We start from the raw sequence: 144,179 nt of genomic DNA, 5'->3' as shown, positions 1-144,179 counted from the left end.
CAGCCCCACTAGCGGATGGTCCCTCTTGGACTTCCATGTGCCCGACCTGTGGTGACGGTGACACACCCTGGTGGAGTGCCCACATGTGTTGGTTTAGCGTTGTCTGCATTGTACCAGAGGGAAATGGGTATCAGGCTGTCACCATTCACACAAATTTTTATTTTTATTTTCTCTGTAAGAGGGCAGGGGTCACACAAATTTTTAAAAAGAAACTTTTACCAAGGGAGCATCTTTGCACTCTGTTTTTAAAACCTTCTGAACCGTGACTTGGAGCCAGCAGAGGTAGGCTGTGGCTGTGGACTTCAGCACAACTATCAACATTGCTGTTTAAGAAATTACAATTTACATCCGTTCCAAGCTGTAAAAAAAAGTGTTGAGTGAGTCAGGGAAAGGTCTGACCATTACCTTGACAGTGGCCCTGTTGTGTGACCTTGGGGTAGTTACATAACCTTTCTAAACCTCTATTTCTTCTTCTTTAAAAATGGGGCTAATGACCCTGGCTGGTTAGAGCCTTACTCTGTGGATGGAAGGGTCTCAGGTTCGATTCCCAGTCAAGGACAAGTACCTGGGTTGCAGGTTTGATCCCCGGGCCCCGGTCGGTGTTGTGTGGGAGGCAACCAATCAATGTGTCTCTTTCACATTGCTGTTTCTCTCTCTCTCTCTCTCTCTCTCTTTCTCTCCCTCCCTTCCACGCTAGCTTTAAAAAAGCAATGGAAAAATATCCTCAGGTGAGAATTAACAACAACAAAAAATAGGGATAACCATTGCACCCTGTAAGAACATTGTGAGAATTAAATGAGCTAACACGGGTGGAAAGACCCAGCAGAATGCCTCTCCTGAGTAGGTACACAATAATGCGAGTTTTCTTCCTTCCTTTATGAGATCCCGAATCCATCTCGGAAACACTGACCCTTTGATGCAAATACTGCTCCTGGGAGAGGAGAAGGAAGCGACTCTCTCTTCTAAATAGCTTTCGAAAGGCAGTTACCATGTTCTGCCGCCACCTTCTCTTGCTGAGGGCCAACCATTCCTTAAGAAAACTGGATCTGATTTCTAAATGTGCAATAATTTGACAACACGGTTTCTAAAATATGCTGTCTAGGAAGGACTGACAGTAGATTATAAGTTCCATGGAGCCAGGACTCTCTTGTCTCTTTAGTTCCCGATGTACCTACCACCAGCACTTGGGAAAGTGCCCGGCACATAGTAGGCCTTCAGTAAATATTTGTTTACTTAAATGACAAATCTATTCTGGGGATCATACTGCTTTCAACACCAGCTATCTTTCTCAGATCTCAGTGGGTTCTTAGTAGAGTTGAAATTCTCTTCAAACTAGTTTTTAGAGATAATTTCTTGGATGATATCCTCAAAGCTTCTCAACTAGAAAACTTCAAGTTTGTACCACATGATTCCCAAGAACCCTTCCAATTCTAGCTTGTGTTGCTGTGTCTTTAAAAAAAAAGAAGATCTAATTCAAATAACATAAAATTCACCATTTTAAAGTGGTAGTTAGTATAGTCACAGAATTGTGCAACCATTAGCACTTTCTAATTTCAGAACATTTCTGTCGCCTCCAAAAGAAACCCTATATGTATTAACAGTTGATTTCAATCGCCTCCTCTCTCTAGTCCCTGGAAACCACTTGCCTGCTTTCGGTTTCTGTGGATTTGCTTATTGCGTACATTTCACATAAATGAAATCATACAATATGTGGTCTTTTGCGTCTGGCTTAGCATAATGCTTCAAGGTTCATCCATGTTATAGCATGTATTCCTTTTTATTGCTAAATAATATTCTATTGTAAGGATATAACAAATTTTATTTATCCAGGTATCTGTTGATAGACATTTGGGTTGTCTACACTTTGGGCTATTACGACTAATGCTTTTATGAACGTGTGTGTACACTTTTTTTGTGAACATTTATTGTCAGTTGTCTTGGGTATATATCTAAGAATGCAGGTGCTGAATGGCAGGGTAACTCTACGTTCAATTTTTGGCAGAACTGCCGGACTTTGTCACAGTGGCTACACCTTTTATCATTCCCTCCAGCAATATGTGAAGGTTGCAAGTTCTCCACATCCTTGTCAACACTTGTTATTTTCCCTTTCTTTGATTCTAGCCATCCCAGCGAGTGGGCACTGGTATCTCACTGTGGCATTTGGGTTGCCTTTCCTTGTCTTTTATGTTAGAAAGTTTAAATATGGTCCCTCCAAACATTCGTATCATCCTCTTTGTCTTGATGCTGGCCTCATGTGTGTTAACAGTTCTCAAAATGAATGCATGCTTTCAACTTGCTCCACTTCTGTGAACCACAGTTTGTTCAGTGTGCTCTCTGACTAAAATAATGCTTGCCTTTGTCACGTAGAAAAGAACTAATTCACTCAGCATTCACAAGTTACTCCTTAGTCCTAATCATCGACTTGAGGCCTTTCATACTCAACCACTCCTCACACTTTAAGGTCCTGTGGTCACAGTGCATCCTGCCAGGGCGAGTTTTCTGAGGGTTCCCAGTTTTTCAGCTCTCTGAGGGCTCTGGCTGCAGGGAGAGATTCTAAGTCAGAAATGGGATATAAGGAGGGCAAAGAGGTGCCTTGACATTTTTATCCCTGCATAACTTCTGAGAGATAAAAGTCAAGCCTCGGTCAAAGAGCAAAAACTGAAAAGAACTCTGGGATAAATACAAATAATCCTGGACCACAAATTCACAGCAGGAAAAGGTCAACCAAGGACCACACACACAGTGTAACAGAGTGGCTTTCAACCAGGAGAATTCTGCCCAGTCCCACCCCTCCACCCCCACCCCAGGGAGCTCTTGGCAGTATCTGGAGACATTTTTGGTTGTCTACTGGCATCTAGTGGGTAGAGGACAGGGATGCTGCTCAACTTTCCACAATACACAAGACAGCTTCCGACAACAAAGAACTATCGGGCCCCAGGTGTCAACAGTGTAAGGTTGAGAGAGCCTGGTGTAATAGGATACAAAAGAGGACTTTTCTTATCTTTAGTTTTCAGCATATTTTGTAGGCTTTGGTTACACCTATTTGGTTCAACCTCTTTAGCTGAGCCTCCAGGTGATAGCAGAGACTACTTCAGATTTCTATATTCCGAATAAAAATAACACTCAAAATTTCACCAGTAAAATAAAAGGAGAAGAAACACCCCAATCGATGACTGCAGTCTAGCCATGTGTAAAATGTGTATTTATAAACTTCAGAGGGTAAGTGAGGAAGTTGACTTATATACATATATATGTATGATATATAAAAAATTATTGTCATAAAAAGGTTACCTAGACAGAAAGGAAAAATATTATAGAGGTACATCTCTCAGGTAGTTAATAAAACATTTTTTTCTGTATGTTGTTGTGTATAGGATTTGTCACACATTTTGAAATTGATAATTTATTTTATGATTTCTCATTCTAAGTCAATATTTATTTGTGCACCTAATTTTGTATTATTTTTCTTGAGGACAACCCCCAAGAGACTTCAGATTCCACAGTCAATCTTCACTTGATCACTAGCTTTCTCTACCCATCAGCACATATCTGACTATCATTAAACCTGTTCTACCTCGGCTTGAGCCCATTCCACACAAGCTTTGTCCTCATACTCCGAGGACACTACTCTAGGGATTATCAACAACCTCAAAGTGTCAAATCCAATCAATGGTCAGTCCTGTCCTTGTATTACTCAACCTCTGCAGCATTTGACAGAGTGACCGCTCCCTCCTTCTTGAAACGCTTCTCTTGGCTTTCTTGACCCCACACCCTCTGGTTTTCTTCCTCCCTCTCTATCTGCCCTTCTCAGTCTCCTTGGCTGTTTCTCTTCCTTCCCTCTTACCTCAACAGCATCTTCTTATCTTCTCCCTCTGCAATCCCTGTTCAGCTGACCTCATCCAGTCCCGTGGCTGTACTGTAAATGCCACACACATTCTTGCAGCCTTCAAATCACCAGCCCTGGTGTTTCTCCAGACCTCAGCTCCGTTTATTCAATGTTCTGCCTGACATTTCTCTTTATTTGCACAGCTAACATGCATCTCAAGCATCACGTCCAAATCAGAACCTTTGGTTCTCCCCTACCTTGACCTTGCTCCTCCCTCCAGTCTTTCTCATTGCGATAAATGAAATTATTATCTACAGCACCTGGATGCTGAGGCCAAAATCCTAGGAGGCATCCTTTCTTTTAATCCCTAGATCCAAATCCATTAACAACTTCTCCTGACTCTTTTATCCAAACATATCCAGCGTCTATCCATCCACTTCTCTCCAGCTCCACCCTCCTCTTACCTGGTTCACTGATGCAGTCTCCAAACAGTTTCTGCTTCCATTCCTGACCTGACGCAAGCCATTCCCCACATAACATGGTCAATGTAAATCAAGGCACATCATTCCTCTGCTTAAACATTTTAGTGGTTTCCTTTGTATTCAGGATAAAATACCCTGGTCTACTAGGCACCAGGATCCCCTTCTCTGGCCAGATTTCATCATTTTTCCTGCTTACCCATAATGCTCCAGCCATATTGGACTTTCTCTGCTTTGAACACACCAAGCTCATTCTCCCTTAGGGTTTGTACTTGCTGTTTCCTCTGCCTGGAAAGCTCTTATTCATTATCTTCTGCTGGGTGTGACTCCTTGTCATTCTGGTCACCTTTTCAAAGGCCATCTTGTCACTCTACCACATAAAACTATTTTGATTCTCTTCATTACATTTATTACTACTATCTGATGCATCCTAATCTATTTTACCGCCTTTCTCCCTATTATAATGGAAACTTCATGAGAGCAGAGGCTCTCTTTTTCATCTCTGTGCCTAGAGTACTCAATAAACACCTGTCAAAGTGCATGCAGGACTCTGTTTTACAGATGGCAAAACCGAGGCACAGAGAGTTAAGACCCTGGAACAAAGTAGCACATCTGTAGGTGATGGATTCAGGGTTTGAACCTAGGCAGTCGGTCTTCAGAGACCACCACCTTAACCACTATAACATCCTGCCTTTCTCCACCCACCAGGAACAGACCTGGCTATAATTAAAGACCAGAAGGGCAAGAGAAAGGAGGACAGGGCTGTGCTTCTGTCTTGGACCCAAGGGACACCCTTCCTGGAACATGAGGGGATGAAACCACCACCCAGTGGGGTCTATTCTTAAATACTAGAAGGTGGGTATGAGTGGGTTTCCAGAGCCAGCTGAAATCCATTCATGTCCTACCGGCATCTGTCACCTGCCTGCAAGTCAAGTCTGCAGCTGACTTTGACAAACCTGCTTTAAAAGCTTCTCAGGGATTCTGAGCAGACGTGAGAGTCACCCTCCTCTTCGTTCAAACTTAAAACAAAGCTAACAAAAGTCCACCTCATAGCGTAGGTATAAAGCCACCTTCAGGAGCAAGTAGGGTGCGCCCAGTGGCTGTCAATGTGGTATCTACAAGGTCCCCTCACAAGGTGAGTGTAAATTGGCTGGGAAGCCAAAGCCCACTCCCGGCCACCCTCTCTGCCACCATCCTTTCCTGAGAAAGCACTTTTCCTCCCCTTCTTGCAGCACAGGCTTTTAGTGGTCTCCGAGTTCCTGAGTCTGAGGTCATTTGTTTTCATTGTATTTGATGACGTATTGTGGCCTATTCTTCCCAGTGCCTAAGTCACTTCCTGAAGTTCAATTTGCCCTGCAGTGGCACTCTCCTACAATTAATGTATAGAGGCAGCACTAGGGAGTGAACTTTTGTTAATTTAAGTATTTAACAGTGTTTTCATCCCACCTCACCCTCCACTGTGTTTCCCAGAGTAACTTGTTAGTTGTGTTTGTTTTTCTTCTTCCTGATGCCTTTAAAGTAGAACACTTTCCACGTATTGTAGACATTCTTGTGTTTTCTGTTCAGGGCGTGACAGTAGAAGAGAAAGAATGAAAAGGTTACATGGATCCTTGGAATCGAGTATGTTCAAGCTCATCACTGGGAGAAATTACTAATCACTTGAGCAAAGGTTATTCAGTTGAAATCACGGGATTTAAAAACACATTCCTCCCTTTCAGACGTAATTTCTGTGAAATGATAATAATTCAGCAGTTAGTAGAAAGAGCAGTAAAGTCATATATCAAGATCACATTCCAGCCCTCTACCATTTCTATTTCTGACACATAATAAAGGGCAACATATTAATAAAAGAAAAATTCAGAATTTATTTTCAACCGAGAACAACTGAAAAAAGATTATTTTTGACCTTTGTCTTTCTTTGCTGAAGGAGAACGAAGACCAAACTATCAACCTTGGTTACCTTGAATTAGCCAAGATTAAATTCCTTTACATAATGTCTTCTCATATGTCACTTTGGAATGATTATTAGCAAGCGAAAAGGTATATGCACTTTGAAACCAGAATTTAGAGGGAGACCTGCAATACTTTCAACAATAAAGATTTATTTAAAAACAATCAAACAAAAAATACCAGAATTTATAAGTTATTTTTAAAATATAATGAAAGTTAAATCCTAAGTACATTAGAAAAGTTGAGATCAACTCAGTTAATATTTAATATAAATGTGTGTGTGTGTGTGTGTGTGTGTGCTTATTTGTGGAGGCTTGGAGCATCTAGCAGACATTCCCAAAATCAAGGGCAGAGGCCATTGCTGGGAGGTCAGAGGCAGTGTTTCAGTTGAGTAGAGACCCATGGAACAGTGCACAGTGTGCAAGTACATTCTTCTTCATCAAAAGACATAGGACCACAGAGTTGGGAGGGCCCTTAAAAGTCATCTAATCCCACCACCTTGTTTTCAGAGAAAAGGCTGTACTGATAACTTGTTATCTTATGAGGGGTGAAGGAGGAAGCAGTTCCTTCCCAACCTGATGAACTTCTTGATTACTTAATATTATCTATTATTTACCAACAGAAAGGTTTTCTCACAAATAAAGCAGAATTCCTAGGCAGGATTCTCTGTAAATTGCTTTAACTTGATGCAAAGAATTGAAAATTTTGAGTGTTTGCTAAATTCAGATGCTTTTTGAGTAAGAAAAGGGTAAGAGTGAGGAGAAGGTGGCACCTAAGAGACCTCAATTTCCCCTTCCAAGTTTCCTGGGGGTCTTGGACAGATAGCTGGGGCTCCAGTTAAAAGCTCTTCTTCTGTAGGGGAGAATCTCACATCACCTCTTCCCCCGTCCAACTAGAAATGGCTCGAGGCAAAGTCTCCTGTAGCAGTCAGTGGAGGAGACATCTGCAGGCGAGTACAAGTTCTGCTGATGGAATCAATGACTGTGGAGGGGATTTTAAGTTCTTTGTGGCCAGATGATAACCAGCCATGGTGGTTATAACTCTCCTGATAGCCAGGGATCCTGTTCTTGAGACCCATCAACTTTAAAGACACCACGGAGCTCCTAAATTCACAGATGACAACAGAACCTTCAAATCCCCCCTCGTAAGTCTAATGCAAGGGCAAGTACTACTCAAATGCATGTGTGAATTAAGAGGAACCCTTCTGCTACCTTTGGAAGCCAGTAGTTTACCAGTATTTGGTTTTCAGGCTGATTTCAGAGAGTGTAGAAACCTCTCTTCCCTCCAATTTGCATGAGACAATTAGGCAAAGGGCTTACAAGGATTACGAGGGCTCCTGTACCATCTGTCTGAAGTCACGTGGCAGTCACAGAACTCCATGCAGAGAGCACAATCACCACCACATTCAACTGAAATTACTCTGCAACTGAACTCTATTAGACACTAAACCTGAGCCTCCCTAAAGGAAAAAATTTGAACATTTGGGAATATTATCTGGGAAATTTAGGTTTTAAAAAAGTATTCATTTGTAAAATTTGGGTGCTGATTTAAAAAGTACTTGTCCAGAAGTTTAAAATATTCAAAGAATGACCTGGATTCTTCCTTCCTGCTGATATGTAGGGACACATCCCAAAATATGCACATTCTAGCACAATTGCTTAGTCATTGAATTTCAGTTCTTTCTGGGGAAAGAAACCAGATTGACTTATAAAAGACAGAGAGGTCTAGTGCCCTAGCCTGGCTGCCCTCCAGAGCCTTAGTTTTGCATCACCATCTTCCTGCTGGGCCTTTGAACTTGGATGCCTTAGACCCAGCTAACTCAGCGATCCAATCTCCCTTTTTGCTTCCAAGTGGTTCCCCTCTCGATTCCCCTTACCATCTGCGGTACCACTGCTCACTGCCACCTTCTTTCCCTTGTCCGGAATACCCCTGCGTCTCCAGGCTTGCTGGGCGTTCCCCTGCACTATCTCTGCAATTCCTTGCCATTCCCATTCCCTGCAGACCCCCTGCTTCCAGCCTGGCTGATTATAATAGCCTCCTAACTAATCGCCTACTTGTTTCTCCCCCTTCAATTCACTGCTGCCACAGTAATCTCCCTAAAACACCATTGAATCATTCCAAACCCTTAATTAAAAATCTTCATTATCTCTTCATTACCACCAGGATAAAGTCCAAGTGCCTTAGTTTCCTTCTACTATCTGGCTTCAATCCACACTGCTGGTAATTGCCCGCTTCTTCCCCACAGTTTTCGTCGACTCCACTTAAGCCAGTCTGATCACACCATTCATCCACCAGGAATGCCGTTTCCAGCCTCTCCCTGAGACCGTGTTTCCTCCTGGAGACCCATGTCAAGTTCTTCCGTCTCTTGTGAGGCGTCTTCCCAGGGCAGCTGTGTCCTCCTCAGAGCTCCTAGAACATGCCGCGTCCCACGTCGTAGCCTAACAGCATTCAGTTTTTGAAGTGCTTGTGTTTTCTGTCTCCTTCAACGATATGTGTCTCAAGATCAAGCACTGTTCCTGGTACATCCTCCCATTGTAATCACCACTCGCTGCCTGCCCTCCCCATACATACTAATGATGATAGGATCTCGTTTCAAGATATTTGGAGTTTGATGGCCAGTGGAAATAACTGCTGTAGTGTGTCCACTGTGGTCCTTCTTCAGCTGAGACAACCCATATAGGTGATTGGCATGCCAAACTATTTAGATTTATTTGGTGTGAATGGGTGCTCAGTTAAAGCCAACTGACCCAAAAAGATAAAATTAAAGCAATTTGGGGGGAAATCATTTGTATCACCGTCCAACCCTAAGGACTAAGGAATACAGTGGAGGAACCCTTGTGCACAGCGGTGGGATGGTGGCGAGGCTGAAGAGAAAGCAGGCACAACTGTGTTTTCGCCTCATTTAACATTTCCCTCCACGTGCTTGGAGAGGTGCAGCTCTGAACTTTATGGCGTTTATGCTAGACTCACACAGTACACCAGGCATGGAGAAGATTCTCTCGACTCTTTTGCATTTTATTTATTTATTTTCAAATATGTTTTTATTGATTTTTTAGAGAGCGAGGAAGGGAGACAGAGATGGAAACATCGATGTGAGAGAGAACCATCGACCAGCTGCCTCCTGTAAGGCCCCTGCTGGGAACTGAACACACAACCCAGGCACATGCCTTGAATTGGAATCGAACAGGGACCTCTCAGTCCATGGGATGACGCTTAATCCACTGAGCCACACTGGCCTGCCTTTTAGTTCCAATTAGAATGTAGATACCTTGTCCAGAAGAGGTAGGGTCTTCCCTGCTCTGTGCTGGCCAGGAGAGCATTTCACCTCCAGGGCCCTTCACTCCTTCTCCTTGTCACTGTGGAGTCCCCAGTAGGTCCAGTAGGTCTCATATGCCATCATCACAGGAGTGAACATCTTCTTCATGGTTATTTGAGTGGAGAATGCCTTCTTCTTGTCTTCCCCCATTTTCCTCCCACTTTGGGGGAAGAACCATAAATAAAAATATCTTTATAAGATAAACACCACCAGGTAGTAGAGAATGTTGGGTTTTGTTTGTTGTTGTTTCTTTCCCTCTTTTCTTCTTCTTTACAAACATTCTGCTGGGGAACCTCTGCTGCAGTAGCGTTATTCCTGGAAGCCAGATGCACAATCATGACACAGCTGGCACGACCCCAGGCACCAGCCAGAGGCTTTCTCATGTTACCCGCATCCCTACTTGGACAGCTGTCACTTGGAGGAGACCCCCAAAGATCAGCTGATGCCCTCTGACCTGCTTGTCCCATTTCCCAAAGTATCTGCCGCAATAAGAGATTCTTTGTTTCTCCCAATAAAACATTAAAATTAGTATTTCAGTCAATGAGATCTGAGGTCACAATTTGTGTACAAAAGATCCGGAAGACATTGTTCTCAGAGCTCCAGATCATTTAGCGCAGGTGACCTGACACTCATGTGACTTGAAATTGTCCCCAGGTTAAGGTGACATATAAACATTTACAAATGACACATCCAGAATCCAATAGAGTACTCAGTTTAAGGAAGTAATCTGAGCTAAAAGGTGTCCTAAAAGAGGTAAATCTGAGAGAGATTTAGATGTGGAAGAGAGTTGTGTATAAAAAGACATGAAGCTGAGTCAGAGTAATTCCTATGAGGATAGTGGAAGTTTGACTAAGACAGAGAATTCTAGATGAGAGTTCATTTTCCCTTCAGGCTTGAAACACAAATATAGTCTAATCCACCGCATCATGGCAAACAGCATAAAGCCAGACACATAGTAGGTGGGCAAAAATGTCCAGTGAATTAATACATGAAAAATTAATTCTTGTAGAATCAAATATATATATTACAAAGTGAACTAGTGTATTTTTAACTCTGTTCTATCTTAGTTACATTTTTCTCTTCCCCTAGCGCCTGCTGGACTTCTTGAATTTCTGACAGGGTAGAGTGGCAAATAGAAACACTCAGAGTCTTACGTTATGCACATCTGTAATGTTCTACTTGTCTCATGGGGGTGTGAGAATCAGACAGCATAAAGCACGTTGGTCCCTTTTTAGTAGAGAGGACATGTCAACGCCTAAGGAAGATAGTATCACCAAAGCATGTTTAAAGCTTCTTGTTGTTGGCTGGACATTAAGGTCCTCAGGGAAAGTGGGAGAACATTTTCCAGATCATTCTATGCTAGAGGAAACTTCTCTATAACAAATTCAACCCACTAATTGAATTTTCCCAGAGTTTTTTCTTCCCAGGTCAAAGCAACAGTTGCCATGACCTTTTCTTGCTGGGTGCAAACCTTACATAACATAGCTTCCAGTCTAAAGAGGACACTACAATTTCACTCCACTTGGAAGGTCATATACAGCACAGAAGAGAATTATGAGTAGAACAATCTTTCTTTAGAGAAGAGAAAATATGGAGGCCTTCCCCTCCTTGTGACCTTGCAGGTCTCCATGGTAACTTGGTGCTAATTGGTAAACCCTGCTTCTGCACAAAGCAGGCTACTCCCCCGGAGACCTCCAGGCACACAAGCGCCACCTAGTGAGAAAAATCTTGCTTCAAAATTTTCCAAACAAAACCACCCCAACTGTATTCAATTTTCCCTTGAAAAATGATTACTTAAGTTTAAACAGACATGCATATAATTTTAAATGTTTAACAAAGAGTCCTAACTTAGGAATCAAAACACTAGAACTAGTCAAGTGAACTGAGTCAGGAAATTTAAAGATTCAAGCACTACTTTTTAATCACAATTTGATTCTTTTCACCTATATATGTTTTTTAAAGTGCTGATGTGTTGTTTCAGATATAAAGAACATCTTCAAAATTGTGGACGTAAACAAAAGAGGTATGGATGAAACGTTGGGAACAGTGCTCAGAGGGGAGACAGAAAGAAGACCTTCTGCTCTATACTGTTACATTGTTTATTTTCAAACCATGCCAATGTATTGCTAATCAACAATTATATTTAAAAAAGCAGTGAGCACACGTTTATGTTAGTTTCAGCGAAAACAATATCACCACTCACATTAAACTTATTTGCTAATTTGTAAGGAAAAATAATGCCTTCTCTTCATGAGCTTACAGAATGTTTTTCTTTTTTTTTTATCCTCACCCGAGGATATTTTTCCATTTTTTGTACAGATAGAGTGGGAGGGAGAGAGAGGAAGGGAGAGAGAGACAGAAACATCGACGTGAAAGGGACACATCGAGTGGCTGCCACCCACACGACCAACCAGGGCCGGGGACAAATTGCAACCGAAGTACGTGCCCTTAGCGGGAACTGAACCCGGGTCTCTCCGGACCGCAGGCCGACGCTCTAACCGCTGAGCCAAACCGGCCAGGGCCAGAATGTTTTTCAAGTAAAAGTACTTACTTGTCTGCTAAATGTAAAGTGGTACACATAGGAACGTCATCTGAAACACACAACACACCACACACACATCTGAGTTTCTTACATCTCACATAGGCAGACATCTCAGCTATTTATTTATTTATTTATTTATTTATTTATTTATTTATTTATTTATTTTGCTGCTTGTTCAATAAGTTTATTGTCTATCTGAATAATCTTCGTAGAAAATTGTTTGGTTTATTAGCTCTCCGCAGCCCTTTCCTGAGCTCTAAGAAAGCTTGCTTTCTTCTGAGCTACCGGATCTTTCTTCTGGGCAAGACACATTTGGGGACGGTTCCATCTCTTCTTTTTACCTTCTTTCTTAGGCTTCTTCTCATAGACTGGATTCTCTCGCATAGCAGCATGAGCTTTCGTATCTTCTCTATGTCTGGAGTTACGTTGTTCTTTATGTACTGAGAGAATTGTTTCTTGTGAGCATCTTCATCTTCTTCCACTAGATAACGCGTATAATCAGCAACATTCTGACCCGTGATGTGCTTCCGATGTACTTCTGCTTTGAATTCCTGGCTTTCTGAATCATAACTGGGGAATCGTTTGGTACTGTGAGGGATAGATAAGCCTCCATCCACAGTTCCCTTTAGGACCCCAAAAACTTTACTTCCAGTAGTAATTCTGGCAAGCCCTGGGTCCAAATAGCAGGTGAAGGCACCAGGTTGACCATCAGTGCTGTCCACATTGTATTCCTCTCCAGTCACCTCCACTTGGCCTTCATAGATCTTGTCCACAAGCCTATGGAGACGCCCTCAGGCCAGCAGCAGGTCAGTACACTGTGTTGCAGCATAATTTGTCAGGCCAACCTGCACACCATACTCTGGGAGTTCATGAGCATCAGCTGCACAGACCGTCATATCTGCTTCTAGACGGGCATAAGCAATCTGACAAATGATGTATCTGCTGATAACTCGAACTATCATCCTGTATTTAAGTGTGTTGTACTTATTTTTACCCTGGATTACCAAGCGTTTCCGGGCATAGTAATCAGTATTACCCTCTTGTCGTCTTCGAAATTTCATTTGGTATCTCTTGAAGTAGGCCTTACTTTTGACAGCTTTAACAAAGCCCATCCTGTGGAACAGAGACTCCTGTCTGCAGATCACCCCAGACCTGCAGGCCTAGAACAGCTCTGAGGGAAAAGCTCAGCTATTGATTAAAAAAAAAAAAAAACACAAAAAAACCCACAAAAGTCGAAATGGTATTCAACTTCCTTGAACAAATTCTACCAAGTACTTTACCTAATTTGACCCTTGGACATACTAACTGAAAAAGCAAATAGATGTTAAAAGTTATAAAGCAACGCTCATAGGGCGTCCTTCAGGTTGTGGCAACTGCTGAAAGACTTCCATTTCTGCAACTTTAGAGAAAAGACGCAAGGACGTCTGGGTCAAAGGCGCTTGCTGTCCTGACAAAGGCGCTAACTCAGAATCACCGCGATGGCTTCTCAACGCTCCTGTGACACCAGCCACCCATCAGTTGTCCAGGACGGGCAGGCCACTGCAATGCCTCCCATCACATCTAAAAAGCATAATAATTGGCTTGGAGGTTATATTATAGAACAGCCGAACTGTTTGGTTAAAAATGTGAAAAATATGCACTCTTGAATATTTTTCTGCCTTTATTTATGGTTGAATTTTTCCTGTCCACTTTATGATTAAGTAGAAGACCCTGGAGACTCCAAAATTGTTTCCACAAAATTGAAACAAGGCAATGCACAAGCAAATGAGACAGCTTTGGCTAAGCAAGCAGATGAGATTTTTTTCAAGCTCATTTTGGAATTTTGAAACAGATCCTCAGTGAATAAAAACCACACCACCACCATAATTTACCGTGTTTTGCATTTTGCATGAATACTGCATTTGTGCCATGAAAGCATAATAATAGAAAATAAAAATACAGGTTTGGAATTTTGCGTATTTTAGACATACGAAGGGGGGTAAAAGTAGGTTTACAGTTGTGAGTATGAAAAATAAAACATAATTAATAAATAATGGTACAATAATAAACTCTGTTTCATGTACTCACAGCTATAAACCTACTTTTGCCCCACCCTGTATGAACCTGATTGTGGCAAAAACAAATTTAATCTTAATAGCATGTGTTAGTATACTTAATGCCAAATAAAATCTTTTATTTTATATATATAGGGTGTCCCAAAAATGTATACACAGCCCTGGCTGGTTTGGCTCAGCGGTTAGAGTGTCAGCCCACAGACTAAAGAGTCGCGGGTTCGATTCCGATCAAGGGCATGCGCCTAGGTTGTGGTTTGTCCCCAGCCCTGGTTGGAGTTGTGTGGGTGGCAACCAATCAATGTGTCCCTCTCACATCGATCTCTCTCTCTCTCTCTCTCTCCTTTCCACTCTATCTGAAGATAAATGAAAAAAATATCCTTGGGTGAGGATTTTTTAAAAAAATGTGTACACAACTTTGAGTAATTATAAAGCCAGTGTTTATTAAAACACATTTCATTTTCAAAATGTAATATAATCTACACACACTCTGTATACATGTTTTTGGGATACCCTGTACATTTTACAGAAAATATTAATTAAATAGCCAAGAATTACTAGACATGTGTTCATAATTTTCCTTACTTATAGTCCCTTAAAGTATTACATTGAATAGAGGCTAACAGTTAAAATGAAAATAAGTGAGGGTGTTTGAAATTTTTAAATACATACATTCCTATCTTTTACTGTATAAGTTTGTGATTTTAACAACAACAAAAACACTATAAAACAGGGTAGACTCAACGATGGTGTCATTATCCTGTAAAGGTGGACTAAGATGAGAGATTTTTATTTATCTGACAATTAGTTTGGACATTATTAAAAAAAAAATATGTACAGTTGCAACTGTTGAACGATACCCAGTTTATAACTCCCGTCACATGGCTACAAAGCTAAAAGGAAGTGAAACTGAACCATCCTCCAGTAAATTAAACTCATGCCTACATCCCATCTAAACTGTTGGTCCAATCATTCTGTTCACTTCATCTGAGTTGACCCAACCTGAACCAGTCTGTTTTGAAATTGTTCTTAGAGTGACAGCTGTGATCCAACATTTAGTAATGGATCATTAAACAGGAAAAAGCCCCACAGATCAGTCAGAATTTGATGTTGGAGTCTCAATTAGAAAATATTCATCTTGCCAGAGCTATAAGCAATATGAAAAAATCTTTGGTCTATATATACAAAGTTATTTTCTCTAAAAGTATAATTTTGGTCTCTTAGTTCTATATAGCTGTGAAGAACTAACATCTTTCATGAAATATTAGAACTATTTTCTTTCCTAAAATTACTGTGTGTCATAAGACATAGTTACCATTAAATGTCCAGCTGAATGAACTATTTGCATCCCATTCTCCAATTAATGGCTAGGAATGCTGATTGTTTTCATTTGACCATTTTAACAACTAAATTGGAGTTAATAATCTTTCTGTTCAGAATTCTACCTTAGGAAAAACAGCAGATTTATTAGCAAAGTTATTTGAATTAGATTAAGCTATGGTTGACAAATAACTCTTTGAACATCTACATTATAACATGTAACTACATACTACAAGATCTCAGGTACTTTAACACTACTCTCAACATATTCTGTGAGCATTTCACTAACTTCCTTAAGGAGTCTCATGTTTCTTTGTAAACTTGCTTAAATAATTAGCTATTCTACCTAATAAAAATACATTTTTATCTTACAAATTATAAAATATGTTTTATTTTACAAATAGAAAGACTTTCTTTTCCTCATTCATTCATTCATTCATTCATTCATTCATTCGTTCATCCATCCATCCATCCAATAAACTATGTATTGAGTGTCTAATTAGTGCCAGACACTGGGTATAACCAAAAGAGACATGGTCCTTGTCTTCATGGCGAAGACAGAATTGAATCAGATAAACACAAAAATAAAAATATAGTTACAAATCTAGGTGGATGAGATGAAAGAGAAGAATGGGGTGTTCTGAAGAGAAAAACAAAATAACCTACTGGGGTTGGGCCTTCAGGAGGCACCTTTGCGGAAGCGGCATTTGAGTCGCCGGAAGAATGAGCCTGTGGCAGCCAGTGGTGAGTGAGGTGGGGCCGGGGGTCAGATTAACAACAAATACTTTTGCAACATTTGGACCATACGTCCACTAAGAAAGTATTTGTTATTTATCTTAAATTAAGAAAAATTAAATGGAAATATAATTGACCTATAACATTGTATTAGTTTCATGTGTCCAACATAAAGATTCGATATTTGTGTAATTGCAAAATGATCCCCGCGACAAGTCTAGTTAACAACCATCATTGGACATACACGTATTTACAATCTTTTTCCCTAGCGATGAGAACTCTTAAGATCTAATCCCTTAGCAACTTTTAAATATGCAATAGAGTATTATCAACTATAGTCACCGTGTTGTACAGGACATCCCCAGGATTATTTATTTTATAGCTGGAAGCTTGTACCTTTTGACCCTCTTCACCCATTTTCCCCACCCCCCACCTATTGCCTCTGGCAGCTACCAATCTGTTTCCGGCATCTGAATTCTGTTGCTTCTCTAAAATTTGAATTTAACTAGGCATCCTGTATTTGATCGTCAACCCCAGGTGGGCAGCTGAGTCTAAAGCAAGTGCCTGGTCGCTTTGGAGAAGGCAAGGTGGCGCCATGAGGTCATGGAAGGGGTCATGGGCGAGAAGCGGTTGGAATCCAGGGTTTCTACATGGTATAGGTATCATTCTGTCGTGCCTTTGATTTTGCCTAAAGCAAAGTTTTGCAGCACCCTAGTCAGAGGCCAATTTCAATTTAATAGGATAGCTTTTCAATTAATATAAAAATCTGAGACACATTCTCAGCCAATATATGAACTGCAAACTCCAGAAAGATGTGTTTATTTTCTTGAAAGACAAGCTTAAAGAAAGCTTTAGTGGATAAAGCATGTATATGTTCAGTCTCTGCTTTCCACTTGGCTATTTCATCCTGAATTGGCTGAGTCTGTCACGGTGTGTGCAGGGGCTGAAAGACGCCTGCTGTCCGGGGAACATTGTCCTGGCAGGCCGAGGGGCCCTGCGGAGGATTCGACTCGGCTCTTGCCTATTGAAAGCTGTCTGTTTCAGCCCCATAGGTAGTCTCACATAAACCTCTCCAAGTAGTACATATAATTTAACCTTGCAGACCTTTGAGTCAAGTAAAGACACTAGATTCTATTTCACAATTTTCTACTTGATGTTAGAAATCATATCATTGTACAACCTCCTCTGCCATCTGCCCTCCCCACTCTCCAAAAAAGTGTCAAAAATTTGTTGACCATATGTTCCAAATTCATTAAGACTTAGCTGGTAGCTTTTTATTAATATATAATTTTTTTTTTTATCCTCACTAGAGGACATTTTTTCGATATTTTGTTCAGATAGAGTGGAAGGGAGAGAGAGAGAGAAACATCGATGTGAAAGGGACACATCGAGTTGTTGCCACCCGCATGACCCAACCAGGGCCGGGGACAAACTGCAACCAAGGTACACGCCCTTAGCGGGAACCGAACCCGGGTCTCTCTGGACCACAGGCCGACGCTGTAACAGCTGAGCCAAACTGGCCAGGGCAATATATAATTATTTTAAAACATTTTTTTATTAATTTGTTTTTGTTACAGATGTTTCTCCTGCCCCCCATTGACCCTCTCCTCCCAATCCCCCCATTAATATATAATTAAATAATATGATAAAGTCTTTCACCCTAACCCTGAAATAATCTAGAAAATAATTTTTAAAAAAGTAAACTCTCTCTAGTCTACAAAGAACTAAAGTAGAATAAAGTTAACTCAAGCTGCTACAAGGTCTCTTGGCTTATCTATATGTGCATATATGCCTGTTCTGCTAGTTCATCTGATTATTGATAAAGCTCCTACTATGTGCCACCCAGAGTATTTTCTGACTTTTAAACAAAAAGTCAAATAGAGCCTTATTAAATTCACCAAACAACTCATTCATTGAGGGTCTATCATGTTAAAAATCAAGCACAAAAACAAATTATTGGGGTACTTATTAAATCATACTTAGAAATAACACTGGAAATTCAAAAAGATCTCTGAAAATCAGAGTTTGAATAGTTACAAACTAAGGCTTACAAATCTTACTTTCATTTAAGATCACCAATGGTGCCTTTCTCCAAATCCAGGTAAGGTCCGTGAACTCAAAACAGCCTTCAGCAAAAGGAAAAACAAAAAACACATGAAGAAACCCACAAAAGGAAACCTGCATTTCAGACTCCCTTTGGGAAGTGTATTAATCTAATGCTGCTGTAACAGAGGATCATGAACTTGGTGATTCAAACGATAGACAGTGGTCACAGTCTTGGAGGCTGGAAGTCTGAGATCAGGGTGTTGGCATCTCTGGTCCCCTCTGAGGCTGGGAGGGGGAAGCTGTGGCATGCCTCTCCCCTACTTCTGTTGGTGGGCTCCCCTTGTCTTGTGGATGTATCCTTCCAATCTTGTCTTCATGTGGCGTTCTCCCTGTGTCCTCACATCCTCTTCCCTCTGAGTCGTCTGTCTCAGTCCAAATGTCCCCCTTATAGAAAGACACAGTTGCATTGGAATAAGGTCCACCCTAATGACCTCACCTTAACTTGATCATCTGCAGAGATCCTACTTCCAAATAAGGTCACATTCACAAGTAATGGGGGTTAGGACTTTAGCCTCTTTTAGGTGAATACAATTCAACTCAGAAAAGGGGGGGGGGGGGGGCTGAGCAATAGTCCAAACACCTGTGGGTTTAAAAGCAAGGAAACTGTGCTAAGCTAGTATGGTTTTCTGAAACTCAGTTTTGACTAGTCAGTTTTGACTAGTGAAGAGCTGATGCTTGAATCCAAAAACCTCTTAATCTAGCCAGTGGTTCTCAACCTTCCTAATGCCGCGACCCTTTAATACAGTTCCTCATGTTGTGGTGACCCCCAACCATAAAATTATTTTTGTTGCTACTTCATAACTGTAATTTTGCTACTGTTATGTCTTAGGCGACCCCTGTGAAAAGGTTGTTCGACTCCCAAAGGGGTCGCGACCCACAGGTTGAGAACCGCTGATGGACAGTCACAGGAAGGCAAGTGTCATCCTTGATGACATAAGACAAGATGCTGTTACAGCAGACAGTTATGGGGGCGCGGACTGTAACGCGTTTTCTTGACCTACTGACCAAAAATAAGTGATCAAAAGCTTCAAACAGAAGGTCCCTTTCAAGGCTGTGAGTGAAGTCTGATTCGGACAGGTCAAGAGTTTTTATAAAGATGGATTGTCTAGGTGTGCAGTGCAAAGGGGCAGGGTTCCACCATCCAGGCATTGTTTTTCCAGATAGCTGGTGGCTTTGGGCAGACAATGAACTTTCCTTAGTCTCAGCGTAGTCTCGGTGGGACTACGGGGTCAGAAATATCAAGGCCCTGATCACACACAAAATGAAAAACTTAAAGCAACCCTTACTAGGCAGCCCATCCAGGGCTCCTCTTTGCTCTTAATAACTTCCTCTCCACTCTCCCACAAATACTGGGACACCGCAGTGCTGCACAGGACATGGGAACTAAGGCCTTTGAGGGGTTTGTTGGTCTCTGTGGAAGGTTCACCAAACAAAGGCTTGTGTGAACGACAAGGAGCATGAACACATGGAGAAGAGTCGATGGAAGCACAGCGGCAGAGCCATTCTAAACAGAGTGGTCAGGTCTGGGGACACTGGCCACCTTCGCTAGGATGGTTCAGAGATGCCTAATGGCAGGGCTGAGAGACTGACACTTGCCTTTCATAGCAGTCCTGCCAAGCAGTTCATAATGCACGTGTTTCCTTGTGTGTGTGTGTGTGTGTGACTGTGAACACACTGAAGGGAGTCATTAGCTGAACTACTGTTTCAACAGGCTTTCACAAGGATTCCGGTGCATAGAGAGTGCTAAGGGTTTGGAGAGCCTCAGGAAAGTACCCCAAGTCTGGCTTCCTTTTGGATCCTTGGACGCATCCTCGACATACACAGAACAGAACTGGGCCTGTGTACATCTATCTATAAAGACCCTCTTGTTCCCGAAATCTTGGCCAGGCTGGTGCTGAGATGTTTGCAGACTTGTCTAGGAAACTGTGTCTTTTCACCTTTCTCTCCCACACGTCATTCGCTGCGGAGGGTAAATCAGGCTTCCTGGTGGGAATTGCTCCAGGGGGTCGGGAGAGCGGTGGGTTTATCACATTCCCAGAGGGGCACATAAGAGATCTGCTTTTCTCCTGGCAATGTCTGTTTGAGAAAGGCTCCTTGGGGGCCTCGTTCTGTCAGAAGCAGTAACTACTGTTTTCTTTTTACCCCGGACCACCTTTGAAGGGGCTTCTGTTTGGCTGACAGGAAGCCCCCCGCATGTCATAAAAGGAAGAGCTTCTTTTGCTGGACTCTCAGACTGGCTCCTTGGGTACCAGAATGGAGCAGGATTTGTCTCTGCGAACAAGTTGTTGGGTGCCGTCGAGGGGGGAGGTTGGAACTGACCAGTACTGAAATCAGTATGATCATCAAATGAGTTGTCCTGTCAGTAAGAGTTTACGTTGATGCCACAGTCAAGACTTTTCTCACCGCTGGCACATGGCCAAAATCAGAGTGTTGCGTGGACATGTCTTTCTTATTTTATTTTTATTTTTTATCCTCACCCGAGGACATTTTTCCATGTTTTGTTCAGATAGAGTGGGAGGGGGAGAAACAGAGAGGGGGGAGAGAGAGAGAGAGAGAGAGAGAGAGAGAGAGAGAGAGAGAGAGAGAGAAACATTGATGTGAAAGGGCCACATCGAGTGGTTGCCACCCGCATGACCAACCAGGGCTGGGGACAAACTGTAACTGAGGTACATGCCCTTAGCGGGAACTGAACCCCGGTCTCTCTGGACCGCAGGCCGACACTCTAACCGCTGAGCCAAACCGGCCAGGGCGACATGTCTTTTTTTAAAGGCACATACCATAATGTTGATAGAAAGGCACTTGTTGTGGGGGGAAATTTGCTGAGGGAACTCACTACAGTTTCTTCTCATTGAAACTATTGATCCAATGCTCTCCAATATTGTTAGGCGTAATTTTGGATTTGCAGTGGGGCTTTAGGCTTAATGGGCAAGAAACACAGCCACAGCAATAAAGATAGTAGTCCTTATGAATAAAGTCCTTTATGAATAAAGGACTTTATGAAACTATAAATCCTTAGCCCTTTATTCAGAACAATTTGGTGAAGTTCTTTCTTTTTTTAGTTATTAGAAAACACTTTCACTCACACATGTGTGCAAGCTACCACCTCTTCCTCCTCACTCATTAGCTTACTACAGCACTGACAGTCCCTGATGATAAATGCATGTAGGGGGCGCTCCATACATAGAGGCAGCAGCATACTAAAGGTTGCTTTAGGGAGGAAGAACTGATGGTCATTCATGGCAAGGATAATAATAGTGGGTGTGAAGAGAAGTTGAGGGGGGAGAAGAAACAACCCTTTATCACCAGTGGATGTTTCCCATCAACGATAAAGGGAGTCTTGGACTGGACACGTACATCAGTTGTCATCTGGGCTGCATCTCACCCTTCCACGGTCCCGTGGATCTTTTCACCTGATACTGTCTTGCCTTAAAGACTCCCATCCACAATAGAGACTTCAAATAGGTGGGGAGGAGAATTAAGATTATAGACATCTGGTAACAGGCAACTGGGATTTAGGCTTAGACATTATAGGATCTCCATTTTAAAACATCAAAATGTTCATTTTGTGCCGTTTGAAATGTGACTTCCAACGGTGACCCTAATCTCAGGAGAGTCGATAGTCTGTTTGACTTACGTGAATTTCACGAGACATCCTGTTTCTGCTTCCCGGTTAGGAAATAAAGTAGATATGCTAAAAGGTTGTACCTCTTTCAAAGCTGATTCTCCCTGTAAGAAACTGTTAAACGGCAGTTGGCGATGGAAACAGCCGATAAGTTGTCTCGTCGGTGCCACTGCCTCCGTGGGTGGCTGCTCTTTTGACATATCTGAATTCGGAGTGAGGGGCTGTTTGTAACAAAGTCTTATAGACAACATTCACGTGGTCAGGAAGGTTTGTAACATAACGAACGCGCTAATCATCACTAGCATCTTTACAGCAGCTTGGATGACTTTTTAATTGTGGCTTAATACAGTTAATTATGGCAACTCTTCCCCATTTTCCAGGATGATGAATTAATACGACAGATCATTAACGTTACTAAATTGACATAATAATATAGTAGATTTAACGTCCCAGTTATGTTAAGACCTGCTTCATAACTTGGCTCTTTTGTTACTTGCCTTAAATAGGAAACATATGCATGATGCTTGCCTCTGAACGGGGGCTTCGTGTAAGTACTTGTGTCACTTTCCCTAATAAATTACTGACACAGAAAATCCCAAGTGGAAGAGTCTCCATCTTCAGACTGTATTGGAAGCCAACATTTTCTTTCTAACATCCACTTTATCAGTATAAAAGTTAGAAACCTTTGGCTTTTGAGCCAGGTTTTCTAATTAGACAAGACTGTATTTTACATCTGCAAAATACTCGTGCTTAGTGGGGAGAAAAAATGAGAAACGCGATATGTTCCATTCTGTTGCAATGGTTATACCATTTTAATCTCTTAAGTTCAATATATATCCTCTAGCAGGCTATACTTCTAGGATTTCATTTTTAGATCCTTAAGGCTGCATATATCTGTCAAACTGACATAATGAATTTAAAGTGCTAATGCCTAGAAGACCAGAAAAACATTGAAATATATCCTTGGTTGATTAAATTACCACCTCCAGCTACTTTACATCCTTATGTCCAAATAGATTTTCTTTTTACTTACCAAGTGCGAATCTGGGAGATGTGGATGATGTAATTTTATGGTGCAAACATGCACATGTCTTTAGACAAGAGCATTTTATTTAAGCATCTTTTTAAAGTCTGTACAGTATTTCTGTGATAGGACTTGCAATTTGATTACCGGTCCTTTCAATTACACTCAACCTGCAGGTTAACAAGTAACCTTCAAGTGTATTCTCGGGATGGAATTTATGTTAAACGTCTGGAGTACTAATATTCAAGTGTTTATGATAACTATATAGGGAATAATGTGAAGCTGTTTTGCAAAAATAAAAAGGCAAGGCCGAATCCTAATCTTCATGTTAAAAGTTGTTTCTTTCAAGAATTGTTTCCATTGACAGACTGACAACCAAAGGCAGCAAAAATGACTCAGAGGCATTCCTTACTCCTAAATGGGGCCTTTGGTCATCTAACTAGTCTCTCAAAAAGGGGAGACTGGGTGGAAAATCTTATTCTTACTTGTAAAAGACAGTCAAAATAATCCTAGAAATCAAAATGCTATGGATCTCAGTGTGGAGGGAAAAACAATTTTCCATGCTAACTTTTACTCCTGGAATTTAAGATAAAATCAAAGCTGATAGTCATGTCTTCCTGTACGCCTGTATGCAAAGACTTATTGTACACTGCCTTAACCAACTCCACAGGACCTCGTGTGTACACCTGTCACACAGTCCAGTTCATACACACATGCACACTCAATTACACAATCACGGGAGTCAAATATACACGCATTTCAGTCGTCACCCTGACACAAAGGAGAAATAGCAGCAAATGCGGCTGTGTTATATGGGTTCCTTTTCTATTGGGGGATGGCCCATTATGAGCATCCACTGTCGGACGCCCTGTCCTGGCCACCGGGCATTGGAAGAACCAAGTCTGACCACATGCTCACTGCCCACACCCGTCCGAACCTGGCCAAGGGTGTGCGTGAATGGCTCAGTCATTTCAAGGTTGAGTTTCCAGACCCTCCCAGAAACAACATGCAATGCAAAGACAGTGAGTATCAGTGGTTAGACATCAGGGTGCTGTGAAGTCGGGGGGTGAAACTAAAGACTGCAATGAATGTGAAATAAAATGACAAGTATCAGATGAAACAGGAGCAGGGACCGAAGGCAAGAGAGCAGATTTGTAGTGCTTTGAAATGAAACGTTATAATCCCTCCGACAATCCTGTTGACTATGAGCAATAGCACTAGGAGCACAACACAGGAAAAAGGATACATTGTGGGATAAACAGCTTCTTATATGGTAAAACTGAATGGCTAAAATAGATGAATAAGGAGACACAATGGAGAGAGAGAGGAGAAAAAAAAAAGGAAATGAGTCGGTGGCAATATAAGGAAAAGGCAAAAGTGAACAGAGGACAGAAAGGCAGAAAAGAAAAAAATGTAAATGAGTGAGACAAAAAAGCCAAAAGACGAGAAAGAGAAAGAGAACAAGAGGGGGGAAGAAGTAATATTTTCCTTGATAAAAATGCACAAAAGGGAAGATGAACTTTGTTCTTTTTCTCTTTCTACTCTCCTCTCTTTTTCTGCTTTTCGCCTCGCAGCACGCCAGCCTAAGCTGAGAGCTGTAATGTCATTAAATTGCAAATGCTTTTTCATTTCCGACACACACTGTTTACTTATCTGGCAAAAACATATGTTGGAAGGAATCCGTTAAATTCTGCCCATTGCCTTGGGTAAAAGTGCAATGGAAACGGACCCACCGAGCGTCCTCTTTCTTCTTCTTTAGCACTCCCCTTATCTACAAGACGGCTTCGCAGAAAACTGGCTAGTTCAATGAAAAATGAAGATACAGCGGGAGATTAGGGAAGAACACTGAGCACAAAATTCCTGGAGAGAGGGTCACTCCATTGCAAATGATTTCACTCCTCTAGATCTGCATAAATTACTATTTTTAAGGCATCTCCAAAGTCTGTATATTTTTCTCACTCTGTCAAACATTTAATTTCACGCCCCGTGTTCTGAATATGCTAAAATGCATATCTCTGATGCACCTTTAAGCCAGAAAAACGAATGCAAAATTGAAGATAAAATGATGTGATTTGCACTACAAGCCTATTACTTGAGGTATTTACATATAGTTTACCTCTGCAGTTCTGAGGATGATTTATTAAAAAAAATCTGGATTAAGCTCATATAAATATGTATAAATCTTTGTTTAGAAAATAGATTTTGCAGCTGTTGTGTCAAAAAAAAGTTCTTTAAGATTCTGTGAAGAATTTCCCTTTTAGCATGCTTTAAGAGGGAGAAAAAGGGGGACAGAATTTGACATTCTGCTCGGTGGGGGCGGGGGGAGCATATTCCACCAGCCAGCAGTTATAAAGACTCCTTTATTGCCCTTCTTTGCCCAAAGCAGCTTGGCTCCTCCTCGCTTTGTTATTATACTTATTTAATTCTCTTTTATTCTTTTTGCTTGGGCCCAAATAATAGTACCCAGGATTACTAAACTCAAATTAAATATCGCTGTTTAATGACTGAAACAATTGTGGGACTTTCGGATGTACCGCCCCCCACCCCCAGCCCCTTCTCTTGACTTTTCCAAACACATCCTCCAAGACTCCTTACTGACACCAAGCCCTGGACCTGCTGGGAGTGACTTCTAGTTACTGATTTGAAATGATTATTAACATACCGTAAGCAAGATATCTTAGCCACTGGAGAAGCGATTCTAAAAAATACTGGCATCTTGTTTAAACAATCCCCCCACATGTGTTTTTTAGCTTCTCTCTCTCTCTCTCTCTCTCTCTCTCTCTCTCTCTCTCTCTCTCTCTCTCATCTAGAGTTTTGCCTCTTTGTCTGAAAAACGCTTCATTTAATCTGGCCTCTTGCATTCCCCTCTGATCCCAGTCCCTCTGTAATCATTGTGGGGGAATTACTCTTTGCTATTTTCTTGTTAGGCTTTGGGTTTAGGAGAATTTAGATAACAAAGTTGACTAATTCAGAGCTGAACACACATTGGACTCTGCAAATATACCACCTGCTACATGGCAAGGGCAGGGCCCCGCTTCTGGGCTGCACCTGCAAGAGGCTGTGGGAACAGCTGCTTCTGGGAGCAGGTAGTGGGAACAGCTATTTCTTCAAAGCCTGCATTAATCCTCTCGCAATTAAAACAAGAAAGGGATGTTTGCAGGCATTTGATCGCTTCTGGTGGAGACAGGAGTTTGCTTACAAAGATCGGATTCCAGTTCTGTAGTGCTGCGCATGCTTGAAGTTGACTAATGACAATTTGAAGGAATGAAACTGCAGTCATTTTAAAAAGTTAAGAGTCATTCTTTTTTTTTTTTTTGCACAAAATGACTTAACAATCCCCCCTAGTGGTCTGTTTCCTCTTCCTGTGATTTATGTTCATTCTGCTTTATGGAACTGCCTGTTTGGTTGGTTTATAGATTCAGAGCAGAGAGACCACAAAAACAAAACAAAAAACAAAAACCCAAAATCAGGCTATTTAGAATTGAAATGAGTTTTTACTGAATTTCTGCTTTTCTACTTCTAAACAGGGCATAATCTCTCATATAATGATCGGACTAAATCCTACCATAATGCCAGCTCTATATCTCAAGAGTTTCCTCAAAACTGATGAGTACCCTCAGATTTCTGGTGTTTGCTTTCCTACCACTAAAATCAGTGACTTCACCAGGGGTGGGACACACTCCGTCTTCTCAATATTTCTAAGGGTGGATCTGGGTTTCTGAAGAGAAAAGAGTGAGTCCTAGAAATGGCCTGAGCCTTTTTTTAGCATGGTTTGGCCCAAACTGGATTATTTCAATCCTTTGGGATAGAATTACCTTTAAATGATTTTTTAAAATCCTATATGTTTTTCAAGTACAACCACTGAGAAAATGCCCGGTCATCGTTGCTATCCAGTGCTCAATCCTTTTCTTTTTTTTTTTAATCCTCACCTGAGGATATTTTTACATTTATCTTCAGAGAGAGTGGGAGGGAGGGAGAGGGAGAGAAACATCGATGTGAGACGGACACATTGATTGGTTGCCTCTCGCACGACCCCAACCAGGGCCAGGAATGAACCACAACAAAGGTACATGCTCTTGGCCGGAATCAAACCCGGGACTCTTTGGTCTGCAGGCCGACGCTCCAACCACTGAGCCAAACTGACCAGGGCTCAATCCTTTTCTTTAATCTGCACACAGAGGTGGGAAATCTTGTTTCCTTCCGTGTCTGCAGGGGAGATGAACTGCCTACCAATCTCCTCTGCTCCTGCTGGGCTGCTGCTTACGCACAGGTGCGCTGAGCTGAGGCCACCCAAATGCTTCCAGCTTTGGATGCTGAGGCAAGACGTCCTGTTTACCTGAAAGCTGGCTTTGTGTCCCTTGGCTATATTCCCAGTCTTGCTCCTTTTCTGGTTGATACAGAAGTGGAATCCACCACATCCACTTATCATGAAAGATGCTACACGGTGTTGCCCCTTGATAGCTCAGATGGGGCCAATACCAAGATTCTTCATATTACTGGACATCTTGGTCTGAGTGAGCTACTATAACAGAATGCCACTGATTAGGTGGCTTGTAGACACTTACTGTTCACATTTCCGGAGGCTGGAAGTCCAAGAGCAGGTGCCAGCATGGCCGGGTTCTGGTGAAGACCCTCTTGAGACTGCTGACTTCTCCGTGTGTCCTCCCTCACATGGCGGAAGGGGCAAGCGACCCCTCTGGGGTTTATTACTTATCCAATCACCTCCCAAAGGCCCCACATCACATTGGAGGTTAGGAATTTACCATAAGAATTTGGGGGAGACACAAACATTCAGGCCACAGCGCTGGAATACAGGAGGAGAATGATATTCGATATTTACTAAATGTGCTTCTACAAAAAAAGGGTGCCAAATGATCCTAAATCCCTAATCCCTGACCTACAAGAAGCTTACAACATTAGGAAAAAATAACATCTAAAAATGAATCCATTGCAAACCTCCTTGGTCTTCATCCTTGAAAGCTTGCAGAACTCTTAAGTCCGATCTTCTCCCAAATATTTAGGCTATTTCCTTCAGCAACATTTGGGCTTGCTTCATTTCCTCCCTTCCAGTTTCCGCAGCCACCACCCCGGTCCATGAAATTATCATTTCTTGCTAGAAATATCTCTAGGAGCCCCAGTGCCTCCTTTAATTCATTCATTAATTCATTTTAACCCCAGTGGCAAAAAAATATTTACCTAATGATGCAACTTTCCTTCTCAGAAATGTGCCAGGTTTCCAACGACATCATCATGAAACTTTATCTCCTTCGCTTTGAGGCCCCTAAACAGGACTGGTCTTTTCCATCAACCAGGTAGTAACACAATTGTCACCTTTCAGCTGTACGCTAGACTGCAGTTGGTTAAAACATTCGCTGTGCCTAGAACCACAGCTTAGGCTTTTACGCCTACACGTGCCTGCCTTCCCCACAGAGGCATATTCAGCGTGAAGCTGATGAAGCTTAGTCATTAGGTCCCACCGCTCGCATAGGCCATTGCTCAGGCTTTAGACTTGATTTTGCATTAGTTTTCTTAAAGCGGCACCACCCCCCCCCCCAAATTGTATAGGCTTCAGGCCCCACATAATCAGGACCTTTATTATTTCTCCTACACGTGGGCGTCTCCTCTTGGGAATCACATGCAGGCTCACTCTCTCTGAGCTATGTATTATGCATGTGCGTATTGTCAGTTTAGGAGCTCAAGGGTTTTCCCTCTGCAATTGTGCTATCTTTTCCATTAGGGAATATAATAAATGACTCCACAATCGAGACTAACTCTTTTCTATATTTTGTACCAGAATATAAGAGTTTTGTTTTAAAATTGTTAACATGCTGAACAAACATTTTCACCAACTGCTTCTGAGGAAGTTAGAAACTGTTAATTTATTTACAAGTATTAATGTTAAAGATTATTAGAGAATTAAACTATAATTTCCCATTGCCAAGGTTATTTAAATAAAAATAAAAAATTGGTAAACATGGAGCATGTTCATTGCTATATACTGAAGCTCCACATGGGTGGGGAATAAATACTTTTAGAATAAATCGTAGGTAAGTCCGGACTGGGGGTGCAGGGTGGAGATTGTTACTCACTGGCTTGTATCACTGAAGAAGCCAGGGGACATTGACTGGCTTCTGGCATGGGCTGGATCCAGAAACCCATCTCTTTCTCCATTTGGTTTTACCTCCTTGTGTAAAAGATCAGGCAGCTCTAATTCATGCACTTGTATGACCTTCAGTACCTCTAAGCAAACATCTAATGAGCTCAGAAGCTCCGGAGTAAAAAATAAAATATAAGCTGCTTTTCCCCAAACTTTCCAACAAAAATTGTAAGATCAAGTCTCATTGGGCCATCTGGAGACACAACAGGAGTCTCCTTCCCCCCTTGACCTGTGCCTGGGGAATGGGCCAGGGCTGGGTCAGTTATACATCTGGTGAGTGGGGAGGGGGCTAACCCCACTGAAACCATGTAGATTAGGAAAAGGGTAGGAGGTAGTTTCCTAATAGAAAATTGATAAGGCCACTTTCATTATTTCTTTGTAAAAAATGTGAAGAATAATTACAAACCAACAGAAATCTTTATAAGCTGCTGGTTGAAGTATAATTTGGTAGACCCTCTGTAAAAGACAGTTTGAGGTCATCTTGTGAAGTTGAACATTTGCATTGTCTATGACCCAGCAGTGTCCGTTCTTGAGTGTGTCCCAGACCACTGCTTTTCACATGTGCACAGGAACGTCTGTGGCAACGTATTCAAATTATCCATTGGTCATTTGGAGTTGCAGAATTGTGATAGTCTCTCACCCCAACCTTTCTTCATTTATGAGTTGGGATATGTGTATAAAGAGAAACATCCCTTCATCTACTAGTACAGCATATATAAGAAAGACAGGGTAAATGTTTGGCTATTTTCCCTTTATCAATTTTCAAAATTGTGATTTGGTTTCCTTCCATGGAAACCAATTTTTTGGTATCCTCATGAACTCATGTATTCAACCATGCTCCACGCATTTCAACACATTGCCGTTGCTATCCTAATTGCTGCTCAAATTGTTCCATCTTTGGCTAATAGGAACCTTTTCAAGTTGGCTCCTAAGTCCATTAGACAAGACTCTAGTAATTTTTGATGGTTTCCTTTCTTTCTGGTTTGACAGGATGGTCTGTCATCAACTTATACATTCTCTGCTCCAACCCTGAGGCAGCATTTCCTCCAAGGAATCCTATAGTTCCTTTGAGCGAGAAATGATAGATGGAGATGGTGCTACAGATGCTCATCACTGCTAGGCTCACCACTGTTTCTTGGTTTGCCCAGTGGACAGCACTAGGAATGTATACATATTAAAGATCAACTACATCAAGGATTCACAGTGCTCTACCTAATTTAAATTCAGGGTTTTATTCAACTTCTTCTGTATGAACATTGTATCTCTCTTCTCCCACATTGAGAATGCTGGTTCTCAAAGCATTTGATATTTGAGTTTTAAAATTGCTTTTAAGAATTGATCATTTTTTACCCTGGCCGGTTTGGCTCAGCGGTTAGAGCGTCGGCCTGCGGTCCAGAGAGACCCGGTTTCGGTTCCCGCTAAGGGCACGTACCTCGGTTGCAGTTTGTCCCCAGTCCTGGTTGGGTCGTGTGGGTGGCAGCCACTCAATGTGGCCCTTTCACATCGATGTTTCTCTTTTTCTCTTCCTCTCACTCTATCTGAGCAAATGGTGGAAAAATGTCCTTGGGTGAGGATTAAAAAAAAAAAGAATGTTTTATGAGAGAGCCTGGGGATGACTTACAATGGCATCAACAAAAAAAGATAGGCCCAGCCTTTCAGTCTTTATCAGTGAGATAAAGATTTTATCAACCCTACCAAGCAGGTTGGTGGGGAGTTAGGATTAAATGCTAGTCTAGGGTTAAATGCCTGAAGGGTGTCTTCCTAAACAGGCTCTTCTCCCTTTAGGAAAGTGGAGGAATTAAAATAACTTGTCCAGCCTGGCCAGTGTGGCTCAGAGGTTGAGCGTCGATCCATGCACCAAGAGGTTGCTGGTTCAATTCCCAGTCAGGGCACATGCCCAGGTCATAGGCCCAATTCTCTGGGGGGGAGGGGAGGCATCAGGGGGTGGCCAAATTGATGTTCTCTCTCTTCGATGTTTCTATCTCTCTCTCTCTCCCTTCCTCTCTCTCTCAAATCAATAAAGAAATGAAAATTTTTAAATAAATAAAATAAAATATGTGAACTATACACATGCTTAATTCTCTACACACTCATTCTTTATCTTATTTGTATGTATGCATACATGTGTGCACATATGTGTATGGGGCATAAACTCATATATATACACATGTTCATGTGTATATACACACACATGTTCACATATAAGTAAGATAAAGGATAAGTATTTAGAGAGTTAGGCATGTATATAATTCACAGATATACCCAATACATATATATGGTTGACACATCTTCTTCGGGTAATAAGTTTTATATATCTACTACATGTTTAACAATTTGTCTTTGTAGTATATGCCTATTTTAGATAATAAATCCAAGGACCAAGTTTATCTTCTAGTCTTAAACCTTGTTAAATTCTCAGCTTGTGTTCAAGAAATATTAAATTATGACCATAATGTTATAGAAAACAAAGTGAAAAATCAAGTCTTGGGGGAAAAAAAGGGGGGGGGGCATCTGTAATACTTTCAACAATAAAAATTTTTAAAAAACCAAGTCATATCCAGGGAAAAATTAAACTGGTCATTTATAGAAAACTAAGTCAACAGACAAGGGGGTGAGGGGCAGCGGGAAGAGATAACCCAAAGAACTTATATGCATAACCAATGGACACAGACAACAATACTATGAAGGGGGGAAGATGGGAGGGGGGAGGAGGGTGTCAATGGGGGGGGGGTAAAAAAAGAAACATCCGTAACAAAAATAAATTAATTAATTAATAAAAATATTAATAAAATAAAAAGAAAAGAAAACTAAGTCAATAGTCATTATGATGTCAATTCTTGTAACCAAGATAGACTATAAGAAAAAAAAAAAAACAATGCCTGGCCCGTGTGACTCAGTGGTTGAGCATTGACCCATACATCAAGAGGTCACTGGTTCAATTCCTGGTCAGGGCACATGCCCAGGTTGTGGGCCTGATCCCCAGTGTGGGGGCATGCAGGAGGTGGCCAATTGATGTTCTCTCTCATCGATGTTTCTATCTCTCTCTCCCGTGCCTTTTCTCTCTCTCTAAAATCAAGAAAGAAACAACCATCAAAACGGGAAGGAATCCCACTATATGGGAGACCATAATCGCTAATGATGCATCAGATAAGAAGTTAATTTCCAAAATATATAGATTGCTCATACAACTCAACAAAAGGAAGACAAAGAACCCAATTAAAAAATGGGCAGAGGAACTAAATAGACACCTCTCCAAACAGGACATACAAATGGCTGAGAAACATATGAAGAAATGCTCATCATCACTAATCATCAGAGAGATGAAAATTAAAACAACTATGAGGTATCACCTCACACCTGTCAGAATGGCCGCCATCAACAAATCATCAAACAACAAGTGTTGGCGAGGGTGTGGAGAAAAGGGGACTCTAGTGCACTGCTGGTGGGAATGCAGACTGGTGCAGCCACTGTAGAAAACACTATTACCTCAAAAAGTTAAAATTGGCCCTGGCCGGTTTTGCTCAGCGGTTAGAGCGTCAGCCCTAGTCCTGAGAGACCCAGATTCGGTTCCCACTAAGGACATGTATCTCGGTTGAGGTTTGTTCCTGGCCCTGGTTGGGTCATGTGGGTGGCAGCAACTCAATGTGTCCCTTTCACGTGGATGTTTCTCTCTCTCTCTCTCTCTCTCTCTCTCTCTCTCTTTCCCTCTTTCTCCTTCCCACTCTATCTGAAAAAATGTCCTCGGGTGAGGATAAACAAACAAACAAAAAAAGTTAAAAATTGAACTGCCATTTGACCCATTGATCCCACTTCTAGGAATATACCCTAAGAAACCTGAAATACCAATCAGAAAGAATATATGTACCCCTATGTTCATAGCAGCACTACTTATAATAGCTAAGATCTGGAAACAACCCAAGTGTCCATCAGTAGGTGAGTGGATTAAAAAGCTGTGGTACATGTACACAATAGAATACTATGCAGCTGTAAGAAAAAAAGATTTCTTATCCTTTGAGATGGCATGGAAGGACCTGGAGAGTATTATGCTAAGTGAAACAAGCCAAGCAGAGAAAGACAAATATCACATGATCTCATTTATTTATGAAATATAATGAACTAAACAAACTGCTGAAAAAATTAACCCAGAGACATGGAGGTGGGGTACAGGCTGACAAGCCTCAGAGGAGGGGGGGTGTTACGGGGAAAGACATAAACCACAGAACTTATATGAATGTATGCATGACCAATGGACATAGACAACAAAGCTGGGGATGGGGCCGGGGTGGGGGGGGTGGGGGGTTGAGGGAAGGAGTGTGTCAATGGGGGAAAAATGAGAAACATCTGTAACAAAAACAAATAAATAAATAAATAATAAATAAATAAATAAATAAATAAAAAGTACAATGTTCCAAGTAGATTACACATTACAGGAAGTGTACTGATTTCTGTAATCCTTGCTTATTACACAGTGTCCAATAGTGTCAAATTTGGTCCCTGTAGCATACTTTCCTGAGGCAGGCGGGGCAACCTAATTTTAGCATTTCAACCATAACTTTGTCTTACAATTCAAATATGTACTGGATGAACTTTTAGGCAAACCTATTCATTTTTGTAATAAGTTAGATCTCACACGTTGTATATATGAAGACTCATTTGTTGCAATCTGGAAAAAAAAAGATAATACATTTTATGTTTTTTGGTAAATGCAAAGAGAGTGAACTAAAGTGTATAATTTGAACACACTATTCCACGAATGTGGATGATTACAGAATGGGTGATTACAGAATAAAATGAAACGAGACATATATGAAAAGTAGCTGCTGTATACTTACATGTTAATCACACCTCGAAGCGTAACGTTGTTGGTTGGTTTGTTTTTAAGTAACAGAAGCAATAAAATACTAGTATGGATTAATCTCGTGCCAAATGTTGTTTTTTAATCAAGTCTATTTTGAAGTAAAGAAAATATGAAAATGCAAACGAAGGACCTAATCCTCCAGATCTTATGAACTTGTAAGGGCTGATACACTTCAAAGATTTTTTTTTTTAAACTCATAAATTAAAATCATCATACGACACAGCAAAACATATTTACATGTACCCTTTTAATTTTATCTTCCATGTAATGTTTCAGCCTATTAAATGTTTTTAGGAGGAAGAGTTTAAAAAAAATCTTAAAAATAGTTGTTTACTAAATACATGCTGATCTAATTTCATTTCTCCCAGGTACCAAACTCAGACTGAGTTCAGCTGTTTTGCACAGCAAACAAAACCAACCACAAGAAAACCTCGTTTGAAGAGTCAGCGATCTCACACACACGGCGCAGCGCGGGCACCAGGGGAACACAGAGGGTGGGTGGGTCCAGGCACGGGCTGCGTGTGCAGCGCGCCCCTGTGCGCCCCCATCGGGGATGAAATATTCATTAGCAGACCTAAACACACTCTTCAGAACTTGTTATCTCAAAGAGAGAAAATGCTGTTCAAACAGGCTGCTAATGAAGCCATCCACCATCTTGTGGGTGTTGTTCTAGTAGTTCAAGAGCCTCTGGCAGCCCTCAGGCCGTGCCTGCTGCCAGTCGGCAACTGTTTTCAACGCGGTGAGCAACAGTGGAGCTGTAACACAGACTTCCTATAAAGTGCCAACCCACCCACGGTAAATGTAAGATGCAGCACTATTCATGGACATCAGCTATATAATATTGGGTATCACATAAACCACATTTTACTGCGTGAGATCACACTCTGTGGAAGGACATGATAGCAGGTCATTATAAAGATAATTCTTCTTAGAGTTCAAAGCATAAGAAGAATATGTTTTCGTTTCTGTCCTGAAGCCAAAGAGCACAGAAAATATTGGGGAAAATGTATACTGTTGATGACATATATAAAACAAGTTTTTGCATACATCTTTCATAGGAACATCTCACACCGTCTAGAAGCAAATATATCATAAATATATATATATATATTTTTTACTTATCCTTTATTGAAAGATCACAGTGAAACAATCATCACAACCCAGCCCATCCCCATTTTAGGAGAAGTTCATCACAATAAGGTATTCTGCTGCTTGTGACAATACATTAGAAAACTTGGAATTTTTCACTACTCCAGCTTTAAAATACAAAGGACTAACTTTTCTTCAGCTCCGAACTGGTCACCATTCTATGGCATGTAACTGTTTGTATATACAAAACTAACCTTTGTGTACACAAAGTAGGTAATCGCAATGTTTTCTGTCCATAGGAAAGCATTTTGTATTATTTTAAGATGTATGTGTATATGTGGATACACATATATACCAAAACCGTAAGTAAAATTAAGTATATGAAATTGAAATTTTGCATTAAGATTGTAATGTAATAATGCAAAGAAATGTTAAGATGTTCTTATTATTCATGTAATTACTACTTTTGTTAAATTGGATGAGTACAGTTACTCAGAAGATGCTTTTTTAGTATTTGTGCTGAAGTGGAAAAGTAGAATATGTGCCAAAGCCCACAGGTACTGTGTAGAACATTACAAAATACAGTACCGTATTCTACACCCAGATGGCACACAGGCATTTCAAATTCAATACCTTGAAATTTAAACTCAATATTTAACCCCAACAAAACTGTCCCTCTTCATGTATTTTCTAGCTCGATTCACGATACTTTATCTGTGGTAGGCAGAATCCTTAGATGACCCACAATGACCCCCACTCAACTGTGGGCAGGACCTAGGAATATGATGGGAAATCACTTCTGTGATTATGTTACTCTACAGGGCAAAGGGCAAAGGATTTTACAGATGTAGTTAAAGTCCCTAATTGATTCACTTTGAGTTAATCAAAAGGAAGACGAAACTGAATGAGCCTGATTTAATCAGACGAGCCTTTTAAAAGAAGGTCTAGAAGTCAGAGACTCCTGCTGGCTCTGGAGAAGTAAGCTAGCGTGTTGGGAGAAGACCTGTGAGAGCAACACGTAGGAGCTAACAGTGATCCCTGGCTGACAGCAGCACAGGAATGGGGACCTCAGTCTCCCAAATACAAGGAACTGAATTCTGCCAGCAGCCACATCAGCTTGGAAGAAGACGCTGGGCTCCAGAAAGGAACATAGCCCAGGTGACACCTTGATTGCAGCCTGTTAAGACTGTGCAGAGGACCCGGCTAAGCTGAGCCTAAACTCCCAACTCATGGAAATGGACATAATTTGCCAAGGAAAAAATCATTTTGTAGAATGGCTTGCATATTTTTTATTTGTATTCTAGAAAAAAAATATTTTGCATATATCCAGAGTCTATCTCAATGTTTTATCATTTTTATACTTTAGTTTATTTAACTTGGTTATTTCTCAAATCAATCAGGGCTACTAAAAGTTCCATAATTTTTTGTTAGGTCTGTTAAATGAGCGGATTTTGTAAAATCACATAAATCTAATTAATAAAAGTTATTTGTAGCATCTACTTTTTAAAATATTGAAATAACACTGAATATTCTAAGCATACTCTGCATAAGGAGATGACACAAATTTATCAATAGTGGTATCTGGCTGGTGGACATATATTTTTTTGTTATTGTTGGTAATATTCATTTCTCAATTATATTTTTAAATTGTCTTCCACTGAATTCCTCTAATTTTCCTATGTGTTAAGTTTTGCAATGTAACATATAAAAAAAGGAGATTTCTAACAAAAAAATTCCAGCACTATAAGACTTCAAATCAAGTCATATGAGTCTGATTTTGTTCTTCTTTTTCAAAATTATTTTGGCTGCATCTTTAAAATTATACACTGTTTAATACTAATATAATCTTTTAAAAAAGTTAATTTTATTAAACAAATAATTTCAAGATGGTTCTTTGGGCCAACAAAACGATAACCAATGCAATTCCTCTTTGTTCTGAAGGTTTGCCCAGTTTGTTTATGGATCAGCAGTCTTATATCCCACATTAGCATTTGTACACAAAACCATTCAGGTATATGTAGGAACATAATACACTTTGATTCAAGTTTTAGAATTTTATTTTTAAAAAGTTTAAAGAGGGGAGGGCGGGAGAGGGGGGAATCAGTGGGGGAAAATGGAGAAACATCTGTAACAAAAATAAATTAATTTTTTAAAAAGTTTAAAGAAAGAATGACAACAAGAAAGCTTCGTGTTAATGCTGCATACTACTCCTGAAGGGAGCATTCATGGCTCTTACCAATGACACACCTATATTTGAGGCCTTGGTCAACACCTTTTCACAAAAGACAAGGTTGTATATTTGCAAAGAGATCAAAAAATGCTGAAAAAGTACACTTGTTAATAACACAATGACTAACTATACAACAGAAAATCCTAATAACAAACTATAAGCAAAAAAATCTTATTTTCTTTAACCCACCTCAAGTAAAGTATAATACTTAAAAAAAATGAATGATAATCTGGTTGATGAGAAAGAGGCTATGCTACCAGTAAACATCCACCATATAGTGACCTAGAAAAAACCTAATGCCCCTTCCTCCCCCTCTTTACAAACACAGCACACACAGAATCAGGGTAAGGCTCCTCCCGACAAGTGTTTCCCTTCCTATCCCTCTTCCAAGGGGGCCATGAATGTCCTGGAAAATCTGTCCAATTATCTTTTGTAAGCACAAGAGAGGCCCAAGATGTCCGTCTTCTATGCAGTACAAAATATTTCACTGGAAGTTAGTTTTAATCAAAAGAAGGGAGAAGAGTATAGCAGCTAATAAGCTTTAGAACTGACGCATTCAGTTCTGTCACTTAACTGTGTAACAGCGGGTAAATTACTTAATCTACTTCAACTCGTTTCCTCCCAAGGTTGTTGAAAGGATTATATTAAATAATGTGCACTTGGCCACTGCCTTGAACTCTGTAAGTAATGAGTAAGTTGTCGCTGCTAGTTTCTTTTTTAGATTTTTCCCAAAGTAAGCGAAGCAAACATTTCAAAAGAAATATGCCAAAATAAGCACAGGTTTTCAAATTAAGTGCATTTAAAATGACTTAATAACTATAATCCTCACCGTATCCCTGAATGCCAGGAGTATGAAACAGTAGAAAGGGCATGTTTGCCTGGGGGCCTGGATTCTAGTCTTGGCTCTGCCTCTGTGCAACCATGGGATCTGCAGCAAATTATTTGTTCTGAGGCTCTAGATCCCTTACCCGTAAGACAAGGGGATTGTTTTAGGAGAAACTCTAAAACTCCTTTTTAAATCTATGATTTTAAGATTTGACTGATTAATATAATTGCCACACTGCTCAGATCTAAGGAGTCAAATATTTAAGATAAAATGTTTCGCATCCCCTCACTCCCCTCTAGCATTAGGGAAGGTGCCAAAGCGATGGCAACGTAGGAACCTGAGTCATTTAACCAACCAGAAAGCTGTAGCAGAAAAGCTCTTACTATTACAAGGCATTGCACCTAATACAAATGCCTCCGAACAGGTCATCCGAGGGCCACTTGGAGTGATAAGCAGACATGGCCTCTCATACTTCTCAGATTGGTCTCCCACCGCAGTACCTTTATCTCTTGGACTAAGTAAGTCTCCTAAGCAATGATCACATGACACCTTTCTTCACTGAACTGTTATAATAACATCTAGAACTTATAATAACATCTAGAACTTAACTGTTTGTATGGTGTAAAGCACTCTGGTATTGGAGTTCAAATCCTGGATGTACTAAACAAGAAAGTTTCCTCATCTGTCTATATTTTCAGTTGAAGAGAGTAATTTTTGTACTTTATTGATTCTATAAAATTTTTCAAATTTTATAACCTTGAAATTGAAAGCATCTAATAATCTAATAGTCCATGTGTTTGAAAAGCATTGTGTCATAATTTGATTAGCAATACTTTTTCTTCGTAAAATTGATGGTGAATCTTAAAAGCAATGGAGTCTTTTAAAAACATTTTATTTGTTTATTTTTTGGTTTATAGGCTCTTCTTTTCACCTCTCATTCATTTTATTTTATTTTTTCTATCACCATTTATCCCTCTATGCCCTCTGCCACCTCCACCCACCCACCCCCACAATCACCATACTGTTGTCTACGTTCATGAGTTCTCTCTCTTTTTTTGTTTCTTTTTTGCTCAACCCCACCCCCTACGCCCACCAGAGCTGTCTACCTGCTCTCTCTATATGAAAAAGCAATGGAATCTTAAATTCAATTAAATATAGTAAAGTCCTGCCAATCTGATACAGAAATTTTTGTAAGGCTCTGATGAAACAAATGGTCTTCAAAAAGTCTTGTCAACTATAAACAGGAGAATGGACTGAATGTTGCCAAAAGTTTTTAGTCTCATAATGTCTTTAGAAGTCCTATATGAATTCAAATCTTACTAAATTGAATTTTCTCTGCAAAGTGAGGAAATGTGCTAACACAAGCCAAGCTAAAACCATATTGGCTGTTATGATTTCCTCATTGGCCAAAGGAATCAAATGCTGAAATACATCTATTCTTTTTACCAATCTTCCCCAACTGCATTTTATTCTCAAAGATAAGTTAATATTAAAAGCGAAAACGTAGCCTGGCTGGTGTGGCTCAGTGGATTGAGCATTGTCCCATGGACTGAGAAGTCCCAGTTTGATTTGGGTCAGGGCACATGCCTGGGTTGCCGGCTTGATCCCCAGTAGGGGGCGCGCAGGAGGCAGCGATTGCTGTATCTCTCACATTGATGTTTTTATCTCTCTCTCCCTTTCTCTCTCTCTAAAAAATCAATTAAAACATATTTAAAAAATAAAATCAAAAGCTTAATAAACTTATTAATATATGTATATAAAATAAACATTTTTCTATAAAAATATAAGCAGCAAAGTGAAACTTATCCATGCAAGTCATCATCTAGTAAGCCAGCTTCACAAGCTGTAAACTTCATCTAATGATACTGTCACAGTTGGAATATTTCTGGTACTCATCTACGCACTGTTTAAAAAATAGTGAGTAGAAATTAATCTTTTTAAAAATTAAAGTTATTTTATAACTAATATTTCTTATTATAAAGGGTAACATATGTTTCTTGTAGAGATTTTGGAAAATGCAGAAAAGAATAAGTAATTTAAATCCTACCACCCTAAAATAATCCTCATTAAGATGTGGACATATATTTTCCAGCCTTGTATACAGTACTATATACATTAATGTCAAACTGGAATCAGAGACTATTGGTTATATATACACATAAATAAAGTTTATATCAATATGTTTTACTTAAGCTCCTTTTATCAGGACCATTTTCGTATCAGAAAATATTCTTCAAGAACTCTTTGCAAGGTAGATTGGAACATTTGGGAAAAAGAAAACACTGGATCCATGCTTAACTCTTTACAAAATAGTTCCTGACTCTGGTTGCACATCACAAATCACTTACAGAAAAAATTTTAAAATACAGTGGCCATTCCCTACCCTCAGAGATTCTAAATAAGTTAGTCTGGGATGGGATCTAGACACAATTGTTTTTTTCCTTGTGTAATTATAATGCATAGCCCTGAATGAGAACTGTTGTTTGACATCAAGATAAGTTCCAAATTGATTTAAAAATTGATTGTTAAAAAAGAAATCGTGGAATTACTGAATAAAAATATAACATAATTTTAGAGTACTAAAGAACACTAACAGCAGAAACACCATAAGGAAAATATTCATATATTTACTTACATGAGAACTTTAAATTTCTGAATGTCAAAAAAAAACCTGACAACAACCCACAAACAAAACTGAAAAGCAAATCACAAACTAGGCAAAATATTTCCAATGTACATTATAGGCAAAGCTCTTAAGAAAGTAAAAGGAAAACATTTAGGACTAAATAGAAAAGGTTAGGCTTAGTAAATTACCCAGAAAAAAATCACTAAATATATGGAGATGGAAAGCATTTTCTTTTTAAATGAAAAATAGGCTGATCTTCACTTCAGAATATATTCCTCTTTTCCTGACTCCCCCCTTCCACTTATAACTCAGGGGTTATACAGTAGCATTTACATTTACACCATGGAGCTTTATCTCATTAAAAAATTGAACTCTAAGCAAATATAGTAAAACGACAATATGATGACATAAAGAGGAAACTCACACCGACACATGAAGGTCTCATAAAATCAGATGCAAAAGAACATAACTCCACTTTATTACTGCCCGAGTCCAGCTCTGCACAGGTTCAACTCGCAATGAAAAGGAAGCCTTTTCAATCTGCTGCACTGACTTTACCTCATTAGAATGCACACTCATTATTTCCTGATTACCCCTCTACAGAAAACGCAACATTTCCTACCTGGGTTTCCACACCCCTTGCACAGTATTCATATATTTTATCCCCAAAGATTGCGATAATCACTTCAAGCACAATAACCCATTTGAAAATAGGTTTTATAGGCAAAAGGCACACTTTTAGTGATGTGATCACAATCATCAGATGCTCTAATTCCCCTCAAGCACATATTGTGCGGTGTGTACACAAATGATTCAGAGGCTGCTACAGGCTGAATGAGTCAACTCATCCCAATGTGTACTTCCTGGTTCCAGGATGTATCCATAGGAACCCTTTGAAATGTTTTATTAATTTGGCTCCTTGCTATTTTTCACTGGTGCCAAACCTTTCAAGATAATGCAGTTTAGACATGTCACAGCTGTTGAAACTCCTAGCGTAAGCTTGAGCTGACAGTGGTGTGTCATCGAGAACCAGAAACACCGAGACAACAGTATGGTAAAGAGTAGACGTATGAAAAATAAGACGACAAAGGGCAGAAAATATTGCCTTACCCACTTAAGGCAGGGCTCTGGGGGAAAACATCTGGTTCGGAGAAAACAGTGAGTCTCAGCACAGAAAAGGAGTCACGGGGTAGAGCGAGGAGAGGCCAGATGTGAGAGATGGCTCTGCGAAGCTGAAGAGCCAGCAGGCAGCAAGACACTGGTCTCTGGGGGAGTTTATATTCAAAAAGGTGAGAGATCTCTGACCTTGAAATCGAGACAGGAACCATAATTTGAGAGTTTTGCTGTTGTGTTTAAAACTAGACCTTACTATGTCAGGAATGCTTCCCATCTTGCATTCGCAGGTTAACTTTACAAAGCACTCTATATACTTTGAGGAGCAAGCAAAGCTGGAATTTACAGGGGTTTAAAAAGAGTGTTAGTTTAGAACTATTAAATTTGAACAACTATTGAATATCATTTATTTCTACTAAACCAGATTTTTTTTTTACAAAAGGGAATAAAAAATATTATAGTTTACCAATTTGACAAAGAAGTTCAGTCATAACAATTGGTATATCTAAGAAATAAACCACTCTCCAGTTAAAAAATCCACTCCCGCCCAGCCAGTGTGGCTCATGCACCAAGAGATCGCCGGTTTGATTCCTGGTCAGGGCACATGTCCAGGTTGTGGGCCAGATCTTCCATTGGGGGCCTGCAGCCAATCGATGTTTTCTCTCATTGATGCTTCTATCTCTCTCTCCCTCTCCCTTTCGCTCTCTCTAAAATCAATAAAGAAAACACATTTAAAAAACTAAAATAAAAATAAATAAAAAGTCCACTCCTCCCTTACCCCTTCCTCCAAAAAAAAAAAAAAGCACACAAACATTTACAAACACTGATTTCTGGGTAAGTCTTAAAAACTAATCTGAAAGATCTATAAGGCTCACAGGCTAGACAAGAGATTTAAAAGTTTATTTTGTGTGGGTGTAAGTTGGTATGTAATTGTGTGTGGATCAGATAGGATCTTGAAAAGATCCCAATCACATGTGTATGATCATTTAAAGCAAACACTTTCCTCTCATTGACATTTAAATATTATCTTCAGAAATGAACGATTAGGAAGAACCTCGGGTTCACTGATAGTTGCACACCACCTTCAGATCTACAAATACAGAGCACAATTGAACAGGCGCGGGCACTATACATAATCTTTACAACAATCTCATGACTTAGTAATATTAGAGTCCATCAAGCACATCTGGCCACTCCTCACTCTGTTCAGTAAGACACCTTTTTTGTGCGAAAAGAATCGTTGTTTGTTCCATGAGAGAATCACTGAGAAATGTCAGGGCCCAGATTTGAAATCAGTCTGTCCTGCCCCCCAAGGCCATGCTCTTTCCAGTAGAACAGAATGCCTTCTACATCTGAAAGATTCGGGCCCCTTTTATACCCATCCAGGTATATTCTAAAGCATTTCGTGACAATAAACCTGAAATATAAGTGATGCATAGAGCGAAAATTCAAAATAATACAACTATTTGAAATTCACTGTTTAGGTCCTGGATGGATCGCTCAATTGATTGGAGCATTGTCCTGTATATCACAAGGTTGCAAATTTGGTTCCTGGTCAGGGCACATACCTAGGTTGCCAGTTCAATCCCCAGTCAGGCATGTATGGGAGGCAACCCATCAATGTTTCTCTCTCACACCAATGTTTCTCTCTCTCTCTCTCTCACTTCCTCTGTCAAAATATCAATAAACATATCCTCTAAGAAGGATTAGAATAAATATATAAAACTCTTTTCAGAACAAACACTATGAGTCTCGTCTTTCTAAGACATCCTCAAGAAATGAGAGAATCTGAATTTTTTTTTTTATTCTCACCCGAGGACATTTTTCCATTTTTTGTTCAGATAGAGTGGGACGGAGAGAGAGAGAGTAACATCGACATGAAAGGGACACATCGAGTGGCTGCCACCTTCACGACCAACCAGGGTCAGGGACAAACTGCAACCGAGGTACGTGCCCTTAGTGGGAACCAAACCCGGGTCTCTCTGGACCGCAGGCCAAGGCTCTAACTGCTGAGCCAAACTGGCCAGGGTGAGAATCTGAATATTTTTATTCTTCAAACTACTAAGATTTATATTCTATTAAATATCCCAATTTTTTTGCCCTGGCCATTTGGCTCAGCAGTTAGAGTGTTGGGCCGCGGACCAGAGAGTCCCAGGTTCAGTTCCTGCTAAGGGCATGTACCTCGGTTGCAGTTTGTCCCCGGCCCTGGTTGGGGTCGCATGTGTGGCAGCCACTCGACGTGTCTCTCTAAATATCTCAGTTTTTAAAACTCATCAGTTTGAGATGAAACTTTCAAAAATGTATTGAATATTCATTCAAAATCAGGAAATCTATTACTACTACTCACCATTTTAATAAAACAAAAGAGAAAATTCATATCACTATATTCTTGGCTGCCAAAACACATTAGACAACATCTAACACCTATTTTTAAAATTATTTTATTCTTTAAGTCATGACACAGAAAATTGACTTTTGGTGTATGGTTTTTAAATTTTAACACATGTATAGATTGATGTAACCACAACCACAATCAGGATACAGAAAAGTTCCATCATACCCAGAAAACGCCTTGATGTTACCTCTTCATAGTCATACATTCCCCCTCCTTTAATTTCTGGCAACCACTGACCTTTTCTCTATCACTGTAGTTTTGTCTATTTGAAAATGCCATTTAGATGGAATCATTTAGTATATGACCTTTTATGACTTTCTTTTGAAAATTATTACTGATTTGGGAGGGAAACATCAGTTTGTTGTTCCACATATTTACACATTCATTGGTTGATTCTTATATGTGCCCTGACTGGGAATCAAACCCACAACCTTGCCATATAGGGACAATGATCTAACCAACTGAGCGACCTGGGCAGCGCCAAGACTGGACTTTTTTTTTTTTAATTCAGGAGAATGCCTTTGAGACTCATCCGAGTTGTATGAATCAATAGTTTGTTTCTTTTTATTACTGGTAGTATTCCTTTGTATGTATCATGCTTTGTCAATTCAGGACATCTGGGTGGTTTCCAGTTTTATGCTTGTGATTAGAGCAGCTATAAACATTTGTATATAGATTTTTGTGTGAACATACGTTTCCATTTCTCTGGAAAATACCCAGGGCTGGGATTGCTGTCATATGGTAATTTATTTAACTTTATAGATAACTGCAAAACTGGTTTCCAGATGGTTATAGAAGAGTTCCAGTTGCTCCACATCCTTGACAAGACTTGCTATTTCCAGTATTTTTATTTTAGCCATTCTAATAGGTATATAGTGGTATCTTACATGACTTTAATTACATTTCCTCAATTAATAATTATGTTGAACATTTCTAATTTTTTTCTTTATTGATTTTAGAGAGAGGAAGGGAGAGGGAGAGAGAGAAACATTGATGAAAGATAGTATCAATCGGTTGCCTCCGGCACGCCCCCCACTGGGGATCGGGCCCACAACCTGGGCATGTGCCCTGACTGGAAATCAAACCAGCGACCTCTTGGTGCCTGGGTCAATGCTCAACCACTGAGCCACACTGGCCGGGCTATGTTGAACGTTTCTTCACATGCTAAATTGTCATTAGTATTTTATTTATTTATTTATTTTTTATCCTCACCCAAGGACATTTTTCCATTTCTTATTCAGACAGAGGGGGAGGGAGAGACAGGAAGAGAGAGAGAGAGAAATATCAATGTGAAAGGGACACATCAACTGGCTGCCACCCGCACAAACCAACCAGGGCCGGGGACAAACTGCAACTGAAGTACATGCCTTACCAAACCCAGGTCTCTCTGGACCACAGGCTGATGCTCTAACCACTGAGCAAAACCAGCCAGGGCTGCCATTAGTATATTTTGTTTGGTAAACTTCTGTCCAAGATTTTGGTTCATTTTTAATTAGGTTGCCTTCTCCTTGTAGAGTTTTAAGAGTTTTTTTTAATATATTCTTTACATAGAGTCCTTTATTGAATATGTGATTTACAATATTTTCTCCCAGACTGTAACTTGTCTAGTCATTTTCTTTTTTCACTCAGTATTTATTTACAGTCTTCATTTTCCCCCTTGTGCAGCCTAAACTCCTGTTATTGTCATTGAATTGACTCTATGATGTACAAATTTTCCACATATAAATATCCCTGAAATCAGGATACTATTGAGCCAATATCAGCTGTGATATAATTGTATACTAGTCATTTTCTTAACACTGTTTTTTGTACAGCAGATTTTTAAATTCTAATGAAGTCAAACATCAATATTTTCTTTTGTGGATTGTGCTTTTGGTGTCTAAGAATTCTTTGTCTAACCTTAAGTCACAAAGACTTCAGCTTATGTACTCTAAAAATTTATAGTTTTCTGTTTTACATTTACATCAAGGATTCACTTTGAATTAATTTTTGTATACGGTGTGAGGTTCAGGTTGAGGTTCATTTTTTTTGCATATCAAAGGCCAATAGTTCCAGTTCTCCACTGAATTGCCTTTCCACCTTTCTCTCGCTACTCTTACCTTTTTCTGGAAAAGATTGTGCAGAATTGGTGTTATTTCTTCTTTAAATGTTTGGTAGAACTCACCAGTAGAACCATCTGGGCCTGGAGATTTTTATTTCAGAAGGCTTTTAAACAAAAATTCTTTTGTTGTTATACTACTACTTTATACACTTAGTTCACCTGGAGTGGGTTATGGCAGTTTGTGATGTTGGAATAGGAAATCTACCGTGGGCCCTACGCATCCCTGCATGCTCTTGTTCGGTAGGCCAAGAATGCAGGGCTCTAACCACGTTATCTGGGCCCTTTCTTGGGGCTGTATTTGCAGTGAGCAGTATTGAGCTAGTGTCTTCCTCTCAACATGAAGTCAGTTTTAAAAGACATAAATTTCCTAAATTCAGGGTTCCTTGGGGGCTATACGAATTCATCGCATGTGTAGCATCTATCTAGTCTTATCTGTACTGTCCCTATGATCTTAGGAGTTATGTGCAAGCCGTGCAAATTAATACGAAGCTCACGAGACTTGCTGTGCTTTGAGCAATAAAGTCCTTTGTCTCTGACCTAGAAGTCTTGTGTCCTCTGCAGCTTCTATGGAGCAGTAATAGGTTAACTAGTTAGCTTGTAGGTAGGATAAAATCTCAGATCCTTCAGTTCTTGAAACAGTTTGCAGGGAACTGGTTATTTAACCTAAACTGTCATATTTATGTTAGTAGGTTCCCCCCCAGCATTTTCTTACTGTTGTCCTGTTAATGCCTGCAGAGTCTGGTATCTCCTTTTCATTCCTATTACTGTTCATTTGTGTTGTTTATTTTTTTCTTTATCAATTTTGTTACAGATTTTTCTATTTTAATGATCTTTTCAAAGAACCAGTTTTGGTTTCATTGATATTTATCCGTAGACTTTTCTGTGATCAAGTTCATTTTAACTGCTCTCATCGTTATTATTTCCTTCCTCCTGATGCTTTGGGGTTATTTTTCACTTAAAAAAACTCTTAAGTTGGAAGCTTAGATTATTGATTCAAGACTTCTCTATAAACATTAAATGCTATAAATGTCCTCTATGAAATACTTTTGTTTCCCCTCACAAATTTGGTATGCTGTGTATTTATTTGTAGTCAGTTCAAAATATTTGGTAAGTTATGGTTAGTATAAAAGTGGTTTTCACGTGCTTGTAGATTTTCCCCAGTTATTTTTCCATTTCTGGTTATGATTAGAGAGCATATTTTGTATAATTTCAATTCTTTTTTATTTGTTGTGATATATGGCCCAGAATATGATCGATCATGATGGTCCATGTGCAACCTGAAAAGAATGGATGTACTACTGCTGCTGGGTTAAGTGGTCCGGAAATGTCAGCTACTCCAGTTAAAGCTGTTGTTCAGTTGTTCTATATTTTAGCTGATTTTCTACTAGTTCCACTGATTACTGAGAGAAGAATGTTGAGACCCACAACTATGATTATGGATTTGTCTATTTCAGTTTTGTTTTTGCTGTATGTATTTTGAAGATCTGTTGTTTTGTATATATACTTAGGATTGCATGTCTTCTTAGTAAATTGACTCTTTTATCTTTTTATGCTTTCTTTATCCCTGGTCATTTTTATTACTTTGAGGTCTACTTTGATATTAATATAGTCATTCAAGCTTCTGATTATTGTTTGCATGGGTATTTATTTTATATTAGTCATTTTATTTTATTTTATTTTAATTTACCTATATCATTATATTTGAAGTGAGTTTCTTATAGAGAGCATATAGTTGGGACATTTAAAAAAAATCTATTCTGACTGTCTCTTAATTCAGGTATTTAAAATATTTACACTCACTGAAATTATTGATGTGTTTGAATTTAGGTCTATCCTTTTAGTTTTCTGCTTGTTTCTCTCTGTTTTTAATCCCTCTGTTTTTCCTTTCCTCTCTTCTTTTGGGTTATTTGAACATATTTTTATATTTTACTTTAATTTTTAAAATTAATTTATTTTTGTTACAGATGTTTCTCCTTTCTCCACCATTGACACCCTCCTTCCAATCCCTTCCCCTTCATCCCATCCCCAGCATTGTTGTCTATGTCCATTGGTTACACATACATGCATATAAGTTCTGTGGTTTATCTCTTCCCTCCCCACCCCCCGACCCCCACTTCTGAGGTACCCTACTTCTATGTCTCTGGGTCTATTTTGTTCATCAGTTTGTTTTGTTCATTATATTCCACGAATAAGTGAGATCATGTGATATTTGTCTTTCTCTGCTTGGCTTGTTTCACTTGGGATAATACTCTTCAGTTCCCTCCACGTCATCGCAAAGGATAAAAGATCTTTCTTTCTTACAGCTGCACAGTGTTCTATTGTGTACATGTACCACAGCTTTTTTATCCACTCATCTATTGATGGACACTTGGGCTGTTTCTAGATCTTATCGATTGTAAATAGTGTAATTTTTGTATTGTGTTTTTTACAAAACATTTGTGTATTTTGTTTTGTTTTATAGTTGTTACTTTAGGGATTCCAGAATATATATTTTTAACTTTTCAAAGTCTACTTGGAACCACTTCATGTGGAATATAGAAATCTTACTGCACATTATCAAAAGTAATTAACACTATTCTGGAGATACTGGCAAAGGGGCAAAAAGGAGAGGTTAAAAAATGGAAATAAGAGAATAAAAATGACTATTATTAATAGATGACATATTTGTTTACCTCAAAAATACAAGAGAACTAGAAAATTATTACAAATGTTAGTATTCAGTTAGGTGATTGGGAACAAAATTAAAATACAGAAATCAAGTCTTCATGTGTAAAATAGTAGCTGTATGCAAGATAGAATGAAAGAAGATATTAAAATATCTAGGGGTATTAAGAAATGTACAAGAGCTATATTAGGAAATTTTAAAAACGTGACAGGCATGCTCACGTTGAAGAAATGGAAAGGTATTTCACACCAGTTTCTTGGGTTACTATGAAGGCAGCCATAGAGTCAGACAGCTGATGATATGTTTGGCCAAAAGAATGAGCTCCATCTGTGGAATTAACATCCAACGAGTTAAGAAAGCTGAATTTCTTGCCCTGGCCAGTGTGGCTCAGTTGGCTGGGCATCATCCCATGCACTGAAGGGTTGCTGGTTTGATTGCCAGTTTGATTCCCAGTCAGGGCACATGCCTGGGTTGCAGGGCTCAATATTTTGCTCTCATATAGATGTCTCCCTCTCCCTCTCCCTTCCTCTCACTCTAAAAGTCAATTTAAGAAATCTTAAGAAAAAGGAAACAGAATCTCCCTAAATTGATTTGGAAATTCAATTCATCCCACTAAAAAAGAATAAACAGGACTTATTTTTCTTTTGAAAGTCAGAACAACTGATTCTAAAGTTCGCATAAAAATTAGCAAGAATAACTTGAACAATCATAGAGCACTAAAAGGAAATTATCCCCTACAGGAATGTGAGGCATATTTTAAAGCTACAATAATTAAAACAGTGTGGTACTAGACCATGAATCAACAGTTCATTGGAACAGCCATAAAAGCCTAGAAATAGACTAGAAACAAATCAGTATAGAAAATGTGGACCATGTAATATATGATGTTGTAATAAGTGGGCAACCATTTGAAAAAAAAAAGTTGAATCCCTAGTTCATATTTTATAGCAAAATAAATCTAGGTGGACCCAAACTTTAAACATAAAACTACTAGAAGAAAAAATGGGGAACTTAAACATAATCTCAAAGAGATAAATCTTTCCACATGAGACACAGGTAGAATGCAAACAGAGAAGCCATAAAAAAATATACTGTTAATTCCACCTGTGTTTTTTTTAAAAAATCTACAAGCTCATGTAAGCTTCAGTGTCCAAGGTTTCTATTGGGAGTTCATTAGATAGGCATGATTGATTGAATTATTGACTACAGGCTGTTCCTTTTGCGTCTGGCAGGTGGGAAGAGACGATGGGTGTGAATGGGGAGGGCAACAAAGGCACACTAGAACCTGCCAGGATGAGCAGAATCCATGGGAACTGAGTGAAATTCATACCAGTTTCTGTCTCCAAACCTCCAACTTCAACAAGAGCTGTCCTGAAGAGCCTGGCACCCTTTGTCACTTAGTAAAACATGTACCTGGCCCAGGAGTCAGAATAGCTGAAGGAGGCCATCCAGCAGCAGTTGGCATTCCTGTGGGCCTCACTGTTGGCCTGTAGGCCAAGATGAACCAGCAAACAACAACGTGGGTGAACAGCAAGTGTGTGTCTTGCTTGGACATTTCAACTATAAAAAGAACCTGTACCTAGCTACTCTACTTCCCACCTTCCAAATCTCCATCAAACAGCTCTTGTGACACACACTACCCTGGAATTACAGGGAGAATTCTGAGGAACACATCTCTAGTTTATCTAAATTTGCACCAAGTAAATCCACCACAGATGGTCAGAGGTCTCTAAAGATATTTGAGCTGAGAACCTGAAGGAGGAGGATTCAGGCATGCAACCATGCCAAGATTTGGAAGAGAACATTTCAGGCAGAAAAAAGGGTAAATGCAAAGGCTCTGAGGCAGTGACATAAATGGTTAGTTTTTTAATGGTGAGGCTGGGGCATGGTGAGAGGGAGTGTACAAAACGAGATCAGAGATAGAGGCAGGGACCAGATTGTGTGGGGCCTTGCAGAACACGGTAACAAGCATGGATCATTTTTTGTAAGTTGCAATTGGAAGCAACTAGAGTTTTTAACAGGGAAATAGTTAAAAACTATATACTTTTACTGATCTGACTTTTTTTTTTTTACTCTATTGTACACTAATTCCAAACTTAAAACAAAGGCGTAAGGTTAGCACAAAGAATTCTATCATCCAGCTTTGCTTTAATGAGCAGGGCCACTTTTTCCATGACTCCAAGCCTCCTGGTATTGTGTGTCAGTGACTCCTAGAGCACAAGGTACACAGTGCCCTTCCCGTTGTGCAGGGAGAATGTCCAAGTGGGGAAGCAGCAACATTACTTAGAGAACTACTGCTAGAGTTCAGGCCAGTGAGCTCCACACTAGTTTTTTATTGTTGTTGGTATGTGCCCCTAGCGGTAACTGAACCCAGGACTCTCTGGTCCACAAGCCGACGCTCCAACCGCTGAGCCAAACCAGCCAGGGCATCCACACTAGTTTTAATCTCTCACAGAAAAAGCAGTCTCATTAATTTAGTCTCAATTCATGAATTCATGTTGAAACAAAAAATGGTTATTACCTCTTCAGATTTGGTCTCAAATCGACTATTGTATCAATTTTCAAAAACAAACAAAAAACCCTCAAAGATTTGTCACCACTAAGTTATTCAAAGAGACTGTTTCACACATAATTTGAGATTTTCAAAGAATCTCCAGAGAATATGCACAGTCTCCTAAGGGAAATATATTGAAGGGCTGTTCCTATTAATGTACAGGTTCCACACTCATTATGTTAGGCTTGGCCTTAGACTTGCATATCTTCTATTTTCACTAGACTTGGCTTACTATATTTGAGATCATGAAAAACTCTCCTAAAGCAAGCTCTTCTGCCTGGGTTATCTCTCCCTGCTAGCAATGATGTCTGGCTGAGAGCCAAGGTTCAAATATTGAAGTGTGTTGAGTACACAATTAAGTAGCAGTTAATATTATACATATCAATAAATATAAATATCTTCGGTACCTTTTTTAAAGGAAAAAACAAAATGCTTCATGTTTGTTTCTTTGTTTTAAAGGGCTCTAGAAAGACCATTCATCTTCTTACAAAAAACAACAACAAAAAAAACGTAAAAATAGATTTTAAAAAAGCATTATTTGACAGAGAAAATAAAGTTTTGCTATTTAATTGGTTTGCAGTATACACTCATCTTTCTGTAATCTGTAGTGACATATATTCATGTAAACATTCAGAGAAAGGGGAATGTAATGTCATGACTTACGGACTATACATTTGATCTCTGATTACTAAACTTTATTAATAACTATTTTATACATGAATTATTAACAATCGTTTTACTTCATTTAACAATGGCTCTTGAATAACAAAATAAATTATCAGGAAATTCAACCATAAATTAAAAAAATAAACACCTGCTGAAGTTTCATAAATGCAAGCACAGTAATGTATTTAATACATACTGATTGCAGTTTCTATGTTCTTTGTGTAAAGTAATATAAAGATTATTCCCGTCCCATTGTTGCAAGTTCACAAAATCTCTGCACAGACTTCACCATTTTTTTTTTCAGCTTAATTAACTTGCACTTCAGATGAACACAACAGACAGTAACTGGTGTTATTAGTGAGATGTGGTAAAAGAAAAGGTCAAGATCACTCAGCAGATCATGTAAACCTAAAACATACCCCAGACTTTCTAGTCTTGACCTGTAGCTCTCATTATTACGTAATTTAGAAAGAACTGTTAGAAATGCTTTATCAAGCAGGTTGAACTTTGCACTTTGCCATTTTGCTAGTCACAAACGCATATGCTCATAATGAAACAATACTACTCATTTCCAATGAGACTAGGTATGAGGGAAAAACAAAAAGGAAGCCATGAATATTTTTAAGTTGTGCTACATTATTTTAACTATTTAATTTTAAAGTTTAATTACCAGATCAGTGTACCATTTCTTTCTTATTTTTTATCCTCACTTCAGGATATGTTTACTGATTTTTTTTAGAGAGAGAAAGAAAGGGACAGAGGGAGGGAGGAAGAGAGAGAGCAAGCTAGAGAGAGAAACATCAACCAGGGATCAAACCCAAAATACTTTTTGGCACACGGGACGATGCTCCAACCGAACCACCTGGCCAGGCCAAGTGCACCATTCCTTGCTTAAAAAATGTAATACCTCTGAAAGTAGATTTAAAATTTTTTATTTTTTTAATTCTCACCTGAGGATATATTTTTTTCCTATTTATCTTCAGATAGAGTGGGAGGGAGAGAGGAGGAGAGAAAGGGAGAGAGAGAAACACTGATGTGAGAGGGACACATCGACTGGTTGCCTCTTGCACATACCTGACCAAGGCCAGGGATGAACTGCAACCGAGGTATGTGCCCTTGACTGGAATCGAATCCACGACTCATTGGTCTGCGTTGTGGGCTGATGCTCTGACCGTTGAGCCAAACCGGCCAGGGCTTAACATTTTTTGAAAATAAGCCAGAGGTAAAAATGAAAAGATCTGAACACATGACAAACAGAAACAGAATAATTTCCAATCAGCGATTAAGAATGGGAATACTCATTTTATACAGCAGGTATTAACAACCATTTAGCAATTCTTTAAACAGGCACTTGATAGTTTTTTTTTTAACTATTATACTCAATACTGGAGCATCACATACACACAAAAATATGGCTTTATTACAAAGGATTCAAGATGGCAACTACTTAGAATCCAGTGCCAATATGGATTATAACAAATCCAGTGAGTATTTTGTTTTTCAATTATTCATAGAAAATTTAATCCTGATTAAGTATCCTTGGGCAGGAATTCATGGGTAGTTGATGACTGAAACCAACATTTATGTGAAATGCTTCTGTTAATTTAATCTCTGTATATGGCTTAATTATTATTGGGGATACAATGTAAGAGAAGTGAATTATATCAGGATTAAAATTTTACTACCATATCACACAGTATTTTTTTCCCTTCTTTCTTCTTAAACACGTAAACCTGCTTTTCTCTTCACATAAATGCTCAGATTTAAAACCCTTTGTCCTTAAAATACATGTAATGTATCTAATTTTATTTTCATAAACTATCTGTCAAAAACCCTTTGCTAATCAAACTAAAACCTGAATTAGAGCCAAAGCGATAGAAGAAAATGAAGAAAAACCCCACCCACAAATAAACAAAAGCTTATTCATTTAACTATAAATATACTTTATATTTATTTTCTGAAGTAATTTTATTTTCAATTCCTTCAAACTCCAATATGAATAGGATCTTACTTAAAGCATAAAAAAAGCAGTTTTTAATCAGTGTATCACACTGATGCCATAACTGGATTAAATTTATATATATATATATATATATATATATGCAAGTAATCATTAAACTGATTACTTTGTATAAGACTATCACACCTGAGTTAACTATTGACATAAGATGAGGCATTATAAGTGGTGACTCTTACCAAAATATCATGATTCTTTTCCATCTTTATTTCCACATAGAAATTACATAAATCACCTTATAACAACACTCTTCAAAGTTTATTAAGTATTTTTCAAAACATTTCATTTATTACCTATTTCAGTTTTGGTACTGCTTAAATGCAGTGGTATAAATAATATACTCGGCTGTCTATGTTCAATTTTTCATACCAAAAGTATGAAAAAAAAGTCAGAGTATTTGGATCCTTATTGCACTCTGTTCAATCAATTCACTTTTCCTTTAAAGAAAAGCAAGTATCAGAAGTGAGGCCGATTTTTGTGTGCAGAGGATATGGTCAGTGGTAGTGTTACTGAGGAAAGTGAAGAAACTTCCCAGTACAGACTGTGGGACAGAAAGAGTCTGTATAGAATAACCATGGCAACGGACTGGCAAAGGATAACACCTATTGTAATAACCTAAAAAGAAAAGAAAGAGAATGCTTTTACTACATGCAAAAGAGAAATTCAATTCAATTTATCACAAGCCTACATATACTTTATACATACATATAGGATAGGGCAAAAGTAGCTTTACAGCTGTTCATATGGAAAATATAATACTTAATAAATACTAATATAAGAATAAACTGTTTTATACACTCACAACTATAAATCTACTTTTGCCCCACCCTGTGCGTATGTATACACACACACACACACACACACACACACACACACACTATCCTTCATCTTTCCATGAATACATTTTATCAAACACATTTTCAATAGGAAAATACGACTAATGTTCAGAACTGTAATTGTTCAAAGGTCAAATTCTTTTAACAGTTCACAGACACCAAAATAAGACACAAAAGAATAATTTGCTATGCCATTCTCTCCTACCGTGCATGCGCTACAGAAAGTAATGAGAAAAGTCAGGTTCCTGGCTAATCTAGTAATAGGAATAAAACATGCCCCTGAATCTTGAAGAGCACTCTCAAAGTCCTTTCAAAAATTCTCAAGTTGCTTCTCCATTTTTGTAGACCACCTTTCCTATTTATCTACCCTTTGTAAACACCTCAGGCTCGAGACACATTTGTGAGCTCCAGCACATACTGCACTGCTCGGAAGGGGTTCCTGGCAGAACTCCGCTCGGCAGTGATGGAGCTGTTCACTTGAGTAGGTATCAACATCACCAGAATGTGGCGCACTTGGACGTGGCACTACAGTCTGCAGTCTGCTGAAGCAACTACACTGATTTTATACCTCTATCTTGATTTTTACTATTACACATGACATAAAACATATGTCATATTTTCTTAACAAAGATGTGTTATGAATTCTCTAATTTATGAAGGGCATTATGAAATAGGCTAAAATATGAATTAAAAAGCTATTTTCCACCATTTTGCTTACAAACTAAACTTAAAATTTTGTCTTTTATATTTTAAACTTCTAAATTATATACTTACCAGTTCAGTATTTTGTTTCAAAGTTTTATTTTAAAGAACTCAAGAAGTTGCCCAGCCAGTGTGGCTCAGTGGATTGAGCATCATCCCACGGACTGAGAAGTCCCGGTTCAATTTCTGGTCAGGGCACGTGCAGGAGGCAGCTGATTGATGTCTCTCTCTCACATGGATGTTTCTATCTCTCTCTCCCTTCCTCTCTAAAAAAAAAAAAAATCAGTAAAAATATATTTTAAAAAACAAAAACAAAGAACTCAAGAAGCCTGTGAAAGGATAAACAGGACCAATAAAGATTACCAAAAACTATTTTGATCATGTGTATTACTTACCTTATCTCTTTGGTAGTCATTAAATATGATAGATATGCATGCAAGAATTGGATGGCATAAAAACCACAAGATACAGCCCTAAAACAAATGAAAAATAAGTCAAATAAGTGCAGCTATATGTTTATTTTCAGAATGTACCAGATAAAACACAGTAGCATATATAATTAAGAGGTCTTGATTGATCTCAATTGGACCTTAGGGAACTTGCAATAAAAATGTAGAAATAAATTTGCTGTTGCTGTGACATTAATATTTTGTTTCTAATCAAATGGGTATTTTCTAGCATACTAAAAAATCTTAAATCTTTTACATAAGCACATTTTGGTATATTAGTAATACATTAAGAAACAAATCAATAATTGAGAAAACCAAGAAACAAATTGTAATGTTTCTATAAAATAAATTCATATCTGCATAGACATACACACACACAAACACACAAAGAAATTCTGAAAGAGTACACAAAAGAGTGATTGATAGTGGTTACCTGTTAGAGGGTTGTTAGTACAGAAGAGGGTGGGACTGGGCACGTAAGGATGGAAAACCTTTTATTAAAAATGTTTTTTTCTTTTTCTTTTTTAGAGAGAGAGGAAGGGAGAGGGAGAGAGAGAGAGAAACATTGATGAGAGAGAACATCGACTGGCCACCTCCTGCATGCCCCCAACTGGGGATTTGGCCCACAACCTGGGCATGTGCCCTGACCAGGAATCAAACTGGAGACCTCTTGGTGCATGGGTCGACACTCGACCACTGAGCCACACTAGCCGGGCAGAATGGGAAGCCTTTTAACATTTTACTTTTCAAAGATCTCTTATCTATTTTTCCTAAAACCATGGAAAACATATTCTCTTCTCCAAAATTAAATTTGAAATTAAATAAGTTAATAAATAGTAGCTATTGCGATGCTTAGTATATTGAAGGAAAAAAGATGTAGAAAAATGTGTTGAGTATGTTATTTACATAAAAATGGAGGAAAATACATAGGAACGTATATTAAAAATTCTCAGGAAGGATAAATTAAAACAGCAGTGATTATATGAGGAGGTAATAACCAAGTAGATGGAAAAGAGGTAAGAAACATGTTTTACTAACTCTTTAAATACTTTTGAATGTTTGAATGCATTAAAAAAGTTAAATTATAACAATTTTTTTCAGTTCAAATAAAAAGTGTGATGCTGTTTTAAACATAAAGCAAAAGAAGAAATTTAGTTTCTAAACACCTTAAATACATACTCATTTTTCAAGCAATAAGCACTGCTATCCTGTAAAAAACTCTAAAGTGAAATGGCTCTTTCTTGCCTGTTTGGTACTCAGAAGCCTGAAGGGGTTTCCAGGGCTGCAGCACAACTTGAAAGTGTCTGCACTCCTCAGATTTCCGTGGACTAGGCTGGGCTCACTGACCAGCCTCTCAGAGTGCTACTTAAAGTTGCCAACCCCTGGCCGGTTTGGCTCAGCAGTTAAGAGTGTTGGCCTGAGGACCAACGGGTCTTCGGTTCTATTCCTGGTCAAGGGCACATCCTGGGTTGCAGGTTCAATCCCCTACCTGGGTCGGGGTTGTGTGGGAGGCAACTAATTGATGTGTCTCTCTCACATCGATGTTTCTCTCTTGCTCTTTCCCTTCCTCCCTCCTTCCCTTTCACTCTATCTAAAAAAAATCAATGGAAAAATATCCTCAGGTGAGGATTAACAAAATAAAAAAATAAAGTTGCCAAGATGAAGGAATATAGATTCTGTAAATCTTTCAGGAAAACATAACCTTCTAGGGAGGGAGTTTACAATGGTATTGCTCCAAATTCTCTCCTGATCTTTTACTTTATTAAATGGGTATAGAAAAAAAATAAAATTTGCTTTTAGATCTCACTACCATACAAAGGAGACAGGGTGGGAATAAAGTGAACATCTCATATGGAGGTAGTGAAATGGCTGAAACACAGTATGTACTTAGCTTCTGGGCTCCATCTGCTATGCCAATGGATAGGTCCTCACAATTTGTTTTAAAACACTGCATAATTCTAAGTAACAGTAACTAGTAATAGTCAATTAATAACTACTTTTATTTAGAAATGTATACTGTATTCTAATTTTTTAAATATTTTTAAATTCTGATACTGCAGAAAAGTGTAAAGTCCCTATTGGTAAAGAAATCATGAGCCAGACAAAATTGACCTGCCAAAAATTATATGGAAACTGTTGTTCTATGGGTTCTGTAAAATGAGGATAAGTATCATCCACATCTCAGAGTTTGTGAAGGTTAAATGAGGTGAAACATAAAGGACCTGCAGTAGTGCCTGGCACATCATAAATATTTAATAAATGTTGGCATGTGGTTGCCTATATACTTCCTAAAGAAAGCAGGACAAAGCTGATAATCGGAAGAAGCCATTTTCTAACCAAACCCATACTTTGGCGAACGTGATGTAGAATTCCCTTTTCAGTGTACTTCTCTCCACTGCAGTGATCTGGTAGAGTCCGTAGCCTAATGACAGTGCTAGGCAAATTCTTAAAATGATTAGAAGGATCCCTGCTAAGTTGTGGTGTGAATAGTAGCTGTGAGGACTGGTCTCTTCAAACTGTTCCCAAAGTAGTAAAATACTCTGCAAAAAACAATACATTTAGAGAAAGAAAAATCATACCTGCTTATGATATAGTACTTTTTCAGCTCTTTTAAACATCCCTTTAAACATATCAACACTCCTAAGACTTATCAGACTGTAAAGTTGTCATTTAATAAAGCACAGGTAGTCTTTTCCTTGCAGATACTCTAAGCTAGAGAAAATGCATTATCAAATGAGACCACATATAAAAGAGAAAAAAAATGCTATTGCTACCATGACTCAAGTAAGCCATCTATAAGGATGGAAATAAGTTGAAAAGATTAAGAGAATAAATATAAACTTTTCTCTAAATCCATCTTTTTCTTACTTCAACACCTTATTAGAAATCAAACTGTTCTGCATTCAATCCTATCTCAGGATAACTTTCAAATATCTCAATATTTTTTGTAATACAGAAATTAACAGGTCAGAATTGCTGATTTCAGATTTTATTCTTTTTCCATGGTAACCTCCTAGGTAAAGGAGAGTATATTTTAATATTCACTATAAGCACCAAGGGCAGTTTCTTATCCTTATTTGTTTCTTTTTCTCCCATACTGTTACTGTAACAGTAAAAATGGCAGCAAGTTCCTCATCAAGCTGTTCTGTTTATTGCTATTAGTCCATATGCCCTCCATCTTTACTAAATATCAATCACTTAAATCAATTACTATAATGTTTTTACTGCCATTAAATCAGTAGCCCTCTGTGCTTCTTTCATTTGCCAACCCAGACTTTAGAATTGGGTCTTCAGTGGTTTCCAAAGAATTCAGATACAAACTCAAATATTCATTCCAATTATTATAGGGGTAGACCAGCAACCTCTTCCTTTTCTCATTATCAAATCTTCTACCCTAATTTTACTCCTGCTACCATTCTTGATAGGTGAACTCCACTGTCATCTGGCACACATGAATTTCCTTTTTGGACTAAATATTTGCTCGGTATTACTGAAAATGTTACTCCTCCACTCCACCAAATGATAGCCTTCTGATTTCTTAACCTACATTTCTAAACTTAACTTTTACAACAAAAAAGTGCTATTATAGAATTACCATTTTCTGCTATCTATGTGAGGTGATAAATGTTTGTGATCATTTCACAATGTATAGCAAAACATCAAGTTGTATACCTTAAATATATACAATCTCTACTTGTCAATTATACCCCAATAAAGCAAAAAAATCCCTATCAATTCCCATGACTCACATTTTTACAATTCGAATTCCCATCTTTTCATATACATATGCGAATACATAACCTATGGAATATATGGATGTATTCATGTACTCTCTGGTTGCCTGTACCATCGCCTCTGAATTGTTGTTGAGTACCAGGGCCATGTCTAACGTATTCTTCACAAGTGCTCACATATAGTCTAGGGTAGTGTCATAATCTCAATTCTTAATTTGTATTTGTCCATTAGAAGCAATTTAAATTACAATGAAACAATAAAAATTCAATTTTTAAAAAATCTATTGAGAAATGAGAATTTAACCTATTAATACTATTCTCCACAAATCCTGAATCAAAAACATTAAGTTGGTAGAATCTTGCCCTTATTTTAATCACTTGTAATTCAGTTTTCTCATTAGCCCAACCTTCCTAGCATTATCTCCTTTCTAAATATCACTATCTGAAATATAGTCTCTTTCTAAAATCAATCATTTATGTAATACACCCACCTCACTCAGCATCTATTGTACTTACTAAACACTAGAGATACAGAGAAGAATAAAGCACAGATCTTACCATTCATTCAAATTTTGCAACTTATTTAGTGCATTAAAACTTAGATGATGATGTCCTTTACAGAGCCCAGGTATGTATTTCATTTTCATCTATAGCCAATGATGGTTACAAACTCAGTATAAATTTTTATGTTTATACCTTTCTTAATTTTTAAAACAAATTTTTTTTCTTTATTGATTTTAGAGAGAGAGGAAGGGAGAGATAGAAACATTGATTGGCTGCCTTCTGCATGCCCCACTGGGGATTGGGCCCACAACCTGGGCATGTGCCTTTACCAGGAATCGAACTGGCAAGTACTTGGTGCTGGGGTCGATGCTCAACCACTGAGCAACATCAGCCGGACAACCTTTCTTAATTTTTATAAATCTATTGCAATAGGCACATGGAGATCCTAGAATAATGTCTGTACTATTGCATAGAGGATCTTTCTAAAAGACCAAATTTGTTTTTGTAATTGTTTTCAAGAACAAGATTCCATTCTTTTTTAATTCTATATTCTGCTTTTTCATTAATCTCAGATATTCACTTGAATTACTTCGTGTATAAAATAGCAAAACTGAATCTAAAGATCCTTGCCAATGAATAATCTCAAATTTACTGATTCATTCACTTAATGTTGAATACTTACTACGTGTTAGAAAATAAGAATCTAACCTAACATTAAACATATATTGTGCTTGAATAAGCTGATAGGAAACTGAAATTCAGGTAAATTACAATTAAATTCAGCATTAAGAAGATTAACAGGTTATTTGATCTATCACTCTTTCAATTCACACTTTAAAATGACACAAATCACTCATGGGCCCCCATTTTCAATTTTGAAAAGAGATATGTTTAAATTTGCATTTCTAAATACTGAAAAGCAGAAACCCTGAATGTCAGTCACCTGTGTTATGACAATGAACACAGCAATGCCAGTGGATGCAGGAGTGGAATCCCACTGGAGAGGTCTGCTCTGAGACTTCTTCATTCTGACTATCGTCCAGCCCATGCACAGACTCAGAAGTAGGTACAACATTTGAATTTGGGAAGCGATGTCAAAAACTAATGGGAAATAAAAATCAAAGTCAACCAAGTTTTCATAATACAAAAAAATGTGGTCCCTTTTTAATTGAGAATATAATTAATCTTTAATCACAAAATGATGGGCATTTTCAAAGAGAACTAATGAAATGTCATGACAGATATTCAAAGAAGTAAAATTTTGCCATTAAATTTGTAAACATTTATGGGAATAATTAAAACAATGGCAATACCCTATTTTAATATATATATACATATATAGGCATGCCTGTAACACATCTTGATTAAGATAAACCTTAAATCTTTGTGTTTCCCATTTTTCTTAGCTTATCTAACTACATAGTCCTGCTCTCTATATTTTACTGCTTATTAAAAGAAACAAATTTTAAATATAATTTCTGCCATCTAAAGAATAGCGGTGCCTTCATTTTCCAGTTGCTATTTTTTTTTTATGGCTGAACTACAATGTAAAGAGCATTTTCTAAAACTATTAATAGAAAATAGTATGACAATAAAACGTGTAGCTGCAGTAATATCCAATTACGTTGGTTTTGGTGTCAGTCCTGAAGACAAATAAAATAATACTCCACGCATTAGTGTGATGTGCCACCAGGTGGCCATCACTTACACTGCAGGGGAAGCAAGCTACTTTAAAAAGGATGCGACAAAACCTCCCGAATCCAGTTCAGTGCTACAAGAAAACAATAGCAATCTATAAACACTTCACAATCCATGCATATTTATTTTAAAAGACAGTATTTATTGATTTTAAAAAGTATCACTTTCTCATCATAGTGTATTTTATTTTATTTTATTTATTTATTTATTTTTTTTTATCCTCACCCGAGGATATTTTTCCATTTTTTTGTACAGATAGAGTGGGAGGGAGAGAGAGGAAGGGAGAGAGAGACAGAAACATCGACGTGAAGGGACACATCGAGTGGCTGCCACCCGCACGACCAACCAGGGCCGGGGACAAACTGCAACCGAAGTACATGCCCTTAGCGGGAACCGAACCCGGGTCTCTCCGGACCGCAGGCCGATGCTCTAACCGCTGAGCCAAACCGGCCAGGGCATCATAGTGTATTTTAACATGGATTTTAGAACATGTGATCACAATTTAACAAAATAAAACTCTTTTAAATTGCCATCCCTAACTTTAAGATCTACTTTTTTTTTGGTACATGCCCCTAGTGGGAACTGAACCCAGGTCTCTCTGGTCTGCGGGCCAACGCCCTAACCGCTGAGCCAAACTGGCCAGGGAAAGACTTTTACTTTTTAACCTACAGTGAAGATGCCAGACAGACTAATAGATTATTTTGTATATAGCAGACACAAAAATTCAAGTCTTGAGTTTTGTAATAGCTTTGCCTTGATGGGTTTTTATATATTTTGCCTCTTTCGGCCTCAATTTCCTCATCTAAAATGCATAAGCTAAATTATATCTAAGATCTGTCCAGTTTTAAAATATTCTATGATTCTATTAAACATTCTGAGTCATCTAAGAGCAAAGAGTGGGAGAAACCAGGACTCTAGATAAAATTAAAAAGGAGATGCAACTCTTGTTCATGCCCAAGAGGGGAACAGTACACATTCTCTTCACAAGGAAAATGAAAGGTTCTAGAAGTTTTAGAATCTTAAAATAGGCAGTAAGGTCAGGATAAGTGGGTCTGAGATGATTACCAAAAGATACCCACCCTGTTAGAGTGATGAAACTAGAAGAGAAGTATGGAAATATAAAGAAAACTAAACTCTAGAATGGTTTCATATTCAGAATCTGCTTTTTAGAGCAAATCATAACTAGTTTTTCAGGACCAAGAAAGGCATATGACCTGCTATATGAAGTTCTCTTTAAAAAGACATGATAATAGAAACTTCTAAGCATTTTTCCCATCATGTTTAACTAAAAAATTACTTCATAAGAGTTATCTTAAAAATAAAAAAAATAAAAACCCAAAGCTGTGAGGTCAGCTCAGTTATAGGTACTCACTATGGCTCTGGGTTAGAATAGAGGAAAGAGAGTAAAAAAAGGGAGGGAGCTAAAAATAGGAAAAAACCCTTCAACTTGGGGTAAGAAGCCTGGGTCTGAGTCTTGGCTCTCCCCCATAATAGCTGCCTGACATTTGGAAATATGCTTCATGCCACCGAGCCCTGAATCTTTATCTGCAAAACAGGGACAAGCAAACCTATACTTCACTGAGGTTTTACTGAGGATAAAATAGAAGAACGCATATAAATATGCTCTAAAACCGCCAGTTTGGCTCAGCGGTTAGAGCATCGGCCTGCGGTCCGGAGAGACCCGGGTTCGGTTCCCGCTAAGGGCATGTACCTCGGTTGCAGTTTGTCCCCGGCCCTGGTTGGTCGTGCGGGTGGCAGCCACTCGATGTGTCCCTTCACGTCGATGTTTCTGTCTCTCTCTCCCTTCCTCTCTCTCCCTCCCACTCTATCTGTACAAAAAATGGAAAAATATCCTCGGGTGAGGACAAAAAAAAAAAAAATGCTCTAAAACCAATGGAGAGCTACACACATTACCTGTTATTAAGAAGAAACTCAACAGGCTGTATGGGAACTAAAACTGTAACCCTGTTTTCAATCATGCTAAATTCTAACCAACCTTGGATAGAAAAACTGTATTAGGACAAAAACAATTTACGAAAAAGAAAAACAAACAAGAAGATAGCAATTTTATGTTTTTTAAAAAGGCTCAGAAAGATACTCACATTCTGCCAAACTTCCCATAAAAGGTACTCCTATTCCATCTTTGGAGTAACTGAGAAATTGAAGAGGAGAGTAGCAGTGTAAATTACAAATGTGAAAAAAATTGTTTATAATCAAATCAAGCATAATTTTGGTGGACTAATTAGGATTAATTAGACGTAATGATGAACACAGTTTTAGTGGTTGTGAGTTACCTGGAGAAATGAATGTAATTAGCTAAAGCTGAACCAGCTTGTAACAGCAATGCAGTTGTCAGAACCTTTAAAATCATGTGCATGGGTCCTCCTTTATTAATAGCCTGCCACAATGATTGAGCATAAATGCAAGCAATCACAAAGTACACTAGGACTAGGAGGAAAAAGAACTCATGTAACCCTGTGAAGAGAAGAAAGGAGTGTGCTTCAGTAAAACAAGCCATTTATAGTAGGGGGTTGCTTTCAAATATTCCTGTCAATATATTTCTAGAACTTGCTTTTTAACTGAAGTCATAGCATTCACTTTTGTGAGAGAGAAAAAAAAAGAAATCATTGAAATTTAAAAATTTTATACTTCTGGATAGTTTTAACCATAAGAAGGCAGATTTTAATAGATTAACTAAAGTTAATCTATTAAAAACCATAGTGGTCAAGGAATACGCCCGAAGACTACCCACAAGATTATAATTTTGTTCAAAAACAGTAAATTAAAACAATGATTTCAGCATTGTTAGATATACTTTTTACCCCAAAGTAGATTTCTTTTGTAAGACACTTAGAAACAAATTTAGTCAGTCAATATTAGTAAAATATACCTTGACAACAGGTCTCAAAGTGTGATCCTTGGGCCAGCAGCAGCAGCAGCAGCATTACTAGGGAACTTGGTAGAAATGAAAATTCCTGAGCCTCATTGCAGATCTACTAAATCAAAATCTCTGGGCACGGCGCCCAGCAATCTGTGTTCTAATAAACCCTTCAGGTGATTCTGGTTGCTGCTAAAGCCCGAGAACCACAGCTCTGGCACAGCTCTGGAATGTATCGTTACCTTAGATTTACATTTGGACAAAGCTTCAAAATACCTGTCGTGACCAGAGCCTCCTTCTGAAGTAAACTGTCTTCAGCTCTTGTCAAAGAGGAAATCCTACAGTGACCATGTGACTCCACTCCACAGTTAACTTAAACTGTAACACCTGACTAAATGGCTACCAATCCAAAGACTAGCCATTGGCCCAAAAAAAGCATAACCTGGTTCTCAAAAATAAGTTAGGCTAATCATATTCTCTTGGGAAATCAAACCACAAAACATTTAAAGGATTAGGCAATAGAAATTGAAGTTTTTAGGGCTAATATTGGGATAGGCCAAGGAGTCAGCCCAGGCCATGATAAAATAAAAATTCTGAGTACACTGAAATTTTGAATGAGCAAAGGGGTCAAGACAAGAACAAAATAATTATGCAGATTTCATATTAAAAATAGTGCCAGTTATTAACCGGTCTCTAGTTCCGACTAGCGGCTTTTCAGTAGTCTTCTTGCATCCTCAAGATAAACTCCACCTCCACCCCTCTTTTTCTGCACTCTCTGGAATATTTTGACTGTGTCTTCATTTTTCAGAAATTTCAGAACATTTTTATAATAAACCAGAAGGTTAACTTTAAGGTTAATGGCTTACATGTATTGGTTACATCTAAAGCTAGTCTTTAATAGCAGGGCTTTTATATTCTATCTAAATAACACCAGAGTACAGCGACGGTGGCTCTGAATAGAGCTATCTCTACTGAACCTGTGGATGAACAGTCTAAATTGCAGTCACTTCCTTTCCAGTTGTGAACACTGAACCTGCTCTAATTTCTCATTTGTGGTCAACTCCAACCAATAGGCAGAGAAGGGAATATTTCCATTATATGGAAAATAATTTTAGAAAAGCAATCTAGATACTAATAGAACAAATAATTAATAAACAATTCAATCACAATCATGTTTTTGACATGATTAGGAGAAAAAAGAAAGAGATATAGGAAGTATTTCAACCACTGGGTGTCTCTCCTGCTCTATGTATATAAATGTCAATAGTCCACTCTCTAGTCCAGGTGAAAAGACATATTTAGTCTTCAGGAAGAGAAGATCAATTAAAAGAAAACACATATTTTATTATAAAGTTCCCTACACAGAAAAAGTATTCCAACTTTAGAAATAATGGGACAATAAACCTGGGATTGTTACAGTAATGGAACAAGATAGAAAATATGCTGAATATATTATGTCAGTAAAATTCTTCTTGCTAGCTTGAATTTTAAATCCTGATTTTTATCTTTCCTTTTTAGTATAAAAAATTAAACATGGCATTCTATTTAAAGTTTTATTTATTTATAATCCTTTACAGAATATCCATTATAAGGTAAAGTCTTAGACTCCATTAGGTTACAAGTCTACCATGAAAAGAAAATCACCAGATGATTTACTGAGTAATCAAAATAATATAGAAGAAGATGGAACTTTTGAAAACAAGACATGTTACCAGCAAAAAAAAATGTTTTCGGATTATTCAAGATTAAGCGTATCTTCTAGAAAAAGCTAACATTATAACCAACAAATTATTCCTTTGAGATAATATATTAAATAATGTTGAACTAGGTCATTTGTCCTATACTTTGCTCTTTAAATTTTGCATGAATTATTGTTACCATGACCATGTCCACAGGACACGTTAAATATAAAACATGGGTCTGCATTCACTGCTCATTTAAATAAATCACCTCTAGAAAAAGTATTTTTTTCTCTTTGGCTATCAACTTTACTTTTGTTTGGCCACCATCCTTCACAAGAAAGCAATCTATGTTCACTTTGAAATTAAAATCTAATTTTAAAACAGATGGATACCAGGTATTAAATTTTACTTACACACAAAAGAAGAAAAATACTCTTAAATGAGCATGGAACAAGTGACAGTCTTAAGTTATTAGGAAATATATGGATTTTAAGGCAAGCTTTACGGGAAGCATGGGCAAAATTCAGTAGTAAGAAAACTTACAGAACAGCTTCAAAAAATTCAGCTCCAGTTAAATGATAGAAGATGGGAGAAAAGAGGGTAAGAAAAGGGGAGAGAGCCACTGGGTCATGGGAAGCACCTGGAACACTCTTGCCTACCCATAGTGCTTGCTGTCTTGGCGCCTCAATGTCCATACCACCCTCATGTGTCTCAAAATATATGCTAATTAGCCTAACCAATCAGAGAAACTCTAATACCCTTGCCAATAAGAGGTAAGCCTAACCCTTTACTTTGACACACTGGTAAACCCCTATTTTCTTTCTGACACCTTCATTTACATTTCCCTTATGATGATGTATAACAAAAGTGTGTGACCCAGTTCTGGCCAGTGAAATGTGATGAGGGAGCCTCGGGGAAAGGTTTCCTTGCTTTCAAAAAACAGTTACTGAATTCTGCCATTAATCATCCCTCAGTATCCAAAGGGCATTGGTTCCAGGACCCACTGTGGACATCGAAATCCACTGATGCTCAGTCCCTTATATAAAACAGCATACTAACAAGTGTGAGGTGAACAATCTCAGACAATTGCTGGAGAGAGACTAAGGATCACTGACGATGGCCAGACGCTACAGCAGGGTAAGCCTATACATCACTTCATTTGTGTGGGGCGTGGAGGGGTTCAGTACAGTGCTTGGCACACAAGGAGGCAAATTCAAGTTTTGTTTTTTGGAACTTTCTGAGATTACTTTTTAAATATTTTCAATCTGTGTTTGAACCCACATACAGAGGGCCAACTGCATCTAGATGTGCTGCCCAGAACTGTGGCTGTGAACTGTGAACATGAAAGAGCTAGCCTAACGACAACGCTGACAGTCACAGCACAGCAGGGTAGAAATGTGCTCAATAAAGCACCCTGAAGAACCCCTGGAAATGCTTCTTATGTGAGATAACTAATTTCCTTATCCTCTATACCATTTGCGTTAGCGTTTTCTGTTACTTTAAGCTAAAAAATGACAACATATTATCTGCAACATGTTAGTTACCAGAATTAAATGGAAGACCCAACTCATAATCTGTTGGGATAGTAGAGGAACAAAGGGACAAGAGAAAAGAATGAACTTATCTGGAATCTTAAAAACAGTGAAATGGCAGATGTGACAAAGCCTTTAATATTAATTCCAGTGAAAACTAATTTGCTTTAGATGATAATGCTATAACCCTCAGAATGCTGGATACTACTTCTTTTGGTCTCTAACAAGAACACAAATACAGTTAACCAAGATTCTAATTTTTTTCAAGAAGCAGTTTTAGTTTATTCTACCTTAAAGCATGATATTCCTATGTAGTATTTTGTCAAGCAAACTTGTCCTAGTTTTATTTGTTTTTTAAATCTAGACCAAGTCTGTAAAACACAAGATAAACAAAGTCTGGCAGATATAAAATACATAATGATTAAAAAAATTATAAAATTTAACCAAAATAACATGTAATATTAATTGCAGTTCTTTGCACCAGGTTATTCTAATTCAAACCTCTCAGGTATATGGTTTAACAGTCAATGTTCAATAAAAAGCATAGCAAATCAATTTTTCCTACTCAGGGTAGAAAATGAGACAAATGACTAAAAGTTGTTAAAACGAACTAACTGGGATGTATTCCTTGGAAACAAATTGCATACCTAAGCCTCCATAGTAGGAAAAATCCCCCTTAAGGCTCTACTTTACACCATCACGTTACCAAAACAATGTGGAATACTTATTTTAGCATTTCACTTTGTTATTATATAGATGCATTTTTTTCAGACCAAATTATATTTTCTTAAAAGTTGATCTCTTCATACTTTAAGTTACTTTTGACCTGTTGTCCATAACACATGTTCCTGGAGTTCCTTATCTATCTGTGGCAATTTATATTTTGAACTAAACAATCAGTTTTGTATAATGTAGCCTCAATTCCTGCCCTACACCTCTACTCACCCATCTTGATGGCCAATGAGATGTAATGGATTAGATTTTCCTCTAAGCAGACTGACTCTTCCAAATGAGTAATGTACTCATGAATCCCTTTTCTTTGACAGATCGTCTACAGATCTTAGTTTTCATCCTGACACGTTAATTTACAAATCTATTAGGATACTTTATGGCATGTCTTTCATGAGTCAAAGGAAGTCATTCATTTATATTTGGGCTCAGCATCTCACTTCAGTAGTACCATACATAACCAACCTAAAATTTTGATGAAAAATTTAATGGGAGCAAACCTAATTTTGGGAGACATTGTAAATTTTGATCACTCTTAAAATGGTTGCAAAGCTCCAATAAAGACAATACTTAAATCTGCTCAGGCAACCTGTTAAAAGGATAACCTTACAAAGTAGCACAGTTTCTAATCTCTATCATAGAGTTTCCAATTTAGATTACTCAATTTATTAATATTTACCTATTTATAAAAATAATGCTAGTTATCATTTTTAAAAAACTTAGAATATATGAGAAAATAAAACAATCCAAATTTATACCACCCAACATATGGTAATAATCTGTCAATACTCTCGTACTTCTGTTTATGTTCTGCATTTTTTAACACTTCAAATCATACAATATAAAATTTAGTGTTCTCCTTTTTTAACTTAATTGTATAGCTATTACAATGCTATAAGATGATTCATTTAGTAATTTCTCTACTGTTAGACATGTAAGTTTTTAATGTTTAATATTCTAAACCCATGAAAAAATTTGTGCACAAATTGTTTTACATATTTAGGTCATATATTTAAATGTATATTCTTACCAGATTCTCCAGCACTAAAATGATCTAGTGGATTCCCTTCAGCATCTGGGTTTAGTAACATCATTTCAAATGGAATATCTTCCACCTGTGAATTCTCATTATCACCTATGCATGTATATTTGTCTGCATAAAACACGTTCCATGTTTGTGGATACGGATTCTGGGACACTGTCAGATTATGCTCAGTCTGATTCATGGTCACTTTAAAGAGAAAGAAGAAAGCACTGTCAACGCAAAATTCTCAGATGTATTCATTGTTTTAATCATACAATCATTTTGAGGTTAGAATTCTCTTGTATAATTCTCATAACCTTAGAAATTCAAACCCTCTTGTAGTATTGGCATATGGTCTTATATCATAAAGCAGAAAAATAGAATGTATCTTAACCAAAGGAATCACTATAAAAGTACTATGAAACACCACAAATGAGTAGAATGGTTTCATTAAAACTTTGATTTTTAATTTTAAATATTCTCAAATGTTTCAAGTGAGTTAGTAACATTAAAATAATTTTTAATTAAATGTATTAGGGTGACATTTGTTAAGATTATATATATAGATTTCAAGCGTACATTTTTATGATACATGATCTGTATAGTACATTGTGGTAAAATATACAAAACACAAAAGTTAACATTTTAACAATTTTTAAGTGTATAGTTTTGTGGTATTAAGTACATTTACAATGCTGTGTAACTATTACAATGACATTTCTGAAAACTATTTTTTTGAGTTAAATTTAAAATGGAGCATTCAACTTAGAAAATTGTATCTAATAATTATGACTGACAAATACCTTCAGAAGATTTTCCAAAATATTTTCCTAACTGGTAATACTCAAAATAATTTTTTTTAATCCTCACCCAAGGATATGTTTTCATTGATATTTTAGAGAGAAAGGAAGGGAGAGAGAAAGAGAGAGAGAAAACAAAAAGAGAGTGAGACATCAATATGAGAGATAAATATAGATTGGTTGCCTCTCGTATGTGCCCTAATTGGAGACCAAACCCGCAAACTTTTGGTGTATAGGCCGATGCTCCAACCAACTGAGCCACCCAGCCAGGGCTCTACTTGGTAATTTTTTTTTAAAGTACTAAAAGTAGAAATATAGAAATTATAAGAATTATTATACTGGGTCTGGTCTATATAGTGGCAGAAGAGAAAGGACTCCAATGTTGGCACCACACAAAGCTGTACTTGAATCCTGGCTCCAGTACCCCCCTTCTATGTAACACTGGGAAAATTATAAGCAATGACACTCACTCTCTTCAGCTGTAAAATGAAGATAATACTTAGAGCAAAGAGCTGATGCAAGAACTGTTATATGAATCACTTTGCATGGTTATCTCTCATATAGTAATTGCTGAATAAAGGCTAATTCTCCTTTTCCTTTCTTTAAAACAAAGTGGTTACACTAATAAGTGGTTCTCAATCCAAGGTAATCCTGTTCCCTTCCAGGGCATCTGAAAATATGTAGGGACAGTTTTATTGTTACAGTCGTTGAGAAGATACTTGGAGGGGGCTGTGCTAAGCCTCATGCAATCCAAGGTAAAGTCTCACAAAAAAGACCTGTTCCTCCCAAAATGCCAATAGTATACCGTTGGAGAAACACTAAATGATATCTAAGATCCCTTCTCTATGTAAAACTATGATTCTGACCTAAGAGGCATTTGCTAATACTATCATAAAGTTATACGAGTGTAGTGTCTCAAGCACTATGTGTAATAAAAAGAATAGAGGAGTTAAAAGAGCAAGTCTCTGCCCTATTACTTAACAACATTATGACTCAGCCAATAAATTACTTAACCTCTCTAAATTTGTTTTTCAGTAGTAAAACTAAGATGCCTGCTCTTTGCTAACTCAGATTCTTGTGAGAAGCAAATGAGACAGTATATGAAAATCCTATGTAAAGAGTGATTCTGTACAAAGTCTAGTATTCTTAAAATATAAGATTATAATGGACCAGATTCCCAACTCTACACTGCCTGCACAGCATGCTGACTAGTTTGAATCTTGTTCTTGATTGAAAGAAAAAACTTTAAAAAAATTTTTTTAATTCTCACCCGAGGATATATTTCCATTGATTTTCCGATAGCGTGAGAGGGAGGGAGAGAAAGAGAGAGGGGGAGGAAGAAAGATGAGAGAGAGCAACATTGATGTGAGAAAGACACATCAATTGGTTGCCTCCCATATGACTCCAACCAGAGCCGGGGATCTAACGGAAACCAAGGTATGTGCTCTTGACCGGAATCAAACCCTTGACTCTGGTCTGTGGGCTGACACTCTAACCGCTGAGCCAAACTGGCCAGGGCAAAAGAAAAAACTTTTTAATAAATAAAAGACATGTCTTTAGGTAATTGAGGAAATTTACATATGGAAGAGATTTGAGAGGATATTATGAAATGATTCACTTAAAAAAATTCTTAGGTGTAATACAGTATTGTGGTTAAGGAGAAGAATGTCCTTACTCTTATACAATGTAGGCTGAAATATGGTGGGTCGAACTGCTCATGACAACCACGCCTTATTTTTATATGGCTCGATTAAAAAAAAAAATCACACACATACAAACACAAAGCAAATGTAACAAAATATTAACAATTACTGAATCTAAGCCAAGGATGTACAAATGTTGGTTGTACTACACTTGCAACTTTTCTGATTGAAAATTTTCCTAATAAAAAACAGGGGAAATGTAATTTATAGGTTGTCCTTATAAATGAGATACTGATGTATCTAGTTAGGATTCAAATTTTGAGGACTTGGACTTACAGTTGGGAATTTCATTAATAGCAGTTAAAATGGACAAGATGATTTTATCAACAATACTACAGCATTGTCTTTTTGGTGATCTAAATTTAGCTGACATTTATACTGTTGTTTTTTTTTTAACTGTACAGCTACTAAAAAAATTAACAAAGACTCTAATTTCTGTTAAATATTTGAAGACCTTTAGTAAGAATTCAATATATAATTAATACATGGCTCAGAAATAAGGTTTTTGAAACGTGCAGCTGGCAGTTACATAATTTGGACTCATTATGAAAAGGCTCTGCTATATTGCTATTCTACCATGTGTACTTTTCTTAGATAAAACAATATAAAAATTAACCATTATATTTTCACCAATACACTTTTTAATGTTTCACTAGGTTATGTGGATTTACATCGTATTAAAACAAGAGTGTGCTTCATAAAGTGTTATTGCCTTAACTTTTTGTCTTGCTGCCTTTTTCAGCAAGCTTGGGAAACAAGATTCCTGACAAAACTATGTGTTCATTGTTTTTAAGACAAAAGACTACAGCACAGCACACGTATTCTATGCTGATGTAATTAGTACCTCAAATATTAACAAAACTTGAATTACAGAGAATAACGTTGCATGGGTAACTGCTCAATCATATTATAAAAATAAATGAATACTGTTAACAAAAATACATGAAATAATAATATACTCACACCTTTAAAGGACTTATAAACATGCCAACTATACAAAAGGAAATATATGCACATGATATACTAAAGACATTATTGAATATGTTTTATATATAAAATTGTATTTAGCTCTTCTAGGCTGACAGTAAATTACTCTTAATCTCCTTGTTAATTTTTTTCACATAAACTTATTTTCAGTGTTTCTAAATGTCTTGTCTACTTGATTTAAAAACCTACAAGATATTTTATTATTATTTTTAAAGCTGATGTTTTATGACAATACTGAAAGAGAATAAAGGAATACTGAAAAATAATTTCTCAAACATTCATTTCAGAGAATGTATACTCACAAGCCACATTTGACATTAGGGGATTTTTTAAATCTGCTAGTCTTTTTATAGTACATAGCAGCAGTAAAGTTTTACATAGACATTAGGCATAGTTAATGAACTCATTACCAAGTAGGTGAAAGGCTATTAATTCTTAAAGTCTCATTAATGGCCAGAAAATAAAAATTATTTCTACAAGGAATTATTTTAAAATGTGGTACTACTATACTGTCATGAATTAAGGATATGCTTTTTGTTTCAGTGCACCAAAGCTCTTAGATAACAACACACTATGAATATGACAACTAATACATAAAAATTAAGAGAATATAGATTTGCTTAAGATTTGGCTTTTGTTATTAGAAAAAGAATTGATGAACTAAGTTGAAAGTGATTTACGTCTCACCAGTACTTAATTTATTTCAGGACCCAAAATTTAACAAAACAATCTTCTTCCTCAAAAATTCCTGTTTCCTGAGATCTCTGTTCCAGTAATTTGAAAGAATACCCTCGCACTCAAGAGAGCAGGAAGGAGAAGGGGAAAATAAAAAAAGAAACAACAGCAAGAGGTTTTATAAGTTACAGGCCTAAATATATGCAACTCCGTCCTAAAGAATTAAAATTAGAATCACAGCATTTTAGCACTGTCAGAAACCTCAGAGAAAACTAGTCCAGCTTCCTTGTTGCACAGATAAGTAAAGTGTGGCTAGAAGACAACAAGATTTTGTAAATCACTAGCAGTGATTCTCAGTTCAGTGGTCTTTCTACTGTACCACAGTCTCTCTGTATACCTAAGTTCTGTGATTGAAGGCCTATTATGACTGATACAAAAAAATTATGATTTTGCAAGTATGTATATATATTGACCATGTGATATAAAAAAAAAATTCTTCCTATAGCTCACAGCTTTTTTATTGGAGAAAGAAAAAGGCTTTTAAGTGTCAAATACAAAGCAAACAATCTACCAACCAAAAAACCCCTCAAGCACTGAGTTTTATAATTCACCCTACAAATACTTAGTACTAGAGTATCCTAAATTCTCATTCTCATAGTAGCACATAACTAACATTCATAATATTTATCACAGTTGCAATTTCACATTTACATTGATGTGATTCATTCTTGCCATACCCACTAGCCTTACAGACTGAGATAGTGTTAGTATTTTGGTCCATGATTTATCACTAATGCCTAGCATAATACATGAAGTAACAGAAGTACTCATGAATGAATGAATGAACAGACCAAAAAAAGCCCTGGCCGGCCCTGGCCAGTTTGGCTCAGCGGTTGAGAGTTGGTATGTAGACCAGAGAGTCCCGGGTTCGGTTCCCGCTAGGGGCACGTACCACAAAAAAAACAACAAAAAAACAAAAAAGCCCTGGCTGGTTTGGCTCAGCGGTTGGAGCATCAGCTCGCGGTCTGGAGAGACCCGGGTTCGGTTCCCACTAAGGGCACATACCTTGGTTGCAGTTTGTCCCTGGCCCTGGTTGGGGTTGTGTGGGTGGCGACCACTCGATGTGTCTCTCTCACATTGATGTTTCTCTCTCTCCCTCTTCCTCCCTCTCTCCCTCTCACTCTATGAATGCAAAAAGTGTCCTCAGGTGAGGATTAAAAAGAAATAGACCAAAAAAAGCTCTGGTGCTCCTATTGATTGATTTTATAGCAAATAAATAAAATGCAAAGTGGTAACTATAGTAAGCACTGTGTGTGTGTGTGGGGGGGGGGGGATAAAAGGCTATAAAACTCAAGTGTTAACTTAGAGGAGGGAGGAGCCAAAGAGGGGAAGGGGGAAGGAGAAGAGGAAAAGCCTGTGCAAAGGCCCAGGATAGCACTAAAATAAAACAAATAAAGTGAGGCAGGAAGGGACAGTACTGGAGAAGAAGTGTGTGTGTGTGTGTGTGTATGTGTGTGTGTCGGGGGGGAGTTACTGCAGGTAAGCAATGGCCAGACGATGACAGCTTTGCTGATCAGGTTAAGGTGGCCTGTCTTTGTCCTGAAACAGTATTTAAGACTGTGGTGAGGAAGTGAATGTGACATGATGAAATATGCTGTTCAGAAAGATTACTCTGATCAGCATGGCTGCAGTGGCCAGGTAGGAGGTAATAGTACAGGCAAGAGATTATGGCAATCTGGAATAACATGGTAGAAGTAGAGATGAAGAAAATTATGTGCATTCAAAAGATAGTTAGAGGTCAAAGAGGGGAATGTTGGAAGACTCCTTGGTTTCCAGCTTGTTTCTGAGATAGACAGTAGTGCCAGTTCCTAAAACTGGGAACACTGGAAGAGGACCAGGTTTGGATGGGCAAGAACTTTTTACACACATGGGGAACACTTAGATGAACCAAATTGTGTATAAAGAAAAGGATAACTGATAGTGAGCACTTGCATGAATTTCTCAGGTAAGTTCTGAAATTCAGGGTTCAGGTATCTAACTTTATATAACTGTCTCTCCTTTAGTCATTCAGACTTCTTCAGCACACTCTCAATGTCAGCTCACAAATCTAAATAAGCCCAGCCAGTGTGGCTCAGTGGACTGAGTGTTGTCCCATGGACTGAGAGGTCCAGGTTCAATTCCCAGTCAGGGCACATGCCCAGGTTCTGGGCTCAGTGCCAGGTAGGGGGCCTGCAGGAGGCAGCCAACCCATGTTTCTTTCTCACATCGATATTTCTCTCTTTCCCTTCCTCTCCCTCCAAAAAAAATTAGTAGAAACATATTAAATAAAATATTTATCCCCACAATGGGTGGCAAGGACTGGGAACTTCTACTCTTATCCCTTTTCAGGCTTGCTGCCTTCTGAGGGAACCGGAGAGCTGCTAAGGCAAGGAAGACTGGGTGTGTAGAAATGGCAGTGTTTTACTTGACTAGACTAAAAGAAGATTCAGAGACTCGTCAACATGCAGAACATGACAGGGAAAATATAGGGGATAAAAGGGGAGAGGGATAATTCCCATTTTTTCCTCATGGACGCTTCATATTCCTGATGAAATGGGTAGCATGGCGCATGCTTGTCATTTCTATACTAAAAAGATCTGTACTCACTCTGGATGGCTAACATCCTAATGCACGAGATAGTGTTGATGAGAATGGAACAGCTAAAGAATACAGGCAACTAGAATAAAAGCAGTGCCTCTCTAGAGGCAAACCTAAAGGTTTATAAATGATGTGGTGCTGGTACATCACAAAATGACACACTGTGTCACCATATGACTAGGTCCAATGTTCCAATAACCTGTCGCAAAACAGCATCACTTGGGCTAAATTATACAATTAACTGAGTAAATATGGTTAGTGCTTAGCTAGTATTCAACAAATGTTATAACCCACTCCGCTGCCACTGGGTCAAAATATATCTGCCATATTGGCACGAAGTATGTGACCTATAAGAAGTCTGAGTGAAGGAAAAAGTATGCCCTTATAAATTATTTGGATATATTTTCAAAATTTTTGAATGATAAAGGGGGAAAAGGCATTCTATCTTTTTTTAATATATGTTTACTGATTTTAGAGAGAGAGAAATGGAGAAGGAAAGAGAAAATAACATCGATGTGAGAGAGAAATATTGATTGGTTGCCTCCCACATGTGCCCAAACCTGGGACTCAACCTGCAACCTGGGTATGTGTAATGACAGTGAATCAAACCACCAAACTTCCGGTGCATTGGACAATGCTCAAACAACAGAGCCACACCAGCTAGGGCAGCATTCTATCATCTAATCGAGGAAAAGGTCAGGTTCCCTTAAACTTGAGTTTAGAACGTACTAGACAGTGTGTCATCACAGTGTGATATATGCTGTGTCATGAAACATCTTGGTATGCAAACACCACATTTAACATTAAGATGAAAAAAAAACCATACCTAATAATCAAATTAAAAGAATATACTCACTTGTCAACTGAGCTTTGGATAATTTTTCACTACAACTATAACCATGGCTGATGTCCTGCAGCTTTAGCCATTCCTGGGCTTGGAATAGGTGGAGTTTAGCTTCTTTTCCAACAGCTACTGCTATGTTGTTGATTCTGACACATAGAAGAGCATGATCACCTGGACAGTAAAACAAAAATTATCAACTAGTTTGGTCTTGTACACAAGCAAGATGGTAGGACAATTTAACAGCTCTCTTTATCAAAGTAGCAATTTAAAGAACACAATTTTTCTTAAATCTCACTTAATTAGGTAGGTCACATTAGAATGAACATCAATTCAGATGCAAGTCAAGAAATTATAAGCTTTAATTATCCAAATCAATGTGTGGTATTTCCTTATACTTCAGCTAACTGATGACATTTCACTGAGTAAACAGCAACATCTGCTGCATGTGGACCTTCACTGTAATAGAATTTTACCTCATTTTACAACCATTCCACATGTCTTTAACATCTGCTCAAAAACTATATAGAAATTCCTAAGTTTCTTTTGTTTTTTAATACAACATGACTTTATTTTGAGCTATACTTTTAATATAAAAAATAAGCATAGCTAATAGCAAGGTTTAAATAAATGAGTTTTGGGGTGGACAGTTTTTATACTTGACACAAAATTTGACATTTGACTTTTACAGTAGAACTTTCAGAATATGTTGTAAGACTGCTAAAGAATGAGCCTAGTTGCACACACCAACTACATTTAAGGCCTAAAAAAATAATTGCCTCTGTGGAAATGGACTTTGGATGAGAAGTAAAGCAGGAGACTGTTTTTTCATTTTAAAATTCTCTTACTGTTTTTGTCTGTTTGTTTTCCTCACCAAAGGATATTTTTTCCATTGATTTTTAGAGTGGGAAGGGGGCGGGGGGAGAGAGAGAGAGAGAAACATCAATGTGAGAGAGATAAATAGATTGGAGCCTCCTAAACACACCCCAATCAGGGCGGGGATTGAACCTGCAACTCAGTACATGTGCTTGACTGGGAATCAAACAAACCCATGACCCTTTGGCATGTGGGCCAGTGCTCTAACCAGTGAGCAACACTGGCTAGGGCTTTCTTATTGTTTTTATTATTTATAATTATCACTTTGATTAAACATTAAATAAATTTAAATGTATAGTATGTATCAAAGAATGTGTAAGTCTCCTATATAAACTGATTACATTATAAATGACCAAAAGTTAAAAATTACTTTAAGGCGCTATTAACATCTTAAATTACCTTCTGAATTAGAGTTCATTATTTCAGTAGAGTTGTAGTATTATTTTACTGAATTTGAATCAATGAAAATTGCGATTACACACACACACACACACAGAGTTAAAATACTTAGATCACTCTATTCCCCAAGCTTTCTTGAGAAATCTGGATTTACTACATGTTTCTCCTGTTTACCAGGTCATCGCCATGACTATCTAAGTCTTCCTTCTAGACATGGGTAATAACCTATGTCACAGTTTCCACACATCCCACCCAGACCTTCCAGCACTGTCCAGATTAAGCAATTTATTGTAGTGATATTGCTATCACTGTCAATACTCAAAGTATAGTTGCAGCCAGTTGATTAAGAAACTTAAAACGTTACCTAATAAATAATAAAACTGTTTCTAGAATTTCTGTTTTATTCACCCAAGATCTATTTCACACTAGATTTTGGAAAACTGGGTTGTGCTTCTTCTCAGCTATTTTTAAAATACTGGATTAAAAAAATTCAGATTCCCTTCCTTTTAACTACCAATTCCGTAATTTTTCAATACTTTAAATTGCTCTCCCACACCATAAAGCTGCTCATTTCTAATATCTTCTCCTAAGAATACTCTCTAGGATAATATTCTGATCTTTTAAGGCTAAATACCGTGTAAATCAAGGATCCTAAACTTATCAATGCAAATAATTATTTGAAATATAGTAGTCAAATTAAGCGTACCATGAGTGAGTACCAAGAAAAATTTTGCAGGTACAAATAAACACAGTAAAAATTAGAATGAATTGTAAATTCATTCATTGAAGAATTATTGATTTTTTAAAGAGATCAGAAGGCAAGAGTCAAATGCAGTTCTGATTTCAGAAGGGCCAAAGAGGATACTAATTATGAAGCTTCCAGGACACATTTACATGCATTTCTGTCAAGTTAATTCTAGGATGATCCACAGTCAATCTTCAACTTTAGTAGCAGGGTAAACTGTTCTAGCAACAGTGACAACCAGATTACCAGGTGTTTTATTTGGTTTCCAAAACCTCTTTGTTGCAAGCAGTTTTTACCGAATTGATCTTATCACAACAAACCCAAGAAATCTATGTTCTGGGGCTTAAACACACGTAATTACAGTGCCTTAATGTATACAATCAGGTTGAGACAGAAGCGAGGAACTGATGCTTCTTTGGGGGAAGGATCTCGAAAAATGCAGCATGCGTGTCATCTGTACGTTGGTATGGGGAGAGCTGGAGAAAGTATCTTTTAGGTGCGGAATACAATCACCAAGCGAGGAGGGGATGCTGACGAGGGTGCAGGGAGCAGCAACAGTAGGGTTTGCAATAAACGCATCCCACGATTCCGCTGAGCTGCGGGGAGAGGAGGGCTGCCGGCGACGCTGGAAGTGCAGGTGAGGTGGATGAAGTTCCCGGCCTGGCTGCGGGCTCCAGGTCTCCCCACGGAAGACCCGGGGCGCGGCCCGCGGGATGAGTCCACTCGCCGTCATCCCTCTCCCCGCCCCCCGCACCTACCGTGGAACTCGAAGTGGCCGATGCTCTGGCCCTGCGCCTCTCGGGCCGCGGCGCTGCTAAAGCTGCCCCGCAGCGTCTTACCCTGGCTGCCAGGCGGCCACCAGCAGCAGGTGAAGGCCACTGCCAGCAGGCGCAGCACCCCCATCCCCACCTGCCGTTTGGCACCCACACCGCCGCCCCTAACTACCAGAGGTTACTAGTCCCACGTCGGCAGCGGGGAAAGGAGGAGGAAGAAACGGGACCGGCGCCGCTGACCGGCCCGGGAGACTGACAGCCAATGAGGAGCGAGCCTCTTCCACGGGCTAGGGACATCCACCAATCAGAGGCTGAAATGGGCGGAACGGGCAGAAGCGTGCGTCCCATCATTTCCCAGCCTGTTGGCTAGTTCCCGCCTTTTTTTATGGAGAATTAGGAGGGTGTTGCTTCAGGTTACGGAAAAATTATTGCCCTCGATGTCCAATGCGCATGCGTGCGAGCGCGGGTACGGGCCCGAGGCTTGCCCGAGGCTTTCCCGAGGCCTGTGGGATTCGGAAATAACTAACAAACACGCCACGGCACCATTTCTGGTGAAGAGAGGAAAACTCGCAAAGCCCTAGGTACCTATGCTGCCTGTTGGACGTTTCCACTCTAATGCCTCAAAGATACTTAACTATACATGTCAAATCTATTTTTTTCCTCCTAGGTTCCCTATCTTCTTGAATTACGTCATCCTCCAGCAGGCCAGACAGCTGGGAATTATAGTGACCCCCCACCCCCACCCCTTACACGCCTCTTCTGGGCAGTGATGGTAGGAAGCAGCAGCCACAGTCCTCTCCAGGCCATCCTAGTGTCTTACTTGGCCTTCTTACTTGGCCTATGGCAACTGACCTGCCTTAGTCTTAATTTTCTCCAGTTGACTACACATAGCCCATCTCTAGTGTCACAGAAAGTTGTGGGAAATGCAATTTTTTGTTGTTAATGTTCACTGCAGGATTTTTTTTTTTTTTTTTTGAGAGAGAGCGGTAGGGAAGGGGGGAGAGGGAGAGGGAGAGAGAAAGAAACACAGATGTGTCCTGTTTGGTTGCCTATTGGTTGCCTCCCATACATGCCCCAACCAGGACTGGGGATGAACCTGCAACCTAGGTACCATGCCCTTGACCTTGAATCAACTCTCAACCCTTCCGTGGTGCAAGGGCCAGTGCTCTAACCACTGAGCCAGGCTGGCAAAATGCAATTTGCCTGCATCACTTTCCTTCAAAAGTTCTCAATTGCTTTTAGTGCACAACCTCACTCTTTAGAATATGGTTTTTGAGTCTCAAATTTCCATCTCTTGACTTTTTTTTTTTATATATATATTTTGTTCAGATAGAGTGGGAGAGAGAGAGAGAGAGAAACATCCACGTGAAGGGACACATCAAGTGGTTGCCATCCTCACGACCCAACCAGGGCTGGGGATAAACTGCAACCGAGGCACGTGCCCTTAGCGGGAACCGAACCCGGGTCTCTGTGGACCGCAGGCCGATGCTCCAACCGCTGAGCCAAACCGGCCAGGGCCATCCCCGTTCTTACAAACCACTGGTTGGCTGAACACTCCAAGTTCTCCCTTCTGGGCCTTCAGCACTTACTGATCCCTCTGGCTGGAATACCTGACTTATTCTACTACTCAATTTCCACATCACCTTCCTTTTTCTACTTTCTTCCAAGGCTCTTTTAGAAGCTTTTTCAACCCCCTAAGTCTGCGTTAGATGTCCCTGGAACATGAATCCCTACTTCCCCACCCAGGAACTTACCACAAGGTATTGTAAATGTTTATTGATTTATCTTAATCCACTACTATAATGTAAGCTCCAGATGGTCAAGGACTATGTCTCCATGAGAGTAGAAGTTTAAAATTGTTTCATGAATAAATGTATATAAATTATTTTCACTCAACATCCAGCTTTATTACATAAGAGCAAGTTCTCACAATGCACCTTACCTTTGAAAAAGAAACCTCAGGGGAACACTTCCTATCATATAGCCAGCATTCTCTGGTATCTCTGGCAGACCAGGAATAAACTGGAGGTATTACTATTGTAATATTTGTTAAAATTACATTATATTTTAATTATAAAATTCATGCAGCTTAGAAAAAAACACAGTAAAAATTATGAAGTAAAAATGTAAGTCCTCATTATCTCTCTTCCTTGCCCACAGCTGATACCCAAAGGTAACCCTTGTTGATAGCTTAGGGTGGATACTTTCAGACATGCGTTTGCAAATATATGTGGTATTTGCAAACTAAGAACAGGAATAAAACTAGTCCTGAAAAAAAGAATCAGAATATGAATCTTGAATTCTGTGAGGCCTCTTTTTCAGTCTCTTGTCTTTCTTCTCTTTGTTATCAACTTTGTTTTTCCCTTACTGAAGACAGTCTTTTCTATTCCTCAGTTCGTTTGAATGAAAATGGCCAAGAGCAAGTCCAAAATTTGTAGGTCCTCAGAGTTTAAGAAGAGCAACCAGACTATCCAAGAACCTTAGTCCAATTCCATATCAGTTGGTCTAGGGTGAGTCAGATGCCCATCCTGGGGCCTGCTTGGAGTGGGTCAAATTGGGGAGATGATTAAGCATAGGGGAGTCCAGTCATATAAAACCCTAAGTATCCACTACAGTAAATTTGGTCCCCATTCCATGTTGGTATATTCTTTTAAAAGCTATATATCAGCCCATTGAATTTTAAAATTGCAACAGTATTAGTAGACATTTATATTGTGTCTAGTTTTTCATTACTACAAGCAATATAGCAATGAACATACTTGTATATTCCTGCAATTGCCTATATTATACATCATGGAATTTGGGGATTGTAGGATATATGCATTTGAATTTTCCCACCAAAATGTTGTAACAAATGACACCTCTACCTATACTGGGTATTCCCATTCTTTTTAAGCTCTGCCAACACATTGTTTAAAAAACCACAAGATTTTTTATTCACCTATTTAACAATATTTACTGACAGTTTATTCTGTGCCAGGCTGGGCCCTAGGGCTTTGGGATTGTATCAGGAAACAAAGCCCCTACCCTGATGGAGCAGAGACAATGAGCAAATTCAACATAAATGTTGATCACTGTTATGGAGAAAAATAAAGGGTAAAATGGTTCACCAGGGCTGGGGTAGTTTGCTATTTTAATTGGGGTGGTCAGTGAAGGAGTTTCTAATAGGGTAACACTCAAGCTGAGAATTGAAGAAGTGAGGGTAAATACTAGACAGACATCTGGGAAACAGCATCCAGGCCTAAGGGAAGTAGCATGCCAGGTGAATTCAGGGAACTCAAAGAGGACAGTAGGGCAGAGTACAAAAAGATCTTAGGGTAGGATCTAGAAAACATCTTTACCATGATCGCAAGCGGCTTGCGCTGTCTGTAATAGTAATATTCACAGGAAGAGTTTATTTTGCTATTCCAACCTCCTATCTCTATACTTGGCCAGATAACTCCTGGGAGTTCTCAACTCAACTGGTACGTAATCTGTGGAGATCACTGTTGTACAAGGATGAAGATAAAGCAATCATTCATAACTTCGACCATCTGTGTATCTAAGTAAAGCCTTATTCACGCTGGTGACACTCGCCTGGAAACGTTTCAGACCCGCCTTTCCCAGACACCCCTAATCGCTCCTAACAAGCCAGGAGTCCTTGTAGAATAGCTGCGCTTGCGCAGTGGCGCTGCGGAGCTTGCGCACTCGAGGGTTCCGCCCAGCCTTCCAGTGGGCGGGGAAATCAACTAGGCTCCGGAAGCCGCCGTTGCCTGCCCCCAAAAACGTGTCAGGGGAACGAGGGGCGTCGTAAAAGGTCGCGGTGGAGCTCCCCTAAGGTATAGAGACCTGGCCCTTTACGGTGCCAGCCACGGCAGAGCTGGGAGATGTCGGCTGCGGGCCGGATTGATCCCTTGGATCCTCCCAGCAGCTTTGCGAAGCGGGTCCTGGTGACCGGGGGTGCTGGTTTCATGTAGGTAACGGTGTCGCTGGCCGAGTACTGGCTTCCCAGAAATCCCAGTCTTTTATTGCGGCTCTGCTTGCGCTTGGCAGCTTGGGACCAGCTTTGGGTGTCTGATAAGGGGAAGGTCTTAATGCACGACCGGGATCTTCCTTCCTTCTTCCCCCTCCTGCCTGCGAAGACCTGGTTCCTTTGAAACTGCGGCTTCTTTAAATTGCTTTCCTCCCTAAGCAAAGGTGGTAGGTACTATCCGCCCTCCTACTTGGCTTGAGATGCACTGGCACTCTTCTGAATGCGCCCATAATTGCAGTAAGCATCTCACCAGCTGCTTCTACCCTCCTGACCCCCCCCCCCCACACACACACACACAGTTCTTGTACATATAGACACCAAAGAAATGTGTAGTATGACAGGGCACTTATATTTATTCCTCTTTTTTTCAGAGAAGCATTACCTGACCACCCTATCTAAAATACTCCTCTCCCTACTAACACACATCACTACCTGAAATTGTATTACTGTATTGTGTTTACTTATTTATTGCTTGCATCCCCACTTTTGAATGTAAACTTAATGAGGGCAGAAACTATTGTTCTGTCAGCACCTGAAGAATGTCTGGCTCATTTTGTAAAGGCCTTAATTGCTGAATGGATGAATGCAAACATACAAACAAGGAACTTTCCCAGTATTTAGTGGAAGAAGAGGAACATGGGACTCTTTCTTCCACCCCCAAGCCCATTAGCATGTTAAATGTCTTCTGATCTGAAAGTGTCTTGGAGAAGGGGACCAGGCAGGCAAGGTTCACTTAATGAAAACAGAAGTGTGGACATAAAAAGATAGTGCTGGTCCAGGAGGGATACTTGTAGAAAATGCTATGAAAAGGGCTGTCAAGTACAAACTCTGAGTTCATAATTTGGTCAAGGTCTGCCCTTGTGTGTATGATAAAATTTGGTGGATTATCTAACTGAGATATGCCTCTGGGTCCACTTCAGGGTCCTCTGAAACCCAGGAGCTACTGTGGATATCTAACTCCGTGATAGTTTCAGCTAGCCTTGGAAACCTAGGTTTAGTCAAGGACCCTCCCCCGCTGATTTATACCATCAAATTCTTGTACCAAGAGATAGCAATTGCAGTATGATTACTATAAACACAGACAACTCCTATGCTCATACTAACTTAATTTTTACATAGTTATACCTACAGTCTCTGAAAAGGCTCATTATAGTCCTTTTTCACTGACCACTAACCATTGTATTTATTATCATCCTGCTTTACTCCCAAACTCAAAGCATGCATGGACAGATCATTTGGTTAACCTAATTTTTTCTATTACTCAGGACCTTTTCCATAGTGTAAAGACTTTGTATATTGATACTGTCTGTATGGTTAGTGAAAAGAGTGGGTGTGTGTATATTCAGTGTAGTTATATTTCTTGCAAAAATGTGAAGGTATCTTTGAATAGTTTCTTAATACTTGATGGCTTAGGATAACATTTAAGAATTTATAGAAAAGTTTAAATTTTCTACTAACAAGATATGCTTTTTTCTTATAGTGCATCACATGTGATTGTCTCTTTAGTAAAAGATTATCCAAACTATATGATCATAAATCTAGACAAGGTGAGTTTTTTAAAAATGAGCTTCATTTCCTGTACTAAAACTTATTTATATTTTTTAAAAGTATTAGAATCCTGTCATGCTGATATCTTAGTTTTTTATTTAGTCATTTTAACAACTTGGGGGCCTACAGTCATGTGTTCATGCTATATTTAATCTTACAAAAAGTCTTTCAAACTTTTTTTATTTATTATTATAGCCCATAGAGTAAAGGTTTTAAGAGCAGTATTTTTACCAAAAAACAACAACAACAAAAAACTTCACCCTAAATTTAACATTTAATGTAATGTTGTGATTAGTAATCATTTTAGAGTTTGAATATTCTGATTATTTGATTTTATAACTGCCACCTCAATGGAAACTATATATTTATTTTTTTAATTAAAATGTAATTAAATTAAATTAATTTTGAGAATTTTTCTGTAATATTGGACTCTTCCTTACAGAGTCTGAAAGCCATGATAAATAATCACTGAACTTTTTATTTTAAACACAAGATGCAGTTAGTTACCTTTATTTCATAAGTCATAATAAGAAAAATGTATAGTTAAAGAATAATCCATAAGTCTTACGAGTTTTTACCTGTCTTGCTATCATGGAGAGCAATTTTCCCCCATCTCTATACCAATTTACTAGCAGTTAACTCAGGAAAAAATGTAATGAGTTTATAATACATGTAACAAAGTTGTAACTGTTTTCAATCACTAATTTCTTTTCAGTAAGAAATGCTAAACTTTTCTAGCCATGAGACACTGGAGGCAAATCTGGGCAGGAAATTTATTAAAGGAGTGGTTTATAACAAGTGATTTGATTTTTTTTTTTTTTTTGTATTTGAAACAATAACAAAATTATATTTTTTTGTTTCTTACCTTTAAGATATTAGAAACTTAAAAACACAGAGTGCAAACACTTTAAGAAGACATATTCTTGTATTACAATCAGAACATCTATAGTCTTTAAAATAAATTAATATTTAATAGGAGAAGCTATCACTTTTTGTGTTGTTTCTCCACCCTCCTTTCCCCTTACATATTTTAAGCTGGATTACTGTGCAAGCTTGAAGAATCTTGAAACCATTTCTAACAAACAAAACTACAAATTTATACAGGTATGAAAGTTTCTTATAATAATATACTTATTATACTATGCTTCTTCAGTTATTCAGACATCATATCTTTCTTCTTTAAAAACTTATGTCATATGGACTTGGAAAGCATGCTAGTAAAAGACCTTTTAGTTTCCAGAAGTACTGCATGCTATAGAGAATACTATTCTAGATCGACACTACATATAACGTTACTTGTGATTTTTTGATGTGTTGGAGGATCATTATGAGTAGCGGCTTGAACTTACATGGTTTGTGATTTTTAGCCCCTCACAGTCCTTTTTAATAAGACCTTGCTGGGATTTTAAAAGATTGGTATAAAGTAGGGTGTTACTTAGGCCAGCCTATAGCCAAAGAGCACACCATACAAACCTGTAGGGGATAGCCTTCTTCCATGAAAGTTGATTGATTTGCTCTGGGACACTGATTTTTACTAGCCACTCTCAAAAGAGTCCTAAGTATAAACCAGAGAACCAGGTCATTAATTTGCAAAGGAAAATTTTAATGCCAAATGCAGCTATTTATCTTATGGTTTATGTGGAGTTTTTTTTTTTTTAGTGATTCTAGAAACTCTCTTTTTAATCACAAATATTAAAGAATATACTGAGCAAACATTTCATAATTCTGTTCTATATGGAAGTGTTTTCTTTGGTCACCAAAGAATTACTGAGAATACTTTTTTTAGAACTAACTATACATACAACATCAAAAGTACTCATAAGTTTACTTAGTTGTGATTAAATACATCTTCAAAATGTCATTCCAATAGTAATACTTACTTTTAAGATATTTCAATAATGGTTTTCTCAAACTTGTGAAAATATGTTTAAAATATTTCCTATTAACATAGTGACCTTAGGTTGGCAACAATGCTATGAAAAAAACCTAGTACAGTCCTTAGTAGTAGTTAGTGCTCAATAAAATATTATTTTAGACACTTATTTGCAAAAGTATTTTATGTCTTTATTACATTTTATATTTATATCCCATGATGCCCCAAAAAAATACATCATTCATTACTGTAGTTACTTGACCCCTCAGTTGAATTTTTAAGATATTCTCTATTAAACTGGGGAGGGGAGAATTAATTCTTCTTTTATCATTTTGTTGTTGTTCATACAGTAAAATGGCTTTTATGAATGGCAATGCTCAATGAAACTTTGCTTTTTTATATAGGGTGACATATGTGATTCTCACTTTGTGAAACTGCTTTTTGAAACAGAGAAAATAGATATAGTGCTACATTTTGCTGCACAAACACATGTAGGTAAGTATTGTTTTATGTTACAGATAAGATGGGCAAATTATTTTCTCCAGTGGTTGATTATCCTAAATCAAAGTCCATTAATGGGGTTGAACAAGTAGGTACTTAATATGTGTCTTTGAGAGCATAGACCATGCTCTACCAGAAAAACAAGACAGTAGTCACTGTCATCAAGATAATTGACGCTTTTCAGGTCACTGTTATTAGTGTAGGTCATTTTAAAACTATGAGTTTAACTAAATTCAGCATAGTTTACCTCTGGGGAGATGGTCATTCAAACTGTATTTTTTATGTTTTTTTGAAACTGGGTATTGAATACACATTTGAACATTATATTATTTCTACTGTTTTGTCCATCTGAGATTCTTCTAATAATTTTTCTAACATTTTATATTGTGAAATATAAGAATTCAGAAGTAAAATTAAATGAATACTGATACTGTGAATACCCAGGTAGCCATCTCCTAAACAAAAGATAGAATGTTGCTGAGTCCTCTATAGTTGTAGTATTCTGTTTTAATCTGATTTTAACATTTTAATTTCCCTTGGTTTTCTCGTCAGTTTTGCTGTCTATTTATTTATCCCTAAACAGTTTAGGTTAGTTTTACCTGTTTTTAAAATTTTATAAAATAACATAGATTTTTTTTGGTCTTGCTTTTTCATCCATATAGATTCATCCATGTAGTTGGGTGTAGGTGTAATTTGTTCATTTTCAGTAACATAAAATATTCCATGTTAAGTATACACCATAATTTGTGTATCGATTTTACTCTTGATGAACATTTGGATTGTTTACACTTTGGGCAGTTTTGAACAATATCACCGTGAACATTCTTACACTTGTATCTTGGTACACATAAGTATACATTTCTAAGTATATATTTTTCTCAGTATAACTAGAATTGTAAGATCTGCACACTTCAACACTGAACTGTTTTCTAAAGTAATTGTATCCATTTCACCCCTCCAGCAGTGTAAGAGACCTGTTGCTCCAGATCTCACCAAAGCTTTGTCAGACTTTTTCATTTTTGTCAGTCTGAGTAGTGTGCAGCAGTATCTCATTGTGATTTTAATTTGTATGTCCCTGATTACTAATGAAGTTGTGTACTTTTTATATGTTTATTGGTACTTAAGATTTCTTATTTTGTAAAATGTTGTTGAAATCTTTTGCTTTTTTAAAAACTGGGTTATTTACCCTTTTCTCATTAATTTGTAGCAGTTTTATATATCTTCTGGATACTAGTCCTTTGTTATGTGTATTATAACAATCTTCCACTCTGTGGTTTATCTTTTCATGTTTGGTTGATGAACAGATGTTCTTAAATTTTATATAGTTGAATTTATATAGCTTTTTCTTTATGTTATGGTGAATGGTTTTGGGGTCTTAAAGAAATTCTCTTTTGGCTCAAGGTTATGAAGATAATTTCCTGTACTATGTTTGAAAAGTTTTATAGTTTTCTCTTTTGCATTTAGATTTGTAATCCATCTGAAATAGATATTTGTATGCAATATGAGATAGGAGTCTAATTTTATTTTTTTCCACTTGAATGCCAATTGGACCTCTACTGCTAGTGAAAATGTTCACCATTTTCCATTGTCCTGCCATATATCAAGTATCCTTATATAAGTATCTGTTTCTTGAGTCTTCATTTGTCTTATTTGTCTATAGCTGTGCTGATTATATGGTTTACTTGCTAATACAGTGCATTTATATCTGGTAGAGCAAATTCTACTTGTTTAATGATAAAGCAGTTGTATAGTTCTTCCAGAAAGTATGAGATGCTTATCAATGTTTGCTATTGTCAGTCTTTTAAATTTACCACACAAGGTATATTTAGAAGAGTCTAGTTTATTTATTTTTTTTTATCCTCACCCGAGGACATTTTTTTTCCATTTTTTGTTCAGACACAGTGAGAGAGAGAGAGAGGAAGAGAGAGAGAGAGAAACATAGATGTGAAAGGGACACATCGAGTGGCTGCCACGAGCATGACCAACCAGGGCCACCAGGGCCGGGGACAAACTGCAACTGAGGCGCGTGCCCTTAGTGGGAACCAAACCTGGGTCTCTCTGGACCGCAGGCCAACGCTCTAACCACTGAGCCAAACTGGCCAGGGCCAGAAGGGTCTAGTTTTTATCTCTGTCCTTCTCACTAAGTGTCTAGTTTTTTAAAATATGTTTTTATTGATTTTTGTAGAGAGAGAGGAAGAGAGAGAGACATCGATGTGAGAGAGAAATGTTGATCCGCTGCTTCCCACAGGCCCCTTCCTGGGGATGGAGCCCACAACCCAGGCATGTGCCCTGAATCGAACAGGGACCTCTCAGTCCATGGGATGATGCTCAGGCTACTGAGCCTCACCAGCCAGCATAAGAGTCTAGTTTTTATCCCTGTCCTCTCCACTGTCCCCTATAGATCACTTTATATGCTTTAATTTACAGTTTATCTTTCATTTACAAAAAAAGATACAGTTACTGCCCTTCTTAGAGAAATGGTAGCCTACTATACACATCTTTCTCCATCTTTTTATATACTACAGTATATCTAGGAGATCATTCTGTAACAGAATATAAAGATATTGCTTTTTTTTTTTTTAATTTTCAGGGTACTTCATTGTGTGGATGTACCATAATAGGGCTTATTTCCTACATTTTGCTTTTTTAAAACAGTGCTGTAGTGGATGGCTCTGTGCCTGTCTCTTTTAGTCTATTTGTCAATTAATGTTGGGAGATATTTCTAGAAGTAGGATTGCAGGACATATTAATTTTACTAGTGCTGCCATAAAACAACAGAAATTTATTTTCTCATGGTTTTGGGGGCTGGAAGTCCAAGATTAAGGTGCCAGTGCTTTTTTTTTTTTTTTTTTTTTTTTTTTTTAGGCTTCCCGCCTTGGATTGCAGATAGCCACCTCTTACCGTGGTCTTACGTGGTTTCTGTGTGTCCTAGTTTCTCTTTTTGTGTCCAAGTTTCTTCTTTTTTTAAAAAATATTTTTTCTTTATTGATTTTAGAGAGAGGAAATGAGAGGGAGAGAGAGATAGAAACATTGATGAGCGAGAACATTAATTGGCTGCCTCCTGCATGCCTCCCACTGGGGATCTGGCCCACAACCTGGGCATGTGTCCTGACGGGGAATTGCGACCTCTTCATGCATGGGTCAGTGCTCTACCACTGAACCACACTGGCTGGGCCAAATTTCTTCTTCTTTTAAAGATACCAGTCATATGCTTTGGCCAGTTTGGCTGAGCAGTTAGAGCGTCATCCCATGGCCCAATAAGTCTCAGGTTCAATTCTGGTCAAGGGCGCGACCTTGGTTGTGGTTTGTCCCTGGCCCTGGTGGGGTTGTACAGGAGGCAACCGGTCAATGTTTCTCTCTCTGTCTCTCCGTCCTACTCTATCTGAAGATAAAATGGAAAAAAATATCCTCAAGTGAGGATAAAAAAAATAAATCAGTAAAAATAAAGTCACCAGTCATATTGCCCTAGGGCTCACCCTAATGGTCTTATTTTAACTTAATCACCTCTTTAAAGGCCCCAGGCCTGCGATTTTCAACCTTTTTCTTCGCATAACACACAAACTAATGACTAAAATTCTGTGGCATACTGAAAAATATATTTTTGATCCAATCACACCAGACGGCTATTGTGTTGGCTGTTGTCTCTCTTTTTTTAATTTGACAATCTAAGGCAAAAGTGCCCCTGACCAAATAGTCAGATATTGCATTTTGTTTTGCGTGTGTGTGTTTGTGTGTGTGTGTGTTTTAATAACTATGACACACTCTGATGAATTGGAATATGTAGTTAAGTATGTAGCTTAGACTTTAAAAAGAAATAAACTCAGAAACATTCTTTCTGTCTTATTCCATCCAATATATCTGTCAGTCCTATTGGTTCTATTTTCAAAATACATCCAGAATTAAACCTCTTCTCCCCAATTTTCACTTTACTGCTACTGCTGTGTCCAAGCTGCCATCACCTTTTAGTGGTTACTGCAATACGCCTATCAGGCGTCTGTGCTTCTCTATCTGTCTCTATCTGTCCTCCACATTCTGTTCTCAGTACTGCAGTCGGAGTGAACTTTTGAAATCAGTTATGCAGTGCCTCTGCTCAAACCCTGCAGTGCCCAAGCCCCTGTGGTAGTCCACAGGGCTCTGCATTGATCAGTTCCCCAACCCCTACCTCTCACTGGTCCACTCACAGTTTATTTTTCTGTTCCCTGTTTCTTTTTTCTTTTAATTTTTATTGTAGATAGAATTACAGATGTCCACCATTTTCCCCCATTGCCTCCCTCTGCCAGGTTCCTGCCTCACCCCAGGCCTTCATTACACTGTTGTCTGTATCCATTGGTTATGCATATATGCATATAAGTTCTTTGGTTAAGCTCTTCCTGCCTCCTACCCCCTTCCCTATGAGATTTGTCAGTGTGGTCTGTGCTTCCATGCCTCTGGACCTATTTTGTTTGTCAATTTATTGTGTTCATTAGATTCCACATCGAAGTGAGATCATGTGATACTTGTCTTTCTCTGACTGGCTTAATTTGCTTAGCATAATACTCTCCAGGTCCCCCCATGTCGTTTCTAAGGATAAGAGATCTTTCTTTCTTTCTTTTTTTTTTTTTTTCTCTTCACCCGAGGACATTTTTCCATTTTTTGTTCAGGTAGAGTGGGAGGGAGAGAGAGGAACAGAGAGAGAGAGAGAAACATCGATGTGAAAGGAACACATCGAGTAGCTGCCACCCGCACAACCGACCAGGGCCGGGGACAAACTGTAACCGAGGTACGCGCCCTTAGCGGGAACCGAACCCGGGTCTCTCAGGACCACAGGCCGACGCTCTAACCGCTGAACCAAACCGGCCAGGGCGAGATCTTTCTTTCTTACAGCCCCATACCATTCCATTATGTATATGTACCACAGCTTTTTAATCTACTCATGTATTGATGGACACTTGGCTGTTTCCAGATCCTAGGTATTGTAAATAGTGCTGCTGTGAATATGGGGGCACATATATTCTTTCTGATTGGTGTTTCAGGTTTCTTAGGATATATTCCTAGAAGTGGGATCACTGGGTCAAACAGCAGTTCAGTTTTTAATTTATTGAGGAAGCTCCATACTGGTTTCCATAGTGTCTGCACCAGTCTGCATTCCCACCAGCAGTGTACTAGGGTTCTCTTTTCTCCACATCCTCACTAGCACTTGTTATTTGTTGATTTTTTGATGGGAGCCGTTCTGGCAGGTGTGAAGTGATAACTCATGTCATTTTAATTTGCATCTCTCAGACGGTTAGTGACGTTGAGCACTCTTTCATATGTCTCTTGGCTGTTTGTATGTCCCATTTGGAGAGGTGTCTATTTAGGTCCTGTGCCCATTTTTAATTGGATAATTCTCCTTTTTAAAAAAAATTTAATTGGATTAATTTATATTAGTTACAGGTGTTTCTCCACCCCCCCCCCCCCCCCACTGATTCCCTTCTACCCGCCCTCTCCCCAGCTTTGTTGTCCTTGTCCATTCTTCATGCACACATGCATATAAGTTCTGTGGTTTATCTCTTTCCCATTACCCCCTCTTCTGGGGATTGTCAGTCTGTACCCCACTTCCACGTCTCTGGGACTACCCCATTCCTCAGACTGTTATGTTCATTATATTCCACAAATAATTGAGATCATATGTTGCTTGTCTTTCTCTGTTTGGCTTGTTTCGCTTAGGAAGATACTTTCCAGGTCCCTCCATGTTGTCTCAAAGGATGAGAGATCTTTCTTTCTTACAGCTGCATAGTACTCCATTGTGTATACGTACCACAGTTGTTTTATCCATTTGTCTACTGATGGACACTTGGGCTGTTTCAGATCTTAGCTATTGTAAATAGTGCTGCTATGAACATGGGGGTACATATATTCTTTCTGATTGGTGTTTCAGGCTTCTTAGGGTATATTCCTAGAAGTGGGATCACTGGGTCAAATGGAAGTTCAATTTTTAATTTTCTGAGGTAACACCATATTGTTTTCCATAGTGGCTGCACCAGTCTGCATTCCCACCAGCAGTGTACTAGAGTCCCCTTGTCTCCACACCCTTGCCAACACTTGTTTGATGATTTGTTGATGGCAGCAAATTCTGGCAGGTGTGAGGTGATACCTCATTGTTGTTTTAATTTGCATCTCTCTGATGATTAGTGATGTTGAGCATTTCCTCATATGTCTCTTGGCCATTTGTATGTCCTGTTTGGAGAGGTGTCTATTTAGTTCCTCTGCCCATTTTTTAATTGGGTTCTTTGTCTTCCTTTTGTTGAATTGTATGGGCACTCTATATATATTGGAAATTAACCCCTTGTCTGATATATCATTGGCAATTATGCTCTCCCATACAGTGGGTTGCCTTTCCATTTTGAAAATTGTATCTTTTGCTGTGCAGAAGCTTTTGAGTTTGATGTAGCCCCTTGTGTTCATTTTCTTCTTTGTTTCTGTTGCCTTAGGTGATGTATCAGTGAAAATTCTGCTGCGTATGATGTCTGAAATTTTGTTGCCTACAGTCTCTTCTAGGATTTTTATGGATTCATGAGTCACATTTAAGTCTTTTATCTATTTTGAGTTTATTCTTGTGTATGGTGTAAGTTGATGGTCTAGTTTCATTTTTTTTGCATGTAGCTGTCCAATTTTCCCAACACCATTTATTAAAGAGGCTGTCTTTACTCCATTGTATGCTCTTACCACCTTTGTCAAATATTAATTGAGCATATTGTCTTGGGTCCATTTCTGGGTTCTCTGTTCTGTTCCACTGGTCTATATGCCTGTTCTTTTGCCAGTACCAAGCTGTTTTGATTACAGTGGCTTTGTAGTATAACCTGAAATCTGGTAATGTGATCCCTTCAACTTTGTTCTTCTTGTTCAAAATTGCTGTGGCTATTCACGGTCTTTTTTGGTTCCATATGAACTTTTGAAGTATTTGTTCTAGTTCTGTGAAGTATGTCATTGGTATTTTGATGGGGATTGCATTGAATGTATAGATTGCTTTGGGTAATATGGACATTTTAATGATGTTAATTCTTCCAATCCATGAACAAGGAATGTGCTTCCACTTTTTTATATCTTCCTCTATTTCTTTTTTCAATGACCTGTATGTAGTTTTCTGCGAATAGGTCCTTTATTTCTTTGGTTTAGTTTATTCCTAGGTATCTTAATTTTTTTGCCGCAGTGATAAATGGGATTGTTTTCTTAGTTTCTCTTTCTGTGAATTCATCATTGGTGTTTAAGAATGCCATCGATTTCTTGCAGTTAATTTTGTATCCTGCTACTTTGCCAAATTCATTTATTAAGTCTAGTAAATTTTTGATGGAGTCTTTGGGGTTTTCTATGTATAGTATCATGTCATCTGCGAATAATGACAGTTTTACTTCCTCCTTTCCAATTTGGATTCGTTTTGTTTTTTCTTCCTGTCTGATTACTATGGCTAAGACTTCCAGTACTATGTTAAATAAGAGTGGTGAAAGTGGGCATCCTTGTCTTGTTCCTGTTCTTAAGGGAAATGCTTTTAGTTTTTGCCCATTGGTATGATGTTGGCTGTAGGTCTTTCATATATGGCCCTTATTATGTCAAGATGTGATCCCTCTATTCCCACATTGTTGAGCGTTTTTATCAGAAATGGATGCTGGATTTTGTCGAATGCTTTTTCGGCATCTATTGATATGATTATGTGGTTTTTATTCTTTATTTTATTTATGTGGTGTATCATATTTATTGATTTGCGAATATTGTACCAGCCTTGCATCCCTGGGATGAATCCCATTTGGTTATGGTGAATAATTTTTTTGATGTATTGCTGGATCTGATTTGCTAGTATTTTGTTCAGGATTTTGGCATCTATGTTCATCAGGGATATTGGCTAGTAGTTTTCTTTCTTTGTAATGTCTTTTTCTAGTTTTGGAATTAGAATTATGCTGGCCTCATAAAACGAGTTTGGAAGTCTTCCTTCTTCTTGAATTTTTTGAAATACTTTGAGGAGAATGGGTGTTAGTTCTTTTTTGAATATTTGATAAAACTCCCCCGTGAAGCCACCTGGGCCTGGGCTTTTCTATGCTGGGAGAGTCTTGATTACATCTTCATTTCTTTAGTTGTTATTGGTCTGTTCAAGTTTTGTATCTCTTCCCGGTCCAGTTTTGGGAGACGATGTGTTTCTAGAAATTTTTCCAATTGGATCATTCTTTATATATTTTGGAAATTAACCCAAAATATATGTTCTCCTATACAGTGGGTTTTGAGAATGTTTGTTTGTTTGTTTGTTTTGCTGTGCAGAAACTTTTTAGTTTGATGTAGTCCCATTTGTTTATTTTTTCCTTTGTTTCTCTTGCCCTAGGAGATGCTACATGAGAAGTCTAAGATTTTGCTGCCTATGTTTACTTCTAAGAATTTTATGGTTTCATGATTTACAATTAAATTGTTTATCCATTTTATGCTTCTTCTTGTGTATGGTGTAAGTTGGTGGTCTAGTTTCAGTTTTTTGGATGTACCTGTTCAATTTTCCCAACACCATTCATTGAAAAGACTGTCTTTATTGTATGCTCTTGCTTCTTTTGTCAAATATTAATTGAACATAATGGCTTAGGTTGATTTCTGGGTTCTCTGTTCTGTTCCATTGATCTATATGCCAGTCCTTGTGCCAGTACCAGGCTGTTTTGATTACTGTGGCTTTGTAGTATAATTTGATATCTGGTATTGGGATCCCTCCAACTTTGTTATTCTTTCTCAAGGTTACTGCCACTATTCAGGAGTCTTTTCGGTTTCATATAAATTTTGGATTGTTTGTTCTTGTTCTGTGAAATATGCCATTGGTATTTTAATAGAGATTGCATTGAATCAATAGATTGCTTTGGGTAGTATGGACATTTTAATGGTGTTAATTATTCCAATTAATGAACACAGAATATGCTTCCACTTGTTTATATCTTCCTGTTTCCTTCTTCAATGTCATATAGTTTTCTGAGTACAGGTCTTTTACCTCCTTGGTTAAGTTTATTTCTAGGTATCTTATTTTGTTGTTGCAGTAGTAAAAGGGATTTTTTTTTTTTTTAGTTTCTCTTTCAGAGAGATCATTATTAGTATATAAGAGGTATTGCATATTTTAAAAATTCTGTAGCACACTGGTCGAGAATCACTGTCCTAAGCAAATATAGTCACATTCTGAAGTACTGGAGGTAAGGGTTCCAACATGAATTTTAAAGGAACACAGTTCAGCCCTATAACACTGGGTTAGGGAAATGCATATCTAATTTGCCTAGATATTGAACATTTTCTTCCTTAGGGGCTGTAAACATTTTGTATTCTTACTTACAATATATAAAGTACCATTTCCCGCAGAGTCTCACCAACAGAATGTGTGTCAATTTTTAAAAAACATTTGCCAATCTGATAGGTAAGAAGTGGTACCTGTGAATTTTTAATTTGGACATTTCTTGTTATAATCAAGTCAAGCATCTTAAACTTAAGTACCTCTGTATTTCTTGTCAGAACTATTTATGTCTCTTCCCATTTTACTACAGTGATACCTCGGTTCTCGAACATAATTCGTTCCAGGAGGACGGTCGAGAACCAAATTGTTCGAGAACCGAAGCAATGAAACCCAATAGGAAATAATGGAAACTGGATTAATTCGTTCCAAGCCCCAGAAAATGCCTATTTACTGGCCTAATTTGTATATAATATGTAGAAAAGCATAAGTCTCAACAAGAAATAAAAGTGTACAGTATGTCTAAGGGTTAAATTCAGTGTAAAGCGTGACTCTCTCCACAAAGCGTGACTCTCTCCACAAAGCGTGACTCTCTCTCTGCACTCACACTGATGACGCAAGCAAGGCGCGCTGGGCCGAATGAACGCCATTAGGCTCAACTCGGCTCATCTCGGAAGTTCGAGTTCCAAATATTTGTTCGGATTCCGAGACAAAAGTTTCTCGAATCTCCTGGTCGAATACCGATTTGGTCGAAAACCGAGGCGTTCGAGAACCGAGGTATCACTGTATAGGGTTGTTACTTTTTATTTTTTATAACTTCTTTTTTTTTTTTATCCTTACCTGAGTATATTTTTCTATTTGTCTTTAGATAGAGTGGGAGGGAGGGAGAGAGAGAGAAACATCGACGTAAGAGGGACACATCAACTGGTTGCCTCCTGCATCACCCCAACCAGGGCCGGGGACGAACTGCAACCGAGGTACATGCCCTTGGCTGGAATCGAACCTGCGACTCTTTGGTCCACAGGCTGATGCTCTAACCACTGAGCCAGGGCAATGTTTTATAACTTCTTTATGGACCGAATATATTAACCCATTGTTTCTGATCATTTTACATATTTTTCCCAGTTTGTCATTTGTGTTTTTACTTTGTAGATTGTTCTGTTTCTTTAGTTTTAACTATGCAAGAATTTGTATGTAGTCAAATCTATCAATCTCTTTCTTTTGCTTCTGTATTGTGAGACATAGTTAGGAAAGTTTCTCTCATTCCCATATTATAGAAAATTGATTCTTTAAAAGGAATTTATTTTAAAATAATTTGTCCAGCAGTTGTTTTTAGCAATAACACGTTGAGTTGAAAAGCCTAGCCCTCTAACTTAAAATGGAAGTTTCAAATGTTTCTAAATTTAAAAACATTTTAAATTTGGATGTATCATTTATTTTTTCTACTATGGAATTAAAAGTGTTTTCTGCAAATTTACCACTGATAGTTTTCTAGGCTCTAAGAATATACATGTATGATGTTATTTAGTCTTAAAGAAATCATAATAGCAATGTATTTCTATGTGATTTTTAGAACTATTGTATTCATAGTAAATGAAGAGAAGTGAATAGAGTTTTTCTTAAACCTGAGCCTACTGTTTGATACTTGTTTTGTCCATTTGATGGACTTGTTCTAGTTTTTTCTCTCTCTTTTTATTTTATTTTATTTTTATTAGATCTTTCATTTGTACGTGCCTTTGAGTTTACATATGTTAATGTGTATGGCACTCACGTTTTGGTAAGTGCTGCTCATGAAGCCAGAGTGGAAAAATTTATTTATGTCAGCACAGATGAAGTATATGGAGGCAGTCTTGATAAGGTAAGCTTAGAAAATGTATATCTCACCAACCTACTGTGGACCATGTAACAAACCTGCATTACTAAAACCTACTCTGGGCTTTTTTCATCCTCTGATTTTACATACTTGTATTCTGTTGTGTCTTCTGTTCAAATAAAATAATGCCACCCCAATGGCAACAACAAAGCTCTAGGTACAGATTCATATGTTATTTGACTGACAACATTTTATTTATTTATTTATTTATGAAGATAAATTTTTTAAATTGTCCTTATGGAGAGAGAGATAGAAACATTGATGTGAGAAAGAAACATTGATCGACTGTCTCCTGCACGCCCCATGTTGGGGTTGAGTCTGCAGCCTGGGCATGTGCCCTGACAAGAATTGAACTGGGACCTCAGTCCAAGGGACGACACTCAGTCCACTGAGCCACACCAGCTGGGCTTGACTGACAACGTTTTACAAGAGAGCACAAGGTTTCATCTTTTTGTCCCAGTTTAACATACTTGATGAATGTTATTTCCATGAGCCGAAGCATGTGTAAGTTAGCCTGTAGCATACTGCCTGTTCACTCAGGAAAGCACACTGGAATGCCAAGGAGTTGAGTGTGAAATTATTGTAGAAAGTGGAATCTCTTCTTTTTTAATCATTTGTAAATATCATACTTTTTATGCAAAAAATGGCTCCACTTTCCAGTCTCTATTTTTCATAGTCAATAGTGAGCTCATTCTGTTTTATTTTAACACATGTATAGTGAAAAAAATAAAGTAGATTGAAAAAAAAGTATAATGAGTAAAAGCAGACCCTGACCACTTTTCAGTCCATAATTCCACCTCTGAGAAGCAACCATTTTCATTTGTCTTTGCAATTTTTATAAGGTTGACTACTTCCTTCTTGTACCTTGTCACCCTAGCTAAAATGATTTTTAAAATGTAAATAAGATCATAATATTACTCTGCTCAAAATTTGTTAATGTTTTGACATTGTCCTTCAAAGTTCCACGTGTTCTGGCCTCTCGCTAGCTCTCCAACCTCATCTCCCATTTCCCTCCCCTCTCATGAAGCTCCTTGTAGTTCCTTTGAACATACTTCTGTCTCAGGGCCTTTGCACTTGCTGTTCTGCCTCTTTCCTCATAGGGTTGTTGTGAACTTTAAATAGGTTACTACATTAAAGTGCTTAGAAAAATGCTAGGCATGGGGTTTATTTATTTTTTAATGAAATGATTAATATTTTATGTTTATATTTTCTGATTTTTCTACTTAGAAAGTATGTATAATACTTTCTTAAAAAATTGATCTTTTTAAAACTAGGAATTTGATGAATCTTCACCCAAACAACCAACAAATCCTTACGCGTCATCTAAGGCAGCGGCTGAGTGTTTTGTACAGTCTTACTGGGAACGATACAAAGTAAGAACTGATTTTAATTTAAAACTCTTGAATCATTTTTCTTTGGACTTCAGTGTTAAAACTTCAAGTTATCATTAGCAGTGTTTATTTCTGGAGAAGAGGAGATATATTGAGAAAAGTTACATATTAAAGAATTTTACAAAACTAATTTTCTGTAGCATGAATACAAAATAGGACCTACTTCTTGTTTAGTTCATCTTTTAAAGGAATGATTTGTGTATAGTTTTATCCTACTTCAGTAACAGGTAGAGTGTTACCATAGAGCCATAGTGAAAAGCTCTGTTCCAGGAATCCTCTGAGTGAAGGAAGACCGAGGGAGGGCAGATTCCCTTACGTCCTGTGTGCTCCTGTCTGCATGATTCACCTCTCTTGGCTCCTCATGAACAGGAGGTAGATTTCCCCGGGTGGCTCTGACAGTGTCAGTATGGGAGCCTAATCCCCCACTGATCTTTCGGGGAGTATTAGGGACTGGGTCAGAAAGGCAAGCCAAGGAATGACCTAAGGTTTTCTTGCCTTTTGTGTTCCAGGAGCATTGGTCCTTTTCTCTTTCATGCCAGGTGGTTCTATTTGTAAGGGTTGGTACAATGGAGGAAGCCAACTTAAAGTTTAATATCTAGCCAATCCTAGCGTCCTAGAGGTGGTCTCTGAAATAATCAGGTGGAAGTTTCCTTAATTTTCTTCTATCAAACTTATAAACCTGCCTTCAGTTTATATTTATCCTCCCCTTGTTCTAATATATAAAAAATTCCTCTTCTTCTTTTTGGAACCTCTGTCTTCATCTGAATCCCATCCTCTCCTGTCTTTTTAGGAACCTTACATTAGAAAAAAATCCCTTGACTTCTCTCCTTAAAGTGTGTGGAATTATTTAGCCAAAAGTGCCGTATTTTAAAACTGCTGAACTTTAGATAATCATTATTTTGGACCTTTCCATTATCTTAATGTCAAATACTCTTTGAAGTTTCCAGTTGTCATCACAAGAAGCAGTAATGTTTATGGACCACATCAATATCCAGAAAAGGTACATTTGACTTCTAAATTAAGAGTGTGTTTTAGTGATTGTAACTTATTATTTATCATAATCTCTCTTCAGTTATTTGTTCAAAATTTATGTTGTAATTGTTCGTAATTTATAGATACTATATGAACTACATGCAGAGCTCTGGGTTAGAGTTGAAGACTTGAGCTTAAGTCTCACCCTGACAGTCACCAGCTGGTATGACTTTAGGCCCTTTGAGCATCATGTTTAAATAGAGGAGTAATGATAATATTAGAAAGGATTTTGAAGGATCCAGTGAGATGATATGTGTGAAAATGCCTTGTACTTTGCTGGATTCTCAGCCACTACGGTCACCCTGTACTTTAAACTCCTGATTGCAGTAAGACCAGTATGTCAGGCTGTACAGAAATGTAGAAGCCAGTTAGAGAGTGATTCGGGAAGCTTGTACAGAAATTTATCTTAGACCCAGCAGCGATGGGATTTTTGCATGGAATAAAGTCTTTCCAAGTGGGTAGAGACACCGTACCAAATCAGCCATGCTGGTCCCAGGAATCCCAAACTGGAAATACAGACTTCAAAGGGCATTTTGGAAAGCAGGACTCCAGAGTCAGGGAGATGTAAAGAGACAGATGGCGTCGTACACTAATTTTTGCTCAGTGAAGGCAAGAAGGAGTGTGTTGCATGTGGTAGAGCTTTAGCAAACCCATTTTATCTTAGAATGTTTTATTCAAGTCTTATGTAACCTCTTTGTGAGTAAAGTGCTCCCCAGAGACACTGTGCACCTGGGGCCTTTGGAGAACATTGTTCTTTTCCTGTTACTGTATAAAATCCCCAAATAGGTCACATTAGCGTCTTTGTCCTTTGATTCAGTTCTATAACACTTCTGTTGAGTGCAGCGTGTGGCCCCTGAGGGTGGCTGGGGGATAAGACGACTAAGCTGTGGTCCCTGTCTTCACTTAGAGTCGTAACTGGAACCCTGAGATAAGGGCTGGAGGGAGCTCAGAGACTGGACAAAAAATAAACAAAAGAAAAAAAAGGAAATTTATTTTACAGTCATCTGATTAACTGTTCTCCAACTCTATTGCTGCAGGCCTGAATGTCTTCCAGAAAATAGTACAAGTAGTAAATAAAGAAATGTAGTTAAAAGGCTGAAAACTCCTGTGTAGTTGGTTCCATACCAGTAAGCCCACTTCTAAGTAACTAGTGCTGTCTCTCAGCCTCAATTTAGAATGAGTTTTCACTTCCCGGCTAGTTGCATTAATCGGTTTGCTCAAAGGAAAGGGACCTTATCATGATCTGCTAGTATTACTATCTACTTGGCTTAATTTTTGGAGTATCTTTAACAGATTTATTACAAATTTAGTACTTTATCTCACCCTGTTTAACATAAATTCACTTTGAATCCAAGGCCCTGGAATGTACTTTTTAAAAATTTTCATAAGCACTTATTGAGTAGGTGTTATATGTAGAAAGCAGTAAGTAAATAAGATTCCTGCTCTTAAAAAATCAACACAAAAGTGTGATTTGTGATGAAAGCAAATTGTTCATGAAGACCTTTCTGAAATTTTCTCCTATTCATATTATATTCATATTTTTCTAGCAGATAACTGATTTTGTGAAATAGAAAACTGTCTTAGAGGTTTTTTTACTTTTCAAAGTTATAATAGGTTATTCTTGAACTGATAAGAATTGGAATGCATCTATATGTATATTTCTTAATAATAATAATGTTTTAATCTTAGATGAGTTCAGGTTCATATTAATGAGTAAATTTTCAAAGTCTGAAGTGATATTTAAATATTCTTTTAGGTTATTCCAAAATTTATATCTTTACTACAACACAACAGGAAATGGTATGTTATTATTTACTTTTGTACCCATTTTTTCTGATATGTTGTTAGTATTTAGTGACAGTCTTTCTTGAAAATCATAAAGTCTTAGAGTTGGGGGCTATAGAATTGAATGTCTCAACAAATTTAAGAATTTCTTCTACAATCAATGTAGTCATTTTTTAAATAAGTATTCATCTTTATGATTTATTTACTTAGATAATTTCAGTTCTTAAGTGAAGGGACTTAGCAAAAAAACAACACCACCACAACAGCTCATAGACACAGACAGTAGTGTGGTGATTACCAGAGGGAAGGGGGTGGAAAGGTAGAAAAGGGTGGAGGAGGGAAAGATAAGTAGTTGACAGAGGAAAAAACTTCAGTTCTTTAATCATCTATCCTGGAACTTTCAGTTATTTCATAAAATTTGACATCTATGTATTTTTACTTTTTGAAAGGATTTATTTAATTCATAGAACTATAGATATTTCTTCAAAATGAATTTAAGGTATACAATTGGTGAATAAATATTTCTCAGGGGATCTCCTATATGTTTGCCACTTTCCTACAGAGTACCCTTAGGAGGTTTGGAGATCATTTAAGAACTATGGATAAAATTTAGAAAAGTTGTGAAAATGTGTTTTTAGCAAAAGATTTCTAGGATTGCCATAGGAATTGGCTTTTCTGGGGTTATACCCAGTCATTCCCTTACTCTGGCTTGGGAGAGCTTACATTTTTACATTTTATGAGTCCCTTTTATTTAATCTCTTTAGCTGCATTCATGGATCAGGGCTTCAAACAAGAAATTTTCTTTATGCTACTGATGTAGTAGAAGCATTTCTCACTGTCCTCAAAAAGGGGGAACCAGGTGAAATTTATAACATTGGAACCAATTTTGAAATGTCAGTTCTCCAGCTTGCCAAAGAACTGATACAACTGGTACGTATATATGGTGAAAGGGTAGTATTTAAAATATTGCCATTAATTTAGTGACAATAATGACCAATTTACTCAAAATCAACAATTTACGGTTTATTCAATTGAAAGTGAATGAGTAATAAATAAAATTTGTGTGTATACCAATGATTTTCAACCAGGGTGCACAGGAATTTTTAAAACATGCAGTACCATCTGGTCGATGTGGTCAGTGGACTGAGTGTCCTCCATGGACTGAGAGGTCCCGGTTGGATTCCTAGTCAGGGCACAGTCCCGGGTTGCAGGCTTGATCCCTAGTTGTGGGCGTGCAGGAGGCAGCCAGTCGATGTTTCTCACTCACATCGATGTTTGTATCTCTCTTTCCCTTTCTCTCTCTAAAAGATAAAAAAATAAAACATGCAATACCTGACAGTTTAGTCAGGGGCACTGATCTCTTTTCCTTAGATTGTCAAATAAAAACATTAACAACAGCCAACACAACAGTAGCCATCCCATGTGAATGAATCAGAATTATACCTATTATTATTATTATTTGTTAGATGGGCAAAATATATATTTTTTGGTGTGCCACAGAATTTTAGTAATTAGTTTATGTGTGCCATGAGATGAAAAAGGTTGAAAATCGCTAATGTATACCATCTATATGCTAAAATATATCATTTGAAATTAGATTACCCATTTAGTAATAGATTTTCAGGGGAAAATAATCCTAATACATTAAATATACATACCCAATAATGTGCATACGTCATTTCAGAAATATAAAATTGTGTGTCCTAGATTCAAGGAACAATGATCTATAAATACAGTTATGAGTGTGTGTATGTATTTGTGAACATCAATTATAAATCTCAGGATTCAGTAGAAAGGAAGATTGAATGTATTGGAAAACTTTTGTTTTTCTCTGCACTATTAGAATGCTCTCTCCTAACATGTGGGTTTTTCACACCAAACAGTTATCACATACTGGCTAGGCGTCCCACAATTTAACTCAATTCTGATATTTTCTACCTGTAAATAGCATCAGGTCCCAACAGGTTTAAAGAATCAGTCCCACAAGACTGTCCTCAATTCAGAGCCAATTGTAAGACCTGGTTGTCACCTGTGCTTCTAACCAACCAGCTGTAAGTTGGAGGTATTTTGCTAGAGTGGCTCACAAAACTCAGGAAACAGGTTACTTTGTAGATTACCAGTTTTTTTCACACAGGCAATAACTCAGGAACAGCCAGATGGAGGAAACACAGGGCAAGCAAGAGGGCAGGAGCTGGAGTGTCCATGCTGTCCCTGGGCGTGCCCCTCTCCCAACACCTGCATGTGTTTACCAGGCTAGAAGCTCTCCTAACCCTGTCTTTTTGTGTTTGTTTGTTCTTATGGAGGCTTCATTAAGTAGGAATGATAGTTAACACTTTGGCCATTGGTGACTAATTCAACTTCCAGCACCTCTTCCCCTTCCTCTCCCAGGTTTATGGGGAGGGGGCTGAGTTCTATCCCTGTAATCACATGGTTGGTTCCCCTGGCAACCAGATCTCATCCTTAGGGGCTTCCCAAAAATCAGTTACTAACATTAACTCTGTTGGGTTGAAAGGGGATTGTTATAAATAGCAAAAGTTACCTTTATCTCTTATCACTTACGAAATTCCAAGTGTTTTAGGAGCTCTGTGCCAGGAACAGGGATGACTACCAAACATATATTTATTATTATAAATCACAATACCACATTGAGTAATAACCAAAAAAAAAGTTATTTTCTGCTATAGTAGTCAATGTGTATTCTTTCTGGGCTTCAGATGGAATTTGGGTTATGAAGTACAGAAAGGGTTACTAAAATCCTGTTCATCTTAGCTGTCTCTCCCCCTGTGAGAAGGTTGTTTTCCTTCTCTTTTGAATCCTCTATTGAAGAAAATTGTTATTCTCTGGTCTCATTTTTATCATTTGACTTAAAAGCCCTTTCCATTTTGACAGATCAAAGAGACCAATTCAGAGTCTGAAATGGAAAATTGGGTTGATTATGTTAATGATAGGTGAGTAACAAGTTAAAACACTGGGAAACGATTTTGAAATCTTTGGTACTTATAAAATTATAAACTATATGGAATTAACCAGCAACTAGTTTCTCCATTTTGAGTTTTCTGCTAAAATATTTTTTTTCTAATTATAAATGTCATAAGAATAAAGTGTAGCATTGTTACTTACTAGCTGTGTGATTTAAAGAAAGTTACTGACTTTTTCCAAGGCTGAGGTTTCCTTGATTGTGAAATAGAGAAAATAATATTTTGCTTCTTAAAAAGGATTTTAAGGTTTAATTATAGATATCAAGTCCCTAATCCAGGGTATGGAACACCCAAGTCCTAATAAGCTTTGCGTATTTAATTATTCATCCATCAAACATTTAGGTATGATCACTGTATTCATGCCTAGATTGTGCTGAAATAAGAAGAGGGTAAGCCACAGGCAGTGTTAGGCATCTGGGATTAAAGATGATTTTTAAAAAATATACACTTTAAAAAAATAAATACACACTTTACTTTGCAAATTTTCTATGATCATGTCATCAGGGAGAATTTTTTTAAGAAAAAATTTTGAATTATGGTAAAGATGCATGGGCATACATTATTTCTCTTAGTATTCAGATTTGTAAATATATTTCCACGGTGTCATTTTAAATCTGTTTTATTTTCCAAGACCCACCAATGACATGAGATATCCAATGAAGTCAGAAAAAATACATGGCTTAGGATGGAGACCTAAAGTCCCTTGGAAAGAAGGAATAAAGAAAACAAGTATGTTATGAATTGGTCTTTTGGGGGATGGGGGTTCAGAACATTTTAAAGAAAGAATAGTTTATTTTTAGAACACTGCAAGTGCAGTAGAATATTGTGATGAATCGTTTTTACTTTTTAAATTGTCGCATTTAATATATTTCTAGCAATAGTAATATATTTCCTAAGCATGTTGAATTTCATAGACTAACTTCTGACCAGTCTTCCTATATCCTATTAGCATTTATCAGATGCCTATTTCATTGGTTCTCGTGTACACAATTTTTTACCTTTTTTTATATCCTTGAAAGATATGTGATTACAATCACTAGTATCTTAAAATTATTACGTTTTTCTTTCTTAGTGGTATGTAAAATAATGGTCCATCTTAAGATAAGTAGCATCTTAGATTTGATGAACTATAGATAGTTGCAGTCTTAAAGTGTTTTGAGTTTTTTTATATTGAAACAAATAGGAAGCAAATTGACTACAGAAATATCTATTAAATAGTGTATATAAAAAGTCTGTGTATGTATGTTAAAGTTCTATTTAGAAATATACTCATGAGAAAAAAAATGTCCAAACATAAAGTTTCAATTTAGAGCTTAAAACACAAAATACTTGTGCTAAATTTTAAAAAGCAAATTTAAAGATGATTTATCTTTTTTTTAACTAAAAAACTTGACTGATAGTATAGCAACATAAAATAATTTCACATATTAGAAGGAAAAGCATCATCTTGCTATGCCTGTAATGCAGTATTGCTATATTTACATGAATAAAATACTATACTTACTTTCTATAACTTTAAAACTAGTGTAACTGACTTATATCCTTTCCCCCTGAATTTTTAAAAATGTTTTATACACTCAACACCAGCAAATTCAATATTGAAGCACTTTTGAAGTTAAAAAAAAAAAAGTTGATTTTTCAGTCTGAATTTTCAGATGATGAAATATCTTCTGATTAACAGTCAGTTCAGAATTAAATTGTTTTTGTCATTAGGCAGCCCTTTCCTGCTGATAGGCTGTTGGGCAAGACTCTTGCTTTGCAGGAACTCAGTAAATTTTGTTTAACTGATGTTTAGTTTTTTAATTTTGAATTTTGTCTTTTTTTCTTCTATCAGTTGAGTGGTACAAAGAGAACTTTCACAACTGGAAGAATGCGGAAAAGGCACTAGAACCCTTTCCAGTACGGCCACCGTTTGTGTAGTCAGGACAGTTTCTGGAAAAAGAAGAAAATTAACCTACCTCGACAAGTGATATGAAATCAAGTGACCAAATGAAGTCTTTCTTTCGGAATTAGAATCCTGACTTTTTGTCTAAAATTCAAATGCAAAATGCCTCAGTCTTTAGAAGAGTTTCAGTATTGACATCGGATTTAAATGTCAAGATTCTTTCAGAAAACTTTTCTGGATTAGGAACCAGTAGGCATAGAAAGACTCCGCCATGGCAGGAGGCGGGAAGGAGGAACCTCCTGGTTCTGAGCACAAGGACAGAGTTAGCTCTGGGCCCATGGCAGCTTTGTTGGCACAGAACTCAGCTTCCCAACCTTTCCCACTGCCTAGAAAGTCGGATGGGACGTTTTCATTTATAGACGGCATAGGATGAGACTTATGCCCTAATTCATCTTTTTTTTTAAAGGTATAATATTGTACTACAGTTGCTTTAAAAATGGAACAAAATGGAGCACTTTTTAACTTTTGATAATTTTGTAATATTAAGTTAAATGATTTTTAAAAGAAGGACATAGTTTTTATATTTTCAAAGCCCATCATTGAACTATGTGTACAAAACCTTGTATCAGAAATTTTATCATGTATTTACTGTTTAAAATGATTTTATTTATAAAGTCAATATTTTAATGTATTTAATATAGAATACGGTGTGTGTTTTTTTTAAGTGATGTATGTTTTTATTTTGCTGCAGAAAAATTTTTAAATACTCGATTATGTATTTTTAATACCTCTCTCCCCTGAAGACTTGAAGATGATTTGAAAATGTAACTGATTGGATATTGTGTTGAGAAAGGGAGAAGGGTCAAAGATTGTGCCCAGCTTTCTGGCTTTAGTGCATGACTGATGGTTGTTTTCCCTGCACCAAGGTCATTAACCCAGAGGGGGTTGAGGGAGGGGGATAGGAGTGGAGTAAGGACCTTGAGAATGTGGAGATTAGGCCCTGGCTGGTTTGGCTCAGTGGTTAGAATGTTGGCCCACAGACCAAAAGGTCTTAGTCATGCAGGAAGCAACCAATGGATGTGTCTCACATCATGTCTCTCTCTCTCTCTCTCTCTCTCTCTCTCTCTCTTTCGCCCACCTCCCTCCCTCCTACCCCCCTTCTCTTCCATCCACTCTATCTAAAAAATCAATGGAAAAATATCCTTGGGTGAAGATTAACAAAAGAAAAAGAAAAAAAAAAGAATGTGGAGATTGGGAAAAGAGTAAACAGATCAAATTAGTCAGAAGATTTGCTAAACAGAAATCAAACACAAACTGAAGTTAACACTTGTAACTTCAGAATTCTGAGAGATGTAAAAATAGTTAGATTGAGCCAGAATTGGGAATAGTATGAATCAAGTCAGGCAGAAAGACTAGAGAGTGAGATTAACTGGAATGGTGCTCGACAGGTGTTAGTTATGTAGGGAAGAAAATGCTCTTTGGAGGTAACCTGTAGGACGGAGAGGTCAGGGAGGCTAGGACGATACAGGCAGCAGTGGGACCTATGGAGAGTAAACGGTCTGTGGTGGAGTTCCGTCACTGAGGGTAGACGACAATGAAAACACTTGTTGTGTCAGTTCTGTCCTTTGTTCTGACACATATTTTTGTGTACACTCTTATTTCTAACTTTAAACAGACTCACGTTATTATTCATGTAATCTCAGGAGGTGACCTTGACAGACATTAGGAACATAGATTGAAAACTAGTTTTTTTAAAAATGCAAAAATGTGTAAAAAAAATTAATGTTCCATATCATATGTCACAAGAGAAATGCATATTAACGTGACAGTGAACTACCACTGCAGACTATTGGAAAGCCCCAAATCTGGAACACTGACACCCCCAAATGCTGACAAGTGATTCCTCTTGAGGTATCTGAAGTAGGCAAATTCCTAGACGTAGAAGATAGAATAGAGGTTAACCAGGGGCTGGTGCTGGCTGGAGAGGAAAAGGGAGAGTTATTGTTTCATGGGTACAGAGTTTATTTGGGATGATGAAAAAGTTCTAAAAGTGATAACTTGATAGTTGTACAACAGTGTAAATGTATTTAAAACCACTGAAATGTACACTTAAAAATAGTTAACAAGCCCTGGCTGGTTTGGCTCAGCGGTTAGAGTGTTGGCCTGCGGTCCAGAGAGACCCGGGTTCGGTTGCCGCTGAGGGCATGTACCTCGGTTGCAGTTTGTCCCCAGCCCTGGTTGGGTCCTGTGAGTGGCAGCCACTTGATGTGTCCCTTTCACGTCAATGTTTCTCTCTCTCTCTTCCTCTCTCTCCCTCCTGCTCTATCTGAACAAAAAATGGAAGAATGTCCTCGGGTGAGGATTAAAAAAAAAATAGTTAACAAGGTAAAATTTTTATGTATATTTTGTTACAATCATGCTTTTAAAAAATGTGTCCCCAAACCAACAGCATTGGAATCAGTTGTTAGAAATGTAAATCCTGGGCCCCATCTCAAACCTAGGGAATCAGAAACTGTGGATGGGCCCGGTGATTCTGATACACCCTCGTGTTTGAGAACCACTGCTCTATAAAGTGAGGCGAGGAGGTTAGGCTGGGGAGGCACGTGGCCTGGTCGTGGAGGGCCTGATCTGCCACGAAAAAATCCTTGGAGTTTATCCTGCCAGCAGATGCTAACTCAACATTTTACCAAAGAAATTGAAATTGTTAGATTTGTGGGATTTATTGATTTCCTGATTTCAAAAAGAATACCTGTTCATTGTAGAAAGCTTGGAAAACTAAATCAGTAACAAAAGAAAATCACCCATGATCTACCATCTACCCCTGGAAGATAACTTCTGTTATTATTTAGATGGATGTTCTTCATTTCATTTCTTGGAGGATGGAGATATATAGATAGATAGATAGATAGATAGATAGATAGATAGATAGACAGACACATATATATATTTAAAAATCAAATATGGGATTATAATAGACATACTGTTTTTAGAGTCTGCTTGTTTCACTTAAAATATATCATGAATGTTTTTACATGTTATGAGATCTTTTGCCATTTTTATCAACAGCAGAATTACATTTCTGATAGCTTATTCTGGTAACAGATGAGCTTACGGAAGATGAGTTTAAAGAAAGCACGATTGAGCTCCCGCGGAGATCCAGGTTGCGAAGCCACTGCAGTAAATCAGGCCGGCGGTGATGAGGCCTAAAGCACCGCACTGCAAAAATGGGGTAGTGTGGAGGACAGGTGTGAGACTTCCTTAGATTAAAAACTTGATGGATTGTGTGTGGGAGGTGCACCTTCTTGACTTGAGTGGTATTTTAAGGTTTTAAATGTTGCACTGGAGTGGAGAGTGATCAATTACACTTGGGAGATGTTGAGCTTTAGAGATCTGTGGAATACACAAAGTGGAGACATCTAACAAACAACCAAGCATGACTCTGAAGCTCAAATTGGTGGGCAGGGTTCAAGAGCCACAGATACAAATGGAGTGGGCAAAGGGAGGTTTAAAGTTGCATTGTGACATTCTTTTTAGCTAATAAAGTTATTGTAATCATCATAGCTTACATGTATGTTTGAGATGAACAACTGTAAACCTACTTTTGCCCACCCCTCTATTAGGTGGTAAAGAGCTATTAACACCCTGAGAGTAGATTAAAATCCCCCCAAGGAGATAACAAGGTTGATGGTGGGTTTCATGATTCACAGACAAGCCATGGGGAATACCAATGTATAAATTTCAGGTAAAGGAACCAGAGAGAAGATTAAGAAGGAATGGTTAAAAAAAAAAAAAAAAAAAAGGCGTGGCAGAGAATAGGAGAAAATAATACCACAGCAGCCAAAGGGATGGACATTCAATAACAAGCAGGTGGCCAGCTGAAGTGTAGTAAGGTAAAGACTTAAAAAGTATCTGTTGGTTTTGGCAATGTACAGGCAAAATTTCTAGAGTCAATTTAGTCGGGGGGGGGGGGGAGAGCATCTGGATAATAAAGATTGAGTAGTGAGTATGAGACAGCATAGGAACCTGAGGCAGGGAATAGAAAACACCACACAGCCAGGAAGCGAAGTTAAGACCATGTGGCCAGAAGGAATGCCAGAGAGGCCGAAGAATGTCACCATCCCTCCACTCTACTAAAAAATGCAGAGGTAGCTGATTCTATCTGCCTTCTAAAATTGCCACTGATCCGCATGCACAGTTTATGAAGGTTTGACCGCTGTACTTCTCTAGGGGGGCAGTCTGCCATCTTGCCTCCACAGCGCAGGTGCAAACATAGCTACCAGGCAGTGCAGCTGGAAAAGGTCATCACCAGACCCTGAAATGGAAAACTTAGCAAGCTTGCCTTTCCTAAAAGCTTGTTCCCAGCTTGTCAAAGCAGCCAGCCAGCCAGCCAGCCACCAAGCTAGTTCAGAGGACTTCCCGGTGCTGCCTCCCTTGTGCTTGAGCATAAACTTAATAAAATCTGTCTGGAAAGGTTACCGGAGTTTTCTCTTGATTTCTCTCTTGAGAAACCCAAGAACCCTAGTGCCAGTTATAATTAGGAATCTAGCTGTGATAGACAGACAGGAGCAGAGCAAGGATGATGGGCCAGACACAGAAGGTCCAGGGTGGAAAGCCCCAGGTGCCTAGCAAGGGGCAAAACTGGGAAAGAAGGACCTCGCCCCCACTCTAACCTTTCCTCCCCTCGCATATTGCTGGGCATGTAACTTGGACGCCCTGACCTTTCATATCGCTGGTCATGAGGTTTAGAGCCCCTGACCTTTCCTCCCCAGAGATGACATCTAGGCCTTGGTTGTATCTCAGCTCCAGGTCAAGAAAAGCAGCAAAAGGAGGTGGGTGATGCCAGGACTAGCTGCATTGACCCCCTGCCCCGACCCTGACCAATTAGTGGAGGCCACACCTGGAAAGTTGATGAATATTCCATTGGGATCCTCCTCTGGGACCTCCCCTAGAATCCCTGTCCTTAAAAGCCCTTAGGATGGGAACACACCCTTTTCTTTCCTCTTCCCCTCCCTCTCCTCTTCCCCACTTTGCTCCTGCTCCCAGGTGCATTACCTCCTTGGCCCATTTCTTCTCCTGCTCACATCTTCTACCTCTGACTTTCTAAATAAACTTTCTCTTACATTTGGAGTGTGGGCTCTGAAGTTTTTCCTAGCCAGAACTCAAGTACCTAGGTTGCTGAACCAAGATCAGGTCTGACCCCACCCATCTAACACCTGGAGCTGTTCTCACTGCTGTCAACATTGAAATGGGCTGTGGGTGAACAGGGGCCACATACTCAACCTGCTAAGTGCAGGGGAGGCCTACGTGGCAGGCAGTACAGCTCAGAAACAGAAAGTAACCCCGTACGACAGTCTAAACGTAAAAACTCCTAACTAAAATCGTGTCCTATGCCAGAGTAATCTCCTTTCCAGATCCCTCAGGACAGGTGCTGTACCAGCATCGTCATCTCGTTCCCCACTTACCATCTCTATGTGCTATGAATGTTAATTGTTAACTATCCTGTACCCACCGGTGTAAAAGAAGCATGTATCTATTTTGCCTTCTTTCCAATCCCAGATGTTTCCCTACGTTGCTTTCTTCTGCCCTCTTAAACTACCACCAGTAGATTTTATGTGACCCTCCTTACATCTTCTTTTATTCTAATGTATAAAATAAGCTGTAAGACTGCCATTTTCTGGAGCATTTCTCAGTCTGTTGAGATTTTGCTCCCTGGTAATTGTCGTCAATTTGGCTCAAATAAACTCATAAAAATTCTCTACAGGTTTTGACTTTTGACATCCACAGGAGCTGAGAAAAGCCAAGATGGGGCCAGCCCTAAAGAGAGTGCAAGGTTAAAGAAGGTGTATGTGGTACAAGGAATATATTTGGTCTTTGTTTCAGGCTCCTGGGGCAGCGCTCTTAAAATTCTTGGAATTTCCGCTCTGGCCGGTTTGGCTTAGCGGTTAGAGCATTGGACTGCTGTCCAGAGAGACCTGGGTTCGGTTCCCGCTAAGGGCACGTACCTCGGTTGCAGTTTTTCCCCGGCCCTGGTCGGTCATGTGGGCGCCAACCACTCGATGTGACCCTTTCACATCGATATTTCTCTCTCTCTCTCCCCCTCCCACTCTATGTGAACAAAATATCAAAAAGTCCTCGGGGGGGGGGGGGGGGGGGAGGATTAAAAAAAAAAAATTCTTGGAATTTCCTGAGTGATAGGAGTCTTTGTTATTCGTAAGAAGCCCCTTTAAATCACACTTGAGTTTATGCTAATGAGTTGTCTCAGGGTGGAGCCCCTAAATAAATTAAGGATGAGGCTGGTCACCAGAAAAATCAAGTGATTAGAAAGTAAGATGTTTCAGACTCAGAGCCTGGAAATTGAGTTCCATAAAAAGGCTTGAACAGTGAGATCTGATGCGTGTCCAGGCTGGTGAACAGGAGGAGATGCTGGGAGGGTTGCACCTGGAGAAGACCTGGGAGCTCTGCATTTCTTTTCCACACCTTGCCCTTTGCACATCTTCCATCTGGCTGTTCAGGTGTTGTAACCTCTATAATAAGCATGAGTAAAGTGTTTCCCTGGGTTTTGTGAGCCTTTCTAGCCAATTATCAAATCTGAGGATAGGGTCATGGGGACCTGAAATTTATAGCCAATTGGTCAGAAGCACAAGTGACAATCCGGACTGGCAATTAGTGTCTGAAGTGGGATCCCTTTATTTGTAGGATATAATGGTTGCTCTTGGTAAGTAGGTCAGAACTGAATTGAATTTAAGACAGCTGGTGTCTTCAGAGACTTGAAGAATTACTTGGTGTGGGCAAAAAACACCCAAACATTTTTGTGGCCAGAAGTGTGATAAGAGTAGAGAGTAGAGGAGGAAATTGGGTTTAAACTTTCAAAAGGGTTTTCAGAAACTGCTTCATTTGTTTGTTTGTTTGTTTGCATGGAATGAAATTCTGTACTATTCTAAATGGAACACTGGGCAGTAGAGAAGACAGATTGACTCTGGGTCAGGAGTGGGTGGTTAATGGGGGACAGTGTCTGAGGAGATGGGCTGTGGGGGGAAGTACTGGCTTGAGTGGAATGACATGGGAGGGGTTCACCTCATCCTTCTGGACCAGTAACGGCAGGAGTTGAGATGAATTTTGGATACAGAGACTTTAGGAAAGGAACGCGAGGGAATTCACCATGGCCTCGATTTCTTTTCAAGTGGTAGGGAAGCATATGAGGGGAAAGTGAGAGTCTGAAGAGTCACAGAGAAAAATGAAAGCAGAAACTACCATTACCCAGGTGAAGGCACAACCGAGTCTGAAGGCCGTGAATTTATAGTGGCACCTGTTACAACTGTCAGAAAACCTGTTGGATTGAACATCCCTGTATGCACCTATCTGGACAGAGGTGATCATATTTCTGAAGGATCGATGCCCAGAAATGCCTTTTTCTGCGTCCAAAGCACATGTATTTAACATTGGCAAGGTGTAGATGAAACTGCCTTCACTATAACCATTGTGGATATAAGAGATCCTTTAACTATGCCAATTGGAAAGATGGAAAATTGTTTAATTGTACTTCTATAACCTTTAGCTAATTTAAGTCTCTCTGCATATGTTTATTGGCCACTTTTGTTTCTTTTTCTCTGAATGACATGTTTATATTATTGCTGGATTTTCAACTGGGGTATTTGAAGCAGATATTTGTAATGACATAATTACACATTAATTGGAGCATCCCATTGATGTCAACTCCCCCAACATGAGTTTAAGGGTCCATTTGATCTTACTTCCACCAGGACCCCAATCAGATCAGCCTCAACAGCCTACCTCATCAGCCTTGAGTTGGCTTGACTCCTCTTCCTACCGGTGTGGACTCCAATGGTCCAAATGGGTGTGCACTTCTCCTAGCACTCTTAATTCTGCTACCTGCTCCCTTGTTGCTTCACTCATTCAATATTATTGACCACCTACTGTGTTGCAAGCACTATCCTTACCTAGCCCAACCTTAAATGAACCTAATCTTTCTCTAATTCTGTACATATATTACAGGATATTTGCTGAAGAAAATTTCAAAGTTTTACATATTGGTAGCACCAACATTAACCGATGTGCCCCCAAAACTATAAGCAATACTTTCATCCTTTCCTGCTTAGATGTTTTTTATATGCCACAGGGAAGGAGCTCTCCATTTTTTTATCCCAGTGTTAAGTTCCTGACTTGATTCTGGTCTCACTCATTCTTAGGCCATTCTCCTGCTACTATTGTAGAAGGAGGTGAAATGATATAATGGCAAAAAGCAAGCAAACAAACAAGAAACACCAACTCTGAGTGCCGGAGTTATGTTTGCTGGGCCAGCGCAGATGTGAAAACTGGTGCTCGTCTTTGAAAATTCTGGACTAAACCCTTGAGCAGATGCGCTCAAGCTCACAGAATCCTGGATCCCTAGGTCCCTCAGTCCTGTAGGTTTGCACCATTTGCTGACTGAGGTGCTTCCAGAGGAGGATCAGCTGAGGTGAGTACCATGACAACTACCTCCAGACAGACTTCCCGCCAGGCTGTCTTCTGTTTGGAGGGACTGAGCAAGGAATTAGTCACATGGAATCCTATAGCCAGTGAGTTCTTCAGGGAGTATAAACCCTCCTTTCTAAAGCTCAAATGGAGAGCTAAAGTGGCCTAATATTATGTTGTTGGCCTTATGTTAGGAATGAATAAAAAGTGAGGACCAGGGTTAGTTCACATTGTAAAGCTACTGTGATCAGTTTCTCTGACTCTGGAGACTACCTTTGGGCCAGTAGGCTGGGCAGTAGCAGCATCTGCATAGAGCAACCATGAAACACCCCAAACTTATGAGCACAGTTGCCCTGGTAAAGAATCATTGCCCTAAGCGATGATGTTCCAGCCTTCCTTCCTGAGCCTCCTCACTCACTTACATGCTGTTTCTCACTGTCCTCAACTCTCATCCGTATGATGACTGTGATACCCACATTTCATTTTCCTAGCACCTACATTTCCCCTGTATTCTAAACCAGAGCAACTTGTGGAGCACCCATCTGGATTCTAGAAGATAGCTCAACTCTTACAGATACGTAACAATTCATGTCCTCTGCAGCACCAGTTACTGTGCTTCCCATATGCTCAGTCTTGAGAAAGGACATCATCGTCCACCCTTTCTAAAGTCAGCAGCTTTGACGCTATCATTAGCTCTTCTTTCTCTCCCTGCCCATATCTAATTACTAAATCCTACAGAATTCTCCTCAACCCTCTCTGAACCCCGGTGTCCCTTGTTCAGCTCTTACTGCCACTGTCTTAGTTAGTTCTTATCGTGACACCGTCCAGCCGGTTCCCTGCCTCCAGACCCTCTCCACTCAGGCCTTTCCTGTATATTTCCCCAGACTTGTACTTTTCTAAATCAAACCACTCCCTGACATAGAAATTATATTTTGGTTCCCTGTTGCCTAATGCTTCAAATACCAAAGGATTACCGTACCCAGGCTCCCTGCTTCCTTTCGGCTCCGTCCGCAGCTGCCCTCACACATGGGCACCCTGGCCTCCTCAGTGTGCCCGGCCCTTCCATGCCCTTTGAAGGCGCTGTTCCTCTGCACAGCTGTCCATCCTTTCAGAAATGCACCTTCCTCTTCTTTGTCTGAAGAACTCCTGGTCAACCTTCAAAACCCAACCCAAATGTCACCTGCTTACCAAGCTGGCCTCACCTGCAGCTGTTGAGATTCTGCCTCGATATTACCATCATATTTTACTCATATGACTCATCTGTTTAAAGGTTTGTGTGCCCCACTAAACATGTTGCTCCTGAGAGTGTAATCATCTCTCTATCCCAAGATCCAGACACTTAGCATCTCTATTCGCTTCTGGGGTTTTAAAGGAGCCAATTCTTTGTCACTGTCTTTTTGTCTCAGTCTCTCTCTGCCTCTCTCTCCACACACACAACTGCTCTGCACCCCACCCCTGGCTTTTTCACATACCACTGACCACATAAAACATACTTTCTTCCTTGAACCTCACACTTTAAGAGGTAAGCCAGTTTTGCAAGTCTTAATGCTTGCTAATGATTTCACTTATGATTTTTTGTTGTTTAGAAGGTCTGATCTTTAATCCTCACTTTGGTGCTTCTTTGTAGCAACTTCTTTGAATAATTGTTCTTTGATCTTTTCTTAGCTTCAATAGTCAATGTTTCTCATACTGTTGTGTTTACAGCTAAACTCACTGTGCTTTATGGTGGTAAATATTGTGTTTTACCAATGTAATCTTCTACTATCCTACCTTCAGAAAGTAGATGGGGGTAGAGGGAGGTCGGAGAGAGGAAAGGGGGGAAAGGGAGGATAAATGGTGATGGAAGGAGATTTAACTTGGGGTGGTGGACACAATACAATATACAGATGGTTTATTATAGAATTGTATACCTGATACCTATATAATTTTATTAACCAATGTCATCCCAATACATTCAATTAAAAAATAGAAGACAAAAAAAAAAAAATAAACCAGTAAGTAGGAAGCCCCCTTTTTTTATCATTTTGACTTAATTAGGTCAATTTTGAGAAGCAAAAGAAGTCATTTTAACGCATGGTTTTCCCCTCTTCACTTTAAACTTCTGGAAAAACCTTTCAATAAAATGTCTGTTCTAATAACAGTTCTGTACTTTGCTTAATCCTTCCTTATGGACTGGATTTGGAATGGACACACTGCTCGCTCAATGAAGACAGTGGAAAGAGCAATGCTGGGCAAGAGAGGAGGGGAAACACATTTTCAGGTTAAAGTGCTGAATAAAAATGACAGAAATGAGAAATATTACATAAAATAGTCCAAATAAGCCCTTGAGAAACATCTTTCTATTTCTAGAAAATTTAAAAACTTTGATTAATGGTTCTACAGTTCTGCCCTTCACATTTTTTTTTTTTTAATAGAATAAACTTAGGTGAAAACATAAAGCAATTTTTCTTTGCTCAGAAAAAAGCTTCCACAGTAAAGTATACATTCCGGCTTATTTGGATGTTACATATCAAGTGCAAATTCCAACAGTTAATATTTGGGAAATACACATTTCCTTAAGATCGATCTGCTACTCTGCAGGTTTTCCTTTTGCCCTCGTAACAGTCTAAATAAGTGTGCTACCTCTGACTTTACTCTGCATGTATTTCAGCTATCACAAAAAAAGTGGTGTACCACATAGCTAAAATTAAATCAGTTTAAAATTCTCAGGAGTTGAAATTGTGGTTGCTTAAGTTAATGGACTAATCAAACCATAGTTTTAGATGGTGTTTCTATAATACTCTAATTTCTGCAATCTGATTTTCCTTAGTAATTGTGAAGGTCAAAACTGAAAGCCTGATTCAAAAAGGAAATTAAAAGTTATGAATAAAAGACAAGGAAGACATTTTTATCCCGAACATGTCATGATAGATTAAGTTGACCTTGTAAAGTTAAAGAAAGGTTTTTCTGTAAATCACACTGGGAATTGACTACAAGGTATGGAAATTGTGTCCCAGATTTTGTAACAGTAGTATAATTTCATTTAATTGTGTTATTTTTCAATAAAGGTGCTTCATGATATGTTAAAAAGTCATATCTGCATATATTTTGATTTTATACCTTTGTAAGGCTTTCATGTGAGTAAAAAGAGAAAGGAAAAAAATCCTTTGTCAGACCTATTTGGTGATTCCAAAAATATGCTCCTGGTATATACAGGACAAGCTTTAGCAGTAGGTGGACAAAGGAGCTGTTTAGACTGGTTGTGGATTTGGTGAAGAACCTCTCTCATCTCACAAAATATATTCCTACCTATTAATGAGAAAGTTCTTCGCTATTTAGTGAAAAATAGCATTACAATCCAGAAATTTCTTGGATCTGTAACATAAGACTAATAGTGATCTTTAAAATTTTTTTATTATGAAAAATTGAAATGCAGAAAAATGGAAAGATATTTCTCCACCTAGCTTCAATAATTGTTAACATTTTGCTACATTAATTTTATGTGTGTGTGTATGTGTGTGTATGTCTGAGATATTTGAAGGTAAGTTGTAGACATCATGACACTTCAACAGTAAATACTTCAGCATAAATATTCTAAAATCCGTAGTATTCTCCTACATAATTATCATACCATTTTCATCCTGTCCCGCTAATTTAGCAAAGCCGCAGAAATGGGCCGCGACAGCCCCAACCTCGAGACAGAGGAGAGGAGCTGAGGGGACTCTCACGCTGCAGAGTCCTGCCTGAGTCCGGACCACAGGGAGCAGCAAAGCTCCGCTGCTCCTGTCCCCCACCCCGTCCCACCCATTTACTCCTCCAGAGACACTCTGGCTGTGCAGGCAGACGGGGAGGAATGATAGAGAAGAGCTGACAGCTGCCAAGGCTCCTGAGTGAAAGTGACGTGGCTCAGGGATTGGACAAGGGTGAGACGTGGAGCTGCGCACGGGTGCAAAAGCGCGGGGCTGGAGAAGTGGATGCTTCAAGCAGCGGAGACTCAAGGATACAGGCTCCTGGGAGGTTGGCAGGGACTCGGGGCCAAACAGCGCAGGTGCGTCTGTGTCCTGGCCTCCTGTTCGGAGCCTTTGGTCATTTAACACTATCTTGTGCATCTTCCCTGGGGGAAGAAAGAGACTAATTATTTCTTGTTTCTGGCATTAAAAAAATCAAGGGCTTAGGAAACTCCTGCATGAAATTTATTTGGTCTTACTTTTTTGGGTGAATAATCAGGCCTTATTCTTTAATTGCTGGCGGCGTGGAGAGGTGAGCAGGGATGTAGTTGGGAGGCTGGCCCACTTCATCAAAAAAGAGAGATGAGTAATTAAGCTGACAAGTATTTAAAGAGTGTGCAAGCCTCTGAAAATTCCAGCTCTGGAATCCAAGTTTTTTGGCCTTTGGGCCATTGTGCAGAATCCACATGATTAGTTAGGCATTTGCTTGATGGATGTGGGATTGGATTAGAACATATGAAAAACGCGCTATGTTGTTCTTGAGTATAATTTACTTAATTGTTTCTGGCCTGGTAAGTATACCTAGAGGCTTTATATTGATGTATGTGATTCAACAAAAACAAGAAACAATAAGGTCTTTATCGACTTGTGGTTTAATGGCTTTAAATAAATTAACTTCTTTTGGATCAATTCAGCACACTGATGATTTTGCGATCTATAAACTTTTTCATACTTCTACCCTAAATTGTAACTTTAATCTATAACTTTGGAGAAATCACTTTATATCCATCAAGCAAAGGTTTTGTTTTCTATACACAGAGACCTTCAAAATGTATAGACATGCCCATAATAAAAGGATCCACAAAAAAATGCTGAGCCTCAACACCAGATTCCAGTTGAGGATTTAGACTTTCAAGCCAATTTTTAATTGGAATAAGGTCTTTCTTTAAAAAATACATATTAGGCCCTGGCCTGTTTGCTCAGTAGTTAGAGCATCGGCCCGCGGACCACAGTCCCGGGTTTGATTCTGGCCAAGGGCAGGTACCTCAGCTGCGGGTGGCAGCTAATCAATGTGTCTCTCTCACATCAATGTTTCTTTCTCTCTCTCTTCCTCCCTCTCTCCCTCCCATTCTATCTGGAGATAAATGTAAAAATATCCTTGGGTGAGGATAAAAAAATAAATAAATAAATAAAAAATACATATTAGGCGTATTTGGTGCAAGCTAAAGAATATGTTCTATAGGTCAGCATTCAGTTCTAAACTAAATTAATTGTGTAACTACCGTGGATAGAATTGTGTTTCCCCTCTTTCAAATTCATACATTAAAGCCTTACCCCACAAAGTGATTGTATTTGGAGATAGGGCCTTTAGGAGGTAATTAAGGTTAAGAAGGTCATAAGGGTAGGGTTCCAATCTGATGGGGTTGGTGGCTTAATAATAAGAAGAGAGATTCTCTCCATGTACGAGCACCACGGAACGGTCTCTGTGAGCACCGTGAGAAGATGGCCATCTGCAAGGCAGGAAACGATCTCTCAAGAGGAACCTAACTGACAGGCACCTCGAACTTGGACTTACCAGACTCCACACTGTGAGACAAGAGATTTCTGTTCTTTAAGCACAGCCCTTCCCTCTCCCAAATGTGTATGTTGGTTTGTTATGGCAGCCCAAGCCAACCTTAAGCAAGACTGTCACCTTAAGTAGGATGTTTATAGCATCTCTGGGCCTCAATTTCCTGAAATGTAAAATTTGTGGGTCAGGCTAAATAAATGCTAAGTTCGTTTCCATTTCTAGCATTACTTCGATTTCGACTGAAATTGTCTGGCTCCAGAAGAATAGCAAATTAAAAAAAAAATTTTGAATTCTGACTATCCAATTTTCATACAAGTTACAAAATGGTACAAAGAAGTTCCATATATCTGTTACCAAGATTCACCAACTTTCAATATTTTTCCCGATTTACTTTTTCATATTCTCTTTTTCTCTGTGTGTATTTGCATGCATATTATTTTATTTTTCTGAACCCCTTGAGAGTAGATTGCAGCTATGATATCTTTCTGTCCCAATACTTTAGTATGTATTTTCTAAAAACAAGGATAGCTTCTTACCTAACTATGGTTGCCAGCTTCAGAAAATTTAACACTGACATGACACTTTGATGTAATCTATAGCCCATATTCCAATTTCTTCAATTGCCCCAATACCATTAAAGCATTTACTCTCCAGAATAGGAATCACATATTGCATTTAGTGGTCATATCTTTTTAGCCTCCTTCCATCTGAAACAGTTCCTCAGCTCTTTGCTTTTATGATCGTAATGGTTTTGAGAAGACAGGCCTGCCATTTACTAGAATGACTTTATTTTGAATTTAGTGCTGCCTCCTAAATTCAGATTATGCATCTCTGACTGGACCATTACATAAGCGACAATGTTGTGTCTGATCCAGGGAATCTCATTGGGAGGCACATGATGTCTGAATGTCCTTCATTGGTCATGTTAATCTTGACCAGATCAAGGCATTGTCCAGTTTCTCCACTGTATAGATTCTAGTTCCCCCTTGCAACTACTAAGCAATCTGTGGAGAAACACTTTGAGACCATGCAATGATCCTGCTCATTATATAACCCCCCTCATTTATCCATTAATGATTCTTGACTGAACCAGTCTTTACTCTGATGCTTGGAAAATGATCATTTCCAATGCCATCACGCCTTCACATTTATCAATAGTCATTATAAGCCAGAATCCTCGATGTCCCTCTCCCTCTGTGTTTGTACTCATGGGTCTTTATTGCATTCAAAGAGTAAATAATGTATTACTTTCCTTATTTATTTTGTTCCAGATTTGGCCACTGGGAGCTCCTTCAAATTGGCTCCGATGTTCTTTTGATATATTCCCATCTTTTGTATTTTCTTTTTAACACTTGAGAAATACTGATTAAAATCAGAGGAAAATCGAAATAAGTGCTATTTTTTTATTTTTATTTTTATTTTGAGCTGTGGGGTCCCAAAAGCAAAGGTAAGGGTAGATTACCAGTCGACAGCAGTTCATAAATGTATTAGATGTTGTAAGTATATACAACATATTCTCTTTAGTTGTTTTATTCTCATATCCTCTCATAATTAGTTTTCATAGTTACCATAGGTAATTAGACTGTAGTTGGCTGAAATCCATGGGCTAATTTGCACCTACCTAAAACTTCTTTTCAACATGGAGTCTTCAACATCCTTCTCCTCATTTGAATGCCAATTTCTTTTCCTAAAATTTTTTTGTTTATTGATTTTAGAGAGACAGGAAGAGGAGGAAGAGAGAGACAGAAACATAGATGAGCGAGAACATCGGTTGGCTGCCTCTTGCATGCCCCCCACTGGGGATTTGGCCCACAACCTGGGCATGTGCTCTGACCGAGAATCAAACTGGTGACATCTTGGTGCATGGGTTGATGCTCAAACACTGAGCCATACCAGTCAGGCTGAATGCCAATTTCTTTATCATCTGTCCCTACTGTGACTGACGTGTGTGCAGATTTCACTTTACTTTAGCCCTTGGCACATGATCTCTGTGGAGGTCTGATGTTTCTTCTTGCCTCTGCAATTTTGTTGGGCAAAGCCAGATTTCCTCCCAAGCTCACTAATAATTTTCATAACTGTTATCAACACTAAGGCACTAAGCTAGAAGTTGTCCAACTTTCTCTATTCCCACTGCTCTTAAAGTCTCAGTAATCTTTTCCAGTGCCCCAGGCCAAAGGAAATACAAAACAGTTCCTTTTATTAAGTGCTCAGGCCCAAACAATTTATTAAGTATTTATGTTCAACAACTTTGTAGCTGTTTGGAAAAAATTGTACACATAAATTGAAAGAAATGTTCTATTTTTATTTCATCTATAAATACTCATTATTACTCACCAATGGGATGTGTGCACCCATTGGGCCAGGCACAATTTCTCAAGCCTTGAAAGCAGACTGGACACCACCACTCCATTTTCCTTTACACATTTATTTTCACGGGCAATTGCTTTTTATCACAACTGCTGAAAACCTAGCTTCTCAAAGAGATAATGTCACTGAAAGAAATGTAGAGTGATTGATCTATGGCTGAAACCATGAGCTACCTAGTAGTTGGTGCCATGTCCCACAGATGTCCACTATCATTTTGTTTCCCTCAAAAATGTAAGTATGCAGCACTGCAGTGTCCCATGGCTCTTGGCTGCACAGTTTGGGAATTAGAACACCAAGCCTGGGAAAAATCTCCTTTGTAAAACAGCAACAACAGCCCTGGCCGGTTTGGCTCAGCGGTTAGAGTGTCGGCCTGCGGACCAGAGAGTCCCGGGTTCGGTTCCTGCTAAGGGCACATACCTCGGTTGCAGTTTATCCCCAGCCCAGGTTGGGGTTGTGTGGGTGGCAGCCAGTCGATGTGTGTGTCTCTCTCACATCAATGTCTCTCTCTCTCTCTGAGCCCCTCTCTCCTTCCTGCTCTATCTGAAGATAAATGCAAAAAAATGTCCTCGAGTGAGGATAAAAAAAAAATAAATAAATAAATAAATAAAACGGCAACAACAAATATTGAGCTGATGTTAAAAATCTTTTCACGTCCTGGCCGGTTTGGCTCAGCGGTTGGAGCGTCGGCCTGTGGTCCGGAGAGACCCGGGTTCGGTTCCCGCTAAGGGCACATACCTCGGTTGCAGTTTGTCCCCGGCCCTGGTTGGTCGTGCGGGTGGCAGCCACTCGGTATGTCCCTTCACATCGATCTTTTCACTATGGTGAAACTAGTAGAGTTCAGTATGTAGAACCAGCTGGCTCTTTTTCACAGTTTAGAAATTGGGTGATCACATTGTTTCTTTCCCAGTCAGTCTAGGATATTTCTAAGAGTGAAAGGATACTACCATGACAGGATTCAGAGACAACAGACATAAACAAGACTGTTCTGGGCAAACCAGCTTGTGTGATCACCCAGTTAATCCATGACACACATCACAACACTTATATTCTGAAATCCACCTTTACTCGTCAGGTGATCACTATGCCAATGTAGTTTTCTATTATCTTGTAATTGGCCGAAGGATGTTATCACATTAAATTGTGAAACATGTTTATCCGTTGTGTTCTTCCTTCTCTTATCTCTCCTATACTTTCTCCTCTGTTTCCCTTCAGACTCTGGACCTTTTTTTCTCCCTCTACCTCCACCCCAATCCCACCAAAGCTTGCTTCTCATGTGACTCAGGTTCAAGTCTTTCCCTGCACCTTTTCCAAGGGAATGTGAAAGGTAGCTATATTCAGGACACACAAGCCAGCCTGTCCTCTTTTCTTATCTGTCTTTATGTATGACCCGCACAAGGCCAATGCTTCAAATTTATGCTTTCACTCCACACCCCCCAAAGCCTTCCTCAAGTTCTTTGGCCTCCTTCCCCTCCTTAGCCAATGCCTTCTTTTAAATCTGAAACGCTTCTGTTACTTGGATTTGACACAACAAAGGAACTCAGAAAAGGACTTTCCACCTTAGCGATTGCAAACAATTCCAAAATTCGATTCCCCCCCCCCCCCCCGAATGGACCCACATCCATCCCTAAAATTTGGCTGTGAAGCCTCGGTTTCAATGCAAAGCTCCGAGAAGCGGCGGCAAGCGCGGTACGATGATCACACCTGCCTTCAGACAACTGCACTCTAATCGGAGGGGTAGGATGTTTGGGCATTGCAGGACGTCTGCCTGGCTCCAGTGGCTGTTTCGGTGCATTCATCCACAGGGGTGCGAAGCAGTCCTGCCAATGGGTAATCGCCCTCAGTGAGCACGCAGGCTTTCCCCGAGCCCGCAGAGCGCCAGGCTGGCTGCACGCAAAGTGGCGGTGAGTTCAAGGGGCATTTCGAGGACCCAGGGGCACCAGGAGGCTGCAGTCCGGCCTCCGAGACCTTGTCCGCTCCCCTGTCCCAGTCGTGACAAATGTGTGCGGTCGCAGGCCGGGCGGGTTGGCGGGAAGGGCCGGGGTTGGCCGAGGCCCGCCGGGCCCCGGGATCGTGGGGACCGCCCGGGGCAGACCCCCTCCCGAGGAGCGGGGCGGCCGCCGGCCTCACCCCGCTGCGGGCGCCCAGGCCCACCGGCCGCCGAGTCGGGCTCGTCCGAGATCCTTGGTGACCGAGGGCAGAGACTTGGGTCACGAAGACAGTAAGTGGCGGCTGCAGAGCCGCCGATCACGCCCGTGAAAGGCAGGACCGAAGAATTCCGACGGAACAACGTGCTGTGACGGCGGAGAAACGCCGCGGGGGCGAGGCGAGACGGCGCCGGGGGCGGAAGCACTCGGTAATACCGTGCTCTAAAGCGGACGGCACAGGAGCCGAAATAGCTCAGTTGGGAGAGCGTTAGACTGAAGATCTAAAGGTCCCTGGTTCGATCCCGGGTTTCGGCAGAGTCACTTTTCCTTTCCTTTTTCATTCGAAGGGATTCGATATCGTAGGGTCCTCTGCTAGGAATAACCTAACTCACGAGTGCCCGCTGGGGTGAAAACTGGGACCTGAAGGCTGAGGGAGGAGTGGAATCGTCCACTCTCCGGCACTCGCAGCCGAGCAGCCAGCCGCTAGGCGCCGCCATTTCCGGGCGAGGCGGCGGCGCTGCTGCGCGTGCGCGACGCGGAGCCGGGCGCTGGAGCCGGACCCCGGCAGGTGCGGGAGGGTCGTGGGTCTGTCCCCGGGGACACGGCGTCATCCCAGGTTCCTTTCCCCAGAGCATCCCGACTTGTAAAGCAAAACCGTACTGTTTAATCGGATGGCTTCTGCCGCCTGTGATCCGAGCCGGGCCGGCGCCGGCGGGGTAGCGGGAGGCAGAGCCAGTCCCCTGCCCCGCGGACAGGGCCGGGCAGCCTCTCGGCTCTGGAACGTCACCGGGCCGGCAGCTGAACCGCTCTGGTTGGCGTCTGGGGCAGTGGCTCTCCGAACGTAGTCTCCAGTCCCGCATCCGCATCTTCACCCGGGAGCTGGCTAGAAATGTATGTTCTGGGCCCCACTTCAGACCTAAGGAGTCAGAAACTCGTGTCTCCGACACTGGTGTTTTCACAAGCCCTCCGAGGGAGATGCTGAAGCAACCGAAGTCTGAGATATTTCTTTCCATTTATAAAGAGCCTTTCACTAAGATTTTTTTTTTGTGAACACGCTTTTCCGTTTGCTCTCTTTTGTTCTGCAAGCCTGAAATAAAAGTCTGACATGGGTTCGACATTAATTTTCCTTCAAGAATTTTTGCTTTCGCAGTGAGGGTGTGGTGGGGTGGGGTGTGCAGGAGCCCAGCCCAAGGCTAACCTAGGTGGTGTGGAATAAAGAAAACGGAGGCCTCGGGGCCTTATTCTACATAGTGTGGCTCCCTTGGCTGAGCCAGGACTGGGCAGAAAGTGCAGGGGTGTAGAGTTGAATTACAGGAAGAAGACATTTTAATCTATTGGAGTCAGTAGAAAATGGAATATATAGTTTAGCCGGGTGCTGAGTTGCTAGCCTACAGATGAAAGACAGTCACTTGTTGGATTTATACATTTGGTCTTGTGTATCTTCTAGTTTTATGGGTTTGAGAGGGAAAGGCAACTCGCGTTATTAATTCATTCATCAATTGGACATTAATTAATGAACCTCTCACGATGTGCCAAGCATTAGTTGATCTTCATAATTACCTTAAGAAGTACGTATCATCTGCATTGTACATATAACAGTTCTTGTAGGATTGCAAGGATTAAAATATATGTCAGCCATCTAACATCTGCCACCTCCTAAGTGTTACTATACATGAATACAGTATCTGTTGGGATGATTGGTTAAGACATGTGCATAAAAGTGGAGGTAATTGTAGGAGGAAACTAAAAGTTTTTGCTGGTTAATCAGAAAAGGCTTTATGGGGAACTAGTTCTTGATGGGGACGTCAGAGGAAGATTTCTAGGATACGGATACAAAGAGCAGTAGCAACCAGCTATCCATATGTTTAAGTGGGAGGGGAATGGTGTAGATGCTGGAAGTGTCATTTCAGACTATCTGAGGCCTCACTGCCCTGTGGGGCAGAGGCAGTAACCACATGTATTTGCTGCTGGAGTAGGAGCATGTGGTATCGGATGGGGGGAGGTTAGAAGCACACACCTGGTTAGAAGTCAGAAGAGAGAAAAGTGAAAAGAGATAGTTTGGGCCGGCAGGCTTCCACTGGGGGTTGTAAATGGTTTGTCAGTCTTGTGGGAGGGAGGAATGACCAAGAAGAAAGTAGACAGCATTTAAAAGTATTTCTATATACACACATATAATTTTTAAAAATTATATATATTATATGTATCATTTTTTAGCCTTAAGAAGTAAAGTGTAATAGCAATCTGATAATTCTTTTTTTCTTTTTTTTGGTATATGCTCCTAGCAGGAACTGAACCTGGGACTCTCCAGTCCACAGGCCAATGCTCCAACCACTGAGCCAAACTGGACCAGGGTGATCTGATCATTTTTATTGCCTTTCACTGAAGCTTGACATGCTCTGATACCTGTCAAACATTGCACTTCCCAGGACTGCGGCTAAGAGAGACTGAACATGAGTTGTACCCTAGGAACTCCCCTGACACCAGGCCCCTCTGGGATGCTCTTTATGAGTGAGGAGGAGGTGAAGGGTGAAGAGTAGAGGTGTGGAGTCAGCCCTCACTTTAGGAAAGAAATGCTTTCAATGGAAAGAACATGACCAATATGAAACGTTTATGAGTTGGTGCTCAGCCCACCACCACTCTATTCCAGCAGAAAGGTTGTGAATGTCTCCTTGGTTCAGACCATTTTTCCAGGAGGTGAAGGGGAAAACATCTTCTCAAACTTCCTTGGTATGTTTTTAGAAAGAAACCTGGGACATCTGGCTCATCTGACAAATTTCTAAGGTGATTCGCGAGCATGCTACTAAATGACAGCTTACTTCTTAATTATTCTTGGTACTATTTTTATTTTAGGCCAGGATTATGATATAATGAAGCTGTTATAATTATTATTTACAATAAAACTAGATGAGCATTTAATAATTCATTAGGGCCTTTTGTGTAATCGATGTGTACATATATTAATGCCCATTTTATTAGTCTTGGGTCATACTTCTACTCTTTTAAAAGCATAGTGGTTTATAGTTGTTTAATTTCATGTTATATTATTTATCATCTGATTTATCTGATGTTGTGCCTTGGTCAGAAATACAACTCCTGTTTGGATTTTCCTCAGATTCCAGAAATATATGGATCCTGCACAATCATCCTTCAAGTGTGGTGTCAGGATGGATTACCTTGTTTAAGTGTGGTTCACTTACTTAACTGAAAATCTTGAAGGGTTGTTTGTAGTCCCTAGCTGATGGATGTAATGTTTGGGAGGAGGCCAGCAGACACCTGGGGAAGCAAACAGGACAGTTGGAACAAAGGCAAGGGTGTTTTTTCTACCAGACACCTGAGTCGCATACTAGTTCCATAAGTTCCAATTTTCATATAGCAGGTTGTATTGAAGCAGGGTGCACAAACATTTGACTATTCACCAGTTAACTATAGTCTACAGTGCATTTTGAGCAACTCCTTCCCCTGTATATTTCATTGACTCTCTAGTTTAAAGTATCAAGATTAACCAGAGTCACCATGTCTGGAGTGTTTTCTGTGTGCCAGGCATTCTATTGAGCACTTTTCTTTTTGTTTGTTTTTTTAACCTTTTTTCTTTTCTTTTTTTATTAATTAATTTTTGTTACAGATGTTTCTCCTTTCCCCCCCACTGATTCCCCCCTCCCCCTCCCTCCCTGCCCTTTCCCCAGTTTGTTGTCCATGTCCACTGTTCATGCATACATGCATATAAGTTCTGTGGTTTATCTCTCCCCCACCACCCCCCTCTTTAGGGGATTGTCAGTCTGTACCCCTCTTCCGCGTCTCTGGGACTACCCCATTCCTCAGACTGTTATGTTCATTATATTCCACAAATAAGTGAGATCATATGAAACTTGTCTTTCTCTGTTTGGCTTGTTTCACTTAGGATGACACTTTCCAGGTCCCTCCATGTAGTCTCAAAGGATAAGAGATCTTTCTTTCTTACAGCTGCGTAGTACTCCATTGTGTATATGTACTACTGCTTCTTTATCCATTCGTCTACTGATGGACACTTGGGCTGTTTCTAGAACTTAGCTATTGTAAATAGTGCTGCTACAAACATGGGGGTACATATATTCTTTCTGATTGGTGTTTCAGGCTTCTTAGGGTATATTCCCAGCAGTGGGATCACTGGGTCAAATGGAAGTTCAATTTTTAATTTTTTGAGGTAACACCATATTGTTTTCCATAGTGGCTGCACCAGTCTGCATTCCCACCAGCAGTGCACTAGAGTCCCCTTTTCTCCACACCCTTGCCAACACTTGTTGTTTGATGATTTGTTGATGGCGGCCATTCTGACAGATGTGAGGTGATACCTCATTATTGTTTTAATTTTCATCTCTCTGATGATTAGTGATGATGAACATTTCTTCATATGTTTCTTAGCCATTTGTATGTCCTGTTTGGAGAGGTGTCTATTTAGTTCCTCTGCCCATTTTTTAATTGGATTCTTTGTCTTCCTTTTGTGGAGTTGTATGAGCACTCTATATGTATTGGAAATTAACCCCTTATCTGATATATCATTGGCAATTATGCTCTCCCATACAGTGGGTAGCCTTTTCGTTTTGATGATTGTATCTTTTGCTGTGCAGAAACTTTTGAGTTTGATGTAGTCCCATGTGTTCATTTTCTCCTTTGTTTCTATTGCCTTAGGTGATGTGTCAGTAAAAATTCTGCTGCGTATGATGTCTGAAATTTTGTTGCCTACAGTCTCCTCTAGGATTTTTATGGATGCATGAGTTACATTTAAGTCTTTTGTCCATTTTGAGTTTATTCTCGTGTAGGGTGTAAGTTGATGGTCTAGTTTCATTTTTCTGCAAGTAGCTGTCCAATTTTCCCAGCACCATTTATTAAAGAGGCTGTCCTTACTCCATTGTATGCTCTTGCCACCTTTGTCAAATATTAATTGAGCATATTGCCTTGGGTCCATTTCTGGGTTCTCTGTTCTGTTCCACTGGTTTATATGCCTGTTCTTGTGCCAGTACCAGGCTGTTTTGATTACAGTGGCTTAACTTTTTTTCTTTATTGATTTTTAGAGAGAGAGGAAGGGAGAGGGAGAGAGAGATAGAAACATCGATGAGAGAGAACATCATTGGCTGCCTCCTGCATGCCCCCACTGGGGATCAGGCCCACAACCTGGGCATGTGCCCTGAGTGGTAATCAAATTGGCGACCTCTTGTTGCATGGGTTGACACTCAACCACTGAGCCACAGTGGTGAGCTCTCTAATGAGCACTTTTCACATCAAACCTGTTAATAACCCTTAGAAGAAGGAGACATAGATAAATAAAATTTAAAAATGCCACGTAGGTGTGCTGTTGTGAAAAGCCAGCATAATTCTGAGATGTATTAAAATGGACCATTACCATAAAAATAAAGTAGTAGTCCTTTTATATGTTGTTAGTGAGATCCATGTAGGAGCATTTTGTTCTGTTTTGATTAACTCAAGAGGAAAGAGTTAACAAAGAACAAAAACCTGATGAAGGAAAAAGAGAATTATTTTATCAAAGACAACAACAACAAAAAGGATATGAAATAGATTTGCTAAGATAAAAGAAAGTTAAGGGTAACATGATTACTGTCTTCAAATTATTGTTTCTCAAGAGTATATGATTATTAGGAAGATGCCACTAGAAGAAATGGGTTTAGATGAAGGCATGAGAGATTTCTGTTACCTAAAGAGAGAAGTTGTGATAAAATATTTGATTTAGTTTTGTGATAAAAAAAAAGGCATCTGGCCAAGATTGAGTTATCTAGAGAATTATTGAATAGAGTTTTCCATGTTTAAGAGGACTGCTAGCCAATTTTGGTATGTAGGGAGGAAGCCAACTTTACCTACTACCCTCCGAGGTTCTTGGCTGGGGCTTTGTAAATCAGACTGACAAAAGGCAGATTAACAAGAGAAAAGCACACAGGTTTATTAACATGGGCAGCATGCATGCACCAGTGTGTGTGTGTGTGTGTGTGTGTGTGTGTGTGTGTATGTGTGTGTGTACTACTCCGTGCTGAGTAACTCTAAGGGGTGGTTAGAACTTGGACTTATATAGCATCTTAACTGAAAAACAACAAATTTATAGAGAAGTGACAAAACAAAGGAAAAAGACTTCAAGTTTTTAGGGTAGCCAGTTGTGGGAAGGCAGATGGATGGATGGGAGGAGCTAATGGAAGATGCGGTTTGTTAGGAAGATTCCTCTGCTGCCACCTCTGGGCTCATTAGGGTCTAGTTGTCTCTGGTGGTTGACTTCTGTCCTTCCTGGTAGAGAGAGAGAGGGACACCTTTAGATATTTATGTTCTGCTTTTGAGCAAATGGGGGAGAGCAGAGAGCTATTCTTGTATCTGCTTCTTTTCAATTGCATTCAGTTAAAAATAATCCTTATGCCAAAGAGGCACGTTTGATTTGGCTTATTCTGCCACCCTTCAGACACTTCCAAAAAATCTACTGATTTGTGGTTGTTGCTGCTGACAGTTCTGGAAGAATGGGGGTGGGGAAGCATGGGGTGTGGACATTGCTGGCAGAGACCATAAACAGGGTGGCAGGGATGGATCTTATCATCTCTTAACACAAAGTCTGTCTGGGAGCCATACTGCATCTCTCCACCTCTGCAATGAGTTAGTGTGCATGTCACAATCACGTGCTCTAGTCAGAAAAAAACATTTCAAAAGCATGCTGCATCCTGAGATAAACCAAGACAGCCCTCAGAGGATCCCCGTGTCTACTTAGAGTCCTCATAATACGTGAAGCCATGAGCCGTTCCTGAAAGTTATTGACTCTGCAGCAAAGACAATTTTTTCCATGCCAATTTCAATGTCGATGTCTGAAGATATGTGATGACCTTTGTAGATACAATCTTCTGGCAAAATTGCTATTTTCCCACAATGAACGGACTAACTATAAACCTGGTAACATCACTCATCTTGTGTATAGAGGTGGGTATGTTTGATTTTTTTTTTTGGGGGGGTGGTTATTTCAGAGTTTCTTGTTTGTTTTTAAAGCCAGATTTTGTCTTTTAAAGTTGGACTCCCTTTGCAAGTAAACTATTTTATTTTTCTAAGTGCTTTTTCAGAAGAAATGTCTGCTTGAAGGTGGAATCAGTGTTAGAAAAGTAACAATCTGGTCCTTCAGTAGAGTTTCAGGCAAACCGAAACAGATGGAGGTGAACACATGGACCATAGAGCAGGATGTGATGAGAATTCAGAAAAAAAAATTACCACTTCATTCCTGAGGGCCTTGAATGAAGGAGTCATGACAAGATGGGATACCCAAGAATTCTTGGTCGGTATGAAGCCCGAACTTAATGTTCAAAGTGCTGACATAGTAATGCACACACCAAAATGACACTGATGTGTCCTGTTAGAGGTTAGGCAGGCATCCTACCAGTCTGTGTTATATATGTTTCACTATTACCTGAAGGAAAATTTGATAGGTAAGCAGTCATCCCTAAAGTTAATTACCTAGGAAATGAATATTTATATAGTTATACACATTTGCTTGTGTGGAGGCAAATGTGAGGGCAACTGATTTTCTAAACTCCAGAATTCAGCCTCTGGAGTGCCTTCCAGTGCAATGGTCCGGGCGCCGAGTCAGGGCAGAGCCCCCTTCTCTCCACATTGGTATGATTCTCTTTGAAGTCTCAGTCCTCCCATAGTCTTCTCACCTTCACTAAGTCTGTGTAGTTGTTGACCCTACTTTTCCAGTGGTCTCTTGACTGGGAAGCCCAGCCCCAGGGAACATGTCTTTTAAACACAGGGACAATATGAACAGAGGTTTGCTCTCTCTGCATCCCTTAGTTCCCAGAGCACAGCATCTAATTCACAACGTCTGCTTCCTTCCTTTCTTCCCATGCTATCCTCTTTTTCTTTTTTTTTTTTTATCCTCACCTGAGGACATTTTTCTATTTTTTGTTCAGGTAGAGTATGAGGAGGAGAGATGAAGAGAGAGAGAAACATCGATGTGAAAGGGACACATCGAGTGGCTGCCACCCGCACGACCAACCAGGGCCGGGGACAAACTGCAACCGAGGTACGCGCCCTCAGCGGGAACCGAACCCGGGTCTCTCGGGACCGCAGGCCGACGCTGTAACCGCTGAGCCAAACCGGCCAGGGCGCTATCCTCTTTTTCAATCCCTTTCTCTCAAATCATAGAGTCTATTCTCACATTTAAGAGTTGGGAATTTGAGAACATGTTTTAAAATTTTTAATTTCTTTTTTTAGAATTGATCATTGAAGCACATGATGAGAAATTTAAACAAGAGAAAGAGGCATACAATAAAAAGTACATTTCTATTTTAGCTCTGTGACTAGTTACTCTCTGAAGAGATGCCCATTGTTAGCAGCTTCTAGTGTATCCTTCGGTCAAGAATTTTTTGTGCATACAAGCACATATGACATTTCATACAAATAGCATCATTACTATGCACACTGTCCTAAAGCTTTTTTTCTAAAGCTGTACATTACTTCTCCTTTTCACACGGCACCATACTTGCCTTTTTTCTTTCTTTCTTTTCTAAACCGGTTGTGAACCTTACCTGAACTTTTAAACCATATTTAGTATCCTATAAAGTATTCAGAGATAAACTCACCCGATATCAATGATTACATGCCGTAATTGAATTGGATTCTAAAGATATGATTGTAAAGGACTTTAATATCAAATCCATAAACTGGATCTAAATTGGAATGGTCTGATCTCTTATTCTAGGAACAATTATCAACAGAAATACTTGGTTTTATTCCTTTTGAAAAACGAAGGCCTGATTCGTTAGGTAGCTTTAGCTATTGATTAAGTAAGAATGAAATATAGGTGTACAGCAGCATAAAAGCATTTTCCTTTTAAACATTTTCTTATATCTTAATTGGTAAATTATTCTTATTTCTTAATTGGTATATTGCTCAGATAAAAATAATCAGTTGCCTGTTTATTTCACACCTTATTTCTTTAGTGTCTCCCTAATTCTCACCATTTTTCAACTTCTCTCAGGTTTTGCCTCCTCGTGAAGCCTTTTCTCATAGCTTAGTTAATATTGCTCTCCCCCCATTTTGACCTCCCAAAGAGCTCCCTGCTGTGCACGGGGCACCTGATTCTGCCCCCTTTCATTATTTGTTTTGAAAGCATGCTCATTTTCTGTGACAAAATGCTACCTCCTCAAAAAAGGCGGCACGGCTCCAGGGAGAGATACTTCCGAGTTTCCACGTTGGAGCAGGAAATGCAAGTATTACCCAGCAGTGGTGCTCTGAAGAGGTCCGGTGACCCGCAAGAGCCGAAGAGGTGTGGACTGGACACCCCCGGAAGGCAGAGCAGTGCTCGGGCCCTCAGAACAAGGAAAAAGGGCAAGGACAGCAAGGTGACCGAAGCCAGGCAGGCGTAGGCACAGTCACGTCCTCTCCCCTGCCCTGGCCAGTGTGGCTCGGTTGGTTGGGCATCGACCCGTGCACTGAAAGGTCGCTGGTTCAACTCCCAGTCAGGCCACCCGCCCAGGTGGTGGGGGTGCAGGGGCAGCTGATTGACGTGCTGGACGCCTGTGAAGGCAGGGATCCTCAGAAAGGCAGAGAGAACGACTTCAGGAGGCCTGAATGCAACTGTATTTCTTTTAAGTCTGAGTTCTCAATTGTATTCTTGATGGGAAGTAGAGAACCTGTCACCTTCAGCCAACCTGACTGAAGAATATGAGGTGAGGCCCATGAACAGTTGATAGCCTGGAACTCTCACAGTGGGCGGGGGTTGGTGCACCTCAACCATGAGCTTTTTTGACTGCAGTGGATGCAGAGGAGGAAATGCAGTCCATGCAGAGGCAGAGAAGGCTGGAACCCAGGTGCCATGTGTGTTCATGTGGGGAATGGCCAAGAGCTCAGCCCGGGAGGCAGTGAGCTCTGACTCCACCTATTGGCTGGGTAATGCTCCTAAGTTCTCCAAACCTTCTCAGGTCAGTCTCCCCGTTGTAAAATAGAGAAAAGGCCCTGGCCAGTTTGGCTCAGCGGTTGAGTGTTGGCCTGCGGACCAGAGAGTCCCTGGTTCGGCCCCTGTTAAGGGCGAGAAAAGGAAAAACACTTTATAGGGCTAGTGAGAGAATCAAAGGAGAGAATCTTTGGAAATTGCCCAGCAGGAGGGCCAGGCCTATGCTGTGTGCTCAGGAAACGCCCCCTGCACCCTGTTCCCTTCCCTCAGGAAGAAGTTTAAACGCAGGCTCCTCCTGGCTCAGTTATTCCGCTCTGTGCCTCCCACACCTCACCCACCATCTCGATGATATCTTACTGTACTTCTCTGGTCTCTTATGCTATTATCTCCGTAAGATCATAACTCAGTGCACAGCAGAGGGCACCTGGATGCTGAGTGCATGTGGACACATCTTCTCCCTTTCATTCTGCCAGTGGTGGCGCACAACCATGTCATAGTCCCTGGCTATATTGATTTTATTATATTGCCCAACAAGAGAATTAACTCCTTTGAGGGTCTAGATGGAGGTTCCTATTTGTTTTCTATGCCTTACATCACATAGCCCTGTGCCAGAAACATTTTAGCTTCTCAGGAAATGTTTCTTGACATCTATTGATTTGACAATAAGCAGGTTTTTTTTTTAAGAAGGACTAAAGAGGTTGTGTGGTTAATTTAAGATTATGAATGATTTTCGATGTTTTTTTTTTTTGTTAATCTGTATTTTGAAATAATTCTTATTTGCATAATTTTAAAAAGGAGAGGAGAAAAAGGATTCTAAACCTTCTTCAACATCTCAGAACAGGACAGCAGAATGTTGGATCGCCTTGTTCTTGCTCCAGAAAGAGCATGGGTTTGTCTTAATCTAACAGCACAAGTTGAGTCATTTTGGGGACCAGGTCTGAGAGGGCAGGAGCCCAGGTGAATTTGGGTCATAGACCCATAAGTTAGGATCGTGGTCATGCATTACGTGGTGACATTCACTGAATGTCTTAATGAATCTTCTCTCCATCTTTCAAGTTATTAAAATGTTCCGACTGCTATTTTTAAATGTAAGATTTAAATAACTGTCTAGATAAACAGGTTTTAGAAAACCTTCCAGATGTAACAGAGATTAAAAGCTACATAAAGGTGTTGTGTTTAGAGGGGTATAAAGAAAGCAAACAGTTCAACATAAATAGAAACATGTCTTAATAATGTAAACGTTTTACTTAACTCATCAATCATCAGTTCATTATTCACTGTGCAGGTGTTGGTCTTCAGTGGGTGTGCTGGGAGGTCCCCTTTGAAAAGCAGCTGCTGGCCGGCACAGGCCTTGGCGGCTCCAGAACATGACTCTGTCCAATGTGAACGATAAATCATCAGGCCCAGGCCTTTCGGTGCACGGCATTCTCGAGGGCTGGACCTGTCAACCCTGGGTCCTAGGATGTACCTACCACTGGCCCCTGGTAGCTGCCACATCTCTGTGCACATACTTTGGTCCACTGGGCCTTAAATAAAGCATTTACTTTCTCTAGATGTGTTGGGGTTTTGTGTCACTCGCCTGCTTCTGAGCTGGTTCTCGAGGCCATTTTATTTTATTTTATTTTTTTTTATTTATTTTTTATCCTCACCCGAGGACATTTTTCCATTTTTTGTTCAGATAGAGCGGGAGGGAGAGAGAGGAAGAGAGAGAGAGAGAAACATCGATGTGAAGGGACACATCAAGTGGCTGCCACCCGCACGACCAACCAGGGCCGGGGACTAACTGCAACCGAGGTACGCGCCCTTAGCGGGAACCGAACCCGGGTCTCTCAGGACCGCAGGCCGACGCTCCAAACGCTGAGCCAAACCGGCCAGGGCTCGAGGCCATTTTAGAAGCATAGTCCAACTTTCCCTGGAGTTCAGGGTTCTGCTAGCTCCAGCTAACACCTCTTTGGGGTACCTGATGAGAAGCTGGATTGACTTCAGTTTTCTATAAAGCCTCTGCAGGGTGGCAGGAGATGTTTTCCCTTTAAGAGGGAAACCTAGGCTGGGCCATGCCATGTAAAAGTACTAATTGTAAGGGCATATTTACAGTTCCCTATGCTCTACCAACTTAAGGGTATAGATGGGGTCATGGTTTGAGTAATGTCAGAGTTTTCTGACTTTTTTTTGCCCCAACTATTAATTGAAGACCTCAGCAGCCAGAAGGAATTTCACCTATACCTGTCGGGGGTAATTCATGTATTTTCACAAACAAATCTCAGCTTGCCAGGCACCACCATTGGCCTTCTGGTCTACCGGGTTTCTCTCATTTCCTACTTGGCACGTGGGTGTTGACATGGATACATTAGTGCCCTCAGGTGCTGAGCGTTGCTGTGTTCTGTATAAGAGAGCTGCTGGTGGGTCTGGAAGCATGCTTGTCTGACAGATCTTTATGACACAGCTCCTTCAGTTCCTGCCAGAGTTCCTTCCCACTGGGCTTGGTGGAGTGATGGGCACGATCTCCATTTCATTTCTCCACATCTCCATATAGTCATAGCTATAATGCTTCCTCCTTACTTAAGCCCCAAACCTAAAGTTCTTTTGCAGTTCATCTCATGGAAGTGATTTGTCTTGGGTCTGTTACACCATTTAATCAAACATGACCATAGATCCTGAACCTCAGTAATAGATATGACTAAAATTGTCTGCATAAAGACAGGTACTTAGGATGTATTTTAAATTATTTACATAGACAAGCAGAAACCAGATCCTCAAGTAGAGTCAGATATTTGGATATTTCAGGCAGCCTAATCATGTGAGGCGGCTGTGGGTCCTTCAGAATGCTGTTTTTAAATATTTATTCAACATTTGTTTGATGATGCAGGCGAAGGATGGAGGATGTGACAGCAGGTGGCAACTCTCAGGTTTGATGTTGGACAGATTATCTTCTGCCTTCAAATTTTCCTCCTTCACTCAAACAAGAGTGTTTAGATGAACTCTACCCACCCTCCTTAGAAGATACTTCAGCAAGTTTCACATGTTGTTTGAATGTTCTTTGAAGATCCCCCTCCCCCTCCCAGAGCCACTCTTGCAGCAGAGTAGAAACTGTCCTGACAGACTTCCACTTGACCGGTCAGCCTACGTGTTCCATTGCTTTGAAACGAATCGCCTGATGATCAGGACTCAGCGAGCTCGTGGCCAGTTGGCTACTCTCTGGTATCTCGGCACTCTCTGCACCCACCAGTGGAGCTGTACAGTGGCCCAAAGTCATTTTATTATTCTTGTTTTCAAACCATTTCATGCCAGTTGTACTTATTATGGTGCAAGTGTGAAAAAGCAAAAGATAAAGAAATAACTGGAGTTCCTAGGAAAATGAAGTTGGATTCTTCTGAAAGATTTAATAAATGAAGCTGCCAGCTGATAGGAGGGTCTCAGCCCTTTGACCTGTTGTACTTTCCATTTGACTTGACCTGAGAACTTAACAGTTCTTCCCTTGAGAAGACACCAGCCTTTGATTTGAAGGGAAACTTATTTGATTACTTTGTTTTTGTTGGAGGACTGGACATGATGGAGTCGCTGATGAAGAGAGAAAATGAAAAGATAGGAGGAAATTGTGAATGTAGAAAGAGGCTGTGTTCAACTTGTTTCATAAGAATTATTATGACTTTGCTCCAGTGGAAACCACGGGTGGTATAAATGTACCAATGTTAATCAGCCAGCTATACTCAAACAAACTATACACACATCAAAAGATTTGTGAATGAATGAACATTAAATGTCTTGGGGTAAAATAAAGTGTTTAAGGTGCCAATGTTCTCTTTTCATGATTCTCTGCTTTAACCACCTTTTTCAATTACCAGTCCTACTGACCAGCTCCAGTTCAATCAATAAGAGGGCATCTACTCCATTTCTTTCAACGAGGGTACTGTAAGATCTAGCAATTAGTTTTTTTGGCTGGTCACCTTTTCTGGGGTGTTTGGCCTGCCTCAGGGAATTGGCATGATGCTAGTTAGACCATCCTAAAATGCTGCCTGCACCTGAGATTTAAAAAAAATTCCTAGTAAATATTTTAGGTAAGATGTTAGTAAGCTTTCTTTGAAGAAGGATAATTTCATAGTCTAATAACTTAGGGAATAGCTGGGTTACACAAATAAAATATTTTTGTTTATTTATTTTTTACTGCCAAATTACTAGATCCTTTTGTTTATAATTGGGAGAAAGAAAAGGGGTTTGGGGAGATGGGCCATTGTATTTATTATTTTCCAAACTTAGTTTTCAACGAAGGCCCTTTTTCAAGGATTGCCTTTTGAATATATCAGAATAATAGTACTCCTCAGACACACTCAAGGAAACCCTTTGTGATGGATTTTTAATGTCCTTAACCTGGATTATCAATTCCTTGAGGCTAAGAATTGTGTGTTATTCATCGGTCCGTTCCCAGAGCCTCCCACAGTGCCTGGCTCACATTCTGCCTCAGTAAACGTATGTTAACCAAATGTGTGGGCACAGAGTGAGTGCCAGATTTGGTTCTTGCCATGATAGTACTCACGGTTGGGACCCAAAAGCCATGCACCTTATAGTCCTATTAAGTTGTGAGTAGATAATCATACTCCATGGGCTGCAAGCCTTGAAGAGAACATGTGTGGCCAGAATTTAATGCCAACATCAGATTGTACTTAGAACAAATTTGAGCTTACCCTCTCATAACTATAATTGTCATGGCCTTTAGGCTCAGGTCAAGAGCAGTTTACATAGGTGACAAGTTTACAAAGGCAAACCAGGCATTTTCAGGGTCATCTGAGCAGAGACAAACTCCTGAGTAGGGCACCATGATTCCAGGGTATCCTATAAGTTGGGTGTTTTCCTCCTTAAAGGGGGCCATTCAAAGCCTGAAGATTCTGGGAGGAAGGAAGGACATCCACTGAGGCTGCTGTACACAGGTTGAGAATGATGTCTGGCAAACAGAATGAGTGCAGAGACATTTGGTGGGGTGCAGCCAGGCATACACCTAGTTTTGAAGCAACCATGCCCAGGAGCCCCAGTCCTGCTAGTCCTGTGGTATAAAATAACCCACTGTGGGTGAAATGGATGTGTGACATCACCCCGTTTCCAGGTCACTGGGCTGGACCCCTCGGTGGCAGGGATGATTGGTAACTGAAATAATGGGCCCACACTAATGCTATTAATTCTGCTTGCAAGACGGAATCTAGCATAGTGGCTCAGAGCATAGAATCTTGTGCCAGACTGCAGCCTGGCTTTGAACTCTGGCTCAGCTACCGACCTTGTGGGAGTCTTTCCATCTCTCTTTGCCTCAGTTTCCTCACCTGTAAATGGGGATGATCATAACAGTACCTCCCTCGTAGGATTGTTGTATCATTAAATTGCTCATATAGGTGCCCAAACAGAGGCTGGAACGTGCTAAGCTCTGAAAAGGTGTTTGCTATATTACTGTGTCAACTATTTGTCATATGCAAATATTTTTATCTTGAAAATTTAGTACAAAGAGATGAGTGGACTGAATTTGTTAAAAGGAAATGTCTTTTTGGTATTCTTAGCTCGAGTTCGGCACAACGCCCTTCGCCTTAGGACAGGCTCCTGCAAGGTGAGGAGCTGCCTGCTGCTGAGGCTGGCCTGAGAGGTAGCTCTCCCTGGGACAGGAAGAGGGTGTGAGACGAGAAGTAATTCCAAAAAGCAGGAAGGGAGCCCTTATCAGTGTGCTAGGGCTTCTGTCACAATGCAGCATAAACTTGGTGGCTATGGTCTCAGTTCTAGAGGCTAGAAGTCCAAGACCAAGGCGATGGCAAGGTTGGCTCCTTCGAAGGCTCTGAGGGAGACTTTGTCCTGCCTGCCACCTAGCTTCTGGTGGTGACGCTGTGCTGGCAATCCTTGGTGTCCTGGCGTGTAGAAGCGTTGCTCTATTTCTGCCTCATCTTCATATGGCATTTTCCTTGCGTGCTTGTTTGTCCACATTTATCCTTTTTGCAAGAACATCAGTCTATTGGGGTGGGGCCCACTCTAATAACCCCACCTTAACTAATTACATCTGCAATAACCCTCTTTCCAAAAGGTTGCATTCTGAGATACTTAGCGATAGGACTTCAACATATGAATTTGAGGGGAACACAATTCAACCCATAACAAAGCCCTGATGGGGTTCTCCAGAAGCAACTACTGAGGATGAACCAAGAGCAGGTTCTATGGTTTCTCAGAGGGAGAAAGCAAGCGACTTTGCACAGGAGTTCAAACTGGAAGAAGATCTTCCTCTTCATCAAAGTAAAGTCACAAAGCAACCAGCACAGCAATGCTGGCTCAGCTTGCTCTGTCCCTCAGTGCACAGGCCTCTGAGCCCACCTGTCTGCAGCGTCCCAAGGCCAGTGGCAATGGCACCAGCAAGGGTCGGGCCGACCAAGGAAGTCTGAGAGCTGGCGGGCCTTGGCAGTAGTCAAAATTCTCATCGTGAGCAGACAGAAGGCCACGCACACGTGGCTCCCTGGCATCCCTGCCCTGCTTTGTCTGGTGTTGCTTTCAGTCACTGAGCCATTGAAGGCACTACAGCCCACTGAGCTTCCCAGTGCCTGTCAGGAGCTTTGCTGGGTTGATCACAGCTTCTGAGATAATGGGACAACCGATAGTTCTCTGATACAGGTCCAAGACGCTGTGCCCCAGCCACAGCTGGTTTTAAGTTTTGCAGCCGAAGGTCTTTCCTGAATGGAACAGTCTGAAGGAGAGCATCTTGTCCTAGCAAAAAGGAGGAGGTATTAGCTCATTTTATTGAATTTAAATCTGCACATAGACTCTGAAACCCTTTCTTCCTCTCCTTCCCCCTCTCCTAAAGTGGTTTTCAGATTTTGTATACATATCTCTGCACACTAGCATTGGGTACGTGAATGGTTACTGTTAATGAATCACTTTGATCTGGGCTTGGGGGAAATAAAAAATGATTTAAAAAATTGAAGTTCTCAGAACATCTTCTGAAAAGCAGAATAATTTGGGCTCATTTCTCCCGGCCCAAACAGCAAGAAAATGTAAATAATCAGAAGGTGCGGGCTATTGTACATGTTTGCAGGAAAGTGTAGACAGTTCAAACGGGGGTTTAAATACAGAAGAAGGAAGTGATCCCTCCCCCGTGAATCCAGGGCAGAAGTGTCTCTGATCACAAAGGTGCTGCCTAGAAATGGTGTAGTTGTAAAACCTCAAATAGTAATGTAGCCAGGGAGATACGAAATGGAATGTTTGGCGAAGGAACTGTTGTTTTGCTTCCTCAAGAA

The 144,179-nt window shown here is 39.3% G+C and overlaps 2 protein-coding genes, 1 non-coding gene and 1 pseudogene across 4 annotated transcripts; 2 read left to right on the top strand and 2 right to left on the bottom strand.

Moving 5' to 3' along the window:
• Window positions 1-12,341: 12,341 nt before the first annotated feature.
• On the bottom strand, window positions 12,342-13,225 carry LOC118622823 (annotated as a pseudogene).
• A 40,233-nt stretch (window positions 13,226-53,458) lies between these two features.
• On the bottom strand, window positions 53,459-80,905 carry GPR180 (G protein-coupled receptor 180). Of its 2 annotated transcripts, XR_004958090.1 has the most exons (10): window positions 80,458-80,905; window positions 77,695-77,853; window positions 70,043-70,243; window positions 64,486-64,666; window positions 64,294-64,343; window positions 61,437-61,594; window positions 58,604-58,795; window positions 56,202-56,279; window positions 54,562-54,883; window positions 53,459-53,489 (listed from the first exon to the last, which is right to left on the bottom strand). XR_004958090.1 is itself a non-coding variant. In XM_036249998.1 (9 exons), exons 1-9 carry the CDS (start codon window positions 80,600-80,602, stop codon window positions 54,725-54,727), a joined length of 1,323 nt encoding a protein of 440 aa, XP_036105891.1. In that variant the 5' UTR covers window positions 80,603-80,905; the 3' UTR covers window positions 54,473-54,724. The 2 variants fall into 2 exon arrangements, 1 of the variants encoding a protein (XP_036105891.1); XM_036249998.1 differs by lacking the exon at window positions 53,459-53,489 and having other exon boundaries at window positions 54,473-54,883.
• Window positions 80,906-84,240: 3,335 nt separating this feature from the next.
• Window positions 84,241-109,022, top strand: TGDS (TDP-glucose 4,6-dehydratase). The gene is made up of 12 exons (XM_036250392.1): window positions 84,241-84,424; window positions 85,965-86,031; window positions 87,068-87,136; window positions 88,310-88,400; window positions 99,318-99,460; window positions 100,750-100,848; window positions 101,807-101,866; window positions 103,655-103,698; window positions 104,448-104,613; window positions 106,573-106,631; window positions 107,293-107,390; window positions 108,496-109,022. The coding sequence occupies exons 1-12, from the start codon at window positions 84,339-84,341 to the stop codon at window positions 108,579-108,581; spliced, it is 1,068 nt and encodes a 355-aa protein (XP_036106285.1). The 5' UTR covers window positions 84,241-84,338; the 3' UTR covers window positions 108,582-109,022.
• An 18,245-nt stretch (window positions 109,023-127,267) lies between these two features.
• On the top strand, window positions 127,268-127,340 carry TRNAF-GAA. The gene has a single exon. It is a non-coding gene; the product is annotated as a tRNA-Phe (tRNA).
• Window positions 127,341-144,179: the final 16,839 nt, after the last annotated feature.

Source organism: Molossus molossus, unplaced genomic scaffold, assembly GCF_014108415.1.
Source record: "Molossus molossus isolate mMolMol1 unplaced genomic scaffold, mMolMol1.p scaffold_m16_p_9, whole genome shotgun sequence".
In the NCBI taxonomy this organism is placed as follows: domain Eukaryota; kingdom Metazoa; phylum Chordata; class Mammalia; order Chiroptera; family Molossidae; genus Molossus; species Molossus molossus.
This window is presented reverse-complemented; position numbering and strand designations above follow the sequence as displayed.

What these genes read in the sequence shown, in the direction of transcription:
- GPR180 (XM_036249998.1), bottom strand. Translation starts at nt 80,602, where the DNA reads ATGGGGGTGCTGCGCCTGCTGGCAGTGGCCTTCACCTGCTGCTGGTGG. An exon ending in ATCCAAAGCTCAGTTGACAA is followed by an intron (nt 70,244 to 77,694) that starts GTGAGTATATTC and finishes TTCTCTTTAAAG; the next exon opens with TGACCATGAATCAGACTGAG. An exon ending in ATGACTACCAAAGAGATAAG is followed by an intron (nt 54,884 to 56,201) that starts GTAAGTAATACA and finishes TTTTCTTTTTAG; the next exon opens with GTTATTACAATAGGTGTTAT.
- TGDS (XM_036250392.1), top strand. Translation starts at nt 84,339, where the DNA reads ATGTCGGCTGCGGGCCGGATTGATCCCTTGGATCCTCCCAGCAGCTTT. An exon ending in AAAACTACAAATTTATACAG is followed by an intron (nt 87,137 to 88,309) that starts GTATGAAAGTTT and finishes TTTTTTATATAG; the next exon opens with GGTGACATATGTGATTCTCA. An exon ending in CTACAACACAACAGGAAATG is followed by an intron (nt 103,699 to 104,447) that starts GTATGTTATTAT and finishes TAATCTCTTTAG; the next exon opens with CTGCATTCATGGATCAGGGC.